Source organism: Mercenaria mercenaria, chromosome 1 (genome assembly GCF_021730395.1).
Source record: "Mercenaria mercenaria strain notata chromosome 1, MADL_Memer_1, whole genome shotgun sequence".
NCBI lineage: Eukaryota > Metazoa > Mollusca > Bivalvia > Venerida > Veneridae > Mercenaria > Mercenaria mercenaria.
In genome coordinates, this window is record NC_069361.1 from 65,832,448 (window position 1) to 65,976,626 (window position 144,179).

The following is a 144,179-nucleotide window of genomic DNA, read 5'->3' on the forward strand; positions in this document are numbered from 1 at the left end:
TGTGAGACTACTCACTTAACAACGCTCACCGAGTAGTGTTTATGGCGCTGTGAGATTACTCACTGAACACGCTCACTGAGTAGCGTTCATAGCGTTGTGAGACTACTCATTAAACAACGTTCACTGAGAAGTGTGCATGGCGCTGTGAGATTACTTTCTGAACAACGCTCACTGAGAAGTGTGCATGGCGCTATGAGACTACTCACTGAACAACGCTCAATGAGTAGCGTTCATGGCGCTGTGAGACTACTCACTGAACAACGCTCACCGAGTAGTTTTCATGGCGCTGTGAGACTACTCACTGCACAACGTTAATCGAGTAGTGTTCATGCGCTGTGAGACTAATCACTGAACAACACTCACTGCGTAGCGTTCACGGCGCTGTGAGACTACTCACTGAACAACCATCACTGAGTAGCGTTCATGGCGCTGTGAGACTACTCACTGAACAACGATCACTGATCTGAGTAGTATTCAGAACATCGTTTGTATTACTCACTAAACAATCCTCTATCACTGAGTAGGCCTACGTAAAAAGGCGTTCACGGCACTGCCAGTATAATAGATTGAATAAACAGTGTGGCACCGTTAAATGTCGCAACACCGTCAACCTTGCGACATTTAACGTTGGTTGCGACATTTAGCGGTGTTGCGACATTTAACGGAGCCACTAACAGTTATTGAGTTGTATTCTCTACGCTGTGAGTTCTTTTCATTGAACTGCGTCCTGTTCAAAGAAAAATGTAAATATTACCCTCGGAAAATTCGTCCCTGATTAGTGTTCACGGCACTAGGCCTATTTGTACTCGTCACTGAGGAACGCTCAATGAGTTATGTTAATTAACATTTAGAGTGCTACATAGTTCACTGTGTAGTGTTCATGGTACTGTGAGTATTATTCACTGAGCAATGCTTAGTAGTTGTCACATCATCATTAGTACTCCTCATTGAAAGATGCAGTGAACAGTGCTGGTAGCGTTTAGAATAATGTGTTTAAAACTGGCAAAAAAATTGATTATTTTTCAAATAAAAATATACTTCTGTAATCTTGGTCTTCCTCCATCATAAAAAACTGGAAAAGTCGCCATATCGCCAAACTGTGCAGCTGTTACTCTGAGCAAAAAAACAAAACAAAACAGAAACAACAACAACCACCAAACACCTAACCTTTTATCTCTGGTAGCAGAGAGTTGACGTGTGTATTTTCATCTCGTGGATACGATTTTTTTAACTCGTTCCCACAACTTAGTCATCTCATAGTAACGGCTTACTATTTCGTTCCCACGACTTGGATATGCCGTGACCACATCTTACTAGTTTATGGCAACGACTTGCCTATTGCAAGTCTCTGGACCGAATGAGTAAGTCGTGTTAACGAGGTACACACAAGTCACGTCTATGCTACCGTAGTCAAGATTAGAATAGTAGGTGCAAAAACGTATATATCACTCGTGAATAAAATTGTTCTAAAATGATATCAGATTGTTCAAAACATAAACGCTTGTGTATGATTCTAAAACGAATGTATGTGAATATTAAAAACATAAGAAGAGTGTGTATATTTTTAATGAATGTTGAATTGTTTGATAAAATAATCGGATATAATTCACCATCTTTTGGGATTTAATGTCTTCAGAAGCCCAAAGATTTGTTGAAACCCAAGTCCTAACACATGCGTGCGTGAATTGCTGCTATTCTTGCATAAATCAAACTTTTACTGGGGTTCTGTGATAGTGTTATTAAAAAATTACACCATTCTATAGGATTTAAGGGGTAGTAATAGTATTTTTTTAAATCTGAACATTTATTTAATAATTCGAAGTTTATGGACAAAAGTATTTTTCTTAGGAATCCCTATTCAAAATTACGGTCCACAAGAAATTCGAAAAAAACTTTATTTGAATGTTCTCAAATATCTGACTTAGACATGTGTAGGATGTCCAGAAAGTATATTACAAGAATTAAATATATATTAATTTGTACCATATTTTTTTAGATGCAACGTATAGTAACATTTGCTCTGTAAATATTAATTTTTACCAAATTGGTACCGTCACCCTGACCTAAACAATGAACCGAATCGGCAATGAACCCATCAAATTGTAGATCACAATATTACCTTCAAAGATATATCTTCATTGATAGAGATGGATAAACACATAAGACACAGTAGCCCAATTTTACAAAGGCTTGTGATATCGTGTGTGGTTCCAACCTGCGTTAAGTCGTATACGGATGCGTTTAGTGAAAGCTGAAAAAGAAATTGCCTTTGGTCCTATGTGGATGAGTTTTGTGCAATCTGATTTTTCGCTTTTATGTTAACAGCGGCTATTATATCAAAATTCTAAAGATGTGACTTTAAGTCTAAGGGAGAGAATGACTAAGAAGTAATAAGTGTTTCAACAAACAAGTTATCCAGCTTACATGGTTAAGAAGATAGGGGTTTGTGCGCAATTTATAACTCTCTGTCATAAGCAAATACCAATACTCATTTCCTCAGTATTGGGTTTCTGTCATACTATAAGTCATGGTTCCAAGCTTTCTAATTCCATGAAACCATCCCTTATTTTTGAAAATACACCGCTTACTTTTGTCGACCATCATAAACATTTAGGAATTACTTTCAGCCAAGATGGCAAATGGCATGACCATATCAATAATATTTTGTCATCAGCATCGAAAGTGCTCGGATCCCTGCGTCAATTGAAATACAAGCTGATACGCGTTACACTTAATCAAATCTATATAGCTTATTTAAGACCTCTTATTGAATACGCAGACAGTTATGGCACATCCAACAATTACCTGAACCCAGGTTAATTTACGGTCGAAAAACTAGGATTTACGATCAATAAACCAGGTTTTTCGAACGTAAATCCAAGTTTTTCGAATACTAACCTATATTTTCGAGCGAAAACATAGGATAGCGCCGTAAACCATAGTTCACGCTCGTAAACGTAGGTTCACGCTTGTAAACCTAAGTTCACGGTCGTAAATATAGGTTCACGTTCGTAAACTATGGTTTACGAGCGTGAACTGGGGTTCACGAGCGTTAACATAGGATAACGAGCGGATATCGACCGAAATTCGTAGTTCAGTCGAGAAACCTAGTTTATCAAACGTAAACCATGGTTTACGGTCGATATATTAGGATTATAAAATCAACTATGAATTTTGGGCGTGAACATGGGTTTTTAACCTTGAACCTATGTTTATGAGCGTGAACCTACTTTTACGAACGTGAACCCTTGTTTACGACCGTGAGCCTAGGTTTATGACCGTGAACCATAGTCACGGATGTGACATATATGGCAATTGTCCAATCATTACGTGAACCCGAGGATTAACAATCGATAAACTAGGTTTTTCAAACGTAAAAGCATGTTAATCTATTCTTTCGATAATCCTAGTTTTTCGACCAAAGACGTAATTGTTGGATAATTGGCTTGCCGTGAACCACAGTATACGGACGTGAACCTATGTTTACGAGCGTTAACCTATGTTTACGACCGTGTACTTGGGTTTACGAGCGTGAACCATAGTTTACGAACGTGGACCTAGGTTAATGTTCGATAAACTAGGTTTTTCGTACAAAACTATGATTTCCGGTCGTTATCTAATGTTCACGAGCGTGAACCCATGTTTACGGTCGTACAGCCCTGTTCACGGTCGTAAGCCCAAGTTCACGGTCGTTAACATAGTTTCCCGTTCGTAAACTATGGTTTATGCTTGTGAACCCAGGTTTACGCCCGTAAACATCGGTTCACGCTCGTGAACGTTGGATAACAACCGAAATTCAAAGTTGAATCGAGAAACCTAGTTTGTCAAACGTAAACCTGGGTCCACGGGCGTAAACTATGATTTACGCCCGTTTTCTTATATTTTCGCTCGAAAATATAGGTTAGTATTCGAAAAACCTGGTTTTACGTTCGAAACACCTAGTTTATCGATCTTTAATCCTAGTTTTTCGACCGTGAACCTGGGTTCACGTAATTATTGGACAATTGGCGTGCCATAGACAGTTACACGGAATATGAAAAAACTCACTGGACAAAATCCAATATGAAGCTGCCAGAATAGTGACAGGTCTCACTCGTTCCGTATCAATAGATCGTCTTACGCAAGAAATAGGTTGGGTCTCCTTGTCAGATCGTAGAAAAATTCAAAAAAAGAATCTGATTTACAAATATAAGCATAGTCTTTTGTCAGAATACCCGAGGGAACTTTTCCCAATTCTGTTGAAGATTCGAATAAACAATTCTGACTTTGTCACGCTATCAGGGCGTATAGTACTGAAATGTACTCTAAATCTATCATCCCGTCATCTCTGAATCTATGGAATGAACTCGAAAATAGTATCCGTGAATCATCGACGATTGCTTCTTTCAAATCCCAGTTAAAATCTGTTCACCTAAATACTTTTTGTACGGAGAAAGATTACGTACAGTTCATCACGCACGCATGAAATATAGGTGCAGCAACATAAATTTTGACCTTTTTACAAACCATCTCAGAGATGATCCTATTTTCGCATGTGAAAATGGAATTGAAGATACAGAACATTTCTTTTTCAAATGAAATGCAAGACTACAACTCTTTCAAAGTACTCGCTCTTTCCAACCATTAAGCCTTCTAACTTCTTTTTGGTGCGGATAATCTGACTGACTCATACAGTGAAAAGATTTTTAATTACGTACAGGTGTGCATAAAAATACAGGACGATTCTATTAACAAGTATAATTATAGGCCTAACTAAACTAAAGGAACCAGCATGGGAGCCATCTGGTCTAGTCGCGTAATGGCCGCCAGGTATTTGAACACTAATTTTTCACTTGGCATGGCAACAGAGGTCTAAATTGAGGCTAGTTTTTGTTTAAATTTCATTGTGGATGTATTGTTGACATTTTGGTATGAAAAATGTGAGAGCAGGTTGTATTTGGTGAAGTCAAGCTCAATTTTAGTATGAGTAGTACTTCCAGGTCACAGCAGTGTGATTTTGATGTCAGTTTACAGTAAGTAAATGTGACAAGAGAAATCTCTCTTAGAAGATACATGACCCCTACTTTTCTCTTCATTTTATATCAGTTTTATCATAACTCTTTAAAATGAGGTAAGGATTTGTTCTCTGAAATGGGTCTAGCTATGTTTGGTAGCTCTTTGAAAAAGGTCAGTTTTATATAGAATATATAGGGAAAACTATTTAGGCTATTGTGACCTTATAGCGCTTCCTGGTCACAGAATACATGTAGTATCTAGTTTAACAAGGGGTCGAGGGACGGGGGTAGGTAGGTCAGTCGCGTCGGTGGCATAGTAACAGAATTACAGCCATAGATTTTTCCTTTTGTTTCCATTTTTTCTTTTCATTTTTGTGTCATTGAAACATTTTTTCTAGGTGTTTATCTTCATTTCTTTAAATTATAAAAACAGCCATTAATTTAATCTACAAATTATTAGACGCAGTGGGAAGGGCTGCTTATAATGTTGGTATAACTTAAAGTCCAACCCATTTGCTATATTACGTTTGTATTACTTAGATGTATGTAATGAAGATATGCAATAAAATATGATTAAACGAAACTAAATAGGTTTTATGCAACCTTTTCCATAAAAGAAATTCCAAATTCCAATCCATCTATAGACTCAGGTATATCATGTGATATCCAGATTGACAAACATGTATGTTGCTGCAAGCAAGGCGTATTCCTTTAATTTTATTTAATGACACATGTAGACAGCGGCAAATATTAGACCAAACCTTCAAATTGGCGAGTCACGTAGATGTGAAAGAAGGGTTTGACAACGGCTCCAATGGTTGCAAACACTCTCAATGGTTTCCAGCCCATTTCGTATAAGGTGCAAACAAGGGGTGTTCAATAAATACGTACAACTGTACTTATTAAAAAATAACTTCACACAGTACAGATTAAGAGGTTATTAAATAACCATGGTACCACTTGTGGCAATGTGAAATCATCAATACTGTAACAAAAACACTGTCATGACGTCACGCCTATGGCTGGCAGTGCTGTAATTTTAATATTGGACTGCTTTCAATGGGGATATGTGATAAAAAAGGATGTCACATTTGTGTCTTTTCGCATTGAATTTATTAAACTCGTTGAATGCAGAAATATCGCAAAACATGCCCGTAAATACGCAAGATTAATATCTAGATAATCGGCTATCCCGACACTAGATGGTCAAATTAACCCGCCGGAAAAAATAAACCCGATGTAAACAGGTAGTTTGAGTTTTTCAATGACTCCTATTGATACAAAGCTATGTTGAACCGTAATTTTCACACATACGAGTTCGTCACATGTGTGAAAAATTAATTTGAATTCCTCACACATTGTGTGACAAATACGTACGAATTTAACGTGGCACACATTTGTAAAAAAATAGTTTTGTACCTACTAATATACCCCCACCCCCTCTTCAAAGTAGAAACCTATACTTCACAAGTCAAAAAAGTAGAAAAACATATGTAAAAATATTGTTCATACGAAAATTTCACACCTTCCAAACAAAAGTTTATGCCACTTAGACAGATTGTGGTGCGGGGAGGAATATTGTTTTTGCTATTTGGCCTGGTGCCCGGATTCCCTTATATCTTCACTCTGTTTTAAACTGCCCTCCCTTGAGCTAAACCTGTTAGGTAAGTCACCTACCCATACCCCAGAAAGACCTCCTGGGATGGCTAAAAAGATTATGAAGCCTTGCAGAAGACTTTCCGAAGATGCCGATTAAATGGCGACGTTTTCCCGAACATCCCGAATGGCTGCCGATGGTTTGCAAAAGATCCTGAAGCCGTCCCGAATAAAACATTCGCCGTCCAAATTTTAAAACTTTTAAAATTTGGATGCTGAAGTTTTTTTGATACTGACTTGGCCCCGAAGGGACAGAGGGGTTTCCAGAAGGACACGGAAGGGTTTCAGAAGATCGCGAAGACATGTCGAAACATCCCGATTTTGCGAACTCTGCCTTCGGGAACCCTTCGGTGGCCAAGTGGGCGACAGGTCTAACATGAAAACGTGTAACGTGTAAGACCCAGGTCCGTAGCCAACGGAAAAGGTCACTTTTGAACTTTGTTGATTTTCACTCTGTAAATATGGTGATCGGCCTGTGACTTTGTTATTCACGATGGGATTTTAAAATGACTTAAATATAAATATAAACATGTCCTATTCAAAAACTGTGCATATACATTGAAAGTCAATGTCACAATGCACTATTAGACATTTTCTTAAATGTAAAGTGTATTGATGGTACCGTTTGTGTTGACTCATACCTTCTGAGCAAATAACAGGCTTTTAGTCCCCTACTAGTTATATGTTCACCGTATGAGAACAACACACAGGACTCATGTTTCAGGGTCGCCGACTCAAGGTCAACGTCACAGTTCAAGGTCATATGATTTCGTGCCTTCTCCACAAGTCCCAAACCCGTTGAAGGATCTTCTTCAAACTTCGGTCTAAATGCTCAGACCATCAAGCCGTGACATGCTCCATGTTCTAGGCACACTGATACAAGGTCAAGGTTACCACTGAAGGAAGAATTGGAAATTCGTTTCCGTTCCATACGTCCTAGCCTACTGAAGATTTTTTTTTATGAAACTTGGCTCAAATTATCACCTCATTGTGATAACATGCAGAACCCTTATGTAAAACCTGAACATGGAACCTAGCATTAACAACAGTAATTTTTCGGATGATAATATTAGCCGGTTAGGGACATTGTATTGCATGGCAATACTCCATTCACTTGTTTATGACTATGCCAAAGGTCACTGTCACAGGAATCACTCAATACGTAAAGATTGTTTTGAAACAGAGTTTTCAAACTTCTTCGGATGAATAAATTTACAAGTGAAGTACATTTGAAGTTTTAAAGTACTTTACATGTAGATCTAAGGTCAAGGGCACAAGATTATAACGGTCAAATCCTTCTAGCTGATTATACAGTAGGTAAAAGTTCAGCTAAGATTCGCAGATGAGTATCTTTAAATTTTACGGCATGATTTTAGTGGTCTATTTATTCAAAGGTCAAATCATTATCTGCTACAAATATTACATATGCACTGTAGTTTTTAAATTTTCCCTCCCCCAACCCCCTCAAAAAAAAAAAAAAATAAATAAATAAATAAATAAAAAAAAAATAAAAGAAAAACGCCCCGCAAAAATATTATCTTGCCAAGATGTTCACTTTTAACATTGACCCATCATCACCCAAATATGCCCTTGAAATTCATCGTTCTGCTATTCTGCTGGAGTTATTCTGCTATTCTGCTGGAGTTGTTCTGCTGTTCTATTCTGCCCCTCTGTTGAACCGTAATTTTTACACACAAATTCGTCACATGTGTGAAAAAGTCGTACGAATTCCTCACACATGTATGACATATTGGTAAAAATTTCGTTGGTACTAAGACGTGGTTAAAAAATGGGGCTCGAAAATTTCACAATACCTACTTGTGACATATTCGTACGTATTTGTCACGCAGTGTGTGAGGAATTCGTACGAAATTTTCACACGTGTGACAAATTCGTTTGTGTGAAAGTTACGGTTCAACAAAGCTAGTCGTTGCTAATCAACTTGACATTATTGGTAAGGAGGTGCATGGCTTACATAATATACAGCTTATAGTTTAAAAACGATCGAAATGATTTTAAAAATTCACTAACATTTTCTTAAGTTTAAAAAAATAGAACCAAATCCAAACTTTGACGCAAATGTCTCTGTTTATGAACAATCAGAGAAGACTTGGACTATTTGGTTTAACAAATGTATCTTTTCGGAGCATTTGTGTGAAATTTAAAGGAAACAACAAATCACGAAAACATAGCTGAAGAGAAAATGGGCCATATATGACATTTTAAGTTAAAATGATTTTCACCTAAGGTTAATTGAAGCATTAAAGAGAAAGAATGACATTTGGTAATTGTCAATATAGTAATTTTTGTATAATATATTAGCAAAAAGGCATACTATATTTCTGAAAAGTTTTAAGAGTAAAGGCCTTTTCTCGTATACACCAAACCGAAACCGAACAGAAATAATAGAAACTATTACGATCAATGGGTCATTTCACATATACGCCCAAACGTAAAATGAAACTGAAAAAAAATGCACGAAATTGAAATCCTAGTCTTGTAAGACACCAGTTTATATTCTCAAGGAAAGTGTGATGTATTATATGTTGATATAAGTTGGTCGATTAACACATATTCGCGGTTCAGATCAAAATCAGACGCATACATGAGAAAGCCCAAGCTGATTCCAAAACGGAAAAAAAACATATGTTCGGACTCGGTCTCAGTTCCTTGTGTTAAATGGCCTTAAAGCCTTAACGTTAAAAATAACTACTTTTAAATTGAATTCTAACGACTTTCAACACGTGTTCTGTAACTTATATTTATCACGTGATTCTACAATATTTGCTTTAAATGTTAAGTACAATACGGTTTTGTACGCGTAAGCTGCCACTGAATTTGATGTACATGTTCCTCGCCATTTTATCAATTCAATAATATTATAATCTTAACATACAACAGATTTTTATGCATATAAACATATGTTCTTACTGCAGTGTATACTCAGTCAAATGTTCGTGTGTTTGCGCTGCCATTTGTTGTCGGAAAAGTTTTGAAATATGTATGTTTTGTAATTAATACCGGACGTCCGTGGAAATTGCCTCTCAAAGAATGACTAACGCATTCAAACTTTCCGAGTGTTCTCAAAAAGTATGAATACACGGAGATTGTTACAGTCACCAAAGGAACTCGGAAGGTAAGGGGCATATTACAGGCTATGTAACATTATCTCAAATAACGTTTTAATGTTTTTCCAGCCGAAGCGAGAGGAATAGCGGCCATTTTTTTTCGTGCACACTGTCATTCAAAATAACGTGATTCCCCACAATGCTTGTCTCAATAAGATTTTTAAGACTTGAAATATTGTCAACTGTGCTGCGCCTTTTCTAAGCAAGATTTCGAGATTTTCAAGATTTTATTTACAATAAATGCATAAGTCCCACAATAGCGGGAAACATCAGCAGTATGATATCATATATTTGTGTCCTTCTGTTTAAAGGATTAATTCAATGGCCTATCATTTACAATGTATGTGTATACTTTAAACATAGTGGCTGTTAATGCTATTAGTCTTTACGACACAGTGTCCTTTTAAGGTCTTCAATTTTAGATTTGGGAACAGGACTTTTAATATTATAGACTATACAGAAAGCACTCGACCAGTGCAAAATAAATTTTAAGAAGAATATAAATGTGATAAAACAACTGACGTATCAATTTAAGACTTCGCTGGATGATGTATCAACACCGGGAGATTTGCCTCTTTTGGCCTTATCGACAACATATCTTACTTCTAAAATGTTGATATTGCAATAAAAATGTATCTGTAGAAGTATTTACATATCCATCTTCTAAGTTTTGATAAACATTATCATCATTTAGAATTGTACTAAAATCTTCTTTCAAGCGTTCCAGTACATCATTAGTATCAGACGAAACAGATCCATCTTCAAGTTTAGCTTGCATAGGAATGACTCGTTTCCAGTCTGAAGCAATACCTTTGTACCGGTAAAAACGTTTAAGACGTTTAACTTCCGTATCAAATTTCTTCCTGTTAATTACTTAGTTATTTTGTGCTGAAACTACACCCGGTCCATTTTGTTCCGAAACATGAAGAATTTTCAATGAATCTGTCAGATGTGAGTTACGCCATGATTTACCATATTCAAGTGATAACCTAATTTGTTAGATCTAAAAGGTTTTATTACTATTTCATTTTTACATGCTATGTAAAATAACGTTAACCTATCTCGTACATAGCGAAGCTCACTTACACCAGGTTTCACCTGAATGTTCAGGAACCTACCCTGAGCATAAACACAATAACAGGCTTTAATAAAATCTGACGTGAATCCACGTAATATACTGATTTTGAATCATAAATGGAAAATAAATACAAATATTAATACAGATCCATAAGATTCTATTAACGTAGGTTTCAGATTTTATAGCATCTGAAGATCTACGGATTGAAAACGTTTCTGTGTCAGGATATTGTTTTCCTGGTAAAATCTTCTATCTTTTACCAGTGTATCAATTCTAAGACGATACATCTGCATATACCATGCAGTTATAGGACAATGGGTCTGAAACTGAATGGTTTACATTCAGTCTTATCTGTGCGGTCAGCCCAATGAAGAGAGCAATAAATCACATAATGATCTGCTATGTACCTGATAAACAACTTTTAGCACTAGCTGGCTTTAGTGTTTAGATGAAGATTTTGATTTTGTTTGCAAGACAATACATTATGTTACAATTGTTTTTTGTTTGGTTTTGTTTTGCAGCATGAATGACAGTGTAGAAACTTTACAACTGCTGCAAAATATAAAATATAAAAGTAAGTATTCTGGATAACATTTTATTTTTTATGAATGTTTTTCTTCGGTTAAGAATTTTTTCATACTTTGTGAGCTTAAAGAACATAAGTTAAGACGACAAATAAGAGCAGAAAAAAGCACAGGTAAATACACTCGATTTCAGTCTAAAGGGCATTTTCTTCACCCGATGTTTAAGTATTTCTTAAATTAAATATAGCATTGAAAAATGTGTTAGTGTGTGTGTGTGTGGGGGGGGGGGGGGGGGGGGGGGGCACTTTATAAAACATATGATATCCCACTAAATGTTATAGGGATTTAAGGTCTTACAGGTAACTATGAATAAATGGTGATATCATAATTATATATTAAGCATAAATGCCACTATTCTTTCCACGTTGGCATAATCATCCCGTCCTCTTTTTTTTAATCGAAAACAAGGTATTTAAGTCTACAAAAAAAGTCTGATTTTTAGATTTCAAAAAATACTTTGCTGTTGCAAACTGATGAACTTTGATATATTTAGTTCTTTTTATTAATTTATATTTCCTAGATAATATGAAGTATAAACTTTTTCGTGGCGAGATCCTTCTGACCCACTTTAACGAGAGAACCCCAGTCTCGTACCTCTAAATCTAGACAAAAATGCAACATAGGCTACCAGTTCATACCTATATTTCAGAAATTTCCAAGACGAGACCCCCCACCCCCACCTAACACAAGCAGAGGACATCCTGCCATATATACTATATATAACCCAACTCGGTGTTATGCGCCTCGCCGGTGACGCCTTCATTCAAAACTTGTGTCCCCACCCTCCCTCCTCAAATCAAATATTTCTTGATCTGTGCCATAACTTTCATGTTTCTTGAGTGTGTCGTAAACCCAGGTCCCTGGGGCGTACTTGGGTAAAATGTTCAGATGGCTTAATTATTTCAAGGAAAAGCCAGGATTCCTTTTATAACCATTTTCTGCGTTATTTCAAAACTATTAAAATGCCAATGGCTGCAATAATAAATTTAATTATTATCACACCACTTTAACTATTAATTTAAGTAAAGTCAACTCATATGTTAAATTAAATGAAGACACAAGAGTAATTTCAGTTTTATGAATATATTAGAATTTTAAGTCCACTCATAAAAATATATCAACAACTATAAAGATCTAATATGTCTACTTACAAAATTCTACAATTAAAATATATTTGTACACACCAATTTTACGATTTCCTAAACTGTGTCAATATTTTCAGAAAATTCCACAACTGTTCAAAATATAATGCACTTAAATTTGAGAATAGTTTTTCAGAAAATAAAAAAGTAGAATCTGTTCAATGCATTATTATTCATAATTTGATAATTTGGCATTGATTTTCGGAAAACAATTATGTTAGAAAGAACTAGTCAAAGAAACATGATAAAAATGGCAAATGTCCTGAAAGAAAAAACAACAACCTAAAAACGCTTGTACATCCTTACGTTTAACAAACTTTGGTAGCTAGAGACGCTAAGGAAGCATATGGTTTGACTTTGCATTGGCATCTGATTTACTATTTAAAGGAAATAACTTTTATTTACTATAAGAAAACACAATTTATCCTATTGTATGTATTTGTGAATAACTGCGAGTCAGTAGCAACATAAAGATAATTTGATTAAAAACACAGGTCTTAGTCAGGTGTCTTCTTTATGTTTAACAAAAATCAACAAATGACACTAAATGAATAAATAAACTTATTAAACAATGCAGTGACACATTCTAAATGATGATTAATTAAAAGCTTGACTGACTGATTAATTGAATGACAGGTTGAATGAATAAGGATGAAATATTAAATGAACAATCATCAAGTGCATACATAAGCATAAGTAAATGCGGAAGTGACTAAATGGTAAAAGTATTTATTGACTGATAAATTAATTGATTAATTGATTGATTGATTGATTGATTGACTAATTCATGGATTGACTGATTAGTTGATAGATTGATTTCATCAATAAATACATGTTCATAACTTGCAATAAATGAAAAAATAAACAAGTTAAGAATGTATTGATTCATTCCTGTGACAACAAACTCAAATATATAATTAAAATAAAATCTCGTTGATAACTAAATAAAGCACAATCAACGTAATGATGACATTAATACAGAAGGAATAAAATGAACATTGTAAATACATTTATCAAAATTCGGTTTTACTCAAAGTATAATACAATGTCGAAATTGATAAAGTCTTCTTCTTACAGTCAAAGATTATGAATTTAAACATTTGATTAAGAAACTGAAACTGAAACTAGTTTATTTGCTTAAACGCCTATTTCTACATTTAAAACATATTCAATGGCGTTTTACAATACAAGTTGAAATAAAATATTCAATATAAAATATAAAATATTTTAAATAAGATAAATTAAAACGAATTAAAATAGCAATTATTAATTTAAAGTTAATGATAATACTATATTTTAAAATATTACTAACATATAATTATCACAGACAAACATTAAATTTCTATCACTGTCACTAGCATCACTGTTTTAAAACTCAGTCAAAACTTAGAATAATGCAAAGTAGTCTCTGAAGAAATGCGTTTTCAACTTTTTTTAAAGCAGTCAATTGAAGAACTTTGTCTGATGTTCAGCGGCAAATTGTTCCACAACTTTGGCCCTATAGTACTAAAGCTTCTATCACTAAAAGTTTTTCGCTTGTTGAAAGGGACGGTGTAACAGTCAACTGATGACTCCGAGGATCTGAGGGAGCGCTGGGGGACTTTCGGTGTTAAGAGTTCAATCAAATATGCAGGCGCATTTCCAACATGGCAATTGAACATGTACGTCAAGATCTTAAAGTTTATTCTGGCTTTGATCGGCAGCCAGTGCAAATCGTAGAGTGCCTGCTTAGAACTGTCTCTTCTTCTACGATTCAGAACTAACTTCGCACACATATTTTGAATGCGTTGCAGTTTTGCGATGTCACAATCAGAAATACCGTATAAAATAACATTACAGTAGTCTAAATGCGAAATAACCAGCGATAGCACTAAGGTTTCAGTTGCATCCTGAGTAAAATATTTGCGAATGTTTTTGATTCGGAAAAAATTCAACATTGCCGTTCTACACTTTATTTTTATATGCTCTTTGAAAGTTAAAGTTTCGTCCAAATAGGCCCCCAAATATCTGATGTTACTCTGTCTCTTGATTTTATCACCACAAATATCTATCTCGTGAATGTTTAACTTATTCAACTGAGGGGCACTTCCAAAGGCAATATGTTCAGTTTAAGACTTTAGTATAATATACAACGTCAAATCTGTTAAAACAATATATAATATGAGAAGTAAAATCGAAAACGAGCATTAATTTATTAATTAATTATGGCCACTTTTGAATCTGTTTGACAAGGGTGCTGGTTAATAACACCAAATAATCTATATATGTACCATATGATCTTGAAAGGAATATCTCACCATGAGTAAAAAGTTACACCACCAGTTATCAATTTGTGGGTACAGTTATAATACAGATAAATATGTCTGAGCACAGTTCTATATTTTGATGTAAACTGTTTACTATCTAAATTAGGTTACCTAACATTATTCTTAAAAAGCCTACCTTGGAGATAATAAATCGATTGTTTGTTAGACCTTACAAACAATTTATTACTATTCTTTTTTTTTTACACGCTATACAAAAATAACGAGAACCTGCCTCGTACATAGCGAAGCTCACACAAGGTTTCACTTTAATATTGAGGGGTTAACTCAAACTTGGCAAGAGATCCTCATGAGGCATTCTAAACCAACAGCTCCGGTCAGAAATCCGCAAACCCCCTAAACACCGACGGATGCTTCTCGGAAGTACTGTAGCATAAGAGGCTTTTCGGCCATGGAAGTTGTGCTAAAGAGGAAGGCAATTGTTCTTATGTCAATTTCAACAGCTTAGATTTCTTAAATCATTTAAAGAAATGAAAGAACTTTCAAAATCGGAGTAAAAATTAGAAAGTTATGAGCACTTTAATATTAGGTCAAATTGGCTGCCATTTTGTTTCCGTGGCAAAAAAGGCTGATTTATTAATTTTTTAGATATATATTTAAACTGTATTTACTTATTTTTGTAAAATAATGTCTACATTTTCTAGCTATAATGAAAGAAACTATCATGTTTTACACCTTACACCCAAGAAGCATACGAACATTAATCTATTTAAAAGGTTATTTGCTAGATAAAAATTTCAGCAGTGCAGTGTGTAAATAACGCGATAAACACACTACAATGGCTGCTTCCATGATCAGCCATTTTCTTAACTTTCAAATTGCCATATCTGTTTCAATATTGGTCCGATCTTAAACATTCTTTCAGCATTATGAAAGGCTTGAGAATGGTTTTCATACAGAATTACTTATTGTCAAGCTTTCCTTACTCTTTAAGGGAAAATGTGGTCAGCAAGTGTTGTGGTTCTTTAACACTGCAATCCCTCTCACTCAGGCAAGATTTTCAAAAAAGATAGATAATTTTAAAATGGGACCACCAGTTCCTTGCCACTGCACTCCCTCACATATACATCTATCAGATTCTAACAGATCAGGCAAATTGAATCAGATTACTAGAAAATCATAAATATATACATCGTTTGTGAAAGTGTATTAACACTTTATGTATGAAGGAATTACAAATAAAAAAATTGTTGATTCACCTGGAGTGCTAGAACGAATTAGTCTTTTCATCAGATATATTATTTTAGAACATATGTCTATTTTAATCGTATCTTATTTGTCAAAGTGAATTTTTTCTTTACGGTTACCTGTAAAAGCAGCCATCTGTTGCAAACAATTGAATGAAGCATGAATGAAGCATTTGACTGTCGAGTTTGGACATAAATTCGTAACCACATGTTGGCTAGTATCAAGTGTATTTGTAATGCATATCAAGTATTGTGCACACAAATCTAATACAAAATTTGATTCAGCTTATTTTAAGCTTTTTCCTGAAAAAAAAATCCCAAACATTTCTGTAACAGCTTTGTAAAGTTTTTAAAAATACATCGGCACATAAAAATCATGTTCGTATACGAAACAAATATCATAATGAAATATCAAAAAATAACATTATGAATATTACAATATGAAAAGAAACATTTTCTCGGAGTACATTAAAAAGATATATGACATGTTGGTTAACATACACTGCTGGTACTAGAAAAAAATCAGAGGTGTGAAGTGATCTTTGCTCATCCAGACAAACGTGGATTTGTTGAAAAATTATTTATTTTTATTTATTATGCTAATATAATTAACACTGTTTAAATTTCTTGTTTCTGTATAATTTCATGTGAGAAATCTCACAAGTTCACTATGTACACACATTCAACAGTCTATCAGATGTAATAGCAATCAAATATTTCCTATGCTGGTAATTCAAACAAATATTTCATACAATAGCTATCAACTCAAATGGAAACACTTGGAGAACCAAGTATTATATATCTTTTTCTAAAAGCTGACTGTGTGATATTGAAAATCATTTCAGATTTCAATAAGCAAATTAACATTAACCAATGAAATATAAGCATACAACTTTTTATCACCATAAGATGAATTATTTTTAACTAAAAATAATTTGATTTATTTATTCGAGAAATACTTGTTATGCTCGTTGCTATGGTCACACGGTTATCTCTCGGTCTTTTCTTATAACTGGTTCCCGTCTTACTGACTGATACGAATACACATAATTACTGGGCCGAGAACACCGCCACATGGCCCTGCAGGGCCATCAGATATAGATGACGGAGGTAACATATTGTTACATCGTTAAATGCCGTTGGGTCTAATATTATTGAATTTGAACAGGTTTTTCGTAGTTCAGGTCTTATGTCTTGTAACGGTAATGAGACTAGTTCAAGGTCAAATAGTACTTCTAATATAGGATTTGACAATGGACACGACAAAACTATACCTCTGCCACCCCGTCAGATCAATGAAACGTGTCAAAATGCCTCCTTTAATCATAATTTTCCATCCGTTCGTTTATCAAATGATGATTTGGCTGCACATGTACCGTCATCTTTAAAATAACAAATTTGTCGTGGAGGATATGTTAATCTGGCCTTACTCCTAAAAGGGGCTATCGAACAGTCTGAATTTTGTAAAGCTAGTGTTTTCAAACTTTCGGCGGACGGCCACATTGAGTCATCTTAAAAAGAATGCAAAGATAAAATTACAGCTATAGAAAAATGGACGAATGCATTTATAATTTATGCTTCCATTTACCTTCAGACACATAGTGATAAAGTTCATGAGTTACTTCGCTATATGTTTAATATACGCGACTGTGCAATGCGCCAAGGGGGCAACGGATGGAGAATTTATGACGAACAATTCCGCCTTCGCCAGGCTTTATGTCCGTCTTCTGGTCACAAACAAATAACGAACTTTGGTGGCGATGTATACATGTCAAGGATAATCAGTTTGCAAATCAGTCAGTCATAAATCCTCTCAGGTACACGTGCCATGATTTTAACAGAGATAGTTGTTTCTGGTCAAACTGTAAATATCCTCATATATGCGCAAAATGTTTTGCACCACATCCAGAGGTCACCTGTTCCCAGTCGGGGCCTTCGGGTCAAAGTCAAATGACAAGCTCTTAGGTTAATTTTTGTGGCAGGGGCTTTCGCCGACCGTTCAGGGGACCTAAACGAGGTCAACCAAGAAAACAATAAAACTGTAAGCTTTAACTCAACAAACAGCCCCTCAGTTCAACAGCTCAACAATTTTGATATTTCTAATTTGGCAAAATCACCGGTAGAAGTGGAAGCCTTGAAACAATATGCACTTTCGTACGAAGCCAGTGAATCAAAGTTTTTACTAGACGGTTTTACGAAAGGATCTTCCATTCAATACACAGGTCTTCGCTTACCACGAGATTCAAAAAAATTGCGTTCTGTTGCACTCAGTCCGGAAATAATAAAATATCAAATTAATAAAGAGTTAGAGACAGGAAGAATAGCAGGTCCATTTGTTCATCGTCCATTTCCTAATTTAATAGTTTCGCCGGTAGGCTTAGTTCCTAAAAAGACACCGGGAGAATTCCGAATGATCCATCATTTGTCGTATCCCCCTGGCGGCTCAACTAATGACTTTATTGACCCAGATTTATGCTCTGTCCAATACACTAGCATCGACAAGGCAGTTAAGTTAGTTCAAGATCTAGGACGAAACTGTAAACTCTTCAAGTCAGACATTAAAAGTGCATATCGTTTAATACCTATTCACCCCGCAGATTTTGAATTACTGTGATTTTTCTATGATGGTCATTTTTTTTGACAAAGCGCTCCCATTTGTGGCGTCGATAAGCTGCATAACTTTTGAAACGTTTGCTAGGTTTCTTGAATTTTGTGTTAAATTAGAGCTACAGTCAGATAGCTTTATACACTATCTAGATAACTTTCTAGGGAGAGACAAATCTGTTGAATCATGTACTCGTGCTTTAGAAATGTTCAAAAGTACAATGTCTGAACTTGGTGTTTCTTTAGCGCTCGACAGAACTGAAGGCCTTACAGAGGTTCTGATCTTTTTAGGCCTAGAACTAGATTCAAACCATATGACGTAAAAATTCCTATTGCAAAAATTCAGGAGGTTATACAAAAAATCGGAGAAATTCTTTCACGAAATAAAACAACATTAAAGAAAATGCAATCTCTCACTGGGTCATTAAACTTTTGTTGCAGAGCCATAGTAGTGGGTAGGCCTTTTGTACGCCGACTGATAAACTCAGTTTGTGGTCTCACGAAGCCTTTTCATCACATTCGAATTAAAAAAGAGATACGTCTTGATTTGGCAATGTGGTTAGTTTTTCTAAAAAAAATAACGGTATCTCTATTTTCCATGACCGTTATTGGATCACGAACACCGATACAGAGTTATACACTGATAGCGCGGGTGGCAAGGGATTAGGCTTTGGTATATACTTCAAAGGCCATTGGTGTTCTGCGAAGCGGCCGGACACGTGGCACATGTGCGGTATCATGTCAGATATAACAGTATTGGAATTGTTCCCGAGTTTGGTAGCTATATTTATTTGGGGAAAGGATCTGATGAATAAAATAATAAGATTTAACAGCGATTTTAGGCTGTGGTTCACATTCTTAACAAGTTATCCTCTAAATCGGAACGAGTTATTTGCATTGTCAGGATATTAACGTTGAGATGCTTTAACTTGAATATTTTAATCAAAGCCTCTCATGTCTCGGGTTGTACCAATGAAATCTGCGACGCTTTATCTCGTTTTCAGTTGAACAAGTTCAGAGAATTAGCTCCAGACGCAGACGTCAGCCCCTATCTGATACCAACTTTTCTTTGGGACATCTTCGATCTAGAGCTAGACAGCTGCTTCTGTCAGGGATTTCAATGAATTCGAGGCTAAAATAAAATACTGCCTTTCGGGCATTTGAACATTTTAGGCGGTTATACTATCTTTCAGACAGTTGGCCTATACCTCAACAAGTCACTTTATTTATGGCTTATTGTTTAGAAAAAGGGTTGTCACCCAAGACAATCACGACGTATACAGCTGGGCTAAATTATTTTCACAAACGTTCTGGATATTACGATATAACCCAGGTTTTCATTGTTAATATATTACTAGAGGGTTGCCATAGGAACCGTATCACACATGATACCAGAGCCCCACTAACTCTGCCTATTTTGACATCTATTTGCAGAGTTTTACGAGAAATATGCGTCAATGCCTATGATGCAAAACTGTTTACTTCACTCTTTACGTTAACATACTTTGGATTGTTCAGGGTTAGCGAATTAGTTGTCTCCTTTAGGGGACAATTTGAGGGGCCCATTAAACGATCAGATCTGTCCGTGATTGATAACCAATATCTTACAATTCAACTTCGGCATAGTAAAACAAACCAAAGGGGAAAACCGACTGTGTTAAAAATACCCAGAGAATCCGGGCCTGTCTGTGCGGTTCAAGCATTACTAGATTTCTTGGCCGTAAGATCAAAAAATGAAGGAATCTTATTTTGTCACCAAGATGGCACCCCGGTTACCGGAGCTCAATTTGCAGCCATTCTGTATAAATGTTTGAATAAAAATCAAATTACTGGTACATTTAAATCGCATAGCTTTAGAATCGGCCGGGCTACAGACTTGGAAACTAAGGGTTTTTTTTATTATGAATTATGAAACTTGGTAGATGGAAATCTAATTGCTATAAAGTATATATCCGAACGTAATTATACAGTCAAGAGGTGTTTTCCCACTCTTAACTGTATCAGCGGACAACATTTTTCAAAGTACACAAAAGTCAGTTCTTTCTGGTAGTTATTCCGTTTAAAGCGAATTTTCCACATTAAAGGTATTTTTGTCAATTCCATTTAATAATTATTTGTAGACGTGTGGGTCCTGGGCGATTCGATTTCGTTTTGGGCTGGTAAACGAGCAGCAGAGCAAACCAAACCTGTCGTTACCCGAGATAACTATAGCCTGGTGGGGAATAAGCGGACTTCGATGGACCTCATTTCGCCATTCTGTACAGACTCAAGTGTTACTGTCATCGCCACCAAGGGCTGTCATTTTACATTTAGGTGGTAACGATTTGACAAGTTTATCCGCTATCGAGCTAAGGAAGCTAATAGAGACAGAAGTGAAATACTTACGCGATGCCTTCCCCCAGACAATTATCATTTGGGTAGATATTTTACCAAGGAGGATCTGGTGGGGGCCTGTAATGTCAAAGCTATTGAAGTCAAACGCAAACAAATAAATAGATCGGGCCGGATTATTACAAGTCGGTCTGGCAAGAGTGATATAGTGAGCACAGATATTGATACGGCTACTAATATTTTCAGATCTGATGGGGTCCACTTAAATGAGGTAGGGTTGGAGTTTTATCTGTACTATTTGAAATCTGCAATAATAAAATATCTCTGTGTGTCTCAATAATAATTTTGGGGGATAAATTAAAATTTATTGTGGCGGTAAAATTCTTATTGGTCGTAAGGTGCCCAGGCGTTGCAGTTCCTATGAAGTAAATTTAACAAGCTATCGTTATTTACAATTTAAAATTTCGCTTACTTCGGAATATGGGCGTGACTTCTCTCCTCGATGGCATTCTATTTTGCATTCAAGAGGAGACATGGCCGTCCTTATTCGGATTTTCCTATCTTATTTCGCAGGTCACTACTTTATGTAAGCTGTTATTGTTACTTTGAGTCACCAGATTATTTCAATGGTTGTCAGCTGGACTATTGCTTCCGGTTACTTGTTTACCTATTGTTGTCGACCCGAATGTTGCTTCGGGTCACTAAGTAGTGGTAAACTCGAATGTTGCTTCGGGTTTGTTGGTAGTCTGTCGTTGACCTGAATGTTGCTTCGGGTCACTAGGTCTGGCCCATGTAGTTTTTGTAAGGCCTAGTCGACGTGTTTGCTGCCAGTAACGCATTACATGTTCTACCGGCATACCTCGTATCGAGCTGGTAGTGTGATTATGGGTTCTTTGCTTTCAAGGTTGGTACCGATTCACGGTACGATCAACTTGGAAGCTGGGGTCTATGGTTGCACGATCAGTGGGACTCTTTTGGTAATGCGACGCGTAGCATTTGATGCCATTAGTAATATTTTCAAAGGTGACTCGGCGACCGGGATCCTTTTGGCAGTTTCACTTGTAATGTTTAATCTAATTAGTTTGCTACACTTGGTCCCTTCCGGTCGATGAGCTACCAAATTTGAGCGGCCGACACAACCAAACTTATCAATTTGAAAGGGAAAATAGGAATATACATGTAACTTGCAAGCAATATTTTAAGGTTTTATTATTACGTATCTATATCTATTTGAATATATTGATGGTACAGATTGGTGACATGTTTAATAAATTTAGAGAAGGCTGTATGTATTGTTCTAATTTCAAGTAATATCAAATAATTCTATTAATTATTGACAGGGGTTGACTGGAAACCCGTGTTATGAGGAAACATTTTAGCACTTATTCAACAACAGTAGTAAACAAATGTCTCAAGAAATTCTTGATAAAATAAATGATGGTTGTTATTTAAACTATTAACCAAGGAAAAATATTTGTAACATCAATTTCAATAAATTCAGTGATTATAAAAATACAATATTAAAATGTAAACACCAACACATTTAAAGCATAACATTATCCTTCCACATTATCAACAGAGATCAATAATTATCAACAGAGATCAATAACACTAAGAAAATTCATTCCGAGCATATCATCTAATTGTTAAGGTAGATTCCGTCAGCTCCTTTTCGGCCTACCTTTGCTCAGATGTTCGCCTAAGAAGAAAAGCGCCGGCACACAAGACTATAATTGCGAAAACGAAAACCACACGACGTTGTACCTACAAAATAACAAAAACAAATTGAAAGGTTTCCCCAGACTGACTGCACATTTTGCCCACCCTGTTACATTTGGCGCCTAATGTGGAACCGCAAGCTTGATAATTATGTCCCATTAGAAATTCAAGGGAGAAATATGGGAAGGTCGAGTGTGACATGGTATAGGACTAAATTGGTGAGTGCAAAGGAGAGAATGGGACAACTGGACTTTACCAGCACGCATTTTCAATGAATACTCTCCATTTTTTCTTCATTAGGCTACTGCCCACACAGCTCAGTTTTTCTTTTTAGCTCACCTGTGCACAAAGTGCTCAGGGTTAGCTATCGTGATCACTCACCGTCCGTCGTCCGTCCATCCGGCGTCCGACGTCCGTCCACACTTTCCTTTAAACAACATCTCCTAAACCACTAAGCCAATTTTGATGAGACTTCACAGGGATGTTTCTTGGATGGTCTACTTTAAAAATTGTTCAAAGAATTGAATTCCATACAGAACTCTGGTTTCCATGGCAACCGAAAGGAAAAACTTTAAAAATCTTCTTGTCCAAAGCCACAGGTCCCAGGGCTTTGATATTTGGTATGTATCATCATCTAGAGATCCTGTACCAAGATTGTTCAAATCATCCCCCATCATCCATGAAGTTTGTTCAAATGATGCCCAAGGGGTGAAAGGAGGCTCCGCCCCGGGGGTCCCAAATTTTACATAGTGTTATATAGGAAAGAAACTTTAAAAATCTTCTCGTCTGAAACCGCAAGATCTAGGCCTTTGGTATTTGGCATGTAGCATTACCTTGTGATGCTACCTTGTGAAAAGAGACCCCACCCAGGGGGTCCCACGTTTTACATAGACTTTTAAAGGAAATACGTAAAAAATCTTCTTGTCTGAAAGTTCAAGGCTTAGGCCTGTGATATTTGGTATGTAGAATTGCCTATTGGTTCTCTAACAAGAGTGTTCAAATTATGCCCCTTGGTTGAAAAGAGGCCCCGCCCCGGGGGTCACTTGTATGAGTTATATAGGAAAAAATACTTGAAAAATTATCTGATCATATTTCCTAGACTGTTTAACTATAATTACCTGATGACCCCAAGTAATTAGCGGTCACTTGACTGTGGCCTTGACCTACTTAAATCGTGATCTACTGACCTACTTTTTTCGTTTTTTTAAGTTACAGTATAGAAATTTGGACCACCTGTATATTTTTTATACATATTTCAATAGTCATCTTGAATAGTCTTAATCGTGACCTTCTGACCAACTTTCGTGTTTTTAAAGATACAGCATGGAAATTTGGACCACATGTAGAACTTTTGATACATATTTCAATACTGATCTTAAATATTACTTACCATGACCTGCTAACCTACTTTCTTGTTTTTGAAGCTACAGCAAAGAGATTTGGACCGTGTGTATAATTTTTAACAGATTTCAGTACTTATATTGAAGAAACTTTACCATGACCTTCTCATCTATTTTTTGTTTGTTTTTGAAGCATTAGCAAAGAAATTTGTTTAACCAAGCAATTAAATTCAGGTGAGCGATATAGCGCCATCATGGCCCTCTTGTTTGTTTATTTTCAACAATGTTATTGATACAATTTATCTATGTGATTGTAACTGGTTAGCTTAGGCAATAGAGCACTTGCCCTGTAAGCAAAGAGTCCCGGGTTCAAAACAGGGACTGACAGAACATTTTCTTGCCCTGAGTAGAAAGATAATACTTTTGTTGTGTACTAAATGACCATAGAATAAGTAAAAGGATAGTTAGGAACATAACTGCACACATGTCACACTAGAGCTATATCTGTTTTTGTATTTTGTACTTTACATTTCAGTACGAATGTTTAGGATAGTAAAACGTCTACTGTGCTTGATCAATGTGGTCTTTAAAGTTTCGTGATGTTCAGGACACACTGTCTTGTAAGCTGTACGGCCGTAAATGTTTAGACACTTCCAAGATTGCTGACGCTGAAAGTCAACACAGGTAGGTGTTCCAGTTTTTCATTGATAACATGTTTTCTTCAACACTTTTAACGGCCATACTTATAGCAAATGATAGCGGAATAACATGTTTCTCCGCGGCATTATCTAAAAGTTTGTTGATTTCATTGTTTCTCGAATTATATTGACGAAAAATGTGCCAATTTGATGAAATTAAAATCGAATCGAGGAATGCACATTATTTTCAGTCGTATCTTACTCAGTAATCATAACTGTTTGAATATTTCTGTGGTATTTTGAAGCTTTTTGCCGGTTCTTTACGATGGTAATGCTTGATTTTACGAAACATAACTGGAAATATCAAATTTTTTATGATTTTTAAATTGCCAATACAGCGGCGTAGACTATACAAACATATTCACGCTGAGCGGTGTAGACACGATTTTTTGTGAACGGTTTATACATAGAATTAAGCGAAAAAACTGAACGATGTAGATACAAGTTAATTTCGGCTATGCTAAAAATGCCATTTAAAAATATATGTAAATTAACTACGCGTTCAAATTCACTTAAAGTTCCAACATCATTTTTGAAAATGGGAAAAATGAAAGTAAATCTGATCAAACCTATCTCAATTTTCATTGAAATTACAACATACAAGTTTCATAAAACTGATAATGGGTGATTCCCAACCAACTTAATACACCAAAAAAATCATATTTTTTAAAGGTGTTGACTTTTCTCATCAGATACGTTAATCAGTGAAATTAAGTTTGACAAAATTACACTTTTGTATCATGTAAAACTTTGTTATGGAAATTTAGAAACATTTATGTATGTAAATCAAAATTAACAATGTTTCGTTTTTGTTCTACGTTTTGCATAGTGTAATCAAATGAAAAATTTCTTGTTAACTGACCACTTTCATATATCTTTCAAAATTACACCGCTATTGTTTAACACAAATCTTACAATAACTATCATATTACAAAGGTAACTATATTAAAAAAATCTCTGCTTACTACCTTACTTGATTTATACTAATTATTTTATGTTTGTATATATATGATAATAATTTTATGCGTAAACCAGAGGTATATCTGATGAAAGGCAACAATGAATGAATGAACACATCTAATGAATGGAAATGTGAAAAAGAACTATTACAACAAACATTATCATAACATATGCATATTGTTTGACCGATACCTCACAATTTTTTCTACTGCATCGTTTCTGTATAATGTCCATACATCAGTAAAATAAATATAAAAAAACAGTTAAAAATTAATCATTTATTACGGTTAAAGTTTAAATCAGTAGGAAAAGTGGTATATAAAGAATACTGCATTTTCTCAAACACATTCAATGTAAATTTACATAATTATGTGAATATAACTTATACTAGTACTTCTGCTATTGCTAGTGGAGTCAAAGAAAAATGTCATCAGATACGTTAACACAAAAACTCTAAAGTTAAATTGTCGTAAACTGAACATCAGTCTGAACATCAGTTAGCAAAGAAAGCAGAGTCATTATTGTTCAATCTGTACTGCCTTTTGGTCTTACCATAGGGGGACGGTTCCTAGATTAAAGATATGATGTTTTCAAAGTGTACCCACAATTCATCAGCTCTTGAAGGCCATCTGAACAGTGGTATCGACCATTTGACACGGGTCTTTTCCATGAACGAAACATGCGCATCCTTTTCATTGGAGTCGGATTTTACCCACATACTGTTTGCCCTCATATTTAGCCAAAACAAATGATCCAACAACAGGAACTTTCATCTGTCACTTTACGTTTTCATTGTCGGCTTTACTGTCTTGGACTTTATTTAGAAATCTTTATGTTTGGGTTTTCTGCTTTATACTTTCGATATATATTCTCTAGATAATGATTGAGGATATGCACTTGTCTCTTATCACCTTGGTTCATGGGCTTTGGTATCTTTTTCCCAGGCATCTGAATACTGACATGATGTTCCCTTTCAAGGAACTAAATGATTTCTGTTTTCATCATGTTCTCTCTTCGTCGAGTCGTTTTCGACAAATGGGTCTCATTATCTTCGTGTTGGAACTTTTCAGCCCTTTTCTACCAAGACCTGTTTGCTTTCTGATAGTGTCTAACACTTACACTTTTTTTACTATTCTTCCACTGACTACTCTCATCATACTCTTTTCATTGACTGAGATATTGCTTTTTTGTGCTGCCTCTCTCCCTTCAGCAATAATTGCATCTGACATCTCCAGTTTTTTTATTACTTTTCTAGAATGATTTTTACTCCAAGCAGATTCAGATCATGTTGTGATCTAGGCATCATTTGCATTCTTGTTGTATCATTCTCAAACGAATTTGTGCTTGTTAATGGACTCTCGGTTTCCTTTAGCTCGTAAATGCTCCTTTTCCAGGTATGATTAATCATTCTTCTTTTTTCTCTATATATATTCTTTTTTATATTAAGCTCGACTTTTCGCCATTATAGACCTGAAAAATGAAAAAGTACAGATTTTAGCATACGTTCTTAATGAAAGTATATAACAATTACCTGTGCAAATTACCTTTTCACATTTGGTGAATAGTCTGGACATAGATATGTATTTGATTGTACACAGAAAAAAATCATCAAATACGTTAACAAAATCATCAGATACGTTAACCCATTTTATAGCCAACCGTTAGCATCAGTTGTATACATCAGTGTATACACTAAAACCACACCACATGTATATGGGAATATACACCAAACATATTAAAAATCAATGTATGTTTATTCTAAAAACGAAAATTACTGCTGTCAGATACGTTAACAAATGGTCCGATATGTTAACTTCTTTCTGAGTGTCAACAGTAATAACACGTGAATGGCATAAACCCAAAATGGAAAACAATGTATACACCATTCAAAACTTGTATCTACACCGTTCAGTTTTTTCGCTTAAGGTTTCGATGGAGGCCTTGAGAAACAAAAATCAAACAACACCAAATCATAGAAAGAAAGAGTTGTTTGACATGAAAATTGAACAGCATGTAAAACATGTATATTACTTTACGAAACAAGTGTCAGTATACTGATATAAACATTGAATTCCGGAAAAGGGCTGCCTAAAGGGGCTCCACTTCCGGACAGTTAAACGCCTTTAAAAACTCACCATTTTCAAAGAACTGTTACACATGTTTGTTTTGATGCATTTGCAATAGCGTGCGAGTGGTGAATTTTCACGTAACAAGGTGGAACATAGTTTTCAGCAATTGTTTATCTTTTTTTCTTTACAAATGGCATTCATTTTCAAAGGGAGACAACTTTTTCTGAAAGATTACTTAAAATAATCGGAAAAAGTTGTTTCCCTTTGAAAATGAATGCCATTTGTACTTAAAATAATTGGGAACAGTTGTCTCCCTTTGAAAATGAATGCCATTTGTAAAGAAATAAAGATAAACAATTGCTGAAAACTGTGTTCCACCTTGTTATGCGAAATTTCACCACTCGCACGCTATTGCAAATGCATCAAAACGAACATGTGTAACAGTTCTTTGAAAATGGTGAGTTTTTAAAGGCGTTTAACTGTCCGGAAGTGGAGCCCCTTTAGGCAGCCCTTTTCCGGAATTCAATGTTTATATCAGTATACTGACACTTGTTTCGTAAAGTAATATACATGTTTTACATGCTGTTCAATTTTCATGTCAAACAACTCTTTCTTTCTATGATTTGGTGTTGTTTGATTTTTGTTTCTCAAGGCCTCCATCGAAACCTTAATTCTATGTATAAACCGTTCACAAAAAAACGTGTCTACACCGCTCAGCGTGAATATGTTGGTATAGTCTACGCCGCTGTACTGACAATTTAAAAATCGTAAAAAAGTTTATATTTCCAGATATGTTTCGTAAAATCAAGCATTACCATCGTAAAGAACCAGTAAAAAGCTTCAAAATACCACAGAAATATTCAAATAGATATAAATATTGAAAAAGATACGACCGAAAATAATGTGTGTTCCTCGATTCGATTTTAATTTCATCAGACTGGCACATTTTACGTCAATATAATTTGAGAAACAATGAAATCAACAAACTCTTAGATAATTCCGAGGAGGAACATGTTATTCCGCTATCATTTGCTATAAGTGTGGCTGGTAAAAGTGTTGAAGAAAACATGTTATTAATGAAAAACTGGAACACCTACCTGTGTTGACTTTCAGCGTCCGCCATCTTGGAAGTGTCTAAACATTTACGGCCGTACAGCTTACAAGACAGTGGGACAATAAATATCAAAAAGTTCTAAAATGCTGTTTCTGTGACATGTGTTTTAAAAGCATAATCACTGCCCCCTAGCAACAGACAGCCATTATGGATAGTATTATTTGGATTGCCTCCCTTGAAATTAACATAACTGCTAATCCCCAACGATAACATTATTCCCGCCGAGGACGAGTCTTATTCATGATAACTGATGAAATAACAATTCATAATGCTTGCACTTGACAAGCAAATATTAGTATTTGTTTAATTTTAAAAATCCACAAAGCATATGACAACAGAGCTCATTTGGGTAAAATGCAGACAATAAATGGATATAAGCAAATCGTTTTGTGGGTTCGAATCCTCATGAAGGTTATTTCGTTTTCCTTTTTGCTTCCATTATTTTTGTTTCTTTCTTTGAATGTTTGTATTTGTATATATGTCTTTATATAACACAAAAGTATGTTCATTATTTGCATGGCTTAAGTGCATGCATTTAATCAATTTCATCTTTGATATATAATAAATTATTCTGATCTGCCGTATCGCCTTTAGATACCTCTCTGCCGTGTTGTCACAGAGCTCATGAAGGAATCTTAATTTTTATGCAAAAGTGAAATAAAAATTAAATGTCGATGCTGAGTTTCGAACCCACTCTGCAAAAGATCTGTTGAACATGGACAGTATGCTTTACCACTGAGCTAATTCTTAATAGGTACAAAATCTAGAAATATATTAAGATTGTGACATGTAAGAAAAATGTTGAATTCCTTGTTTTCCATGTTAATGTATTTATAGTTGGTTTAGTCATAGAAAATTAGGAGATATCTATACAGCACGTGAATTTGTGCAAATGTGTTTTGTTTTGGATGTTACCTTGCATACTAGAGTTATGGCCTATGACTGAGTAGAAAATATGCACAAAGGGCATAAAGTATGTGATTGTATCACTCATCTAAAACTCAAAATTGTAGTTTGCACAGCTTAGATAAGTAGTGCTCATCTTTGTGCCACCACATGTCTATACTTGAAGACCTAGATCTTGACCAGTCATTTACGAGCTCTGGTAGGAGGACACAGGTTACAGAACAGACATATTACGATTTTTGAATTTTATATGTACATATTTTTTTTTAGAAAATTTATAAAATTCATCGTTGAAACTTGTCAGATATGGCTTGTACTTCATGCTCGTATACGATCAAATTCCAGCACAGGCAAGACCTATTCTGAAAAAACTTCTACTTTATCAGGTGGGTATGAAAAATTGTAGTGCAACATTTTAGCGGTGTATTGAGACTGTACTTTATGTACTTTAATGGACTACACTTACTTTAATGATATTGTTGTGTACGCAAGTAACCCTGACGAATATGTAGCACGAGTAAATGCGGTACTGGAAAGAACTGAGCAAGCATGTCCTAAACTTAAACCAGAAAAATGTCAAATATTTAAAAAGTCAGTTGAATTTTTGGGTCATACCATTTCAGCAGAAGGTGTTCTTCTATCTGTCAGAAATATTAATAAAATTCTTCAGTTTACAACACCAGAAACAGTGACTTGTGACCCAGGTTCGAACTCTCCTCGGCATAGGGTACAAATATAGACATAATATGAAAAACTACTCAAAGTTGATAAAACCTCTGACCAATCTTAACATTACCATGACCTACTGACCCCCAAATCATGGGGGTCATCTATGATCACAGGCATTCACCCTATCAAGTATGACGCCTTAGGCCAAAGCGTTCCTCAGCTATCAATGGAAACAGTTTTTCAGTTTCAAGGTCAATGAGCGCCAAGGCGTTCTTCAGTTGTCTAGGCGGAGCCTATAAGGAAAAGCTATCTACAATTACCGATCGGAAATATTTATCAGTCTCAGGTTCACCTTGACCTTTGACATATTGACCCAAAACGATAGCGGCCATGCACTAACAGGCAATCATTGTATGTAATTTGAAGCCTGCATGATAAAACGTTCTACAGCTAAACCGTTTTCAACCTCAAGGTCATTGCGAACTTGACCTTTGACCAACTGACCGCCCAAAAATAAGGTTACTATAATTACTTCAGGCATCATCCTATAAAGTGTAACACCTGTAGGCCTACGCATTCTTCAGAAAACTGACACACGGATGGACAGATAGACGATCGAACAACTAAATCCTCCCCGTTTGGTGGCATAAAAAGATACACTGGTAATCTAACTAGAGTTTCTTGTAATAAAATGCACCAAAATTCAGTTAGACCTATATTGTATTCAGTTTTTTTTCAATGCAATACAAAGCCAGTTCAACTTAGACCTGTTTTACAAACATTGTTTTCTCATGCAGTGCTACTCTACTAAACGCAGACTTCTTTTACAGAGTATATCAACTAAATCTTAGCTACTGAAGAAATAATTACCAGAGAATAAAATATATTAACCATTTTACTGTCTTATGCTCGTAGAAGCGATAGCAATCTGCATGTAAGTGTTACAATCTAAAGAAGTTTGTACTAAAAGATTAACTTGTTATTTTCATTGAAGAATGCAGTATGACGAAGTCTGCCTCAACATATCAAATATTGATTTGACACTTTATCAGTAACAAATTTCTTTGACAGAAACGATTGATTTATATGATTATATAGATATAACATTCATTTGATAAAGAAATGCTTACTGAATAGTAAGTTTTGAATAGTTTATTATTTCATGTTTACTTAAGAACTTATCTTATTAAATATTGCTTTGACACTTTATCAATAACATATTTTTGAAAGAAACAATTAATTTATATGATTATATAGAGATAAATTTCATTTGATAAAGAAATGCTTACTGAAGAGTAAGTTTTGAATAGTTTGTTATTTTATGTTTAGTTAAGAGCTTATATTTCAAAGCTTCTTCATATATTTGAAATTTCTATTTATAAGTTACTGGTGTAAACAGACGAAAATTTAGGCTTTTACCTTCCATCAGCCCATTGTCCATCCGCCGTCCGTTCGAATACTCTAGTCTCGCGACAACCGAAATACTCAACCGGTGCTAGTTTGCGAGACAAAGGGATAGAACATGGTAATGACAAGTGTATATGTTGTTATGTTCTGTTGACAGTGGTATCCCAAATATTAAAAGTACCCTGCTTTGGAAATAAGTTTGAATGAAAATATTTCATCCTGTTTTGTATATTGTTATCAAATTTGAAGTGTATATTTGAATTTTATATATCGTATTGATATAATAATCTTTTCATTTCTTAGAAAAGTAATTCGCATAGTATTATTGTTTTTTTTCTTGATTTGATAAAGAAATATAACTGGTAAAAGTCTTTATGTTTAATGTATTTATACACAGATGTATATACATTTCAAGGTTGTATCATGTTTGCAAAGATATATTTAAATACGATATTGCATTCTAAATTTTTCAAACGCTTTTATTTAAGTTACATTAAAAACTATGTTTGTGCCTCAATTTATGCAGAGGGTCATTTTGTATTGAAAGCTTGCTCTAAATATTGACTATTTGTGCGTCTTTTCACCTAATAACTGTTTCAAGAAAGTAGGTTGTTCTATGTCTTTCAACTCATCGTTTACCTAATCGGATTCAATGACCTTTCAGCCAACGATAACGTGTTTCCGGCGCTGCTTATGCAATATATCTATGTTGTATTTTGCATCAATTAAGGCCAACATTACATTTAAAGAGAAAGAACCGTATTGTGCGTAAGTATTGATCGGGCATTCAGGAATATTCCGTATGTTTCCGTAAATGAGTGTTCGGTGATAGAAACTAAATAGTAGGGATGGGAACGAATACTGAAATCAGTATTCGAATATTCGGTTTGCCATATTCGAATATATTCGAATATTCGGTTTGTTTTAATGGAAGCTTTAAATTCTTATTAAGTGATTGCTTACTAATGTATATTTGATATTTATGTATCATCGTTACTAAAATTATCTTATAAATATTGCTTTGGTAACACTGTATCAATAACTATTTGAAAAACACATTATCTATATATTTATAAGATATCTTCATTGATAAGAATGCTTATGAAGAGTAAGTTTTGAAGTTTGTTATTTATGTTTTAGTTAAAAGCTTATATTTCAAAAGCTTCATTCATATATTTGAAATTTCTATTATAGTACGGATGTAAACAGACGAATTTAGGCTTTTACCTTCCATCAGCCATTGTACCACCGCCGCCGTTTCGAAATACTCTAGTCTCGCGACAACCAAATACTCAACCGGTGCTAGTTTGCAAGACAAAGGGACTAACATGATTATACTCAATGTATATGTTGTATGTTCTGTTGACTGGTATCATATTAAAAGTACCTGCTTGAATAAGTTGAATTGAAATATTCGATCCTGTTTCTGTATATTGTTAAAATTTGAAGTGTATATTGAATTTTAATATCGTATTGATAAAAATCTTTTCATTTCTTAGAAAAGTATTCGCATAGTTATATGTTTGTTTTTCTTGATTTGATAAAAAATAAATGTAAAGTCTTTGTTATGTATTAACACAGGTGTCATATAATTTCAATGTGTATCATTTGCAAAAATATAAAAGATATTCATTCTAATTTTCAACGCTTTATTTAAGTTACATGTACAAACTCATGTTTTGCTCAATTTATGCAATGGGACATTTTGTATTGAAGCTTGCTCTAAAATTGACTTTTGTGTTCTGTTTCAACCTATAACGTTTCCGCAAAAGTATGTTCTATTCTTTTCAATCATCGTTTCTAACGATTCACAGACTTTCAGCCAACATGAAACGTGTTTCGCGTGTTAGCAATATACATGTTTATTTGCTCAATTAAGCCAACATTACATTTAGAAATGACGTATTGTGCGTAAGTATTGATGGCATATTCAGAATATTCCGATTTTCCGTAATGATGTTCGGATATTGTAAACTAAATAGCGATACTACTATTGATAAACCAATATGATATGATATGTACTTACCTAAACTGATCGTGTCACATTTGCAGATAGCTACGTGTCCAAGTACCCATCTTGGACTCATGGATTAGAGTGCATTTTCTGGCCCTATGATATTTTGAATATTCATTCTAATCGATTTTGTATGTAGGCAGACGATGACACGGTAGTGAAGTGGTAAGGTATCCGATCCGAATTCAGTTCAGAATAACTTTTTGAAAATGCAGTGTTATTCTATACCGTATTTTATGTAAAATAGTTAACCTTTTTGTTATGTTTGATTATTTTGTGTACTTATTACATGGCTATTTTATTACAGCATATCAATGCAAGTAAACAGAACCAAAAACTGGTCGTAATTTCATATAACGAATAAATAACACGTACATACAAAGAAAAAGTTGAGTATTAGTGTATTTCTTTTTATAAAATAACCATCGAAATCCATGGTGAGCGTTGCAATTGCCTACCTGTTAATTTTGCAGATAAAGATAAATTGAAACCTGATACGGCATGACAAAACACACTCGAATCCATAACCCAAGAGTTGGTACCTGAAAGCTTTGTCCACAAAACTATATACGAATATTTATTGAGGTTACTACGGAATCTTTTTATTGCCACAAGTCATATTTTATTTTTCCTACAGATTGTCTCAAACTGCAGAATAATGTATTCTTAAATATATACGCAAATATATACAGTGAATATCGTGAAACTTCAGATACCTGTTCATTCGAAGGTTCTCCATATCTGCATTCTGTAGCGAAATGTTCACAGTTGCGCCATATGGCATTGTATCCGCTACGTCCAACCTCGCTTCTGGCTCTCTTTGTAATCTCATCAGGCTCAAAAGGACTAAATATAAAAAATGTTACTAACATTTAGTAATCTGTTTTTGTTTGTATGTTGTCAATGCGTTTTCGGTTTTTTATGATAGCTGTCGTTATCTAAAGATGTCCCTTATGTCTAACCGCGATAAACACGATGATGCATTTACTAGTTAACAGCGGAAAGTAAAACAATGGTGACATAAGATAAAACAGCAAAAACAATAATGGTTCCTTCAAAGTGTTCAGTTTCCAAGATAAATTGCGTACAAAATAAGACAAACACTTAAAAAAAATATTAAAAATTGTCTTCATGGAACAAGCATCTCTCCTTTGTGTAACAATGTAATAAGAAAAAGAATAACTTATAAAAAAATACTTGTAGGAGGACAGCAACGCTCGACTATTCATCAGCATTGTCACTAGGTATTTATTAACTGAATAAACATTGAAGTCAAAAAGAAAAGAAAAAGAAAAAAAGAAGGATACATTTGTAAAATTGCAAAACAGGATTTTAGAATGTAAACTCATCAGAGTGGAAAACTGGTTTGAAGTTTCAATCCATTCCCATTAGTGGGTACTGAGATACCAGCTTTCAAACAAAATCTTGACCAAATATTGCTAAATAGAAAAAGGGGCTTTATAAGAAGAAAGAAAAACAGTGTTGTGGAACTTCTGCACTGCATATCAGTTCATCACAATGAATTAATTTTTGAAGTTTCAAAAGGTTAACCAAATAGGGACACCGACGCTGACGCCGAAGAAAGGGCAAGTGAAAAAGAGTTATGGAACTTGTGCACTGTATATCAGTTTACCACAGTGAATAAGCTTGTGAAGTTTCAAAAGTTTAACCAAATCGGGACGCCAACGCTGACGCCGACGAAAGGGTAAGTGCAAAAGCTCTACATATTCTTCGAATAGTCGAGCTAACAAACGAATTAAACGTCCTTCTATGACATAGTCATGTCTATAATGAGTTAAATGCTCACTTGATTTTATTGTCATTGAAATTGTTTATCAGGACTTTAGTGCCTTTAGCTACATTCCAATAGCCTTCACATTTAATCTCAGCTTTATTCATAACATCTAAACATGCATTTTGATCTGCACTTGTATAGTGTACGACCTCTTCATTTCCTGCAATAATAATCAAGATGATGAATGTTATAACAGAGCAATTTTCTAAAACACAAAGTGTGTAAAAGTAATTGACTGATAAATATCTTTTGATGGACTGATCATCACATATAATATTGAAGGCATGAAGCAACACAGGAGCTACATTTTGGGAATTTCAAATTTCATTACAATAAATTTTTAACTTAAGTGTCCGGAATTAATTTCATCTACTTATACACACTATCACTGACTTAGTTTTACGGTTTATAGTAAATGCTTATATGAAAATCATACATCAATTTTATGTCTCTTTTACTACAATTAGAGACTGTTTTAATATTTTAGTATCTAAATTAGTTTTATCATTTAAAAAATCATTCTGCGTTTTTTTTCCATCCGTTGCTTTTAACCTTTTTTGAGATTTTATACACTGTCCGGTTTTGTATTTGACTAATACAAATTGAACATGTTCAAATTAAAATTATGTTTATGGTAAAAAAAGATTTTTGTATGGCTATTATCTAAATTTCTTGGAAATTTTTTATTTAAATTTAATTCAAGCCTGAGGTGGATGTAATACAGTATCAAGATACACAAGATACTTTATTTTGTTCAGATTACTCCTCTGTAACCACAGGTGTGATTTCATCACATATACGGATGCTCAGTACAGGTTACAGCACACAAAATAGCTGTTCTTCTTTATTCTATATAAAACTGACATATTTCTAATGGAGCTACGCACGACACAACATTAAAATGACCAATTTTTAACTAAGTCATGGGCCATAACTCCTACACGACTGAATGAATCCGGACACGAATCCCCAGGTGCACAACTGTACATGCTGACCAGCATTCCTGTAAACTTTGGTGACTCTAGGTCAAATACTTTTGGAGTTACGTGCGACACAACATTAAAATGACCAATTTTTTTATTGAGTCAGGGGCCATAACTCCTATATGGCTGAATGAATCCGGACGCGAATCCCCAGGTGCACAACTACACATGCTGACCAACATTCCTGTAAAGTTTTGTGACTCTACGTCAAATACTTTTAGAGCTAGGCACGACACAACACTGAAATGACCAATTTTTACAGTCGCATAACATACAGACAATAATCCGGACGCGAACCGGCCACTACCATGTGACCAACTTCTGTAAAGTTTTGTGACCATCAATTTGGACAGGCGACACATTCTCGAGACGGACGAGAGAAGGCGGACGACGGACAGGGGAATCTATATGCCCCCCCCCCAAAGTGGGGGCATAAAAATGAGACCCAGAACTATTCTGTCATTTTGTTTTTCATCATGAAAATGCTACCTACTTGTCAAGCATAGATCTGTCATGTGATTTTAGCAAAAAAAAAATGCAAAGAAAATAAGGAAAATAGCTCTACACAGGAAAAAAAAAACGAGAAAAAAACTGAGGACTGTTTATATCCGATATCCGACTACCATTTTTTTCGCGCTATTTTCCTAGTATTTAGTGTCTGTATGCCTAAAGTACAGTTTTGCGTATTGTTACCTTTTCGTGGGAAATTTTAGTAGATTCAGTGGGCTCTCTTTCCTAGAAAATTTTGAAATACAGATACGAAATGTTGGCCTATATATTGTTGGTCTAAATTTTGGGGACAATTTTGAAATATTGGTATGAAATAGTGGCCTCTGGTGCGTTTTTGGGTTTAAATTTGATAATAATAATAAAAATGATTGGGTGCAACTTTGATAAGTATATGAAGTCAACTTTGGGGTGGAGCACCGGCCTCCTCAGCCCAGCCCTGGACCAGGGCCTGGCAAGGCTATCAATATGCCTGCTAGGATTTCTGCCTCACCTTGCCTCAATTATGTCATGAGGCAAATGACATTCTGATAATATATTCTAATGATATTCATATACTTTTTTGAACTATTATAACTGAATTTTTCATTAGTGTGATAGACTTACTTTTATTTTGCTCTACAAATTTTAACCGAGGCAACTGCCTCGGTTTACCTCAGTGTGACTACGGTGCTGCTCTAAAAAATTTGACGTTACATAATTACAAATTATTAGTAATACTATTGGTTAACCATATTTATGTAAATTAGTTGGGAATCAGGTTGTCAATTAATAAGATAAGATAAATATATTTGTACATGTGTTATTGTTTTAAGAAGGGCGGTTTTCAATTTGAACAAGGTAATTGTTTTGCGGCAACAAGCAGACTTCCACCAAGGTTAGTTTCGCATGACTTTTTCTGTTAAATGAGTTATGACGTCAAGGTAACTGCATAATGATATCATGTCTCCCTTGAAAGGCCATCACTCTTGTTTATGTTTTGTTGATTAGTCATTTCCCTCTCTATTTTCAAAACAATAAACTTGTATCAAAATTGTGTCTGTGATATGGCTAGATATTTCTAATCAATTCTCCTTTCTGCTTAAATGAAGTGGTATTGGGAGACATGTGCCTTTACTTCAGGCAATCTGCAATTTTAAAACTATTTTCACGAGGGAATGCTTAAGCGAGAGCAATACTTTTGCACCGTATAACGAAACATATCATTCTGAACTCAAAGTAGCGATTTAAGCAAATTTTGTGACGACTGCTCAAGAAAAAAGATCTCTTTTGTGTAAAATAGAGACAATATGTGTTCAATTTCAATGGTCACAGTTCCGGTGGTAATAGTCCGTTCTGGCTATTTATCTATTTTGCTGGGTTTAACGTCGCTCCGACACAACTATACGTCATATGGCGACTTTCCAACTTTGATGGTGGAGGAAGACATCAGGTGCCACTCAGTGGATTATTTCATCACGAGCGGGCACCTGGGTAGAATAATAAACCTTCCGTCAGCCAGCTGGATAGCTTCCTCACATGAAAAATTAAACGCCCCGAGCGAGGATCGAACCTACATCGGTGAGGGACAAGTGATTTGAAGTCAGCGGCCCCAACAACAACTCGGTCACGCCATTCAGGCCAATTAAGAAAACCCTAACTGCGTAAAACAAGGTTAAACATGTTCATTTTTACTTAATCAAGAACCACAAGTCTGGTATTACTAGTCCGATTTGGCCCATTAGGAAACTCCGAGATTTAATGGTTAAATACAATATTGATGTGCTGTTCCCCACCTACTTTATGCAATGCTCTTTCAATCAAAAATAATACTTTTCGGAAAATATGTAGTAACCATTATTGGTAATAACATTAAGAAATGTACCTTATTAAGTAATATCCATAATTACTATTTCAATCATTTATGTATTATCTTGTATTAATTATATAAAGTTGCTCCTGCAACAATGTTGTGAATGTCCGCCATTTTGTTTCCCAGAATTCTAGAGGGCGACCCAGTTTTTACGGGAAAACCTGATTCTAGATGACATCACAATGTAAACAAAAACGTTCATATAAATAGGCCGAATTTTAAATGGCCATCAGTTGGAGATTGGATATTGATCTGAATGGTAAAGGTAGAATAAGATAAAGATAAAAATAAAGATCAAAAAGATATATTGAGCATGAATACTCATAAGATACAGGTATTATTCAATGAATGGTTACAGTTAAATATTGTTATTGTATAAATAATTATTGACATATTTTTACACCAGGTTGAGTGTGAAAATAAATATAGTAAACTTTTATTGCTTTTCTTATTTAGCGTTTGGCCCTCGATCCATCCTAACAATATGACCTAGTTTGGTGAATATTCATGAAGGGATTATCTCTATTGTGATAAGAAGGCAAAATGTGACTTGCTGATTATTTATGGGCAAAAATCTTGCGTGGTTAAAATAGCCCAAGAAAACCAAGAAAAGAAGTTTCTTTACTAAGTACGAGGTAAATGCGTTTTGTGTATCCAAGGGGAATGACTCTACTACTAATGTTTTATTCTCTCACCAATCCAGTTTGACACATTATTGAACTCGTCCGAGGGATTGTGTCTATGATTGCTCAAAAAGAGACATAATTACGTTCAAAATTTCATCAGCATTCCCATAATTATCATAATAACTACCAATCCCTTTTCTTGGTGAATCTTATCAACGAAACATTAATTATTAATATTATTATTATTATTTACCAGATTTTTATATCGCTCTTTTTATCTAAAACTAAACGTTCAAAAGCGCCGTAATACTTTATTCCAATAAGCACTATCTTATTTTCAAACTACAACAACAGCAACAACAACAACAACAACACATTTTCTTTTTATTTTACTACATCTTGCGATATACTGTTGTCACAATAATATTAAAATTATAAATATGTATGGAACAGAGATAGAAAAGAAGACTTTGTTGAAAAATTGGTTTCGGAGGATGTTTTAAATGAACTGCATTATTTTAATGAACATGTCAGTACGGCTAATTCATCAAATGATATTAATACATATATAACAGAATTTTCCAATATTAATGAAGGAGTAGCGTCCCCTCTGTTTAAGAAAAATTTGAAGCCCCCTAGTAACAGTGATGATGAAATATCTTTCAATAATACTTGTAAATGGTATACAAAAGAATGTTATGAAAAAAGGCTAGCATTTTATAAAATGTTAAATATTTATAGACGAGATAAGTCAAACCTGAATTGAGCAAATATGGTAACTGCAAGGTCTCAGTATAAATCATGTATACGTAAATGTAAATTTGACAGAAAAACCAACCGAGGCCAAACATAAAAATGTTAAATTATATTGAAAAATGCTTAAGAAATGTGCAGGTATTAAGCAACCTAATATTTCTGTTGATATGTTTGTAAAATATTTCAAATCTGTTAACAATCCTGATGATCATTTTTTTTCACACCAGATGAGAATGTTTTGCATTTTATTGAAAGATTTGAGCAGAATGAATTTAATATTATGTTTCATGAACTTAATATTCAAATTGAGGAGAGTTGTCTTTTAAAGGCTATAAATCAGCTAAAATCTAATAAAAGTAGCGGTCCTGATAAATATTTAAATGAATTTTTCATTCATGGTAAGAATATCTTATCACCTTTCTTGTTGTCACTGTTTAACAAAATTTTTGAGACTAGCACGACTTATAAATTCTAAAATATGGCCGAACATTGCACATTTTAGTAGAGACTTAGGATAATACATTTCTTATAGAACAATACCAGAAGATAAATTCTGGATATGGAACACTCGAATCAGTCAACCATGAAAGCCTGGACAAACTGTTTTATGGCGTCATCAGTAGGACAATTGAATTCATAAAAATAATTTGATCATGTTCAGCAACGTATAAAATTTTATCGCCCTTTTCGAAATTTCTAATTATCTGGTGACAAAACAATTGGGCTATGTAGAGCTTCTCAAAGTTACATTATGTTCAGAAATATCAAAGAAAGGTTACTTTGGGAATAATTTGTATGAACAGGGATAAATTATCTAAAACGATGTATCATAAATCGTAAACTTTACATTCTGTTTTCAAACAAAGACAAACTTTTTATAAAATAGCGTTATAAAAAAGAGGAAGCATGTGTTCATAACAAGATTATATCGCTTTAGAATTCTTCCGACTATAAATGCCTTTTCGGGTCATTTTAAACTTGTCCACACTTACGGGAGAGATGCCTCAAATTTTGCTCATTCTAAATGTTGTATATTTCTTCCTTGTGGATACGAACTAAACCTCGTATTTATGTAATAATTAGTTCATACGTAGATCATAATTCGAATTATACTTTTGCAGCGATATATTACTTGATATAATATGATGAAGAACAATGTAGAGTGGTTAATTTCAGGCCATTTCGCAACAGAGCTAGGCTAAGGGATGGCATATAAAATACTAAGAAAATGAACCTTTCTAACTGTTAAAAAACAAGGAACGTATATAAAACTGAAAGAAGAAATATACACTTCAAGAATATTTGTAGGGATATGTTAGAGAGATTTTATTTGTACCGCGATGTTGCATACAGCTGTAAACTGTATGACAACATGCACTTACCAAATCTTCTAGCGTAATACTAAGACTTTTTTCAAATACCTTTCAAATTACTACATGCGCATATGTTTACTCATTTAGAAAAGTATATTGATAGTAAAATGTCAAAATTACAGCTAATTGAAACATGCAATATCATGTACTTTTCTTCACATCAATGCCTCAACCCATTTAGAAGCGGCTCAATAAAAAACTTAATATATTAATTTAAGTATGTAGCTCATATTTTATTGTTTATTGTAGTCATTTAAAACATTTGTTAAGAACTCCATTTTTAAAAGTGGCATGTGAGATAATGTTTTGACACGAACTAATGCAAGTTGATCCCCCGATAAGGTAAAATATCCGGAAAGAAGGTGTGTTGTGTGTGTGTGGGGGGGGGGGGGGGGGGGGGGGGGGAGAGAGAGAGAGAGAGAGAGGGGGTACTCGTCCGAATATACTTTTTAAATGCTGAATAAAACTGAACATTTGCGCATGTTTGAAACGATTTCCTTACTAAATTTCATTTTTGGGGTGTTTATACCTGTCAGAGATACAATATTCTATAATATAAATTAATGAGAAAAAAATGTATAATTGCTTCAATGTTTTTCTTATAGTGTGCCGACTTTGATCTAACAAATTTATATCAAACTGCACTTCACCAGTGAGATGATATACTGTGCTAGTCTGTCGTATGACTGTTCACAAAATATTTATAAAGTGTACTTTTACATATGTTTATAAGTCAACAAAGTGCATTACAATTTGGACATGCTACCTCATTAGTATATGTTAAAATTGCTTCTGCTTTATACACGATAAACCTATGTACCATTACTACGACTTTACGTAAAGGTGGAACAATTGTGGTATGGTAAATATGTATGTTACCGGGTGTGACCAATGGGAAAACTGCATTGTGACACCACATTAATACATTTGCTGTAGGGTTCCTGAGAAGTATAACTCCCAAAATATGTAAAATAAGACTGAATATTTCAAGTAGTAATTACAAGATACACATCACCATCGTGGTTTAGAAATTTATATTTTGGTACGAAATACATGATTTTTATTTAAAGCACGTGTGAAGACTACCGGCTTCTATAACCTAAAAACATCTATATGTTTCATACCCAGATGTGAACCACTAAACCACAGTCTATTTCTTAATGAAAGGGAATGTAAGATGAACATAAGCATTTTTTTACACAACTTAGTACTCTAAAACGACTGCATTTGATGAAATGAAATGAAATAAATAGTTCCACCGAAGTTGATTGGCTTTCCAAAACGGGGCTACAAATATCAGAACGTTTGGATGTACGGTTGCTTACAGACGTCGCGTCGTCATTCTTTGTGATTACACTGGACATTAGTCATAAGACACTTTCATGATGACGCATGCTAATATAAATATATGCCGTAAGTTGAAAAGTTTATCTATATAAAAAAGTTAAAGTAATGCAAATCTGAATCAGTGTAAACAATGTTAAAGAAAGACAATTAAAAATGTACTTATATGATATAAATAGCAAATGAGCAGTTTCCATTTTGGTATGTACTACATGGATGCGTTCGAAATACGCACCCTTAACATTTAAAACACGAATAATTATGTTTTTTTCTTTTTCTTTCTTTCTTTTTTCAGAGCTGATTTTTATTTTACACTATGGCCATAGACCTTTAGGATGATAGGTCAATAATTACTCTGTAAGAGTTTTTCATGCTTTGTGCGATTAAATTATGTTCTGATGTCAATTTTCTTTCAATCTAAAACTATTCATCTGTTAGATATAAATACAATTTGATTAACGTAAGAAATAAATCGCGACTTAGTACTGTTCATCTGAGTATATCTTCTATTACGTTATTTTGCAAAAATATACAGAATGATACACACATCATGCCGTTACAAAGAGTAAAACAGCTTTGTTAGATTTATAGAAACATTTCACTTAAAATATCACACCAATGTCTTTATATCAATAACGTTGTTAAAAATATCGCATTTTAATTAGATATATTAAAAAACATTTTGGTTCAATTCCTGCGCATCTGAGCTCTGAATCGTGATAAATCATGTGAAAAACCACACGACGGCCTTCTTTATTTTTATTTTTACATGCTCATTGAAATGTTATGATAGAATTTTGCTAGGCTTCATTTATCCAAGTAGTAATAAACCGGACGTCATGCCACCATTTCACGCCATAATGGACTTTATAATGCTGTCTTACCGGTCCGCGCGTCAAACGTTGTTTATCGCAGATTCTAACACAACCGAATTCATTTTCCAAGCTGATTATTGTGTATTATTATATATCAATACATTTTCCTGACGTCACAATTATTACGTCAAAGCGTTAGACGGAATACAGTCGCGCAGGAAAAGAAATCAACAGAAAATAGAAAATAGGCAAATACTAGCATTTGATGGATGTCGTCAAGGATGTATTTTAAAGTCCTTCGTAACGTGTTAGAATCCAAATAATTTATCTAATTTAGTGATTTTTTCTTCATTGTTTGTCATTCTGATGCGTATAATTATATCACTCGAGCTACGCCCCCGTGATATTAATCCTTATTTCTTAAACATACAGAGACTGACTACTTTCTTCTTTGTTTAACTTAATGGTAAATCGCCATGAATGATTCCACTCAGTTATTCTTTTTGAGACCACGAACCTTTTAATCTAAATACATAAGTGTCTGGATACTCGTAACTAACCAATATTATAACACATTAATCACGGTAATGCGACAAATATTCACAACCTATTTCCATTTACCGATTACCTCCCTTTTAATTGCGTTAACTGATATTTTTCAGGAAAATGATATATTCGATCGCGGATAATGTCACAAAAGTGTAAAATGTATTGTCTTAAGGGTTTTATATTGAAATATAGATATTATAAAATTAACATTTTACGGTAATTTTGAAAAAACGGAAGGACCGATAGCTGTTAATAAACCAAAATGAATATTTTTGTCTTTTTATGAAATATATTATTTATTTACATTATTTCAATTCCTATAAAGATAATTTATATAACAATTTTGTCAGGATTTATTAAAAAGTACAACTACTAAGAGCATTTTTATCAAAATAACGGAAGTCGTTGCGCAAGAATAAACTTGAGAGTAAACCTGCCTTTAATACTATAAATAGGAAGATATTAACATAAAACACTTAAATCCCAAAAATCTAAAATTTTTATTAAAAATTGAGCGAAATATGACGATTTAAAAAGAAATTTGCTGAAAATATCCTTTATATGAGTTGTCTGCCCCTGACAAGAGAAGGTGCGAAAAGTCAGTGTTCCATATCAAGATTTCTATTTGACATAACCTTCAATCATTTTATGATCATGGCTTGTCTCTACTAAAAAGTGCAAGATCGAATGACTTATAAGCCGGGCTAGACAGGATATTTTCCCGAAAGTTGGCCAGAAGGGTTTATTATTCCATTACACAAGAAAGGTAGTATTAATGATGAAAGTAATTATGGGCTGGGAGCCAATTTTTTCTAGACAATTGAAATGTGTTGCTATATGTTACTGTAGGCTTTCAAAAATGGATGACAATAGAATTAACAAGGTTGTATTCAAACATTGTAAACATATGAGTGGCAGACAATGTAGAAACTGGTATTTTACAGTTCAGGAATTGTTTAAGAAATATCACTGTAATGAGTATATTGAGTTAGAAAATGTACATTTATATAAGACAGAATTGATAGATAAATTGAAAGGAAATTTTCTTAATAAGTATTTAGATGATTGGATTGAGTCATTATATTGTTTGTATAGTGTCAGTCATCATGGTAATAGTAAATTGAGAACTTACAGAAATTTTAAATTTAGTTTTGAAACAGAGGACTATCTTACAGCAGTGTTACCAATAAAACATAGGTCCGCTCTGGCTAAATTCCGTTGTGGAGTCGCACCAATTAGACTTGAAACAGGGCGTTATGAAAGACTAACAGAAAATGATAGAATATGCCCGTTGTGTAACTCTGGGGTAGAAAATGAACTTCATCTTATACTGAAATGTCCATATTACAATGACATAAGAAACAATTTGTTCAGCAAAGCCAGTGAGATTAATAATGGGTTTCTAAGGTTCAGTGATTGTAACAAGCTCAATTTTATTCTCTCCAATGGTAGTATTGTTAAAGAAGCTGCAAAATCCTGCTACTTAATTCTGGATATACGTAAAAAATACCTGTATTATAGTTAAACTTTTAAAATCATAACTTTTAATATGTATAGGTTTTAGGATAGTGTTATTTTTTAATATGTGTAATAATGTATTATAGCTGTAATGTATATCAAACTTTGATATGCTGGTATTAATGGACATAACCTACTACTATGATCACAGGGGTTTGTAGGGCGATACCGCAGGGATGATTGTTTGATGGTTTTGAGCAGGGTCTAGTGCTGGTGGATGAGTGAGCGCAGCAATTGCTGACCGCAGCAAGTGATTGCTGCGTTCTCTCATCAGTCGAGTCGAGTGTTAGGCTATCCATCGATCTTCTTTTGCGTTGTACATTTACATTTTGCAAAAGGTAACAACGGGATAGACTCAAACTGGGAGTAGTCATAATACCTGTAACTGTAAATGCGGTCAGATATTCTATATTGATTTGTGTTTTGAAACTAAAAGGGTATTTATAACAGCAAGTTAATACCAACATTTCAAAGTGTTCTGTGGACTGTACAGTTAGTGCATTTCAGTAGATACATAACAATACCTGCATTAACAGGATAGTAATATCTAGTATAAATTATGAAAATGAAAGTGGGGCATATTATGATTTGAATGATTAAATATCAATCCTAGTTTTGGTATGTATATGTTAATCTATCAAAGCACAATATATATTTTATATATATGATCAACAAGGTTTAAATTTGATGCATTTTATTGTTTTAACATATTCTTATTCATCATTTTATATTTAGTGATAAGATGTGCTTGCTAGTCTGTTCATTTCTAATCTGATTAGAAGTGATATATGATGTTTTAAGCTGTTTTTTACTGGACGGGCACATCTAGTGCACAAATCACAAATTACTTCAGCTTTTAGCTCGACCTTTCGAAGAAAATGTAGAGTTACTGCACGCGCCCCAGTGTCTGCGTTTGTTAAAGTTTTCGATAAAGTCAAATAGCTCTGTAACTTTCAGAGATATTGCCTTGAAACTTAAAATAGTTATTTACTACCACAGTCTACACCAGAAGAAACTATGAATTTTTTTGGTTAAAGGTTTTTTTTTTTTTTTTTTTTTTAGAAAGTCAAGTATCACTGTTACTCCCAAAGTTTTTGACTTGAAATTTGAAATAGTTATTTACTACCACAGTCTACACCTGTAGAAACAATCCCCATAACTCTGATTGAATTTCTACAGATTTATCACCCTTTTTAACTTAGAACTTTTTGGTTAAAATTTTTGATAAAGTCAAATATCTCAGTTACTATCAAAGCTTATGACTTGAAACTTGAAATTGTATTGCCTATCAAAGTCTACAACAGGAGAAACAATCCCTATAACTTAGATTTGAATTTTGACAGAGCTATGCCCCTTTTAACTTAGAATTTTTTGGTTAAAGTTTTATATAACGTCCAATATCTCTGTTACTATCAAAGTTGTTGACTTGAAACTTAAAATAGTTATTTACTATCAAAGGCTACACCATCAGAAACATTCCCCATAACTCTGATTAGAATGTTGACAGATTTATGCCCCTTTTACTGGCAAAGCTCTAACTGAGAAAAGTCGAGCGTGCTGGCTTGCTTGTCTTACGGACAGCTCTTGTTTATTTATCAATTCTTTTAGACAGGTTTTAGATGCATTAATAAATTAATGTGTCATGATTAGCAAACATAGCTTATTTTTTAGTAGTAATGTTTCTAGAATATAATGCTATATATGTAGAACATTTTATAGTCTCTTGTAATTCTTATTAGAATGACCACACAAAATATTAGATTGAAATTCTGTGAGTATGTATATATTATGTAAATGTGGATGAGACTCTAATAAACTAATAAACAAATTATAGAGGTATTACATTATCAAGTGTTTTAGGTAAATTGTTTACTCGTATCTTAAATAATAGATTGTTTGTATGGGCTGAACATTATAGTGTTTATATAGAAGCTCAAGCCGGTTTTAGGTCAAAAATGGGATTAACTGATAATATTTTTGTATTACATGGTCTAATTAGTCATATGTTAAATACAGGTAAACAACTTTTCTGTGCATTTATCGGTTTAGTAAGGCCTTCGATTACGTTGTTAGAGATAATCTTTGGCTTAAAATGACCAAATTAGGAATTTGTAGGAAAATGTTGAATATCATGCAATCTATGTGTACAGCTGTAAAGTCAAGAGTGAAATATTGTAACCAATTAAGCGATCAATTTGAATGTATGCTTCGTGTCAGACAAAGTGAATGCTTATCTCCCTTTCTTTTCGCAATGTTTTTAAATGATATAGAAGATATTTTTTATAAATAATGGCTATGAAGGTATAGATGTACACATGTTTAAAATGTTTTTACGCTGACGATATTGTTATATTTGCAAATAGCAGTCGTGAATTACAAAATAGTTTAGATGCACTGTATGAATATTGTAAGAAATGGAAACTGGTTGTGAATACAGAAAAGACCAAAAATGATTTTTCGAAAAGGTGGTCGTTTGCAACATAATATATTGTTCAACTGAATGGAAACCCAGTTGAAATAGTTAACAAATTTACATACTTAGATATTGTTTTTACAACTGGTGGATCTTTTTCTGAAGCTCAAAAAACTCTCGCTCGACAAGCTTTAAAAGCGATGTTTAAAATGAATAAGTATTTATATAAATTTACTGATATTTCAGTAAATCATAGATTGGATTTATTTGATAAGCTAGTATCGCCGATTTTAAATTATGGAAGTGAAGTGTGGGGTTTTATCCAAGGTAACGCTATTGAAAGAGTACAGTCCACCGGTATAAGTACATTCAAAAAGTTTATCTTATGTTGAAAGAAGATACAGAGAGTAATCCTAACCGAAAAAATTGGTGTTCATTGGGGAAAGATTTACTTTGTACACTTGGTTTTTATGAGGCTCGGCTATCCCAAGACGTTGGAAACACAAATCTATTCCTAAGTATGGTTAAACAAAGGATTAAAGATCAGTTTATACAAAATTGGTCTGGAAGACTATATGATTCTAGCAGAGCCTCTTTTTATAGAAGTATTTTTAAATTTTCAATTCCAACCTTATTTAACCTTGATTATTATCAGAAAATTTCGCATTGGTGTTTCAAAGTTAAGAGTATCTTGTCATAGATTAAATGTTGAAACGGGAAGATGGACAAAACCAATTAGTATTCCGTTAAAGGGAATTCCTATAGTTTTTTATGCGCATCTTTCTGCGCAGCCGACACTTTCTATGGAAAACTGAACTAAAGTCAACATTTGTTGAAACATGTTACAGACAATCTTAAATATGAGGAATCTTGAATGAAATAACATTTTTGATAAGTTATATCAGTAATCAAATGTTGATACTGGTTTATGTTGTATTGACAAGTATCATGCCCGACAGGTATCTTGCTATTTTTGTGGTTGTGTTTTCACATCGCATTTTAGTACAAAGACAGTGTTGTTCATATAATGTAAGATAATTGACTTAGTACTGATAAGACATTATCACCTTTCAGATTATTTAGTATTCAATTATAGAAAGAATTAAGAATTTTTAAAACTTTTTTTAAACTTTTAGCAGACATACATGTAATCAATTTGGCCAGGTTCGCGCCATTTTCGTCCGAACAGGTGTTGTATTCTAGCGGTCTTAACATAAAATTTAGCCTGGTGACCCATATATTTTTAGCCATTTTTATGCTCACAATACAATTATCTATACACAAGAAAAATAGGAAAAATTCTATGAAAGAGTTTTTTTTAAATTTAAAAAATATTCTTCACTATGGGTATTTTTCATTGAAAAAAGTTCACAAAAGTAAATTTGAAACAATATTTATTTTTCGTTTGTACCCATTATTGTAAGGATAGGGTATTACAAATATGACTATGATATCAAATAAGTATATAATAAAATATGTAAAAAGAAAAAAAACGTATTGTGCAGTCTTGATGTATATTTTGGTTGGTATTTATAAAAAAGCAGAAAATTATGAAAATGTTGAAAAATCGCTGGCAGTTTCAGCAACAGTGGGTGTGTTCAAAACAGTTTTTCACAAAAACAAGCCTGGTGACCTATTGTTTTTATTTGTTCATTGTTTTCAGCACAAATTTTCCTATCATATATGTGAATTTAAAAAAAATCTATGAAAGGAAAAAAACTAACGGAATTCTCTTTAAATGAAAGAATATGTAACTGCTGTAGTATTTTAGAAGATGAGTTGCATTTTGTTTTAGAATGTACCATGTATTCTGACTTAAAAAAACAATATATACCGACTTACTACTGGAGACGTCCAAATATGTTGAAGCCCATAGAACTATTTAATACAGATAATGTTAAACTAGTAAGGAACTTTAGTATATTTGTAAATATGGCTTTTGAAATTAGGCCCCAAAATCTTAATAGTGATTCTGACATGTAATGATATTAGCATACATCTATAGTAGCTAAGTGTTTTAAGTACTGTTATTCATGTTCAAATGTTTCATATTACATTTGTATATACATATACTATCCATTAAGTTGGTCTTGTATTTCAGTTTTGCCAAGACCAAAATATTTGGATATTATAAATTAGCTGAATGAGGCTCAAATATAAAAATGTTGTTGTTGCACATTATCTGTTTAGCTTTATGTGTCATTTTGCTGAGTCTTCTCTTGTTATTGTCGACTCAAAACAAGATAAGACCCATGCATGTAACTTTTATCACGCTTCATTGTATAAAATTGATATAATTACAAGAAGTGATATCTGCCCGATAGCTAATTTATAATTTGGTATCTAATTATACTGACAAAATCATTGTCAGTAGCCATTGTCTGCGACTTTTGTCAGCCGTTGTAATTGTCAAAATCTATTTACATATATTAAGTGTATCACAATTAGCATTGATATATGGGTAATTTGTATTAAATTTTATTACCACAGGTCATCGTCAGTAATCAGTGCCATTATCAGAGATGGTATAATATACTGCTTTGTCCTGGATGTTAATTAATGGCGTAATATGATATGATATAGAGTAGTTCATATTTATCAAATTTCATTTGTAAAACTGTGTTACATATACCGCCATATAATCATTGTCAGTAGCTATTGTCTGCAGCTATTGTCAGTCGTAGTCATTGACAAAGTACTATTTACATATAAATGTGTTACAATTAGCGTATATATATATATATGTGTGTGTGTGTGTGTATGTAGTTTATATTTGTCAAATTTCATTGTAAAACTATGTTATATATACCGCCATAAAATGTATCACATGTCCTCTTGGGTCCTTGGGTCTAAGACCTTCTGGAATTTATATGAATAAACTTCTAGAACTTCAATAACATCATCACTTTTTATCTAATCTGTTTGGATAAAAACAAAACATGTGGTTTGTCTCAACACTCCCACTCCAAAATAAAACTCAAAAGTCGCACTCCAGACTCCACTCAAAGACTTCATTCTATATTTTGTAGTATGCTCTTTAATCTGTTAATCCAACAGCCAATAATCCTTAAGCCGATCTGATTTCTAATGTGTGTCAACAGATAAATCTTCATGGATATTTTGTTAGCCTCATTTTAATTTTTTGCCACTAATAAAGTCATTGTGTACGTTGTTGGCGAATATCGGGAATTCGTAAGTTTCTTACACTTCATGTTTTCGAATTACGGTTGTTTATGTTCTTTTATCACAAGAAAGACAAAACAATCGCCTTGTTAGTACATGTGATCGCATTTACGTTAAATAATTAGTATCAATTTTAATCGACACAGAATGACAGAAAACACCACAAAAAATCATGTAATATGTAACAGAATTTACCAGTGCGCATTACTTAGCGGCTAGGTGAATTCATAAATTTTTTTTTTCCGCAAGAAGACTCGATGTCGTGACGTCAATTATATTTGACGTCATTTCAATCATTTGCTGTTCACGATTTCCTGTATTCTGCGACCGGATTTGTTAAAACTTCTGTATTTTCTTCAGTTATTTATGCTTTCTGTAATATTTATCTCGACAAAAAGTACATAAATTCTAATTTTTTGTCCTATTTTGACTTTGATTTTAACGTTTAATATATGCATTATTTATTCTAGCCGCGATGTCACGCGCGTAAAAAATTACGAAGTTGTTACTTGCCGAAATGTTTAAAGAATTATGTATTTGTTTACAAAACTGCGACTTTAGTCTGAAAATACATGATAATGTCTGCACATTGATGTGCATGAGTCTTACGTTGAATATAAATTGAATTTAACATTATATAGATATCATATGGCAGCGTGTGTGACATTGATATTGTCAACAAGAGGGCAGAATGTCAACCGAGGCGAAATCCGAGTGGTGACATTCTGTTTCGAGGGTTGACAATATCAATGTCGCACACGCTGCTATATGATGTTTTTTTATTATACCGAACAAAATTATATACATTTAAAGTTTCAGAATGTTTTTAATTCATTTAATTCAATAGTTTCATCTTTAGCGCGATAATCGCCAGTGTACACTGAATAGTGACGTCACTACTATATTTTGACAAGGGGGGCAATCATTTGGCTAAAAAACTGAAGCAGTTAATTGCCCTTATATGACATTCAAAATATCAGCGTGGTCACATGACCTGACAGTCACTTTCACTTGGTCACATGTCAAAAGGGTTGAAAATGTTTTTGACAGTCAAAATATCTCTTTCTCGAGTAATGGTATTTTATCATTGTAGACAAGAGAGGTATATAATAAATGAAAATGATATACGTATGACAATTGTATCGAACATTGCAATATAATTCATTGTCTGATAACTAATTTGATTTCAATTAAGATTAAAATTAAGATAAATGAATAGTTCACAGATACTTTCTTTCTCCACTATCATAACGACATGATTTCCGAACACCCCAAGTAATCCATGTAAAGTCAAAACGGATATAAGCGACGATAACGTCGGTTACGCTAATGTACGCCAACAATGAGCGTAACGTCACATATTTTGTCATGGAACGGCCGATATACAACATTATCGTTATCATTTTACATTTTATAACGATGAAAGTGCTATATCATTTAATGATAAGAAAATATTTGCAGGTAAAACAAACATTTTCAATGTACAGTTTTCTTATTTGATTATAAGCTCAGTAATGAAACATTAAATGTATTTTATATTCCACATCACCAGACATGCAAATTATACTATATTTCAATCACAGAGCCTTTTAATATCTACAAATTTATTTATTTTTTACTTAAAGTAGTCAGACGTTTTTATATACCTATATTAATAAGTAACGACTGAAAATACTGTTCTCAGGAAAATTGAAGTTTTATAAGGTCCCCCGCCCGCTTAGCTCAGTAGGTTGAGCGTCGGTCTACGGATCGCGGGGTCGTGAGTTCGATCCTCGGGCTGGGCGTATGTTCTCCGTGACTATTTGATAAACGACATTGTGTCTGAAATCATTAGTCCTCCACCTCTGATTCATGTGGGGAAGTTGGCAGTTACTTGCGGAGAACAGGTTTGTACTGGTACAGAATCCAGGAACACTGGTTAGGTTAACTGCCCGCCGTTACATGACTGAAATACTGTTGAAAATCGGCGTTAAACCCAAAACAAACAAAATTTATAAGGTCCGTAAGTTCTGAAAAAAGGTTATGAAAAAAATGTGGAAGATCATTTGGTTCTAACACTCTGAGTAAGTTTGGCTTTATATTAACAGTTTTTCAAATTTTTTTTATTTTGAACAATATTTCTTGATATAATAATTTTCTCTAATTTCTTGATATAATAATTTTCTCTAAAATAAAATAAGAACTTGCAACCAAAGGCGTACGTAGGATTTATATAGGCAGATGGCCCCCAATTTTTGAAAAATAATAAGATCGATGACAGTGTTGAAAATCGACAGTTTTCACTAAAATAAACTTTAAACTACCGAACTGTGTCGTTTTTGATAATAACACATTCTCAGTATTGATGTAAAATGAGTTTAAAGTACGACCGTTACAGGCATTTCCCGTTAAAATTGCTGAATTCGGCCATATCAGACTCAAAATTCGCTTATTAACAACCCTTGCTTCAGTTAACAATTTATAACAGCTATTTCATTTGTTAAGTATATTTAATATTTTCCTAACCAGAAACTGAAGCAAGGGTTGCTAATAAATGAAGTTTGGAAAAAATGATACTTTTTGTCTAGCCTTTCTCACGTATAAGAGTGGCCTCCCTTGAAGCCAGGTGCTCGTTGCTAGGCAATATTATAGGTGGCGCCGCTGTCAACATGTGCATGTGAAAACGAAAGTAGATTGTTTATCTAGGAATTATTACAAGTCGAAAGATTTCCTGCGGCCAGAAGTTAAACAGACCAGAAATTGTTATTGATGTTTGTGTGACCACAGACTAAAAAGTAATTTATGGGTGAAAAGCGAGCTTGTTTTTTTATCGTACCATTACGCTTTAATGTAGGAAATATTACTCCATTCTACGTGTTTTACAAGTAGATCTATGAAATATACATTTCCAAATAAGTATGAAGTACACAGAATCGCAACAGGAGATAATCTATTTTTAATCTAATCTAAATTTATTTTTATAGCTCTTTGGTATTTCTAACTTCTGAAAGTCATTGTTTTGAGCAAAATAACTATATTTCCCTTTTATGTATAACATAGCTTTTATCTGAACTGGTCACATTCCTTGACTATTGAAACACTTTACTAGAGCTGTCACAAATGTGATTCATGCCTTCACCAGGACGTCGTTGACATATAGAGTAAAACAACACAGAACCATAATCCAGGAAATTAAAGAGCATTTAAAAGCCTCTTATGCACAACTAAGTATCAATACTTATCATTGCTAAAAGTTTGAATAAATTATATGAAATAATGAATGAGGAATTCAGATCACAAGCATTACTCTATATATATCATATAGCTCGCCAGCTATATTGCGAAAACGGCGTTCCATAAATGCGATAAACCAATCACATATCGGTAAAAAATCACGTGATATCACCCATTCCCCATGTGCTACACTACTTGTTGCATTCCAAAATACCTGCGGCCTTCAGGTAACAACATTTTACCCTTCTACGTTGAAGTTTTAAGGTAAGTAGAAAAAATGCCATTTTGTTGTGTTAAATTAACTAGGGAAGTATTCATTCGATTCTATTTCAATGGAAATGGAGCAGTATTATTCAATTTATTGACACACAACTGTCAGTCAAGTGGCACAACGGTACAGACTGTTATAAAGTTATCTGTGACACTCACAATAATTTGCAGTAGGAAGACAAAAAATCTACTGACATAGTGACAGTGTTTACATTTTGCATTATTTTTCTGATTCAACCTGATGAATGGTGTGTACTTATTGAATACATGTACTGTATATGATATTAATGAAGCAGTAATTTGACAAATACAAGCAATGAGATATTGTTCATTGATTAAAATATGGAATATTTTTCTGGTGTCCTTCACAAATGAGACAATTAATCCTTCAGATATAAAAGAATGCTTCAAGGTCAACAGAATATGATTGAAATTATAAAGGCTAGTAATGTAGTTTCTTATTATTATTGACTTATTTTGATGTCTTGCACTAATCAGTGTTTATTTTGTATTATATTTCAGATATAATAGTATGAATATTGAGATGATTATTTAGTTACCTTCAACTGGTCAGTGGTCAAAAGGTATGTCTTTTTGATAATTGTGTAACGCTGCGCGTGTAACGTGAAGTTTCTTTGGGGAATATTTTACCTCAAAGTCAGTTTTTTTTAATTATCTATTTATTTGTTTGGCTTAAGTCCGCTTAAATTGAGGGAATTAGCAAAATCCAGATTCTGATTTTTTCTTTTATTCAGTTTTCAACAACAATATATGGATGTCCACATAATAACAATAATTTCTATAAACACAATTAAATTAATTAAAACTTTGTAATTATCTAGTCGGATATCTCGACATGAAGCACAGAAGTATATGTCCTTCTTATTTCGTAGGTAAAATTCTTCTGATCTTCTGTTATCATTGACTTTTATGAGGTTCATGACAACAATAATATTAACCAATGATATTGCAGGAAACTTACATGTCCTCTAGGCCTAACTATACTAAAGGAACCAGCGTGGGAGCCATCTGGTCTAGTCGCGTAATGGCTGCCAGGTATTTGAACACTAATTTTTCACTTGGCATGGCAACAGAGGTCTAAATTAAAGCTAGTTTCTGTTTAAATTTCATTGTGGATGTATTTGTGACATTTTGGTAGGAAAAATGTGAGAGAAGGTTGTATTTGGTGAAGTGAATCTCAGTTGTAGTATGAGTAGTACTTCCAGGTCACAGCAGTGTGATTTTGATACAGTAAGCAATTGTGACAGAGAAATCTCTCTTAGAAGATACATGACCCCTACTTTTCTCTTCATTTTATATCAGTTTTATCATAACTCTTTAAAATGAGGTAAGGATTTGTTCTCTGAAATGGATCTAGCTATGTTTGGAAGCTCTTTAAAAAATGTCAGTTTTATATAGAATATATAGGGAAAACTATTTAGATGGTTGTGACCTAACAACAAATCTCGCATACTGCGATACCTAGTGAGATTTCACGTGCTTTCACGTGGCCAGGGACCTTTGTCTGCGTATCAAAAGATTATTATCTTACTAAACAGATATAAAAATAAAAATTATGTAATAAAATGCAATTAACAGACATTTAAAAGCAATTACTTTGACACTGCAAGATTTTATCAATCTAGTAAAAAATAAAACATTTCTATAATGACAGCATGTAAAATTTGTGTTCTTTTAAGATTATTCACAAAATTCGAGTTTTTACATATGCAACTACTTTTAAACATTTTAAAACAAATTATTTGACCATTGTTAAACACTACTGTCACTGCATAACAATTGTTAAATTTTCCTTACACACTTTTTCTTATGATAATTATAGGCCTCCCAAGTTAATCTCCACAGTTCTTACCATCTATCTACTTTGTTTCTACTGAAAGCATAAACACTTTGAAATAACTATTCTATATTAAGTATATCCAGGGTTGCAGTGTATCACATGATCTTTTTGAAATTTCTGTGACCTATATTTTCTAGAGTAAAAGAAAATGTTTGTCATATTTATGCAAGAGTAACACCAGATCAACTGAGACCCAAAATATAGTTGTAGTGTGTGACTTACTTGTTCTCATGACACAATGAAAGATCAGCTGCTGTGGAATGCCAGTCATACACATGTACCTACCAGAACATTACCTTTTAATTCAAGAAAGTTGCTTTTAAATCAATTTTGTGACTTTATATCTATAAACCTGAGGTCATATTCATAAAGCTTCTAAGATTATTTTCATCTAAGATATTCAATATATTGTTAGAGACCTGAAGTTGAAATATTTTCTTATTTAAAATATGAGAAACATTATGAATATGAACTCTGTAATTAAATTAATTGATGAATCACACAATTATGCATATTGGTTATGTCATAAAATATTATTTGACTTTTTTTATTTCAGGGAGTATTTCTGTGTGTCTTGAAGCATTGAATGCCCCAAAACAACCAGTATGACAAGAAGGTAATTTAAAACTCTTTTCCTTGCCTTTCACAAAATTATAAAACCTGTAACTGAGGAATTGAATTACCTAAGGAAGATCTGATAAATAAAACTTCAAAACACTGATTATGCTCTGATGTACACAGAGATTGTACCTTGCATTTTTATTTTTATAAAGATGAGAAAATAGTTCATGTATATATTTGTTTCTGCACAAGATTCAGAATCAATTTTCTATCAACTATGACAAAAGCAGACAGATTTCAATATATGTCATAACAAAATTTAATATTTCAGGAATTTCATTTCAAAAGGATATATTAAAAATTTATCAAGTTGCTTTATATTACATTACAGACCAGAGTATACAGCTTCCCAAAATGTTGAAAGACTAAGCTGTTTTCTATGGACTTATAAGTATTTTGAATGTTTGATTTCTCTTTTTAGCAATGCTCAGGTGAGTTTTTCTGATCGCTCGATGTCCGGCGTCCGTCGTCTGTCGTCTGTCTGTCGTCCGTCTGTCGTCTGTCTGTCGTCCGTCAACATTTAGCTTGTGTATGCGATAGAGGCTGTATTTTTTTAAAAATGATCTTCATGAATTTTGGTCAGAATGATTACCTTGATAAAATCTAGGCCGAGTTCGAAAATGGGTCATCTGGGATCAAAAACTAGGTCACTAGGTCAAATCAAAGAAAAACCTTGTGTATGCGAGAGAGGCTATATTTTTCAATTGATCTTCATGAAATTTTATCAGAATTGTTATCTTGATGAAATCTAGGCCAAGTTCGAAAATGGGTCACCCGGGGTCAAAAACTAGGTCACTAGGTCAAATCAGGGAAAAAACCTTGTGTATACGAAACAGGCTGTATTTTTCAACTTATCTTCATGAATTTTGGCCAGAATGATTACCTTGATGAAATCTAGGCCGAGTTCGAAAATGGGTTATCTGAGGTGAAAAAGTAGGTCACTAGGTCAAATCAAAGAAAAACCTTGTGTATGCGATAGAGGCTGTATTTTTCAACTGATCTTAATGAAATTTTGTCAGAATGATCATCTTGATGAAATCTAGGCCAAGTTTTTAATAACTTATGAATACTAATTATTTATCAAACTGTTTAATTTATCACATTCCTACATCATTATTTTATATAAAATGCTTGTAGTTATATAATATATGTCAGGTTAAATGGTAATAAATTTTGTTTCTGTGTAAATATCTTCCTTTTTGAAAAATGAAAATGATACATTCAGTGGCCATCATCTGTCAAAAAGTTATTATAAATGCAACAAAACTGATGAAAAGTTATGCAGTTACTTTTCACAAGTTCATGGAATAGCAGAATATAAATAACATTGTATAGTTTTCCTAACTAATCTGGGGCTATCATAAATTAATTGCTAGATTAAATTTTCTTCACAAGGGGAATGAAGCTTTTTTTTCAGATCAGATATTTATTTTTTGCTTTAATGAGGATTTAAAGAGAAAAAATGACATAATTATAATAGTTACTTTTGTCAAATGGATTTGATTATAAGCAATAATAACTGAAAGTTAATAATGTATAACATTCTTTATAGAAATATTCCATAGATGATCTTGGAAACTAAAAATAGTAAGGGGAGGCATAATTTATTTTTTTGAATGGTGATTTGTTATGAGAAAAAAAGCTGATATATAGTCTAGAGTATTCTAGTAAGCTGCATAATTATGATTGGAACTAGCTCCATATTTCCTTTCTTTCACTTCATATAAGATAGCCAAGTATCACAATTATATGAATTCTAATGTCAGTTGTGTACACAACTGAAAATGCATTGCATTCATTTTTTAAAGTAATAGTTAGCATCTGGTCATATCTCATATTTGGCCTTCAATAACTGGAAAGGGAAGGCAATAAATGGAATTTATGATTATACACAAAATATGGAGAAGACTGAAAGCAGTAACTGATCAATAATAGCAGAATGCTTTAGCTTATGATTGTCAAAATTCATTGTAGTTTAGTAGAAGATCTCTTTCTTTAAGGGACTGGTAGGTGAAATGTCAATATCACAGTGACCCTAAGACTGAAATATTTTATTATGGAAAGCTGAATGATAATTTTTCCCATGGTCATCAGGCTTTAAATCATAACAGATGAATAATTTGGGGTCAGTAGCTCAAAGTTAAAGGTCACTGACAATTAGATAAAGAGGGAGTCAGGTTATATAAGCTTGAGAACACTTTCACTTATTATGATCATCCAGCATTATAGCATGAATGCCTATGTTCAGTAGATGACCACTATAGTGTTCGGCAAATAGGTCAAAGTTCAAATTGAAAATAAATGCTAGTTACATGCCCAGTCACCACTGACAGGCCATCATGGGAGACATATAATTTTGTCCTTTTTGTGCCCCCCATGAGTGGTGGGGGTATATAGATTTACTCTTGTCTGTCCGTCCGTCCGTCCTTCCGAGAATGTTGTGTCGCGCCTAGCTCCAAAAGTATTTGACGTGGAGTCACAAAACTTTACAGGAATGTTGGTCAGCATGTGTAGTTGTGCACCTGGGGTTTCGCGTCCGGATTCATTCAGTCATGTAGGAGTTATGGCCACTGACTTTGTAAAAATTTGTCATTTTAGTGTTGTGTCGCGCCTAGCTCCAAAAGTATTTGACGTAGTGTCACAAAACTTTACAGGAATGTTGGTGAGCATGTGTAATTGTGCACCTGGGGTTTCGCGTCCGGATTCATTCAGTCGTGTAGGAGTTATGGCCCCTGACTTAGTAAAAAATTGGTCATTTTAATGTTGTGTCGCGCGTATTTCCAAAAGTATTTGACCTAGAGTCACCAAAGTTTACAGGAATGTTGGTCAGCATGTGCAGTTGTGCACCTGGGGTTTCGCATCCGGATTAATTCAGTATTGTAGGAGTTATGGCCCCTGACCTAAGAAAAAATTTTTATTTTTAATGTTTTGCCGCGCGTACCTCCGAAAATATTTTACCTACAGTCATTATTTTACTACACAAGACCAGACTTCTTGTCCAAACTTACTTAAAAAAAAAGATTTGTGAAACATGTATGTTAAAATGTACTTGACCTAGAATCATATAACATAAGAGGATTGTTTTATAGCCTATGAAGTGTTCTCTTTAGGATTTTACTCAGCTAGGCCAGAGTTATGGCCAACTAAGTGAAAACTACACATAAGGTTCTTTAAAGTTAAGCACTGTGTCTTGCAGCTTCGGACAAGATGAAATCCACTTTTTTCTTTCATAAGTATATGTAAACAAGCGATCCCTTTGCGGGAAAAGTTTTAACAAACCTGCACAAAGCTACATTCAAAATATGTAGGCTCCAGGGTTTCAGGTTTTAGACGTGATTTTTAAAATCTTTCCTGTAGAAATCTATGTAGAAGAAGTCTCCAGAGTGGACCAATTTTGAGCCAAGGCGCATGATTTGAACAAAACTGGAAGATTACCACCACACTATGCTACATGCCAAATGTTTAAGTTTGAGTTTTCCAGGTTTTAGACAAGCACATTTTTTTCCCAAGTGGACTCCTGGGCGGGGAACATTTTGACCCTTAGGGCATGATTTGAACAAACTTGGCAGAGGACCACTAGACCAAATAACCTTTCCGTTTTAGACAAGAAGAATTTTTTTATTATTTCTTTTATGTAAACGTTATGTAAAACAAGTGAACCCCGGGGCGGATTCAGTTTTAATCCCAGGTGAATGATTTGAATAAACTCATCTAGTATCTAACTTTTGGGCATTGCAGTTTTGGAAAAGAAGAATTATCTAAAAAAAAATCTGCATGGAATGGATTTTTTTGAAAATCTATAGTAGAGAACTATCCAAGGAACACCAAGGGCAATTTTCAGGGCATTAATAGATTCGATTAGTGTATGTGCTGATGAGAAGAGTTCCCGGATAAACTTACTTTGGGATGATATTATCCAGATAAAAGCCAAACTGGTTCTTTAACAGAACCGACTTAAATTTTTCAATATTTAAGGAACTTACTTAAATTTTGAGTTGCCTCTCAATATTTCAAATGAACCCATTGTACCCAATACGTATAGATTAGTTTAAGGTTGCAGTGAAGTATTTTTTATAATTCATTTTAGTACTTTTTCTGTTTTAAATAATTGGATACGTTTTCATATCTAAGATCATATATTTTACTCCCTGCGTAAGAAAATCTGATACTTTTCTTTACTTGCAACAAAGTTAAAGGTGTGCGCTACAACCTTAACTGGTCAGACATTGTATGAATTAAATGCGCGTAATGTACTTTGATTTGGAGGTAATTGTGTTTAAATTCAGCAATAATGTACTTAATTTTTTCTTGCTAAAATTAGTTTTTTTCTTCTGGAACAATTTCTCAATTAATTTATGATATTATTTAGTTTTATTCGATTTATTAAAACAAATATAAAAGTGCTTTTCATGAGACAGTAGAGATGTATGCTGTTAGCCCCGACCCCGCTTACAGTATTCTCCACATGTTAAATAAAATAATCATATAATTATATAAAAGGGATATTATATGTATATTCGGCTCGAGCGAATTGCGCGCCTCGAGAGATCCGACCTTGTAAAATCCACGAGAGCCGAATACAAAATCCCTGATCTAGCTACTATTATAATGACCCTTTTATTATATACCTCTACCTTTTTGTTTCTTGTTTTGTTATTGAACGAAATCTTCAATGTTATTGAACTAAGTGAAGTTTTTATGTGCGCTATTTATAGAAATGTGTCGGGTCATGCATATTGATGAAAGTATTCCGGCAGCATACAATACGGAAGGTACAATACGGAATTTACAAAGTACAATACGGATTTTTTGCTGCATGTTCATATTTAATTGTGAAATATAAGCAGATTTTTTTTACAGAATTTATACAGGTATATAATAAAAGTCATTACACCACATGTTTATTCCTTATCAAAAACTTCCATAAATATTATATAGTCTTACTATTTTTATCAAGAAAATATCTTTATTTTTATTGGTCCATTTTAAGCAAAATATACCGTCAACGCGTTGACAGTTCTAGCTGTTAGAGATACCGGAAGCTTTGATAATGTGCAAGTTTTTAGAAGCAGATCGGATCAGAACAGATATACATGTCTTAAAACACTAGAACTAGTTGATATATTTGACTGTAACAGTTGCTTTACTTAATTTTGAAATGTTCATAAACCGGAAGTATTGGCGTAACGTCATTTATCCTACCCTCATGCAAGATATAGCATAAAATCGGCCTGCCTAATAAACTTTGCTTTATCTAGGCAATGTCAAGATATCACTTTGCGGGAATTTTTGAAATCACATATTTTATCAAAATTTTGTATTGAAACCGTCACCATTGTATTGGAAATGCTTGAACTTAGAAAATGAGTGGTCAAATTATAGGTTTTTATCCAAAAACTTAAATGTTATTGCTATTTTTCACTTTTACAGCACTTCAGCCGGAAATTTTGAAAACACCCTTTATCCGAATTTTTCATAGAAACCGTTAACATTGTATTGGAAATGTTCTAACTAAGAAAATAAGTGGTAATATCAAAAGTTTTTATCCAGAAACAAAAAAGTTATTGCATTTTTTTTTCAGTTTTATCCACAAATAGAATTGCACTTGCAAACGTCGTATACGACGTCAAGTCTACACGCTGTTGCTCTTCCAAACGACATTTTTCCCTATTTTCTGAACAGGTAGGATAAATAGAATATTAGATTACTGTCTTAAAAATTTTTAAATTTATTAGGCTCGTCTACGAAAAAATATATGGCTCGGCACAGCCTCGCCTAATATATTTTCTTCAACTCGCCTAATAAATTTAAATTTATCAGACAGTAACCTAATATTCTCTATTTATCGGGATAACGTAGAATGAAGCCTGGCTTCGGCGTACGGAAATAAAAATCATTTAGTTAATTAATGGCAACAGATGAGTGAATTTTAAGTTAAAACATATTTATTCCCAAAATGAAGTGCATACATTGATACAAATGTCATACTGTGATGAAAGCAAAACAGGAAAGGATAAGAATGAAAGACAAGTCTTATAGAATTCTTCTCCTTAGCGGACAAAATATAACTGTATGAGCATATCGAACTAAAATCTGTAACGGGGCTAGGAATATATAGTCTTAAAATGTGTAAGAAAAACTATGAATCATTAATGATGAAAAGAAAAAAAAGGGGGGTGGGTGCGGGGACAATGTATAGTGACGAGAAACATTTACATAAAAGAGGAAGTGAATTTTAGAATGATAGAATAAGTCAAGCGTAGAAGAGAAACGAAAAAGAGGCAAGATAAGGGCATGTCTCAGGGTTGCTAACAGAAACTTTTACTTTCGGATATTTATGTCTGTACATGCGTGAATATAGTCATGTTATCCTGATCAGAAAGGTCCTGGTTTCCAAAAAGAACAGTATCCAAGTCAATTGCGAAATTCCTCAGGTTATCAAGAAGATCGTATCGACAACGATTAAAAAAAGAAGTGGCAATTAGTTTCAATCTGTCCACACTGGCACAATGGTGTGGGAGAAATATTCTTTGGATAAAGATGTTGGTTCAGTGCACTGCATTTTGTTCGTAGTCGTGTATGGAGCACCTGGATTTTCCTGTTTCCGGTGTAATAATAGGCTGGAATGCGCTGCTTGTTTTTATTTAAGTTACTTTTAAATGATGAACGTGTTTCAGAATTACGGATATCTGGTCTCAGTAGGTTCCAATCACGTACAACAGAAGGCAAAAAAGAATTGAAATATAATGTTGTTCTAGCGAGTTTCTTAGGTTGTAGCGGTTATCACCAGAATCAGGAACTGGGGGGATAGATATGCTGGGGTCAGATTAGATTTCATTTTGAAAAACATGATAAGTCAATGTTTGTAACGTCTGTGAGTGAATTTAATACAACGGCATCGTTACCATCTTTCTAAAGATAAAGTATGATATTAAACCATCTTACAAATAATTCCAAAAAATGTCTTAAGGAGGTAGGTTACCTTGTTACCAGGTTAAATTCAAATTAGTTGAACCGCAGCATTTTTTTTTTGTATTTCGTGTAATATGATGTTTTAACTGCTACAGTCTCAATTTCGGTTATCCCTGTCCCTTGAAGTTCAGTTTTTATCCAGGTTTGAAGAACATGACCCTCCAAAGGTATTTTATATTGAAAGAAGATGGAAAATACGGATATTTAACACTTTTCAGAGTATTTTAGTTTCATTGATGTCCCTAGAAGTCTGCATAATTGATAATTTCACTTGTATGCGCGTAAGCTTTCTAATATAAGCTTAAAATGTATATGTCGCGGGACTCGTGTTTCCATGGTAACGCATTTTTTCTCATTTTTAAACAACTATGTATAAAAACGGGCTTTTCGATTGCTTCAGTGCCATTCTGTTAATTACCAACATGGAATATTTGGGTAATATTATTAGCAAAATACCAAGCACTTTCACATGGTATCCTATTTTTCTTAAAGTTTAAAGTAACCATGGTAACAGAGATGTTTAAATAGCTTATATCTTGTTTTTGTCTTAATTTCACACAAAAAATATGAATAAAATTATCTTTCTTGTTAATGTAGCTTTAAAACACATTATTTCTAACGTAAGTTATATTTTCGTATCATTTGCATTTATTTAAATAAATTTCACAGTTTAAAATATTTACAGCAGTACCCTTCGTCTGGCATTTTTCATGGAAAAATCGTTCGGCATGCTGCCATTACTCTCATGGATATTGTTGAAATGAAAATAAAAAGCGTTCCTTAAATAGACCAGTGTCAACGCTTTTGAATTTTACATTTAGATATATAGGTCACGGTCTTCGTTTCCATGGGAACATCAATTTTAATTAAAGAAACCACAATTTTCTACTGAAATATGAACAAATTGAGAGCTTAGTTTTAGTATATATGTTAAAAATTAACAACGGAAACTGAAAAATAGGTAATACAAATCAAACTGCCAGTTTTTTCATTTGAAAATGGCCGTAACAAGTAACCTTTCACCCAACTATATTCCAAATAACATTGGTTACCATCATCCATTTTCTTACATTCCGCATAATATTTCAATATAACTACATAAAAGAAGCAAAATATTGATTATTATTCAGAGCAAAAGACTCATAAAAATATTTCAGCAAATAATGACGTTTTGAAAACAGTTCAAATAAAGAATATGCAAAGAATTACCTACTTTCAAAATAAAAGCTATTAATATCGCGCGGTAATTGACACTTAACGTCATGACGTTAGTGACGTCATTTTAAGGCATCATTGTTTTGAAGCGTTTCTGCGGCAATTTATTCATTATTTCTGCATTATTAATAAAATCTGTAAAAAGATCCTTTGGAAGCAAAAAATGCAACAAAGAAGAATAATAGCAGACTCGGTTTGATTGTGTCTGTTCATGAGAGGTAACGAAATGTGCAACACCTCTCACGCCCACTAGCACCGGCTTAAGCGGAACTCTATTATACATATGTTGAATGGACTCCATGATCCCAAAGGACCAGAAAATATAACAACACTGAATCCAAGTACGGGGAGACATTTTACAGCCTCCACACGGCACTTAAAGATTGCTGTTGTGATAGTTAATAAAATCTGTAAAAAGATCCTTTGGAAGCAAAAAATGCAACCAAGAAGAATAATAGCAGACTCGGTTTGATTGAGTCTGTTCATGAGAGGTAATGAAATGTGCAACACCTCTCACGCCCCCTAGCACCGGTTTAAGCGGAATTCTATTACATATAATTTGAATGGACTCCATGATCCCAAGGGACCAGAAAATATAACAACACTGAATCCAAGTACGGGGAGACATTAAACCATAAAACATCAGATCAAAGACAGGTACATGATTTATTTTCAGAAGAATGGATACAAACACATTTTGATTTTCGTAAACGTCGTCGTAAATCGTCACGTTAGCTTCCGGTTGGACATGCGCACATACAAATATTAAGGTAACCTACCTCCTTAAAATTAGCTTGAAATGCACGGATCTCTTTAATCGCGGGCAAGTATCTCAAAAACAAACACCAGCACCTAAACATTTTACTTCACCATGTTATAGGCCGTATGCTTATTCAAAACTTAGAGATGTTTCAGCAAAATCAACCTTGTAGAAAAAATTCTATTTGCTAAAATATCATCAAAATTATGAAACCTTGTATGAGGATAAAATTTTTCAAATCAGACTAGGACAAAAACGAGAACACGACTCTATGTTTTTTTTGCCGAAGTGGTATTCTAAGTGTATTCTGAAGTTTCTAAAAATCAAGATTTAATCAAATTCTACGGTGTAGTAATCTTTTTAACGTGCAGAACTACGTTGAATATATTCCTATTTTAAGTATAATGAAATAAATATCTGGACAGTTATAATTATTGTGAACATTCGGCTAACAGCATTCTCATCACTCTCCAACTCAAAACAATGTGATATTGATAAAGCTTACATATCAGAGTTTTATATACATGTACATTTAAAGTATTATATATTTGTTTCTTCGAGTAAAACTGACATGTTTCAGAACATGTCACAAATATAAATACCCCACTCATTAAATAAATTATAATTAATATGAAAAATTAACATTATTTGAGAGCATACCAACGTAGACAGCCCAATGAGAGTATCCAATACCCCTTCTGATCTCAATTAGATCGCCCTCTTGGAGTTTTCGCAAGACTTTCCTGTTGTGTACAAATATCTATAAAACAAAAGAAATTCAAAACAATGTTACCGTATACCTACTTTGTTTTGACAGAGTTATTATTGAGCCTATCAACCTGAAAAGCACACTAGCAAAGGTAGGTAACCAAATATTTACCTGACTACTAGGTTAGTATTTAACATGTTTAAATAAAAAGTCTGCACTCGTGCGCTTTTCAAGTTGATAACATTCTTTTAATGATTTCCCTGTTTAATACTAGAAATGGTATGAATACATGGGCACACTAACAAGTAGATTTAGAGCTATGTTTCATTCTTTTACTTGAAAATTACTTTTGACCCTTAATATCACATTTGAATTTGTCTGATTTCAGACGATAAAGATATTACTGACATTGATGGACATATAAACATTAAAATAAATCACTAGCAATTAATAATAATGATTAAAAAATATCGGTTATATTTCAAACAGGAAGCTATTCATGCGATTTTTCTCACAAATTTGACGTTTGACCTTTGATATTAGCTTTACCCGTGGCAGTTTTGGGGTTACATCTGCACTGCTGACTTGCCTTGCAAACAAACATCAAAACGAATTAACTTCAGTAACTAATAATGTGAAGCCATATTAAATAGAGTAGAAAAAGTAAAGGTCACATTTTTCACATTTTTACATGAAAATGAACTTTGACCTTCAATTATCATAGTTGACCTTGACTTTTTGCAAAAAGATCTGCATTTTTGACATTGGCTTATATATACACATTACATAAATAAAGCTGAGTGACTTATGCTAACAAACTAATTTTTAAGAATAAAAATATATTTCATATATGCCAATTTTTATGATTTTTTCCCCGTAAATTTGACCTTTGTCCTTGAATATCAAGTGTGCCCTTCATTCCTGTTTGATGAATATCTAATTGCTGACATATTTGACATACATACATTTACTGACAATTAGATATTTACTGTAATAAATAGTGTAAAAACTGGAAGACGTAAACTTTACCCAACCCCCTAATATTTTTACAAGTGAGTTTTACCTCTCCTATCACAAACATAAGTGAACAAAATATAGATAGGCACGGCTTTGAGACTTAAGAAATAGGGTTTTTATCATGGAGGATATGAAATATTGTTTCCAAAAAAGTATAAATTTTTTCTGACCTCAATTGTTGCAATAAAAGTCCATGAGCTCTCGGACCATGTGATGAAGTTGGTAAAGCCCTCTCTTTTTACTGAACAACATTTACGTCATGTTTGGGAACAAAGTGTGCTTTATAATGTTAAGAAAGAGATTTTATGTTGAGCCATTCTCCAGATAGGCAGGCAGACTTAAAAATAAAGTAGGTAAACGTTATCCACAATTTTCGGTACAAGTATTCTGCATCAGCAGACACAAATATGCAAGTACTAGTTAAAGTCTAGCAGAAGTTCCTTTTAGGGCACATCTATATAAATATATAATGATCATCCTATAGAATGTTGGTTGCAATGTCTGTTTTAAATATTAGTCATCAGAGTGTGGAACCCCAGGATCGGACACAAAGACAAGACCGTTCTACCTAATTGACATTCCGTATCCCCCTGTTTAATCAAGGAGTCAGTGTCGCAGTGGTTAGCAGTTTGGACTACAACGACAGCGATCCGGGTTCGATTCAAATCCATTCCCGGCTGAGGCTGATATCCCGACTAGTGTTCAGCACTGGGTGATTTACTTTACTTGGTACTACTTCCAACAGTATCGGTCTAGACTGGATGTAGTCTGTTACACTGCGTCTAGACTGGATGCTAGGGAGGTAAATATGACGCTTGCTGCGGGCTCGGCTTGAAATAAGTATGTCCGTCCATTCCAAGTGGGGACTTTCGTCGACTACCAATTTTGAATAGCGACCCGGGGGCATTTAATTTTGCACCAAGTGGGGGCGTTTATTTCTGTACCAAAATACAAAAAAAAAATCAACTAAAATTTTGAAAAAGAACTATATTGTTACCACTTTCAGTTGTGTATATACGGCAGTAAGACATTGACCCGGTCAATCCATTTCCAGTGTACGATTCGATACGTAAATTTATTGTGCGTGATTGGAGGGTCGCAATAGGGTATGTTTTCACATATTAACCATGCATTCGAACGTAACGACAAGTTACAGCATAGCAAAAGTTCCTTCTAGGGCACATCTATGTAAGTGTTAAATGATCATCTTGTAAAATTTTGGTTGCAATGTCTGTTTTTATACTGCCAAAAAATGTCAAGTAAGTATTTACGCTAGTTATTTAACATCCAACAACAAATTAAATCTGTTACCACTTTCAGTAGAATAAATACGGCAATAAGACATTGACTCGGTCAATCCATTACGATTCAATGCGTGAATTTGTTGGGCATAATTAGAGGTTCGCAATGTGGTTTGTTTTCACATATTAACCATGCATTTGAAGGTAACGATTATATTTAGTTGTTTACATTTAAATTTGCTGATATATGTCTATCTGGTCGACTGAATGTACATATGTTATGTTCTTCAAGAATGGAGGGAATAAAAGAATCAATCAATCATCCTCAGGATTTATTAACATGTAATCCACGGAACGCATGCAGTCAGAGAGTCGCCTCAGTTAGGAAAGAATAGTTTAACGTCAGAGGTTATTTCTAAGGCCACGGAGATTAATTGGCCAGCTTGTAATGACAACAGCTGTCGATACCAGTAGCTCAGTCAAGTGTGATTTACCGAATTAAAGTGTTCCTTCTCAAGAGAAGAACAATAATATTATGTTTTTTACATGTAAATTTGCTTATATATGCCTATCTGTTTGTACATATGCTCTTCAAGAATGGAGGAAATAAAAGAATCAATCAACCATCCTCGGGTTTAGTAACATGCAATCTAGACTAACCGCTAGACTGATATCATAGTCCAAGAGCTAGTCTACATATGTAATCCGCCAGAGTCGCCTCAATTAGGAAAGAATAATTTTAACGTCAGAGGTTATTTGTAAGGTTACGGCGTTTTACTGGCCATCTTGAAAACAGCTTTCGATGTCAGTTGCTCAGTCAAGTGTGACTTACCGAATCGAAGTAGAGAAGGAACAATAAGATCAGTAATAAAGCTAAATTATTCGTGTAAATAAACTGAGCTCTACTTTTCTATTTCCATTTGTTTTTACTCTACCAAGTACATTTCGCCATTTTTGTACACATGCCTCTACACTTTAATAAGCCCAGTATTATATGAGACAGCCCAACCCTTGACTCAAGAAATCTGAGAAAAATCTCAGCGCGTAAGTTGGGATTTTACTGAGAGATTTTTAGTGAAAGTCAATCTGAGAAAATTCTCAAGCTTAGAATTAAAGTTGAGATTTTTCTCAGAATTGAGCTAAGATTTTGACTTGAGAACGTTAGTGAAAGCGGGGCCAGTTCCTCAATAACACAGTTATCGTCATGCTTTTATCTTTCATATTGTCCGCTTATCTGGTAACTGGTATCACATATTTGAAACATGTTTTACATACCTGTTCAACTGCAGTGCCATATCTACTATATGTAGCGAAATCTTCACATTTTTTCCATAGATCACTGATCGATTTTCCAATCTTAGCATTGGCTCTACTTGTGGTTTCTACAGGATCGTATGCACTAAGTATAAATAAAGGAAATAGATATGATCGTGTGAGTATTGGTTACTAAATAACTATCGTATCTGAAGAAGGAATCTGTGGCAGGGTAGTTTCAAAATAGTGTAGGTTACTTTATAAGGTAAAGTTATGGAAATACATGTAGTAAGAAATCAAAGACAATAACCAGCAGCTATTTTTCAAGTAAACCGACATGTTTACATTTACTAAAACGCAATCTTTAACTTGAACAACTGACCTAGGAAGATCGGCGTGTAATAGATTTTACTTCTATGAAAGTTGAGCTAACAAATGCCTTTTGACCTTGATTAATAAGATAGCTTGCTACCAAGACGATAACATATGTAGGTATGCGTTACTGACGAATTTAAACAAGAAAACCCTTTACTACACACTATCGAAAGCATTTAAAGTTTTATCAAGAAACGCTTTAAATACTTGATAATAATTGGCATGTCGCACTGGCACCAAACCAGAAAGAAAATGCCTCTGTACATGTTATTCCCTACACCTAGGTATACTATAAGGACCATTGTCATGCATGAGAAATATACTAATCCATTTTAATCGCGCGCGCAGTTCGGTAAATGTGAACTATGGATATTGATCATGTAACTTATCTTCCATTGTCCACCAGTCACATTTCTTCAATATTCCTTATCTTAGAGAAACAACGCGTAGTTTATAGCGAGCGTAGCTCGCCTTACGGCAATGTGTAGGCGAATATAACAAAGGTGTGCCGAATGGGGCAAAGTGATGTAGCTGAAAATCTTTCCTCTCGTCTGGGCGTCGCCATGTTGTTCTACTTCCGTCAAAGTCGGGAAAATTGTTTTTTTTTTAATTTCATATTTGAGTTACAATCTCTATGTTCATTAGGTTTCTTTATTTTTAAAAATGTTATGTTATGGAAATAAGTTCAATTTTGCTTTTATTTTACGAAGTGCGTGTCCCTAGAGGACAGGTGCTCACAGGAAATGCTTTGTTGGCAGTGAATACAGAACTTCATTTGATTGCTTAAGAAATAATATATCTCATCGGTGATTTGTCGCTGAATAAATCACTGTTTGGAGTTCAGATGCGAAGGAATTATATCACGAGGGCGCAGCCCGAGTGATATAAATCTACGCATCTGAACGACAAACAGTGATTTATTCAAGAGCAAATCACTAAATGAGATATATTATTTCGATTCTAACATGTTACCAAGGATTTTGAAGTACATCCTTGTCGGCGTTTATTAAATATTTGCCCGTTTTCAATCGGTTTCTTTTCCAGCGCCCCGCTACGCCGTTTGACGCTGTGACGTAATAATCGTTACGTCAGAACAGTGAATTGTTGTTTAATAATTCACTGTTTCCAGCCTTCTTCGTTTAATAGGAAAATGAATCGGATCGTGTTAGAATGAATATTATCCATCACTCAAAAATAATGCAAGAAAGATTTCCAGTTGGTAAAAAAAATATGATTTTCTTTTAAAAGATCACGCATTGGCCAGAAAATGGGATAAAATGTTACACCGGCTTTCCATAAATTTTTCAACGTATGATATTCGCTGTTACAGGTATAATGACACTAAATTTTTGTTTCTTTTCAAGTGAATAGGCTCTCGGAATTGTTTTATGCAGTGAATAGTTTCTTTGTCGTTTAAGCTACGCTCGCTCAGAGGCTTTGCCTTTTTCATATTAATTTTTTGAACGTTGCATAAAAAAACTTGGTTGAACTTCACTAATGAAGTTCTGGTCTAGATTACAAAACTATTCTGATTGGCTGATGTGAAAATGTATGTCAGTCCTCGTTTAACTACAATTGTGCGCTAGAATGTGTGTATGCAGCATAAATGTACAATCAGAATAAGGAGATAGGTTACCTTAATATTTGAATGTGCGCATGTCAAACCGGAAGCTAACGTGACGATTTACGACGATGTTTACGGCAAACTAAATGTGTTTGTATATCCAATCTCCTGAAAACAAGTCATGAACCTGTCTCCGATCTGATGCTTTATTGTTTATTCTAATATGCTTTTTTCTGTTATAGTACTCTTACGCTAGAATGACGTCATGTTAACGTGCAGTGACGTCAATGTTTTTGTTGCGACCAAGAAAGAACGCTACTATATTTTATCTACTGGTTTAGATTAAGGGCATATTAGAATCGAAATAATTTATAGCAAAGCCGTGTTTTAACACTATTTATACACTCGGGTCGTCGTACAAATAATTTCACGAGGGCGATTGAGCCCGATGTATAACCGCCCATCGTGTTAAATAGTGTTAAAGCACTCTTTTTCAAACAGCCATTATTTGCTGATTTATTTTTTTTATGAGTCTTTTTCTCTGAATAATAATCAATATTTTGCTTCTTTTATGTAGTTATATTGAAATGTTATGCGGAATGTAAGAAAATGGATGATGGTAATGAATGTTATTTGGAATATCGTTGGATGAAAGGTTACTTGTTACGGCCTTTTTCAAATAACAAAACTGGCAGTTTGATTTGTAATACCTATTTTTCAGTTTCCGTTGATAATTTGTTACTTATATACTAAAATTAGGCTCTAAAACTGTTCAAATTTTAGTAGAAAATTGTGGTCTCTTGAATTGATTTGATGTTACCATGGAAACGAAGCCCGTGAGCTACATATCTAAACGTGAAATTCAAAAGCGTTGGCACTGGTCTATTTAAGGAACACAGCTTCGGCTTTTAATTTTCATTTCAACAATATCCATGAGAATAATAGCAGCATGCCGAACGATTTTTCCATGAAAAATGCCAGACAAAGGGTACTGCTGTAAGTATTTTAAGCTGTGAAAGGCGTACGTAGGATTTATATAGGCAGATGGCCCCCGATTTTTGAAAAAAAAAGATCGATGACAGTGTTAAAAATCGACAGTTTTCATTAAACTAAACTTTAAACTAACGAAATGTGTCGTTTTTAATATTAACACATTCTCATTATTGATGTAAAATGAGTTCAAAGTACGAACGGTACTGGCATTTTGTGTTAAAACTGCTGAATTCGGCCATTTCAGACTCAAAATTCGCTTATTAGCAACCCTTGCTTTGATTAACAATTTATAACAGCTATTACATTTGTTAATTCCATTTAATATTTTCCTAACCAGAAATCAAAGCAAGGGTTGCTAATAAACGAATTTTGGAAAAAATGATAATATTTGTCTGGCCTTTTTCACGTATACGAGTAGCCTCCCTTGAAGCTAGGAGCTCGTTGCCAGGCAATATTATAGGCGGCGCCACTGTCAACACAGATGTGAAAACGAAAGTAGATTATTTATCGTGGAATAATTACGATTGTTTACCCTTCTACGTGGAATTTATATGGTAAGTAGATTAAATGCCATTTTGTTGTGTTAAATAAACTATATAGAAGAGTATTCATTCGATTCTCTTTCATTGGAAACCGAGCAGAATTATTGACACACAAGTGTCTCAACGGTACAGTTATCTGTGACAGTGACACACAATCAACGTGACAATGATTTGCAGTTGTGAATAGAGATATTCAACACTTCTGTATTTTCGAATAATTTTTTTCAGCACTTGATTAGTAAATTTGACATCGTTAGAGCTTCGGACATACCTAGTAAGCGGACGATGCTTATGAAGTAGACAACAATAATGACATTTCATAAATTAAATGGACTGGGAAGGGGTGTCTGTTAATTTATCCAAGGAACCATTAAAGTGGTGGTGTTTTGGTCATAACTCCCCACCTTGATATGACTGCAAAAGAAAAAAAAATCTGCTGACACAGTGTTTACATATTTTGCATTATTTTTCTGATTTGTTTACAACAGTAGATTCAACCTGATGGAGGTGTGTACTCATTGAGTACATGATCTCTATATGAATATTTCATATTTACTGAAAGTAATGAAGCAATAATTTGACAAATACAAGCAAGCAGATATTGTTTATTGATTATTAAAATATGGAATATTTTTCTGATGTCCTTCACAAATGAGACAAACCCCTCAGGAATAAAAGAATGCTTCACTGTCTGCTTTATTCATGTCAACAGAATATGACTGAAATTGTAAAGGTCTTTTCATCATTATTATTGTGATGTCTTGCACTAATCAGTGTTTGTTTTGTATTATATTTCAGGTAGTGGTATGAATTGAGATGATTTATTTAGTTACCTTCAACTGGTCAGTGGTCAACAAGGTATGTCATTTTGAAAATTGTAAATAATTTCCTTACACACTTTTTCTTATGATTAAGGCTTTCCAAGTTAATCCCCACAGTTCTTTAACCATCTATCTACTTTGATTAAACTGAAGGCATAAACACTTTAAAATAATTATTCTATATTCTGTATATCCAGGGTTGCAATGTATTACAAGGTCCTTTTGAAATTTCCTTGACCTATATTTTCTAGAATAAAAGGAAATGTTTGCCATATTTATGCAAGAGTAACACCAGATCAACTATAAGACCCAAAATATAGTAGTGGTGTTATGACTTGTGTTCTCATGACACATTCTATTCAGTGAAAGAGCAGCTGCTGTGGAATGCCAGTCTTATACATGTACCTGTCAGGAAATTTATTACCTTTTAATTCAAGAAAGTTGTTTGAAATTCATTTTGTGGCTTTATATCTAAAGGAGGGACATATTCATAAAGCTTCTAACATGATTTTCATCTAAGATGTTGAATATTTTCTTGTATTTTTATCTTAAATCTATATTTTCATCTAAGATTAAATGTAAAACTATTAAAAAATGTTCAGTCATATTTTGCAAAACTGTTAATAATTTATTTTTATGAATTTGCCTTTGTAGTGTGATGAATGTTGCTTATATGAAGGCATTGTTTTTTATACTTATTGAAAGTGTTAAGAGACTTGAAGTTGAAATATTTTCTGAAACATTATGGATATGACCTCTGTAATTAAATTAATCAATGAATCACACAATTATGCATATTGGTTATGTCATAAATTATTCTTTGATTTTTTTTTCAGAGAGTATTATGGTGTGTCTTGAAGCATTGAATGCCCCAAAATAACCAGTATGATAAGAAGGTAATTTAGAACTCTTTTCCTAGCCTTTCACAGAACCTGTAACTGTGGAATTGAATTACCTAAGGAAGATCTGATTAATAAATATTCAAAATACTAATTATATACTAGTATGCTCTGATGTACACACAGATTGTACCTTGCACTTTTTTTTGTAAAGATGAGAAGATAGTACATGTATATATTTGTTTCTGCACAAGATTCAGAATCAATTTTCTATATACTATGACAAAAGTAGACAGATTTCAATATATGTCATAACAAAATTCAATATTTCAGTAACTGCATTTCAAAAGGATATATTAAAAATTTATCAAGTTGCTTTATATTACATTACAGGCCAGAGTATACAGCTTCCCAAAATGTTGAAAGACTAATCTGTTTTCTAAGGACTTGTAAGCATTTTGAATGTTTGATTTCTATTTTTAACCCTATGATTGATTATTTCATTTCAATTAGTGATGGCACTTTTCCCAGTAATTTGCATCTATCTTTCAACATATTTACAAGAGACAGCAAGATAGAGAAGTATTTTTTCTTACAATTTTAACATTTAACATTTTTTACAAAGAAAGCAAAATATTTTGAAATATATTTTTATTTCTTTTATTCTAGGTGTACCATTTAGATTGAAATTAGCCATGGACAATGAATTTGGAGGTGCATGCTAGTGCATCAGAAATAACAGACTTGGAATACATAATTTACATAATATACAAGTAACATTTACTGAAAAGTGACAAATGTTTATGTTAATAAAGTGCAATATCCATTTTTGTAACATTTACATGGGGGTAATAGTTACAGTGTTGAAAGAGACTGCCAGTGTTACATTTCAATCTAAGTTACAGTGTGGATGCTAATTCTAAATTCTTGATAGTCAAGTGTTTTTAATAACTTATAGATACTAATTATATATCAAACTGTTTAATTTATCACATTCCTACATCATTATTTTACATAAAATGTTTGTGGTTATATAATATATGTTTGTATGGTAATTAATTTTGTTTCTGTGTAAATATCTTGGTTTTTGAAAAATGAAAATGAAACATTCAGTGACCATCTTCTGTCAGCAAGTTATTATATGAGAAAAAAGGTGATATATACAGTCTAGAGTCTACTAGTAAGCTGCATAATTATGCTTGGAACTAGCTCCATATTTCCTTTCTTTTGAAGTCATAAACTTTACTTCATATAAAATAGCCAAGTATCACAATTGTATGAATACACAACTGAAAAAACACTGCATTCAGTTTCTAAGGTAATAGAACTTTAGCATTTGGTTATTACACATATTTGGCTTTCAATAATTGGAAAGGTAATAAAAGGAATTTATGATTATACACAAAATATGGAGAAGACTGAAAGCAGTAAATGATCATTCCAAAAATAGCAGAATACTTTAGCTTATGATTGTCAAAATTCATTGTAGATTAGTAGATGATCCCGTATACGACGCGCTGCCTTATTCATTCGTAAAGAAGCTAGCCTTGACTATTTAGCTCCTACGAAATTAAACTTCTTTTCAGTATCTCTTTTTGTCTTCTTGCAATTTTATCCTCGTTTAACCACAATGGTATTCATCAAATGTTATTATATCATACTTTTTTTTTATTTAAAGCACTTGCAACATCAACTTTTGATGACTGACATTCTTGTCGGCTATTGGATGAAAGAAAGAATGAAAATTAATAATAGTTAAATGATGAATTGCGACTGATTAATCGATCGAATTTATGAATGAATGAATGAGTGAATGAATAAATGAACGAAACGGCTATTGTGAATTTATTTTTCATATTAAGATTACAAATTTTAGTAAACTGATATTTTTCTGACGCTTCTGAATTTGCTAAAGCAATTAAAGAGTATTTCTTCTGAAGTGTATCATTTGATGTACATTGAATATTTTCATTTAAATCGACATAGTTAATTGGAAGCAACCCGTGTTTCCGATTAATTGATAAATAATTCATGATCTGCTTTGTTACATAAAGAATTCATATTGAGAAAAAAAATCGGTCAAATTTAGTTTATTAAAAATTAAAACAAATTAAATCAAATAAGTACTTTTTTACATCAGTATTGACACGGAAAAAGCTTAATCCATCCTCATTGCTTGTATTTATTCATTCAATATTAACATTGAATCAAAATTGTTTGAAACATACATGAAGAAGGATGAATTACCCGAGGACTCTGATTTTATATTTGAGATCGTCCATCGTTACAACAAGAAATCCTTCTTTTTCTATCAATATTAAAGAACCCAGACGTCAGATTTTTAAACATTACACTATTGATTAGATTTTTTAGACACAGCTATATTTCAGACATTTATCATGTAACATGAAAATCGGTTACCTAACTCATGTGTAGCACTGCAAAAACCCCACAAAATCCAGGTCATTTGGTCGAATGGGAAACCTATACCAACTCCTTAACTCTAAATACGACATAAACATAGATGTCACCTGAGTATTCTTCATGATCAACAAATACTGTTATATCCTAAAATGTCCTTTCCTTTTTCAATCATTTTTCTTCAAACTCAAATATGGTTAAAATAAGTAAACAACGTTTCACAAAAGTAAAACGCTTTCTTAAACCAGAAATACATTTCTATGTATGTATGCAATTAATACGGTATCGTATTCAAAAAAATATACGAGAAACATACTTCCTATATTTTCCAAAAAGACGTGAAAATTCAAACCCCGTATATTTTGGCATATAAGGAATAAATCCGAAATAAACACATTTCCGAATCCTGTATTTCCGGCATATACGGGAAATATACGGGGTTGTGTATGAAACATATACGGGAAATATACGTCCCGTATTTTCGTAATATACAGATTTATGTATTTCCGTACACCAGACATATACGGGAAATATACGGTGTAGTATACGATCAGAATAACCTTTTTTAAAAATTCCTGTATTTCAATAATATACGGGGAATCATATACTAAGAACTCCGTATTTCATATTATACGGAAATCTGTATTTTATTAGTATTCGGACTTTTGAATATACAAACCCCGTACACGCCCGTATTTTAGTATTCCCGTATTTCTTCCCGTATATGGGTAATATACGGAATTCCGTACACTCCCGTATATTAACTCTTTTTTTGTCACAGTGATAACTATAAAAATAATAATAATGAAAGTAATAGAAAAATCAGTAAGTGCAGATTTCTTGTCGATAGTTAGGTTAAAAAGTATTGGTAGTGGACCAAGTGTTGCGTTTCTAGATATACCAAGTATATATTTATCAAAGATCGAGATAATTGTTTTAGTTATTAGCAGTACGGATGTTAAGTGCATTTTTATTTACATATTAGGAAAAGTGTGTATATGTCTGACACTCGAGGGAATAGTACTTGGCATATTTGAAATATGGAAGTAAAATTAGTATTTAAAAAAAATACTATTTACATAAAAAATGAATCGATTAACTTTTTTATAATCTTATATTATTGTCGTTGTTACCTCTTATAAATTTCTAGATAAGTGGACTTTTTTTGTAAGGGCAATGCGAATTAAAAAATAAAAAGCAAGATTTAAAATGATACTTTTACACCAAAAATCATCTTGAATGATACAAACTTTATGAAGAACACAATGGATACGAATAAGTTTTATATAAATGGGAACATCTATAACCATATGAAAGCCTGAACCAACCGCTTTGTGCATTTTATTATTCTTAGTTCCATGTAAATAAACTGCTGACGTAAAGCAGAGTACAACTGTGTTAGTTGCGCAACATTGACGTTAAGACAGCTTAGGTCTTCCTGTGGTCTAAACATTCACAAGTACTTGCCATGCTTACATTGCCTCCATACCACAACTAAGTAGTATATCCCATAACCCTATATGTAGTTTATCTAATTTACAGCTTAACAACTCTACAACAGACTGACATTTAATGTTTGTAAAGGTAGCAAAATTTTCAAAATTGATACCATTTTTTACAAAAGTGTTTAGTAATACCTTAAAATAACCAAGCGAAATATCTAGAAATCGAAGATTTATAAATTGATATTTTGGAAGAATGACGATCCACATATATATTTGGCCTCCATGACGTACAGGGTATCCAATGCTAGATACTCGCACAGAATCTTGACGTATTTCATTGACAAATGATACGACTTCATTTTCGCTGTGCCTTGGCTGTGTCATCTTGTTGATAAGTATGCTTTCACCTAAAATAATAATCTCTTAATATTATTGCCAGTAAATTTATATACCACAGAGCTTCAGCTTGAAACTCCGTAAAATACAATGTATTTATTGGAGAAACTAAGGTAATACTATGTGTGCACCATGCACAATATTATAACACAACAAAATTATCAAAGTCTTCGCATTATATGAAGGTTTAATTTACCTTGCTATCTGCAAGCAATTGCAAATGTATTAGCAAGCTGAGAACCAGCTGTAATATATAAACCCTAAGAGACTCTCTAAATTGAAGCCGTTTCCATCTTGCGTAGATTGACGATGGTATACCCTTAATGCAATTCGCAATCTCAGTTATGTTGGTTTAAACATATTTTATTCCTCAAAGTATACTTAATTATATTGAAGTACAAACATTACATGTACAGTAGATGGAAAGGATTAGAACAAAAGACAAGTCTTATAGAGTTCTCCTCAGTTATGTTGAACATTTAGCATAATAAACAAATAGTTGAGGTAACCGTGTAACTATTTTATACTGAGATAAAACCTATGCCATGTATTCAATTGTGTAAGAATAATTTGTATATTTGATTATTGATAACGTGACACATAACACAGATAGTGCTAGACTCCCTTTTCACTTTGTCATTGCTATAAGTATTGTTGAAATGCTGTAAATAATAGAATAAAGGGTAATGTGTGGCTAATTTGGGTTTATTATGTCGATGGCTGGATCCCAGCATCACACATTATGTTATATACAAAAGTTAAAGGGAACCAGATATTTGATGGAGCAAGTACTCGTTATAAAACGCTATGTTTAAATTTGGACCAATCAAAACAAGTTCTATAGTATATAGGCGCTGAGCATTCCAGGAGTCAGGGCATTTATATAGAGTTGTAACTTCAATAAAGAGAACAAAGGCCGAGCGTCTATGCGACAGGACTCGTATGTTGTTGATTCAAAGACACTGTCTGACGGGATCTTCAACAAAAAGACCAGTCAAGTATAGAGTCTCCAGCCTATAGGAGTTTGTACTTCTTGAAAATTGTTAGTTTGAAACATTTAGTGATTTGCCTGATCCCTGAAATTTAGTAAGTTTTAAAAAAAGAAGCTTCAATTTATATACACTAATACTTAATGGCACAAATATACAAACATTTTATGTAATGAATTCAATGTTGCTGTTTTTTTTTATATTTATCATTGAGCTTTGCTAAGATTGCAAAGGCTCTGACTTGCAGTTTTATATTAGCATCGAGATTTGCTAGGCTTGCAAAAGCTCTAACTTGCTGTTATTTATCATTGATTTGCTAAGCTTACATGGGCTCTTACTTGGTGTTTTAATATTTTATTATTGAATGTTGCTTACCTTGCAAATGTTTTTACTTGTTGTTTTACATTGAGATTCGCTAAACTTGCAAAAGCTCTTACTTGCTGTTATTTTCATTTATCATTGAAGTTTGCTAAGCCTGCAAAACCTGTTACCTGCTGTTTTATATTGAGATATGCTAAGCTTGCAAATGATCTTACTTGCTGTTTTACATTGAGATTTGCTCAGCTTGAAAAGGCTCTTACTTGCTTTTTTACATTGAGATTTGCTCAGCTTGAAAAGGCTCTTACCTGCTGTTTTACATCCATGTAATTCGAATCGCAAGCACTTTAAACCTTTTGTAAGAGGTTGCAATATGAATATCTTTACAGAGTCTGCTCTAATTTTCTTTGTAAGCCAAAATGTTTGTGGATGTGTTACAGATTTTGATGCATCTACGTAGAAATCCTATAATAGAAATTATCGTGATAAATAAAGTGATATTGATATTATCGACGGATGAGTGTACACCTTAAAAACATTAAGTACTATGCGCACACATTTAATAATTGTTTGATTATTTCTATAACATTTGATGAATTTCTTTTTCTCCACACAGTGCGTTTACCTGACGTTCTCAATACTTTCAAAGCAGACGTTGCCAAATTATCAGAGTGCACATAATCTATACATTTTGTCAGTGAAACAACATTTATGCAAAGTGTTAAACCTATGTATTCAGAGTCTTTAGATGCTTTACACGGAGGATTACCCTGTCTTATTCTGATTTGTTAAATCCACCAAGCTAAAATGAAAAATACAAGCGAAAAATGTAACCTCAATAAAGTTATTTTCGATGTACGGCATCAAAAAGCAAGTCATGCGACATAGCATCATGTTAGAAATGTGGAAATAAATTCATAAATCAGTCCCACTTAATTTGGTAGAGTAGTATGATCTGTCTTTTTCATTGAAACAAATTCGATTTGAGATCCGTTACAACAAAAATCCTTTTTCAACGCTTTGACCAAGACGGAACAATTTTTATAACTCTTTCCTCAGTTTCGCTTTAAGATAAATTACAAGTTACTGTAATTCTGCTTTTTTTAAAAGTGCGCCTCATCAGTAAATTGCCTCTACTGGATGTACGCACGTATTGAATGTACAAATGTACAAAAAATGACTAAAGGTAAGCGTAAGGTTTAACATATATTCAATTGTGTACATTCATTACGTGCTCACACTCAATTCGAGAGAATGAATGCCGACCTTTTAAGGTGCACTTCTTAAGCAGAATTATAGATATTGTAGAGGATTTCAAGTATTTTCCATTAATATTTTGTTTTAGATCACCTGATATTATACTCGTATAGGAAAAATCTTCAAAAATCTTCTTGTCTAAAACCATAAATCCTAGGCCTTTGATGTTATTCATGTAGTAATGCCTTGTTTTTTTCTACAAAGATTGTTCAAATTATTATTACCCTGGGGTGAACAGAGCCCCGCTGGGTCACTGGCACAAGAACAGAAAGCAAATGCCTCTGTACATATTATACCTTACCCCTAGGTATTCTATAAGAAACATGGTCACGAAGGGGGAAATTATACTAACCCGTTTCAATCGTATATTTCACAACTTAAACGCGCAGTTCGGTGAATGTGTACCTGGTATAATAATGAACAAGCGATAATTTATCTTCCATCGTGCACCAGTCACATTGTCTCAATATTCAATATTGCTGAGATTCTCAACATATTTTATGCTTTCGACAACGGTACAGAAAAAAAACTTGTTTGACCTTCCCTAATGAACATCCGGTCTGGAGGTCACGGCAGTGTGCACATGTTTGGCAATATATAAACAAACAAAATCAGAAATTAAAAAAAAAACAATTTTACACTTAAACTCGAAATAATGAATGAAATTCATCTTGTATATGATCTTTAATTTGAAAACGTCCATTGGTCTGCATCTGTTCTGTTTATTTTATTCATTTTACACATTTATGCTGCATTTTCACATTAGCAAACACGTGTAGTAAAATGACGATTGACATACATGTTCACAACAGCCAATCAGAATGGTTTTGTAATCTAGAACGGAACTTCACCAGGGAAGTTCAAGCAAGTTTTTTGTGTAACGTTGAAATAACTATAAACTATGCATTGTTTTTCTAAGATAAGATGTATTGAAGAAATGTGACCGGTATACAATGGAAGATAAATTACCACGTGTTTGATATCCATAGTACACATTTACCGAACTGCGTGTTTTAGGTATGAAATGCGCGATTGAAACGGGTTAGTATATTTATCCGTTCATGACCATGGTTCTTATAGAATACCTAGGGGTAAGGTATAACATGTACAGAGGCATTTGCTTTCTGTTCTGGTGCCAGTGCGCTCGGTCCTAAAGATTTACACTGACTTTTGTAGGAAACAACTTTAAAAATCATCTTGTCTGAAACAAACTGAAATGCCTAGGCTTTTGATATTATATATGTTGCATTGCCTGGGGACCCTCTACTAATATTACTCAAATAAATATCCTTGTGTGAAAAGAGGCCCCGCCCTGGGGTCCCAAGTTTTACATAAACTTACATGGGAAAAAACTTTTAAAAAGATCATTTCTACCCTAAAAATACAAGGCCTAGGATTTTGATATTTTGTATAATGCATTGCCAAGTAGTCTTCTGCTTTATGCCCCTGAGGTTAAAAGTGGTCCCACCTCGAGGTCACTTAAATATTGCATGAGTTATATAGGAAATAAAACTTAAAAATTATCTGATCCTATTTCCAAGACTGTTTAGTTATAATTACCTGACGACCTCAAGTATTATGATGTCACTTGATTGTGACATTGGCCTGTTGACCTACTTTCTTGTTTTTTTTAAGATACAGCCTTGACCTTGAAGTTTTGGTAACATACACAGTTTTGCACATCGATCATAAAACTGACTTTCATTGACCATGAATGTGACCTACCGACTTTCTAAATATTTAAGCATCAGTTTAACATTTGAAACATGTAGCTCATATTAATCAGGTGAGCGATCCAGAGTCATCACGACCCTCTTGTTTATTTCGTTATATTATGAAGTCTGGTTTTTTCTTACCATGCGATTATCTTATAAACATTTTCATGACAAAACTTAAATTTTCTGTCTAACATATTATATGATACAACATATATGAAATTGATTGAAAACGTCCTTTGTTGACGTTTAGAAATAGCGACAAAAAAGTAAAAAAAAAATTTCCGTGCAGACGAAATCAAGCTTGTTTAAGAAGTAAATGAATTACATTACTATTAAAGCATCAACAAAGATGTAAAGCATGAAAGGGAAATCTTACAAGTTACATGCAACTCGCAGCTCCAGACTCGGTTTGAAAGTGAAACGGTCTACAGGGAAGTGTCCTTTTGAGGAAATTTGAATACCGTGAACTCGTACACATACCGGGTAATATGTACAATAGGCGAATAGCAATCATTTTATAACTTCACTTTTGCAAGACAGGAAACTTTATTCAGATGCAATTCATTCTTCAAATGTTCTCAAAATCACTGTGACAGTCCAAGTATAGTAAAGTAGTTTCAGAAAATATGTTTCATTGCAGTGAAAAATAAATATACAATAAAAATATGCAATTTGTTTCATCCTTATTTCGCGATATTTCATTAGCACGTCTATAACAAATTCAATTAATTCAAAGAACTAACCTCACTACTACCATTACGAATTGTCTGATTTCTAGTTGTAAAAGAAATGCTGAATGTGTGCACTCCAAAAAGTTCAAATGTCCTCTGCATTGACATTTTTTGGAACGGCAGTACAATCTCCCAGTTATATATCGTTATTCCTTCTATGACAGTCAATATAGGTAAGTTAATCTGAAACAGTGCATGATGATAAAATAATACTTATACTACGATAGATGACCATGTTTAATTCAACATTTTTCTACGACGTAAACTTGTAATAAAGAAAGCAAAGACGATGCAACTTTTTGGATATTTCGATCCTACAAAACCACACGCCTAATGAGGCATAGTGAAAGAAATAATAGAATTAGCAGTAGAAACGTTTTCTTTAAGAAAAGGAAAAAAATCCAAGTAAGACCATGTAACATTAAAACGACTTTCTAAAAAAAGAAACTATTTTGTACTTTCATATATATTTTTAATGACTTACTGGGTCTACAAATGAGATTCATTCCGTAATTGCCGGGTTGTTTTCTATTTGTTGGGTCTTGTTTGGCCAATTATTGATTTATTTGGTCACTTAACACTACATATATTATATATCTTATATATATTAATCAACACAAAACAATACCAATACACTTAACTTTCTTTTGATTTATATGATATTCTGGAATGGAATATCCATGTGAAATGATGAAACATGATATCCATGAAGGTCCTATATCCCTTTCCTGACCTAGCCTAGTTCTTACCTCAAAAAATCTATTTATTTTTTTTTTTGATCTTTTTTTACCTAGATTTAATATGTATATATTTCAAGGGCAAGGATAGTCTAATAACAAAATGATTGTATAAAACAGTTATCCTAAAGATTGCTCAAATATTCTTTTTAAAATTGGATCACTGTTTTAAGAGAGGTAGCAAAAAGGCTGAGTATGGAGGTAAACATTTTAGTGTGTGTTAACGTCATTTAGCTCATACTGATTTATTTTTGCTCAGTAATAATAAAAACTTCAACTTCCTATTTTAACCACACTCGAGTCCGCTTCCAGACAAATCAAGTAGTTATGTCATATATGAAAAAGCATATTCGTGACCACAATGGGTGTCGAACCCAGAACGTCCGGGTTGAGCGACCGTGTTTCTATCTCTTACACATTGCCTGTACGTTTAAAACCAATCTCTGACAACTGCGACAGTAAGCCGACTCTTTGGCTAAGTAGTTAGAGTATTGGCCTTCTATCCATGCTAACCGAGCCTCAGGCACTTGATATTTTATATTAAGATTCTATCCTCTTCAATTTCTATTACGCCCTTAAGTCGTCAATAATACGGAATTTAACTTGTTCCTAAAATAGCACAACTGAGTCGGTGATTCGACTTTTTGGTTCAGTGGATAGTGTAATGGCTATTGTTTTGGATGCAAGTGTGATTTGTTAAATTATGCATATAATAGCACCCTCGCCTGCAGTGGCATGGACATAGGTAACATTATTTATTTTGTAGTCATTTTATGTACACTTTTATAGCAAATATTTCTCAAGTAAGAACAACTAGTTATGGCAGCAACTCCGTACTTTCCTATGCACCTTAACTTTGGAACACCTTACCACAACATTTAAGAGATGAGGTTAATTACCAAAAAAACTTGATTGGTGCATGGAACAGAGAAGGCTGCTTATGTTCAATATGCAAGTAAACCTGAATCGACAAAGCTTGTGTTTAATCTGCCTTATTTATTCTCTTATTTTCCTGTGTCTGAGTTTAAAGTACTAGTTTTCACTTGTCTGTATACCTGTATATTGAATATGTGCTTTTAGGCTGTTTTAGTTCTGTATGCTTTATATTCTTTTGTATGAGCTTGCTGTATTTTACTTTATTTATTGATTACTTATTATATTTTGTTATTATTTATCTAATGTAATGTAATGAATTATCTTACTTCTTTTAACAAACACCTACTTATCACCATTTCTCTTTCAAGATGTATAATATCTTTCAGCTTTTAAATTTTACTAGTTTATGATATTGTATGTAAAAATGTATAATTTAACATATTGATTTCTATGTATAAATATGTCGGCCAAAAGATATAACCAGCTTATGCTTGAAATATTATATCATTTACCGAGAATAAATTAATATTGACTTGACTTGATCACTGGCACCAGATCAGAAAGAAAATGCCTCCGTACGTGTTATACCCTACCCCTAGGTGTTCTATAAGAACCATGGTCGTGAACGGGAAATTATACTAACCCGTTTCAATCGTACATTTCGCAACTTAAACGCGCAGTTCGGTGAATGGGTATGTAGCATATTGAACAAGCGATAATTTATCTTCCATCGTGCACCAGTCACATTGTCTCAATATTCCATATTGCTGAGATTATCAACATATTTTATGCTTTCGTCAACGTTACAGAAAAAACTTGCTTGACCTTCCCTAATGAACATCCGGTCTAGAGGTCACGACAGTGTGCACATGTTTGGCGAAACGTAAACAAACAAAAACAGAATTTAAAAAAATCACAGTTTTACACTAAAACTCGAAATGATGAATGAAATTCATCTTGTATACGATATTTAATTTGAAATCGTACATTGGTCTGCATCTGTTCTGTTTATTTTATTCATTTTGCACATTAATGCTGCATTTTCACATTTTAGCGAACACGTGTAGTAAAGTGACGATTGACATACATTTTTACAACAGCCAATCAGAATGGTTTTTTAATCTAGAACGGAACTTCACCAGGGAAGTTCAAGCAAGTTTTTTGTGTTATGTTGAAATTACTATAAACTACGCGTTGTTTTTCTAAGATAAGATGTATTAAAGAAATGCGACCGGTACACAATGGAAGATAAATTACCACTTGTTTGATATCCATAGTACACATTTACCGCACTGCGTGTTTTAGGTATGAAATGCGCGATTGAAACGGGTTAGTATATTTTCCCGTTCATGACCATGGTTCTTATAGAATACCTAGGGGTAGGGTATAACACGTTCGGAGGCATTTTCTTTCTGATCTGGTGCCAGTGGACTTGATGTCCTTTCCCCCGCCCTTCCTCCCCGCCTCGGTCACTCAGGATTTTCATCCTACAATTCTTTTCAATTTCTGTTACGCTCAAAAGTCGTAAGAGACCGACACATTTACTATTCCTTTACACACTGGATTATACATTCTTTATTTAGCAAATAACCATTTAGATGTATTAATTATTTAATTAACATTCATTAATGACCAACATCCTTTTTATAGGATAGTGATAATACATGTAACTGCCATTATCTGCACTACAGGGCATCTGTGTCTTAACAAAAAGCCACAGACAAGGCCATATCACACTTGTTAACAGTCACAAACCAGCTAATTGTCTGAAACATGAACTTTTCTTGTCGTTTTATGCAGAAATCTCATTGAAACGGGTGGAAAAAAATTGTTTTGGAAATGGCAAAACAAAGGTTAGTTTCAACTTTTATTATTTACTGAATATTTTACAGATTTGAAAAGAAAATGTCATTTGTGCAAGGTTTGGTTAATATTTAATACTATTATCCATGAAAATTTCTATAATTTCATTTATTTCCATATCAAATACATTACGTATGATACATCCCAAATTTGGGATTCTAATGTTTCCTCAGTTGAATTATCACTTGTGGTAACTCCTTCCATATAATTGGAAAAGAGTAGACAAAGAACAGGTCAAACTTATACGTAGAAATTTAAAATATCCAACATTTTATTTAATGCTGCATGGAAACAAAATGGCTGCCTAATCTTGCAGATTTTGAATATATTTTTACTTCATTACATGCCTTAAGAAGTCCTTATGGATAGAATTAGTTTTGAAATAATGTTGCCATTCTGTTTACCCAACGTATTTAATGACACAGCCTTGGAGGCCAGCTTTTTCACTCAGTTTCAAACCTTATATAGATATTTAAGAAATTTCATAACGGGAAGGAACAAAAAAGCCTCTAGTATGTATGTCAACAGATGTTTTAATAAACTGATATTGTGAACTGGTTTTTGACTTTTGTCGAATCAGTTTACTTTAAATTAGACTGATGTGAAAAACATACGAAGATGCTTCGTAAACACTGGATGTTCAATGTTATGTCTTGAAATGAAAAAGGTTTCCTAAGATTAAACTTATCTGACATAGTGTTTGACTTAACATGAACCAGTAAACTTACTATCAATCATTCTATACAGACAAATAGTCCGATAATTTCTAGAGTGTAAACAAACGTTTCCCTGAGACAAAAATCTGAATGTTAAAAATATCGCATAGAAAAGTGACCTCCAAGTTCTCGTTTTATATTTAATACCTGCTGGTCCATCTTTGGATCTAAATCAAGAAAGTTTCGATCTCGGTCTCGATTTTATATTTTTTTAAACTATCACAACAGCAGCCTTTAAGTGCCGTGTGGCGGCAATAGAAAGTCTCCCAGTACTTTGACCCAGTGCTATTATATCTTTGTCTTTCGCTTCCACACCACCATCGAGAGACATATTGTTTTTTGCATTATCTGTAAGTCCGGGCGTCACACATTATTACCGATGAATAACCGAAGAACAATCTGGCCAAAAACCTTCAAACTTCGTAGGTGGTATGGCAACTTTTGTTTTTTGGGCCACTTCATTAAAGGTTAAGAACATGAGGGCCTGATCAAAGAAAATAATTTCCGATCAATAACATAAGAATCGCTTGACCCAGAATATTTAAACTTCATAGGATGTATTGACATACATAGTAGATGTCCCCCACTGTTTTTAAGATCAATTTATCATAGGTGAAGGTCACTGGGGCCAAAAAAAATGTAAAACCATTTCAGTTCGATACCTTTAGAACCACTTGACCCAGGATGTTGAAACTTGACATGTTGTTTTGACATGCTGAGTAAATAATTCCTATTTTGATATTTATATTTTAGTCTCTCCATCAAAGGTCAAGATTACAGGGGCAAGAACATGGAAACTCATTTCAACATTATTTTAGTTACTTAATGACTGTAGGTGAATTTACACAAGCAAATAACAATCTGCCGAAAAGCCCCTAATCAAGCTGGCTGTCATAAAAAAGCATAGAGTTGAACTACGTTAATGAGATGAGTAAACTTCCTATACTATCTATTCGTAAAATTTGTATTTTGATAACATGAGTACAATGTAAAGCACGTTTCATCTTGTTAATGTAATTGCTGGAAAGAAACAATTTTGATAAAATCTTGTTACGTATTATACCACATTTGACACCTGAACGTCGTGAAATTATCTCAGAATATTTCTTTTGATGAAATTTTGATGAAGTCCCAAAGCCTAGGCCACTATGTCAAATAAGTGATCATTTGAAACACACTGTATGAAAGCACGACCAAAGTATTTATTGTAAAGAAATCTAGGTTAGACCGGATACTAGGTAATCTAGCTTAAGAACTAATTCAGATGAACGAAGTAGAGCTTTCACTTTCGAGGCCCTCCTGATTGAACAAATGACTATCACTACCTGTCATATTATTGTGAAAGGAGCTTTTCGTACTCAGTTTAGACATTTTGCCAATTTAATATTAACTTTAATGAGTTTTACATTTGAAAAATGAAAAATCTATATTTATCAAACATTCGCAAAGTTTATTTTTAAACATTAGTCCTTAAACGTACAAATAAACGCACGAGATGGTACGGATCAGGTTAAGTGCTTTGTAAATGACAACATTGAAATAGAAAGACAGTAACACGTAATAACTTGTTTCCGTTTTCACAATCAGGGTAAATGAGGTTTCCTTAATAATTTCAACATAATTATTTAGACCAGAACAAGCTTAACCATTAAATATCATTGACGAGATGTTTTGTAAATGATGTACAACTTGGTCTAAAGCTTTAGGTTTTTGCATTTATACAAATAAACAATTATTAGAACTGCAAACATACCCATGTCTATTAAATCACGGAACCGTAACCTCTCTGTGACTCCTCCAAGAGGTGTCATCACTGAAAACACTTTCATACTTTACTTTAATTGTTAATGTTCATGACCTTTGAAAAACACCATGCAAGCACATCATATCTAGCTTGGTCTTATCATATTTCATGTGTTCTCTTAAGACCAAAAGAATCTGCTTATCACAATTTGCATGGTTTGGCGCCGCGTAAATTTTTGACGCAATGCGAAATAATAAAATGCATTTCTTGCAAACATGTTTAGTTAGAATTCAAATTTAAGATGACGTGCAAGTTTTATATATCAATACGTTCAAAATAAGATTAAAAATCAGGTTAAAGCAACAACTATGTGTAGGAGTGTCTCAAACTTGTTAATGTTTAGTTTATTTCCTCGAAACAATTTCAAAGCAACATGTAGCGATGTTGTATCACTGGTCACTTGAAAATTGTTATGAATTTATCAGTCAAAGTCTTTTGGTGTGAGACTGATATCAAAATGTTTACGCTATAAACTACGCAATAAACTTCTATAATTGTCATCATAAGTGAAAATTGAAACCTTATCTGAAAAGCTGAATTTCTTTTAAAAGTGCAATGCTAAATCATGTATTCTTTTATAAAAATTGTTAACATCCATTAAAGATATCGAAATAAAATAAAGTTTTCGTTCCATTTTATTTGTAAATTAATAAACGAAGTCGGTACTTAAATACTGAAAAATACGTCTGCGCGTTTTGAAGTTTTGAATAAATTTTTTCTACATGGACGAAAGTTACTGGTTTGTTTTTCATCGTTTCTTTGACATTTGCCAAAGAACATTGTAGGTTGATAAGTGTGTTACCTGTTATGAATGCGACGTCATTGAAATGTGAAACTTGATTAGAATTTTCCAATTAAAAACGTAAGAAAAATATGTTATTTAATTCATTAATAAAACACTCGAATTCGAATTACCACAAGAAGAACTAGTACAGACAAACACCTAACAAAAAATATGTCATTCTATAAAAAAGAAAAAAAACCCATTTCATTTAAATTGTTGAAAATTATGTTAGTTTATCCACGCAATTAAATATTTTTGTCTGTTAGGGTTTAGAAATGAGCTACTTATCATAAATTTCATATACATTTTGTATATACCAAAAGATGAAACGAAACTAAATTACACTACATCATTAAATTTAAAACGGTCTGGTATTGCTAAATAAAATAATAATAAATTAGTAACGTTGACGTACATCGTGCGCCCGTCTTGATGAACATGCAAATATATTGAGCTTACCATATTTTACATGTCTTGTAAACACCTCAACGTAAAAGAAATCTTCATGTATTTGCAGCTTTTCATTGCTGTCAAACAACAATATGAAACGTTCTTCCATACCCCTAGTTGAGTTGAAAATAATCAGAATAAAAAAAATATTAACAGTTTATAAACACTAACAACAGGCACATGCTTTTAATGGCAATAGTTAAAAGGTAACATCTTAGCCATATTTCTGATTATTTAGGCTGATAACAGATACAGAAAGTCTGTTTACTATGACTTGGTAAGTATAAAAATCTTTATCAAAAGTAGAAAGAGAACAATATATACGATCGATCAATGATAAGGTATACCAGCCCACGGTTACATCACAAGCTGGGTCAGGCAAAGTTCATCTTAGATATGAGGCACATTAAATTTGTATTTGTTTCTCATTCATGTATATTCATAGACTGGCATTTAAACAGAAAATAAATCTACCAAAAACCCGCAACCATCAGACATTTCAAGGCTTTGATTTATAATAGCATACGGCCAGCAGAAATAAAGTATCAAGCTTAAATGTAGTGCTTTAAAATGCGAAGTATTTGCGTGGTTATTGCGTATCTATATGTAATGATATTAAGCTGTCCCTTGACAGATTTTAATACAGATCTTTTAATATGGAACCCTACAAAATCAGTGTTTAGTTTCTGTTATTTGCTACGCACTCGTGATTTAATTATGACACATCCGAACTCCTGTCCATATTTTATTAACCGATAAAATATAGGGACATATTTATTACTTCTTGAGTAAACACATTTAGACTGGAGAAAAATCTAATTTGTTGTCGTCTCGAAATCAAAGCGAATATTATTTATTTCATGTAAAGTTTTGGAAAATGCCTTGGCGGTATTGGCGTCCTGAAAACTGGTATGTAAAATCTTGAAAATTGCGGATTTGAATAAGAGACATACATTTATTAAGTAATCGTAACACCTTTCATTGAACATTATACTTGGACGGGCCTCCTTTTTTTCATTTTTTCATCAGTTGTTGCAGCACTGTTTAACATCGTAGGCTAATATTAATTCGACTGCATTAATTGTTAATATACTCTACGCGCAAAAATAATGTTTCTAAACAGTAATTACCATAATTACTGCTATAATTATAGTGAAAAAAGTCTACTGATATTTAAATTTTTGAAGTTACGTGGTGAAACTTTTATGTGAGTTTTTTACGTTAAAAAATCCGTTATGGGACATTGGGTAAAATCTCAGCTGAATTTGTCTATACCTCTGATCTAGCATGACATTGATAACAGGGCAGAGGCAATAAACTTACCATTAATACTCGGCAGGAATGTTCATAAAAAGTGATTAAACCCTATTCCTCTATCAGTTATTTATCAAGTTTCAGATCATTATTTGATTTTTTGGCATGTTTAAGTACAAGATGCAAAATGGCTGATCGCTCAGCTATTTATCATGTAATTTGACCTAGTGATAAGACTGAATAGTGATAATTCAGCTTTATAAATGAGCCGTGCCATGGGAAAACCAACATAGTGGGTTTGCGACCAGCATGGATCCAGACCAGCCTGCGCATCCGCGAAATCTGGTCAGGATCCATGCTGTTCGCTGACAGTTTCTGTGATTACAATAGGATTTACAAACGGTTTCTCTAATTGCAGTAGACCTTAAAAGCGAACAGCATGGATCCTGACCAGACTGCGCGGATGCGCAGGCTGGTCTGGATCCATGCTGGTCGCAAACCCACTATGTTGGTTTTCTCATGGCACGGCTCAAATATCATATTGTCGACTCTAGGGCAGAATGACACCCGAGACGAAAGCCGAGTGGTGGCATTCTGTTTTGAGGGTTGACAATATTAATGTCACACACGCTTCCATGTGATATTTATTTTATTATACCGAACAAAATTTAGTATATAAAAATAACTTCATATAAAGTTAATTATTTTGGTGGGTTAAACGTCGCACCGGCTAAATCGTAGGTTGGTTTTCCAGCTTTGATGGTGGAGGAAGACCCCATATGCCCCTCCGTGCAGTATTTCATCACAGGGGGTGGGAGCACCTGGGTAGAACCACCGACCTTTCTTAAGCCAGAATTTTTCTTTCAATTCTATAACAAATCGGTTTGATATTCAAGTTCAAAAAAGTATTGCCACTAAGATGTCTTTCAATGCATTTATATTGGCGTTTCAAAAATTTAATATATGAAGAAAAAAGAAAATAAATATAAGAAAGGCAACTTTCCATATAGTTTGAGGTGTTTTGTTATTTCCGAGATCTCTAGAGTACGGAAAACAAATGGTATTTTAGAAATAACAACACACTCGGGTAATTCAACAAAAAAACAGACTTGTGAACTTGTTATTTCGATTTAAACACAACATACTAGTGTCAATAGTGGTAGAAAATGGTTACGACCATTTACCACATGAACTGCACTTCGTGCTACGCACCTGGAACATTCTATACATAGCGAATGGCGTCATTACTTAGTAAAATAACCGTTGATTAATTTGCTGGTCGTATTGATATGGTAATTAGTCTTAAAGCGCATGTTGAATAAAACTTGGACATTTTGGGATTGCAACTTTCTTAACGAATATGGCCTGGAATGATGTAAAGTTACATGACCCACGTTATCCAAAGTAAGTTTATCCGAGTGAAAAGAAGTCTCTCATTTCATGACTGATTTGTTTTGAAAATATGCATTCTGTGCTTCTAAAATGAACACATTTTATAGAGCTAATGTGAACGAAGAGACTACTGTATGTGAAAAATGAAAAGTGATTTTTGTCAAATGGTATGTGGGGGGAGTGTTACCCCATCTATGGCTCTACTGAATGTTTTATTACACGCTCGTTTTGTTAATTTTATATGCTCACCCATTTTAAGAAAATTGAAAAAGGAGTTTGTTAACGGGATGTTGGGGGATGTTCCCCTGTCTATGACTCGACAGTCATCTGTATATTTATTTTTCAATATCCCCTTAAAAAAGGACAAATGGAATTTTCTTTTTTTTCTGGAAAGTCTATAGTAACACTCACAACTATCTTGAAAAAGGCACAATAAACGGTTATTGGACAGCCACGAATGCTTGACGCCATTTAATGTTTTTGGATTTTATAACATTTATCTATAATGCTGTTCTTTTCTCGGATGCCAAGGCTTTGGCAGAGTGGGAGGCGGAAAGGTAAAGTCCGAATGCATTACTGTAAATCATGTTACTGTCATATACACAATACCGTACTGTCATTTTCAGAGGAGTTTTCTCTCGGAAACAAAAAGTTCAGAGAAAATTTTATTAATTTTCGAATGGAAACTATGATCACCGGACAGAAAATGATAAAAGCATAATGAATGTTCAGTAAAAAGAAAGATAGATCTATGTTTTTTATTGCAGTCTAATTCAGGAAATACGTGTACAAATGCATGATAAAAATGAGGCGTTTATCAAACAGCTGATATCCCGGCTAAACCTATTAAAGTAATGTGCCATTATAATTAAATTGGTGAGTTACATTTGTTTACATATTTATTCCTTGAGTCTTTCCTGTATTTGTGTGCATTGCATGCGCAAACATAACACGACAAATAATAAGTTCCACCACTTCTTGTTAGTGACAATTCTGAAGTATCCATGTGTGTCATGTGCATTTGCAGGCTAATGATGACCACTTCTTTTGATTACTAATTAAGACGAACAGAATCTAATACGCCAGGTGACTACCTTTATTTCCGAAATCAGAAAAGAAAGTTCTTCTTAATGCATATATTCATAAAGAATTCCAGAACTGCATTTTCCGATGAGGAAAAGCAATGCTTTGAACTATGAAAGAATAACGTTAAATGACAATGAATCAAGGGAAACAGTGACAGACAGAAAACCTTCAAAAAGAACGGCGTATGTTGTACTTCTAAACTTTGGGAGGGGTCTATAAGTTATGTAGCAATGGAACTGAAGAGAGTTAGCCTTAACGTCCGACCTCACGAAAAAATTAATTTAAAGTGAAACCAGAATTTAGATAAAATAAAGAAAGATATAATTTGCGGGTGGACAGATTACTTAATAGAGTTCCAATAGATGCAGTAGGAAAGAAATGCTAAGAAATATATTGCGGTCAGGATTGCAGACTGTAGAGCTGAAGAATGTTTCAAGATATCTTTTTAAGAAAAACACAGTTTTAACACGTAAAGGAAGGAGCATAGGACAGTAGAAGAAGACAAGGATGGACACAACAAAGTGTATGTTGCTACTGTTGAAAGTATAGTGTTGAAATAGGAAGAATTAATGACATTACAGTTTCCAAGAATGGAAAATATACTGACGTGATTAGAGATAGACTTAAGTCAGCCTAAAATATAGGCTGATAAGGTACCACGGAGTACGAGAAGAATTAAAACAGAGAGACAACAGACAATCAACATCCAAACAAAAAAAAAAGATGCGAATAATTAGAATTTCAACTTCAAGAGGCCTCCGTAGTTCAGATTTGAGGTCTGGACACCAGTAGCCCTTGTGTAGTTCTGTTGATGGCTAGGCATGCCAATTAGATGTAGCTGATGATTTAAGGCCGTTTTGCAGCCGTATTTAAACTATTACCAAAATCTAATCAATGGTATTTCTAGCACATTCGATTTTCGTTTCATTTTTATCTGTGTCTGGTATTTATTCTCTTGCAGATCGTTTCTTCATATTCATACAGAGTGTGGTTAAAAAGTTTCCAATATCGGGTATTATGTTTTTTAACATATTTGCTCCAAATTCAGACTCATTTTCTGTTACAATCTTCATTGTTCCAGATACAAATTGCCTTTGCGTTTATTCTCTTGCAAGGGTTCATACTGTTCAAGTGACATCTTTTAATAAAAATATCATCAGTGTTAAACTTTTTGAAACTAGGATATATACGTAGAAAGTACGGGGAGTTGAACTGTGTAAACTGGAGTAACAGAGGTTCGTAACAGTATTCTGCATATTTGTCATTGATCGGTTATAGTTTACCATGAGACATTTCCCTCGGATATGAAATTGGCAGTATGTAACATTACTGCCCGATGTTTAACTTTTTATCACAGAGCAACAGTGTGTTATTTAAAAGATGTAGAAGTGGTAAGGTCCGTCAGTTCAGATATAGGTGGAATTCATAAATCTAATAATTTTGGCATATCATTTAGAGAACTTAGTGTCAATATTCTTTCATTCTGATGAACAGAGCCAGGTTACATTTTTCTTAAATTCCATTAAACGTGTTTTTCTTACTAGACCAAATGTCATTGGATGTAAAAATCTTGTAGAACATGGAATCAAGCTTTCAGATCCTACTCATTCAAAGAGTCATGCAGGCGTATACCGCCAGGCATCTTTAAGGTAGATATTATAAAGATATGCTGGATGCTGAAGACGCCCCTATTAGGACATTGGTTACTATTCTCTGCAAGTTTGCATTTGTAGATTATCCGATTTTTCAGAAATATGCAACGGCGCAAAACACGAACGCATATTTCACAATGCAAAGCTAAATGAATGTCTGTAATATATTAGTTTTACTTACAAATTATATTGGTTTGACTAATTAATATCGTAAAAATATCGTCTTGACGTTATTTAACTTTTTAACGACGCACCATAGGTAAATGTGATGCCATTAGTGACGTCACACACCTAACACGGTATCTATACACTGATGTTGAAACACGTCGCATTCACACTAAATTGAATTCATGACATAAGTGTATAATAATTTGAATTCCATCGATTCAATGCATTCAAAATGTACTCTAATTATTCTGGATTTAATGTTTATGTGACATTCATTTATAGGCTGTTACAATTACTTGCTTTCTTGCGTTTTTTGCTTTCATCGGATATCCTTACAGGTGTTTTTACCATTGTTATGGTATTCACACTATGAACAGAAAACATTAATCTGGTTCATTGTTCTAATGGATCTTTATATAAACATGTCACCGAACAGGACGAAATGAAAATGTTAACAGGCTGGGTTTGACGGAGTCTGCTCATAGATGGTAGTGGAAATGCATGCTACCGTCTATGCACTGTAGCTCCGCTGTCAGGCGAACTCAATATTTATACATGCTAAAATTAAAAAAATATAATTTAGTTGTACATGCTACATGAACATGTGACCACTTGGTTATAAATCACAATTTACCTTTAACTTCGGAACGGAACAATGGAACGTTCAGTTTCTACCAAAGTACGACCACATTAAATAGGTGGATCTTCACGATTTGGTTCAAGCAATGATATGTATACAGTTATGTGGTTATGATTTCAAAACTTTAAATGCCGGATTTCAGAATTTTTGTCAGACATTCATTTACACACCGATGTAATTACCAATCTTGCCTTATGTTCTGTAGCAATTATCATAAAATAAATCTGACATTCTGGTCACGAGTAAAAATGCAAAACTTTCGCTATAAAAAGCACACAGATACTTAACAATTATCAAATCGTTGAAAGGTTTACATTCAATCCATATGCTAACAAAATCATCTGATGCAGTGGAAGAAAGGTAACTCAAAGTGACGAATATATCCGATTTTGTTCTGACAGAAAATTATTATATTACGTCGTCTGAAGTCGTTTTCTTTGTTCTCAATTGTCGCTGTGCATCTTAATCTTAATCTGACATTCTTTGAGCTCATATGCGTACACATCACTTCAAAACTTCGTGAATTGATGTATAAACATTTATAACAGCTGTCGTTGTTTGCCTTCTTCGACGGCAAAAATTGTCCTAGTGAACTTAGTGTTGTTATATTTCTTGTCCTTTGAGTTCATGGGGTCCATTGATTTTACTGTAATACAATCATCTATTTACGCCTGCAAGGAAAAATAAGTATAACTACTTTCTTCTTTGAATGATGATTACCTTTTAAACAGGAGTTCCAGAGTTCCGTTTAAAGCGTCATAAAATAGTAGGTGAAGGCATTTTAAACTCCCGGAATAGAACATTGACCATTTCTCGTCATCAATGTTACACTGAATGTTCATCCGTAGAATATCATTCCCTTGTGCATAATTACCTATAACGGAATAACATTGTATCATAGGAATTGAAAAATTTAAAATGTATATTTCAAAGTAATCAGTTACGTTACATTCTGTAATATGATCAATATAATTATTGTAGTATTTCATGAATTCATCATAACAATCTTGGTGAATAACTTTTTAGTAATAATTAGAATAATATTGTTTACATTACTTTTCTAACAAGGTGACGCAATACAAATGACGTCACTGATATTCGGCACTCAAATCCTAATTGGAATGCAATGATTTATAGCCAAGTAGCAAAATAAAAGAAATAAAAAAGATGAAAATAAAAAATGAAATAATTGCTTGGGACTTGTTGCGTCGTGATTGACTCCGAGAAATCAAAATTCAATTAATTACAGATCTTCCGTGCGAGCAGGCATTTTAACATAACATGATATCAATTAAAAAATTGACTCAAAACATCATATATTTTTAATTTTCGACGGCAATTAAAGCTTTAAATGACCTTAAATTATTTTATCTTACATTGCGACCATTAAATAATACCGCTTTAATAGCATTTTTTTATGAGTGTACTTAAGTAAAATGATTTTCATATACAATGTATTAAAAAGAAAAGAAACACGATAACGTTTTGTGTAAATCTGACCATTAGTTTCAGAGGAGAATGACGTGAGTGTATGAACAGTTGAAAAGAGCCTGTTCTGTAGATAACAATCATCCTTATCTCATAATAATTTATACCACAAAAAAGGAAGCGTTATTACTTAAAAGTGATCGCATGTATTGCAATTCTATAATCAAAGGTAAAGAAGTTTTATAGTAAACCTCCGTTATAACCGAGTTCTATTGCAGAAACTGAGACACTTCTTCCAAGATCCAAAATAATCCAAGAAATTACGTCCCGTGAAGTTTGAATGATATCTGTATAATAAACAAGCTAACGTTAATCATACTAACAAACATCTGTATGTAAAGCTTTAGAATTTATTAAGAAATCCTAGCCTTAAGAAAGGGTCCGTGGAATAACTTCATAAAAGGGGTTCCGTGGCCGAGAGATTAAGACCGCTGACTTTATATCACTTACCACTCATCGATGTTGGTTCGAGCCTTACTAAGGGTGTAAAATTCTTTAAGTGAGGAAGCCATCCAGTTTCGGATCTATTATAATGAGTTCAATCTTGTTTACACGGATGACGCTACAAATTCATAATGGTTATAAAATGTCTTAGAAATTTACAATGTATTGTTGACGAAATGTATGCAACACAGTATTAAATGATGCTTACATCACACGGACAAAGCTGGAAGTAAAACATAGAAACTGCAAAAACATTATATTTACTTCACATTTGAGGAAATACAATATTGTTGATTATAAAGGAAACATGTTTAAATAGTCTGTTGATAAAGTGCATCTAATGCAGAATACGCATTATATTTATCATTTCTTTATTGACTGATTGCAAAGTCATTGCTGAAACAAATTATAAAACATCTTACACTCAAAATTTGAAAAAAAAACTATGTTTCTGTCAAAAAAGAAACAAAAAATTGCTGAATATTACCTTGATAGTAAGAGGCCGTGAACCCTTGTATGCTTCCGCTAGCATAGCCTTTAGTGATGTTTGAAATATACACACTATAACCTGAAGGTTTGACAGAATACATCTTTAACCTTTAAGCAGATAGAGCCTTGTGCATGTACAGTTATAATCTGTCAGAAAAAACATTTGCTTATAACTACTTTAAAGCAAGCATTTTGCAAGGAGCAATCAAGAGTTGTCTTTACATCAAATGTAATATTTTTATTTAATTTGGAACCTTAAAAGGCAATATAAAAAATTATTTACTTTGCCTTAAGAAATGTGGAATCACTTTCTGTTGATTATATATCATTTAGCTTTAACTACGCATTACAGCCGCAAAAATTGTGAAAAATTTCTCGATACAAATCTAATGACTTCCATCAAAATCTTATGTTTTTAAAATAAATACCGTTGAAGATATTATTCATACGCATTTTATGCACATCGTCTGTTTCTGAAAAATAAAAATAAAAACAAAAACATATAAGATGTTTTTCATAAAGTAATTTGTCACTTGTTAAACAACTGCATTTAATATGATAGTATGCTGGTAACAACCAGATAAATATTTGTAAAGTGTTGTTTTATTTGTAAATGTTTTATATGTCTGCATCCTACAAAAGAATACACATAAACCAAATGCCTCATAACATTTTGCAACAGGCATGTGAAGTGTCATGTTTGTGTGCAATTGTCTAAAGCGTCAATTCAAAGTATAAAGTAAAACTTTCAATTGCAATAAACAAAATTTACAAACATGTATTAGGTAATCACAAGGGCGGATATCTTACTGATAAAAATTAAAGTACATGTCTAATCTATAAAAAAATTAAGGTGGAGTGAGACCTTTATAAAAATCAGTAGATCTATGAAAAATTAACCCGAAAAAATGTTATACTCGTAAAACGGACAATTTCCCAGCTAAACTCTACGTTACGCTTTGTGTAAGTTTGACGCTTTAATGCGTCATAATCTTAATGTACGTCATAGATCATTAATGAAATTTATATCACAGGGAAGGAAATTTTATATCTTTTAAAAGTATATTAATTTCATTCATGTCCGCTTCCAACTAAAACAGGGATATGCTGAAAACCTTGGAGAAACAATAAAAATGACGCCAAGAAATGACGCCCAAAAAGTGCCGTTATTTGTCAAGTTTGACAGCGCACCAAACAAATGTGGCTTAAATAAGAGCAAAGAAAAACGGGAATAAATCAGAAATATCCTCAATTTCCCTCCGTTAATTTTTCATAGATCTATTAAAAAAATTATAAAGGTCGCACTCCACCTTAAAACCAGTTAGAATCACAATATCAAAATCAGCTAAACAGGCGTAAATGCCTATTAGGTATCAACCTCAGTTTTTTATATAATGATTATTGTATCCTTACTGGGTAATTTCTGTATAGCTAAAATCCTATTGATTGACTTATTGACTTATTACTACTTGTTTAAAAACAAAATGAGTGTTTACATGATGCAAATGCAAATCTATTTTGTCTCTTGTAAACAGTAATTGTATTTATAACATTTATCGCTTTGAAATGGCATGCAATGATGCATCGAGGTAGCGAATAGGGGAAAAAAACAGAAATTATACTTTCAAACTAAAATTATCAGCGAATGGACGAACCGAAAACGCACAATAGGGGCACAAAAATGTAAACACAGTCAAGAACAAACATATATCTTCTAATATAGCATATTATATAATTATGACACAGTATTTTCAGATATACCTTCTAGCTGGATAGTATTTTCAGTTGTTCGATAAAAACACGTTTTCTGGAACATCGTCATGTTTGTTGAGTCGTTTCTAGGTATTAAATCCCAGTCATTCTCGACATACAGCATTTCTGCTATGGCCTCAGTGTTTGCTACGACTGGACACGACTCTTCCTCAAGATTCTTAAATTTTATGATACATGACAGTTATTATATGGAAAAGGTTTACGGAAAGAACCGCTAAGATATTAAATAGAAATATGCTGCATGTTAGGTTGGTATTATTACGTATATCTAAACAGGTAACTGTGTTTTGCTCTGAAGTTTTCGAAATTACAGCTTACAATTCAGAAGATATACAAATAAAATTTTAATCCAAAAAGTCTTCCATTTTTAGCTCACCTGAGTATGAAATGCTCATAGTGAGGTATTTTGATCACGTTGTGTCCGTCGTCCGTCGTGCGTCCGTCCGTCTGTCCATGAGTCAATTCGTCCGTCGTCAACATTTCTGTTTAAACGACATTTCCTCAAAAACCGCTGAATGGATTGTGATGAAATTTGGACATGTTATTTCTTGGGTGGTCCTCTACCAAAGTTGTTCAAAAGGTTCCGCTTGGTTGTACATAGGGACTGTCATAGCTAAAAATAGGTGAAAAATCTTCAAAAGACATCGCCTCCTAAAACCGATGGCTTGATTTTTAAATAATTTCACACAAATGGTCTTTATATAACCCTATACCAAGATTGTTCAAATTATACCGACCAGAGGGCGTGGTCACATTTCCATATATGTACATAGTGGAAACTTTAAAAATCTTCTTGTATGAAACAACTTGCCCGATTTTAGAATACTTTTACACAAACTGTCCTTATTCAAATTATTTTGATTCGTCAAAAAGACAGGGCCGCCAGAGGGCGTGGTCACTTTTCCCTATATGTATATAGTGGAAACTTTAAAAATCTTCTTATATGAAACTGCTACCCTGATTTTAAAATTATCTTACACAAATGGTCCTTGTGTGACCTCCTACCAAGCTGTTTACATTATTTGATTCGTCAAAAAACAAGACCGCCAGAGGGCGTGGTCACTTTTCCGTATAAATACATTGTACATAGTGGAAACTTTAGAAATCTTCATGTGTTCACAGAGCCTAGGCTTTGATATTCGGGATGTAGAATCATCTAGTCGTCCTCTACTAGGGTCACATATTGCCCCGCTCCGGGGTCACATGGCTTATAAAGACTTATATAGGGGAAAATATTGAAATTCTTTTTGTCCAAATCCACATGGCCTAGGGCTTTGATAATTTGTATGTGACATCATCTCGTGATTCTCTACTAAGATTATTAAAATTATTTCCCTAAGGTCAAATATGACCCCGCCAAGGAGGTAACATGGTTTACATAGACTTATATAGGGAAAACTTTAAAAATCTTCTTGACTGTCCAAAACCACAAAGGGCTTTGATATTTGTAATATTATATAATCTAGTGGTTCTTACTAAGATTGTTCAAATATCCCCCTAGGGATAAATATGGCCACGCCCCTGGGGGTCACATGGTTTATATAGACTTATGTAGGGAAAAACTTTAAAAGCCTTTTTGTCTATATCCTACAAGATACAAATCTGGACAACATGTATAGTTTTGAGTGGCTAGATGAAATCTTGTCATGATTTGACCTTTATCTTGACCAAGTGACAGTAGCTAAAGCCTTCAGACTTGGACCACATGCTTAGATTTGTGTACCGAAATCAACTTTGCCATTCGCATTGACCTAGTGATCAACTTTCACATTGTTGAAGGTACAGGTTTCAAATTTGGACCACATGCATAGTTTTGTGTTCTGAAATGAAATTTGACCTTGATTTTGACTAAGTGACCTACTTTCAAATTTCTGAAGCTACAGCCTTCAAATGTGGATCACGTGAATATATTTTTTGTACCGAAATAAACTTGACATTGACCTAGTGACCTAGTTTCACATTTTTGAAGATACAGGCATCAAACTTGGACCACGTGCATCTTCTTCTCTGAATCAATAATAGCTAGAGCCTTGAATTTTGGTGTTTGATATCAGAGTTGACTATCTAACTATTCCCTTAGGCTAAAGGTAGTGTGTCACTAGGCTAACATAGATGAAACTTATCACTACTTGTCCATTACTGTATGCAAACACACTTGAAGCCTTATACGAAGGTGAGGGCTTTAGTGTCAATGACCATCTTGATCTAATTTTGAAGGGTCATGAATTTGGTCATTTGGTAATCATTTCACCTATGTGGAATTCCTACCGATGGTGGATGCTTTTGGTGAACGTTTTATGAACTTCATTGCATAGTAAATAACGACTTACAGAGGAATCGTCTGGCATAATATGGGCCTAGGAGATCAGGATACGATGGCTTATACAGATTATATATCGCGTTCACCATGACATGCATTTACCTTTCGTTTTATGGTGCACGCTGAAATAAATATCTCAAAGCTTCATCGCGAAACTAAACAAAAGTATCAAGGCTTTATTGGGAAAAAAAATCTGTGTGCAGAAAAAGCCATTACAAAATTTATGTTACTCGCGCACTGGCTAAAACAAAACAACGAAAATATTAATTGTCATGATGTGTAAACACGAAATCAAATCGACTTCAACATTTTGTTGTATAGTGTTGATAGATATGTTTTGTCGCGCTGGTGCTTGTACACCACGTTCACAGTTCTGGAGAAGTAGTTTGACAGAAAGGCTGAAACACGGGATAAGGAAACCTTATATTATTCCTTAATATTTTACATACCTGTATCAATAGAAAATGATACTGGTTTTCAAACCAATTCATGGCACCAAACTGTACGTGTGTAATATCATGCATCGTTAACACATCCATTGTTTTAGTACAGAATCTCATTCGTACAATGGCTGAAATTGTATAAACTCCTTCATAATTATAATAAGGCAAACGTTTTCTTGGAAATGATATGTAGATTGTTTGTTAGTTGTTTGAGTAGGTGAAAACGGCCAAGATAAGCAACATCTGACATTTTACATAACAAGAATTCTTGAACTGGTTGGTAATAAGCATCTGACGGCTTTTCCTAATGTCAAGACCACGCCAAGACGCTTAATTTAGGGCATTCGTTTATGAATCATGATGTTGCTAGTGTTCAATCATAAAATAAACCGTGTAATTCTCTGTTATGTAAAGGCCATTAAAGTGTGTAAAAATAAAACAAGTATTGTAAATATAAAGAACATGTTACCCAATTTAAGTAACAAATGTTATGTTTGATCTATTTCTTGAAAATTCAAAATGATTAAATGAAATGAAAAATAGTTTTAACTCCGTCAATTGATTTCATAAGTATATATCTACTTACTTGGGTCTCCCTTAAATATCTCCACATCAGGTGTATATCCATGTTTCGTCCATCTAGAGACCTCCGGCAGAGATATATTTCGTAATTCATTGGCAAAATCTTAAATAAATCAAAAAGGTGTACATTCATGATGACCATTTATTGATTAATATTGCATTGACTTAATTGCGTTCTAACTTAATTACATTGAGACAACAGTAATTTGCATCAAAGGTAAACAGCTATATTACATTATAAAATAAACAGCAATATGTTCAGTATCCGCAGTAAGATAGTTCATAGCAAAAAGTCTACAGAAAATGTACAATTTATCGATCGAATGTAACAAGGATATTGATTGTTTTACACAGTTATTAAACCCAGATATAAATGGTTTGACAAATCTTTATTTAGTAAACCGTAAGAGTTTATTATGTTTTAGTTTGTTTACATGTACGAGTATGCGACTATTCCGACTATATCACTTTCTGTTGACCTGCATGCGGCAAATTACCGGCCAATGATATAAGTCATTAAAATAGAGCAGTATATATTCTATTAACTTGATTCTTGTTAAATGATTTTATGGTATTTGTTTTTTAGTTTATATTTTAACGTAACATAAAATTAAAACTTGACAGCTTTAGGTGAGGAATTGTTTTCGAAATAATCAAACGAGATAAAATTTATTCACCAGCTGGACAGGAATTGTGGGTGCCGTATATACTGTAGTTTCCATCTGGCCATATTCCTACATCTAACGAAGGCTCGTGTCTGTACTTGTAACAAAAATATATCTTAAAACTGTCTTTCCTGAATTGTCCGAAAACCATGTTCCTTGATTTAGTGAACGGTACAGTTGTTAATTCAGTCAAAAAGCTGTTATACTGGTATATGTGTTCTACGTAAACTTTGTGCGGACTGCGCCATCTCATTGACAGATGTCCTTCACGCCATCCTTGTCTATACGATTCCGGACAACCGTAACTTGACATCGGTATCGCATATCTACCGGCCGGCCATGCACTTTCTATTTCAATTGCCTCTGCAACATATTTAGAGGAAACGTATATCAATGATGTCCGTTAAAAGCCCCGAGGGGCTGCGTGCAATTGAAACCCGATGGCTGGAGTGGTTCTTTCGTCCGTAGTCAAATAATAAGTTTAGCATGCACACTTGTATTTACTTTTTCCTTAGGTATAGGTGATCTATCCTGATATCATTGTATTTCCCTATTCGGTACGCAAAAATGTTTTCTTGTAATATTCCCGACTCAAGTATACCATTTCATTTATTAAAAATGTTTTTCGAATGATTAGATATGCATTGTTTGTAAATTTACAGAAATTACCCAAAACGGTGTGATAAAAGATAATTACTCTATAAACTCTTTAATATAAATTTAATATAAAAATGATAATGATAATATTTGTTGGTCTGAAACTAAAATCTGAACATTTTGAATATCTGGAGATACTTTGCATATTGACTATTAACTATTCATCAAGTGTACATCAAAATCATTGCACAACTACAACCTAAAACTTTAAAAAAAAATGAAAGCTCGGCAAAGGGGATCGCGATCAGAGGTGCGTACGCTACTCTTTATCCTGAGAAATTGTGATTGAAAAACAAGTTATTATCAACTCGAATGAAGGATTTTCTTGTGAAATAAATTTCATTTTACTTAAGTAAACACGCAAGACTATCGTTCTTCCTTATACCCCAGTCACACATACGGCGCGGATAGCCACGTCTAGTCACGGATAGAAACGTAGTAATCCGTATCGATCCGTATTGATCCGTACCTGAGCCGTATCTTAAAGTAGTAATCCGTATCAATCCGTACCAATACGTACGGCTCAGGTACGGATCGATACGGATTACTACGTTGCTATCCGTAGCTAGACGTAGCTATCCGCGCCGTTTGTGTGACTGTGGTATTACTCTGTTAAGCTACAGTCACACATACGGATATGTCCGTGCGTTGAGGTACGGTGTGGATAGGATTAGTCTGTGGGTGTATAACTACGGAGCAGTACGTCTTAGTACGGGAAAAATGGTGAGAAACAGGAAACAAACAAAACAATACAGGACGTGAATAAGTACGGATAGGTACGAGGTACTACGTTGAATTACGTTTTACTGCGCCTTGCAACTTGCCCAGTGCACGGACGGGTCTGCGGTAAACTACGTTGAACTATGCTTAAGTACGAGCAGCCTCGGATAACTACGTTCGGCTACGGCGAGGTACGTAACAGCACGGATAACTACGTTTAAGTATGTTTAACTACGGATGAATAAGTTTCAGCCAAGTTGGACTAAAGTCACGCTCAAATGGCTACGGTTCGCTGAAACTTTTGTGCATGTTCAAAAGTCGGAGAAACTTGCAAGTTTGGAATAAGTTTTGAATACGTTTTGACCACGTTTTGGTACGGATTAATACGAATTACTACTCTGAGATACGGCTCAGGTACGGATCGGTACGGATTACTACGTTTCTGTCCGTAGCTAGACGTAGCTATCCGCGCCGTATGTGTGACTGGGGTATTATACAATAGGGTTAATCCAGTCCATTTATCATGAACTGCATCGAGTCATAAACTTGACTCTGGAGCAGGTGTTGATATTTTATATTTGAAACTGGTTCATTCGTTCATTTAACTCAAGAGGCAACTTGAAGCTCGTGACCAGAAGTACCCACCTTGCGCAACCTTATACTCCCCTACCCCCTTTCTGGCTTTTCATAAAACTAATATGTACTAATGAGGATTTTCCCCCGTCTGTAATATTTCCCGTTATAGCTTCTTTTTACAGTGGACCCCTACTTTGCAAATGCGTAGCTCTATAGCTTGTTTGGGGTGCTCAGTGCTTTCGAGAAATCTACTCTTACCTTGTAATTCATACAGTAAGTTGTAAATTAATTTCTGTCGTTATGTTTTGCATTTTTCAGCATCAACACAGAACAAAATTCATGCTATATATTGCCTAGTTAATACATATATCTTTCAGCGGATGAAGAAAATGATATTACATCAACAACTTAAAAATCTATAGCCAAGTGTATCATGGCACGTACGTACAGTTTTGGATTATGTGGAGCCTGTGCAATTAAAACGGCACTTGATATTTACTGTATTTCAGAAACCTTGAGTAAGATATTGAACATAAACTGCTTGCATGTGAAGCTCAGTATATATCCGCTGTCTGGTGTGCTGCAAAAGCTCAATTGAATTTATATGATGTTACAATATCATTGAGTTTTGCAAGATTCTATGTAAATTGGTAGTTGTGAATCCATTCTTTTACCCCATGTAAATTATCAGTCCTACTAATAAAGGTATTCAAGTCACTGTTTATTTTAGAAATACTCCTAAATTATCAATTTTAGGGAAAATGTCGTTTGGTTTTTAATCAGGAAGGAAAAGTGCGTTGAAAACAGCTTTCTTGCACTTTTACAATATTTCTTTAAACCTCAGACAATGCCCTCCCTTGAAATGCTTATGAAAATCAAGAGATTTTCATATTCAATTTGAAGGGGTAGTGGGTCGGATTGAGATGTGAGGAAGAACCCTAAAAAATAATATGATTGGTCCATAAAAGTCTGAAATAATTCCCCATGTCCTTAAACTTTTGAAATATTAGGAATCAAGCATACAACAATGGCATGTGATAGATGTTTTACCTTCCTTAACATCCTCGCAATGAATTGGCGTGTTTTCTTTTTCTGTGCATTTCTTTTGAGAAAAGTTTCCAGCATTTTCAAGCTGTGTCCAGATCTGATCTGAAATATAAAAGAAACAATGTTTTAACTGTTTAACCACACATTTTCACCATTGATCTTACAAGCAGTATTTACGCCAACGTTATTCTTCGTATTCCAAAGGCAATCCCGCTTTATTCCCAAATTGAAAAAAAAAAAGAAAACTAATATCAAACAAAACAGGCCCAAATGGAACGTACACTGAATGCACGGATATGTATTTACAGAAAACACGTAGCAGCAAGGCAGAATGATGGCACTTGTAGAAACGTCAAATAGCTGAAACAATGTCATTAAGACAGAAGTCTTTTTCTCTAAACACATGTGGTAAAATCAATCATCTGGGGTTTAAATCAAATCATTCATTACTCAAAATCAGTATAAATTTCTTAAATAATTAAAAATGACCAGGATATTTTCAAATAGATAATAGTTAGCTCTTTCATAGTGAATATCAAAATGAAAGAAAAGATAATGTATGTCACTTGACGTAATATAATAAACATGTTGATCCAAATACAGTATGGGAACTTATAAAAAGGAAAATAAGAAATCAGACGATAAGATGTGCAACATATAAAAAGGTGAAGAAAAGAGACAGCATTTGTCAAAGAAATAGAAACGTTAAACAAAATGCATAATAGCAGACCAGATAGTGATGAAATGTCCACAGAAATTGTAATAAAAACCGAGAATTTGAAAACATACATGATATTTAAGAGAAATGGAGAAAAAAATACTGAGAAGTAAAGCTATCAATATTAAAAGAAACGAAAAAAAGTAAATATTTTGAAAGACTGGAAAAGAAAAATGATCAGAGAAAACCACTACTTTAAATTACCAATAAAAATGTTAAATGACAAAAATAAACGGGAAATTTAACAGTTTTGCAAAAATTTAAGAAAACTTTATTCAAACAGAAGTACAAAGTACATAAACAGGTTTCTAGTGTTGTTATATTTCCGGTCCTTTGGAATAGCAGAGAATATTACTATCACAACAGCAATCTTTAAGTACCGTGTGGCAGGTGTTAAAATTATCTAAGTAAATTAGATTAATTAAGTGTTGATATATTTTCTGGTCCTTTGGGTTCTTGGAGACCATTCAATAGATGTGTAATAGAGTTTGCCTAAGTCGGTGCTATAGGGCATGAGAGATGTCGCACACTTCGTTACCTTTCATGAACAGACTCATTCAAACCGAGTCTGGGGTTTTTCTTCTGTGCTTCCAAAGAATATTTAACAGATTTCATTCACTATCACAACAGCAATCTTTTACAGATTTTATTATCAAAGAGAGGTACATGTATAAAGAGGAAAAGGCCATACTTTTATTTGAATTGATTGAATTTTTCTTTCTAACATTTTTTGCCAAATATTTATTGTAAATAATTGAAATATGGCTTTTAATGTACTATTTTACCAAACAGAGTCTGCATATTGCGAAAAATATCATCCTTAATTTTGCCTGGCATTTGCCTAATATTGATCAAAGATGTACAAATGGACACGGGTAGGTAATTTAAAATATCGATTAAAGAAGAAGATCAGATTTGTTTTCTTATTTTTCTTCGAAACTAATGCTCACAGAGAATGCAAATTCTTAACGTTAGAAAAAAGAACGACCGTTCATCCTTAAGAGAAAGTAATGTATGTCATAAATTGAATGTCACAAGTATTTACATTCTTCGGTAGATAATTTACTGTACATAATTTCGAATATTTCAAAAGGCAAATGCAGAATTCTAGTGAACTATAATGAAATGGTTATCTTGTTTTTGAGGAAGTTTTGTATTATTTCTATATGGGACTTGCGTATGGAGTTTCATGACTTATCTTGAGTTTCAAGTGGATTTCAAAATGAAAATTATGGTCGGTTGTTGATTAGTGTTTGTTCAAGTTATGTAATTTCAATGATAATTGAACAAACACAATTTTTTGACAATGGCCTATTTGTTAAAGTAAGAAAAGGCCATAACTCTGGTCAAAATAGCCGTATAAAATGTCCATAACTTATGTTTATCTTCACATCAAGGTCCTTCATCTCTGAAAATGTCAAGCATATCCTTTCAAAAGTGTTTGAGGAGTAGAAAACACATGATTTCCCCTATTTTCTACAAATAATGTAAATATCAAAGGGCCATTACTGTAATAAAAAGTCACAGCAAACTTTTTTTCTTTTATGGTCATTTGCAGAATTATCAGGCTTGTTCATCTGCGAACGTTTGAAGCAAATCAGACTAAAATATGTCGGAGTTGGACACACAAGGTCTTTTCTCCAAATATCATATAGCTAAACTATCAAAGGTCTTAAGTGAACTTAAAATCGACACAGCAAAAGTTCTTCCTTTATGGTCATCTGCACATAGTGCTTATTCATCTGTGAAAGTTTTAAAGCATAAAAGCTTACAGTGTGGAGGCATTTAACACGGAACACACAAGATTTCGGGACGTACGGATACACGGACGGACGTTCCCTATATATCGGTATTTATGTGGCTACTCTTTTTTCCCCTCTATTGTTCTTATACCATGTGAAAGAAAAATAATGCACATAAAAGTTAACGGAATGAATAACATCAAAGAAAAATTACAGTTATCTGCTGTTCTTATAGTCAACTAGCTAGCTATGCAAATGTAAGCTCGGATATACGAATGTATGTAAAGTACGTACATAAATGTGAGGACATAAAAAGGTATTTGAGTAGAAATCTTCTGTAGGACGCAAGATTCTAATGGGATGTAGTAGACAGTGTACATAATTTTGAATATTTCAAAAGCCAAATGCAGAATTCTAGTGAATTTTAATAAAACAGTCTTGTCTTATAAATTAAGACGGAAATATGTATAAATATTCTGCAAAGATTGGGCTCTTCTCTCCATCTCCTTAACACCTATATGTGCAGTCAGAATTACACAATAAAGCGGTAATACTTTCTTAATCTCACAGTTTTCGAACGTATCTAAATATTGATGGAAATGCTGCTCTTCCAAATGACTAAAATGTCACTACTGATCTGTGAGACAAAAAATAAATTAGAATATATATGCGAATGTTGAACCAGTGCGAAAGTGTAATAAAATTGGGTGTGTATATAGACATTTCCTCAAATGCATTTTTGGTAGAAAAAAAATGTGATGTTTTTAACCAGATGAACTATTATTTATTAGTTTTACTAGGCGCATTTTTCGGAACGTAACTATGATAATATTTATTCACTTAGGAATTGTTTAACAAAGAACAGCTTTACACACTCTTCACATCCAGCTAGAATTCAGCTTCACCTAAAAGTCTTGTTCTAACGTCTATAAGACGTCGTAGACGTTCTATAGACGTAGGATTATGTGAGATTTCCAATCAAGACCCAAGTTTGCTACAATGTCAGGTGTTTGCTCTGATAAGTCTACTACATAAAATCGTATATAAATCGAATGACTTTACAGTTTAACTTTGATGCTTATAGCACAGTTTAAGATTGAAAACAGCTATTTTTCTAAAAAACACGACGTTAGCCAGACCTAGGGTAAATAAAAATGTAATTGTAATTAATTAAAATGCAATTAAATGACATTTCCTAAGTAATTGGATGTAATTTGTAATTTGGTCATTTACCAATTACATGTGATTGTAATTTAGTTAATTACAAAGCAGTTTTAGGGTGTAATTGACAATTACATTTCAGTCACTTTCCAATGTTTGTTACCAGTGACACTTCACTTTGACAGGCTTATTTGCATTTATAGCTGTGAAAAATAACAAGAGAATATTATGGTAGGCGTAAATCCCTTGGACATAGCTCCTTTGTTCTGATATAATCGTTTTATTAGAAGCAATTGGTATTTTTTGATAATGTTAGTCACTATGTTTTGGAGAAAATGATCAAATTATGATTTGAAATTGTTATTTGCATTTTTTTTTCCGGAGCAAAAATTGAAATGCTTAGGATATCATTTTTTATCTGTGATAAAAATCGTTGTGTTAAATGAAACAAGCAACATAGTTGTCTCAGTTTCCTACATTTTTAATGACATAGTTATTCTAGGATGGCTCATGAATGTTTTACAACTTATTTTGGTATTAAATGATACAAGCATCATAGTTGTCTGAGTTTTCGACAGTTTTATTGACATAGTTATTCTAGGATGGCTCATGAATGTTTCACAACTTATTTTCAATGTGGTCCTTTGGAAAACATGTAGTGTCAAAGATAAAAACTTTAAATATATGTTTAAAATGTAATTGAATATATACTGAACTAAACTAGTTAAATTTGAAACATATTGCAGAACCATGATCATATAAACTTCAGAGAAATTCAGACCTTAGAAAAATACTTGACTTTACATGCATCTTCTCTATCCGAATTCTGCTTGACAATGTATTAACTATTAATTATTTATGTTCTCCCGCAAACACACATTTTACTTTGAGCTTAAATTCAATTTTTAAATAATTGAAATCAGTTTACAAATGAATTACCATGTATATGTAGTACAAAGTAAAGAACTTTGCTACAGTGTTCATGTACGAAGCACCACATTTAGTATTGTAATTGAATGTAATTAATTACAATTTGCAATGTAATTGTAATTTAATTAATTATATTGCTAAATTTCATGTAGTGGTAATTGTATTCTAATTAGGCATTTCTCAATGCAATTGTAATTTGATTAATTACATTCAAAGTAATTTACCCCAGGTCTGACATAAGCTTCAGATAATAAATCCAAATTTAAATTATTAGCTGGTTTTCCATCTATAAAACGTTATGGCGTGACGTAAATTTCCCGCGCTAACGTCAGGGCCACTGGCACCTTTGCTCGTTTGAGCTAAATTGTCTGCCGAAGAATGTCAACTTGCAGACGAAAATTTGCAAGTTCACGGAAGTCACCAAACGGCATGTGAATATATCAAATAATAACACAACACACATAGAATATTTGGTTTCCGCTAAATTAAATACTTATTGATTCTCAATCGTTTAAATACGAAGTAATGATAAACTTATGATACTCTGAAATTTATAATATTAACAGAACATTGTAAATCAAACGAAAATGCTGGTAACCTTGGGATTTTGAAGTCCATTCAATAGATGTGTAATAGATTTTTTCTTAAGTCGGTGCTTTTGGGCATGAGAGATATTACACACTTCATTACCTTTCATGAACAGACTCATTCAAACAGAGTTTGTTATTTTTCTTTTACTCTTCCAAAGAATATTTTTAGAGATTTCATTCACTATCACAACAGCAATCTTTAAGTGCCGTGTGGCAGCTGAAAATAGTCTCTTTGTTCTAATCTATGTTCCCTTTTATTTGTATTGATTGAATATTTCTTTCATGTTTTTTGCCAAATATTTTTGTAAATAACTGAAATATGGCTTTTAATGTACTACTTTATCAAACAGATTCTACTTACTGCGAAAAATATCACCCAAAATTTTGGCTGGAAATTGCCTAAAATTGATAAAAGATGTACAAAGGGACAGAGGTAGGTAATTTCAAATATCTATTAAAGAAGATCTCAATTGTTCTCTTACCTGTTTTTGAAAATAATGCTCTTCAAGTTCACAGAGAATGTTAAAATTCTAAACGTTAGAAAAAAATACGATCATTCATCCTTAAGAGAAAATAATGTCTGTCATAAACTGAAGTTCACAAGTGTTTTAATACAAAGAGTTTCAAAAATAGTAACTGGGGCGTTCCATGAGAAAACCTGTATTAGTGACAAACATTTCAAAATTGAGATAACAAAATATTCATGCAGAACATTTTTTTTTATCTTCCATGTCTAAATATTTGAAGTGATTTTCTTCACTATTTTAGGAGCTATAATGTTTTAAGTTAGTCACCGAGGGCATTTTGAGATGTGACGCTAAGAACGTCATAAAAGCAGTATTACGTCATCGTGCATGGCGGATATTTTTCAAATCAATAATGGAACAAATTATGCTTGTCACTTACTTAACATCATACATTTGAATATTTAGGAACAGTTTAAAGCGATTTTACGGAAAAATAACTTAACCGTATATTTTTAGTTTCATCACGGGCCTATGGACCTTTATATTTTCATGACGCATGGGTGCTTTGGAATTTCCGTTGCCATGAAAACAGAAACAAAATTTTATATGAATAATATGGTAAAATTTGATTTATCTTAGATGAGAGAATTACAATATATTATATTCTAGTTTCTGTTACAACATAAGAAAAGCAATATTTTGCAGTTTTTTTTAACTACTAATTATGCAATTATTATACCATGTCACTAATACATGTTTTCTCATGAAACGGCCCAGTTTATTCACAGTTGTTTGGGTCTAAGTGTTTTAGAGCTGTTCTAAATAAAATGGTAATCTTGTTTAGAGAAAGTCTTGTATTTTATCTGTATGGGTCTAGCGTATGGAGTTTCATGACTAATCTTGAATTTCAAGTGGATTTCACAATGAAAAATATGGTTGTTGATTAGTGCTATATAATTACAACGATAAAACACACAAGATTTTTTTAAAATGACCTATTTGTTTAAGTAATAAAGGGCCATAACTCTGGAAAAATAGTAACAGAAAAAAATTATCTTCACATCAAGGTCCTTCATCTCTGAAACTGTCAAGCATATCCTTGCAAAAGTGTTTGAGGAGTAGGAAATACATGATTTTCCTTACTGTCTTTATATAATGTAAATATCAAAGGGCCACAACTGTAAAAAAAGTCACAGCAAACGTTTTCTTCTTAGCACATCAGGCTTGTTCATCTGTGAAAGCAAATCAGGTTAATAATATGCATATGTTGGACACACATGGTCTTTTTTTACAAATACCAATGAGCTAAACTAACAAAGGCCTTAACTGAACCTAAAACCGACAAAGCAAAAGTTCCTTCCCTTATGGTCACCTGCACATAGTGCATATTAATCTGTGAAAGTTTGAAGCAAAAAGTCTTATAGTTAGGAAGGCGTTTGACACTGAACACGCAATATTATGAAACGTACGGATACACAGACGGACGTTCCTTTATATCGGTATTTATGTGGCCACTCTTTTCCCTCTGTTGTCCTCATACCATGTAAAAGAACGATAACCACATAAAAGCTAACGGAATGAATGACATCAAAGAAAAATAACAGTTATCTACTGTTCTTTAGTCACCTATGTATGCAAATTTAAGCACGTATATACGAATGTATTCAATTTATGTACATAAATGGTGGGGTATAAAGTGGTATTTGAGTAGAAATATTCTATAGTATACAAAATTTCAAATGGGAAGTAGTACTAAATACATGTATAATTTTGAATATCTCAAAAGCCAAATGCAGAATTCTAGTGAGCTTTAATGAATCTTGAAGAAGGAAATATGTATATATTCTGTAAAGATTGGGCTCTTCTCCTCACCTACTTTACACCCATATGTACAGTACAGATTACTGTAACATACTTAAGTCAGAATAACACTACACAGCTTTAATACTTTCAAATGAATCTCACAGTCTTCGAACATATCAACATGTTGATGGAAATGCTGCTCCTCCAAACGACTAAAAATGTCACTACTGATCTGTGAGACATAAAAAGTGTAAATTAGAATATTATATATGTGAATGTCGAACTAATGCGAATGTGTAATAGAATTCGGTGTGTATAATAGACATTTTCTCAAATGCATTTTTGGTAGAAAAAAATATGACGTTTCTTAACCAGATGAAATATTATTTATCACTTTTGCTAGGCGCATTTTCAAAACTTAACTATGATAATATTTATTCACTTATGAGTAATAAACAACAGCTTTACACTCTCTTCACATCCAGCTAGAACTCAACGTCACCTAAACGTCTTATTCTAACGTCCAAAAGACGTCGTAGATATGATGTTCTACAGACGTGGAATTTAGGTGAGATTTCCAATCAAGACCCAAGTTTGCTACAACGTCAGGTGTTCGCTCTGATAGGTCTACTACATAAAACTCTATATAAATAAATGACTTTACAGTTGTACCTTGCTGCTTATTGAACAGTTTTAGATTGAAAACAGCTATTTTGCTGAAAGAAAGAAACGACGTTTGCTTCAGATAACAAAACCAAATTTAAGGAGGTAGGTTACCTTCATATTTATATGTGCGCATGTCCAACCGGAAGCTAACGTGACGATTTACGACGACGTTTACGACAAACTAAATGTGTTTGTATATTCATTCTTCTGAAAACAAATCATGAACTTGTCTTCGATCTGATGCTTTATGGTATAATAATGCAGAAATAATGAATAAATTGCCGCAGAAACGCTTCAAAACAATTTTGCCTTAAAGTGACGTTATTGACGTCATGACGTTACGTGTCAGTTACCGCACAAAATTAATAGCTTTTATCTTGAAAGTACGTAATTCTGTACATTTTCTTTATTTTAACTATTTTCAAATAACCATTATTTGTTGAAATATTTTTATGAGTCTTTTGCTCTGAATAATAATCAATATATTGCTTCTTTTATGTAGTTATATTGAAATGTTATGCGGAATGTAAGAAAATGGATGATGGCAACCAATGTTATTTAGAATAAAGTTGGGTGAAAGATTACTTGTTACGGCCATTTTCAAATAAAAAGTCTTAGACTAGCAGTTTGATTTGTAATAACTATTTTTCAGGTTCCGTTGATAATTTGTTACTTATATACTAAAACTAAGATCTAAAATTGTTCAAATTTCAGTAGAAAATTGTGGTTTCTTGAATTGAATTGATGTTACCATGGAAACGAAGCCCGTGACCTATGTTTCTAAATGTAAAGTTCAAAAGCGTTGACACTGGTCTATTTAAGAAACACAGCTTCGGCTTTTTATTTTCATATAATGGCAAAATTATGCCAATTTTCGTTTTAATAACGCCATATTTTCATAGTAATTTTCAGCTGAAACGATTGTATACTATAAAGTTTACGGAAATGGACACGTGATGACATTCGGCAATTTCCGTATGATTACGTATCATCCGTATGTGACTTCGGTGGTTTCCGACAGCTGTTCGTATGAACTACATTTGCAACGGAAGTATGTCGAAATAGTACGTATACAGGACATGAATTACAGAACGTGAAAAGGACAACTGATGAAATTTAAACCACCTTGAGTATTATTTCTGTTGAACAGGGTTTGAAAAATGCGAGGACGCATTGCATTGTAAAACAAGTCAGCGCTGAATTTGAATAAACTATATTATAATTGATGTTTAGTATCAATTATGTTAAAAATATGAATGGTTCAAATTATTTTCATCTCCCGAAAAAAACACACAAAAGAGCGTGTGTAGGAATATTCACTTGGCTTGCATAATTCCTACCTAGAACCCCTAACAAATTTCTTCAAAGTTTTGATTTGCTCCTTTAAGAATTCACTTGAGCTATGAATAAAACATAAGCTTCTCATGAACCACTAGCTGGATGGATCCGAACTAAGCTTTCTGTACAACAACTTTGCATGGACCTTTCCAGTTTGATTAAATGGTTTCTCTGTATCCCTTTAGGGGCCCTCAAAACTCTGTAAACTACTTGGATTGTTTGATCGACATTCAGCCAACTCGGTCTGTGACATCCTTAAAGTTACCATTTAAGATCTTTGAATGGTTCCCCTTGACGCTTTCGGGGCTTATCAGAGCTAAAATATAAAAGAAAATCTTCTCATCAACCGCTTGACTTGGTCTGTTGTATCCTCGCGTGGACCTTTCTCTCCGGCGAACGGCTTTAGCATAACATTAGGTGCAACCACTAGGGCTAAAGTCCCTAAAAAACTTCTTTCCAATAACCACTTTATTAACCAAACTTGATTTTCAACATTTTGTTAGACCTCTCACTAACTTGTTGTAATAAGCTTACGCGTTTTAGCTTAAAGAGTGATACTGAAAAAAAAGATTTTCTAACTTAATGATCTCCTTTACGGGTGTTCACCCAACTAGATAAGTACCTAGCCAAAGTTCGAAATATCCTGCCAATCACAAAGTTTAATCTCTTTTCACAGCAGGTTATATATAATCCGTTCCCAGAATTAAAGGTAGGTATGCTGATGCATAAAAATACATAAATGTTTTTACAACAAGTCTTACAGTTGAATTCCAAAGATTCTTCTTGAAAAAAAAAATGTCGAATTACAATAATTATTGCACACGAGACTGGGCTTAGAATATCTGTTTTGTGGTTTATTCAAAGCAACTTTTTAATTAAAAAGTTATTATTATTTTCTTTATTCTCTTTATTCTTTTTATTGTAACTCCATGAAGTTCCTATATCCATTAATTAAACGTGTCTTCTAAAATATAGTCAAAATATAATATTTTGCACTCCATGTACGTCAAGAATTTTACAAAATTTAAGAATGAAACTTTTCTACAGTAAAGATTTATTCGACAATTGTTTTGATATCTAAAAAAAGAAAAAAACATATTTTTTGGAATTTTTTTAGTAATTAAAGTAATGCAATTATCCATTTTAAATTTAAATGGATAGTTGTAGGGCTCTTATTAGGAAAAATAAGTTTCCTTCTACTGTAAAGCTTTCTTCAACACATGGTAAAGTTTAAAGCTAACCTTTCGATGTTATAAAAAATACCATTTTTACCTTTTTTTGTAATGAGTATATAATTTACTTTTTATTCTAACTTATTATTATTTTCTTTATTTTCTTTATTCTCTTTATTCTTTTTATTGTAACTCCATGAAGTTCCTATATCAATTTCTTGGCCAAGTACAAAAAGGGATGGCCCGATTGGCGACAATCAGATGATCGTACCTGTTCAATTCACGGTTTCGATTCTCACCAATCGATTTATTGCTTTGCAAGTAATTCATAAAATCTGTAAATAAGGTCCTTTGGAAGCATGAAATACAGCAAAGCAGAATAATAGCAGACTTGTCTTCGATGAGTCTTTTCATGAGAGGTAGTGAAATGTGTAACACCTCTCGCCCCGCACCCCCCCGCCCCCCCCACCCCCACCCCCCAGCAACTCTTTTACACATATTTGAATGGACACCATGATTTCCAAAACCCAGATGATATAACAACACAGCTCTATCTGACTCTCGTCCTTTTGTAATTTATGTTTCTTTGTGGCAATTTAACTCGGGTTAACCTCTTGGAGTACTCTTCGGCAAAGTTTGGCTTCAGTAAAAGTCTCTGGAATCTATGTTATATACGGCCATTCGAATGCAAAAGCAACTTCAAGGTGTTGCAAAATGTTTGGAACACCGGTAAAAGCTCTCGATGCAACTAAGGCGATTTTTAATTACTTGCATTAGTCTTTCTTTTAATGCAATGATAGAATTAAAAATTATCTGGATTCAATACAATCAAAATTGTTCCTGAATGCAATATATGTTTGATACGATTAATTACATAAAACTTAAATCTTGGCAAATAGTCTGATCATGAGACGATACGGTTAATTAGGGCAACAAGATGAGAAACAACAAACATAATTTAGACTAAGTAATAAGTGTTAATTATGTACATTACAATTGTTTGAATCGACAATTTAACATGGTGTGTTATCATAGATCACATAAAAAACTTTCAGTTACAAATGCTTGTCGTATGAAATAATTAAATACAAAAGAAACTGATTATAATTCCATTGAAAATTTGAAGGATCAGCTGTCTCTGTTCGTGATGATAAGACTTAGAACTGAATTTACGAGAAAATTAAAATTAAAAAGTATGAGTGTAAAGAAATATGGAACCTCAGTAATCCAATCCGTGAATCCTAGACACTGACTGTTGTAATTTCCCGTTCCCAGTGCCCACTAGCAACGTCTGAAATTAAACTCTTTTTCAGAGATACCTCAGCTGGATGAACGCCATGGTCCAAAGGAACAAGATAATTTACAACAGGGGCCGACAGGCGGTGTTTTACTCTTACCTTGCTAAATTTTTGTAGTGAGCTTATCCGTCATATAATTCGGAAAGTTCCATTAAATTTAATGTACGGTACCTACCATACAGATGCTGGCTAAAGAGCGAACAATGCGGATTATGATGAGACTGCACGCATGTGCGGGCTGATCATGATCTACACTGGTCGCAAAGGCAGAATCAATCGTTTCCAGCATGGTAAGTATTAAAGGCCGCTGTTTAAGCGTTAGAATAATGTTAACAAAAATAATATATTTACCTCGTAAACTTTTTACGGTGTATGAAGTAATGAGAGTTTTCGTTTTTACCGAGTAGAGAAAAACCACAAAGACTTATTTCAAATAATAATTTCTGCAAAACTTTTGTCTTAAATTAGATATATTCGATGTTTTTAAATATTCAGGAACTACATAACAACTACATGTTTCACTTACTAATGTACATTTCCAACAAAAATATAAAAAAAAAATCATATAAACAATTTTCATCACTTACACGTACCTCAGCTCTGCACTACCCGTTATAATACAGACGAAATTTTGGCGTAATATTATTGAATAAGTTTTTGAATATAATTATATACCAATGCATTTTACAGTAAAGCCGAATTTAAACTACCAACCTTGTGGAACTGCAGATGAAAATAATAATCCAAATAACCACAGGCAAAACAACATGTATTTCCTCCTCATTCTGTGTGTAGCATAGCAGCGGTATTAAAGAAGTGATACCTACGCCTGTTGCAGCAGTTTCTACATTAAACAGTTAGAAAGCAGCTATAGACGTCTAGACTGAACTCCGCCCTCAGTTTCTCTGCAACTGCCGTGTCATATTTGGATTGGATAATAAACAGCTACGAATCTTTACTCCTTCCCATATATTATTACCCTTACCCTGTTAAATTTCTGTCATGAACTTGTGCATCTTTTAGTTTGGAAAGTACCATTAACTGTTAAGAAGGGTGCTTATCAAAAGATACTGACTGAATGGCGAACAGTGCAGATCTAGATAAGACTTCACGGATGATCATGATGCAGAATCAGTCGTATCTAGCATTATAAGAGTTAACTGATAGAAACACATTTATTATTACAAATATAACATTGAATCTGTGAGTTTATGAACTCAGATAATCTAATAGAGTTAAAAGAAGCTCGATCTGACATGTTGTTTAAGGCTTGAGTAAAACGTTTGCCAGATCGGATCTCATGAGTCGCGAAAGCGTTAAGTGTGACCCGACCTTGCAAAATGCATGAGCGCCGAATACAAAATCCCAGATCTAGCCACTGTTATAATGACCCTTTTATTATATACCTGTTGTTTGTTATTGAAAGAAATCTTCAATGTTTATAATTGTTAAAATGGAACTTACTGAAGTTTTTATGTGCCCTTTTTATAGAATTGTGTCAGGTCATGCATATTAATGAAAGTAGTCCGACAACATACAATACAAAAGGTACAACATGGATTTTTGTCTGCCTGTTGATATTTACTTGTGAAATACATGCCGATATTTTACAGAATTTATATAATAAATATAAATATATAGGTATTTAATAAAATATAACATTTCAAATATGTAGTTGTGTAATCAAATTTTCCGGAACAGTTTACCCGTTACATATGTCGTACTTAAATCTCGTTTCTCAAAGTAGCAGACCGGTATCGAAGTACTTTCGAGTCTTTGTATCTTAGGAAGTAGTTCTTTCAAATTGTGAAGCCTCTATTTTGATTGATTACATTTCAAATGTATTTACTGACATTGTGAAATTAATTTTTGTGTCGTTTCTGATGCAACAGTTGTTTTGTCTGTTCTCTGCAAGACCACATTTTTGTGTGGAGTGTAGAAGGAATTAAAAGTACTTCGGAGCAGACGGCTTTGACAGATGAGTATGACGAATTTTAAAGTGATTGTAAACATTGAAATGTAGCAAAAAGTTTGCTGATGATGACAGCTGTTTTCATGTCAGAATGACTTGTCAATGAATACTGTTGAATTTTAGAAATACAGAGCTGCCATTGCTGTATTTGTTTTGTGAAAATCACAGTTCGTGTTAAAAATGCTCGCTTTACTATACAGCAAAGAGGAGAAATGATACCGGGTCGAAATCTCATGTAAACTATTGATAGTTATCAGTTTTCCAGAATGATTTAGAATGGTTTTAATCTAATTATATATAATATAAAAAGCGACAGTCCAAAAAAAATGTCATTTTCTTTTTAGAAAAATGTTCGTGCTCATTCACACTTTTAACTGAGATTCATAAAATATGTGGAATTTTCTTGAAACTTTTGTTGATGACCTAGCAACAGGTTTAAGTTCAAAATATATATATTTCCCGAACCAACGGAAATTATTTCATAAAACCAGCTGTTATAAAGCATTTGAAATTCATCACACTGATGTAACGATGATCAATAAATATTTATCACTAAAGTTCTGAAATTATGTAAAGGTTTGTCTTGTACTGAAAACCGTTCTGTTGAAATAAAGATTAATTTGATTTGTCTTTCAAAACACTATAATCTTGGACAGAACAGCAACGACGCGTAAAATAAATATTATAGTTTATCTTTGTACCTTTATCAGAATACACAAACATATGTGACGTGTAAAACAGACGTCGTGGCATAACATTTGTAAAGTGTACAGAATGCGCTTACGGATATAACAATACAATACTTCCCTATAGTGAACATATTTAAAAAAAAGATAATAGGGAACAAAGAAAGCGTGTTTAGTATCTAGAAGCAAATGATGTTAGTTTAAATTGAAATTAACTATTTTATTTAAGCCGTATTGATATAAAGTTTCCAACTGTCTCTTTAAAAAAACCTGTCTATATTGTTTTTAACAATATCAATTGGCATAAATGTGAAGTCATTTAAAGAATGATCATCAGAGTTGAAATGTAAAGCTACATTGGTTGAAAACTCATTATCAATGAAGTTAGAAATGTCAAATCTATGACTATTCATACGTTTAGACACAGGTTGCATCGTCTGTCCATCATATTGAATGTTGCATTGTTTACATGTAATCAATTATTTAACACCACTAGTTTTACAGCAAGTATTTTGGCGCAGACTGAAAATATCACCTGTTACATGACAACTAAATATAGAGCCAACCGTTATACTGTTGCAATGCGAGAATCTGCTTCTCAGGCAATACGTAGATACATATGTGTCATATTTGTTACCAAAGTCTGAGCTTATCAAATAGTCCTGAATATTACGTGGTCTCGTGTGTGCTAAAATGTGTTTGAACTGTTTATACACATATTGCACGCACGTAATTTGGATAATTTAAGTAGATCTCAATACCTATGAACATTGTCTATATTAGAAATGTTAGGTAAACACGTATTACAACAAAACAACAAAAGGTAGATGAAAGCAAAGCTTTGTTCTGTGATAAGCTGGACGCTTTATGAAAACACTGTCTATTATTTACCGTGGATAATCTCTGTCCAGGAAATAACCTAGTAGTTCTTAAAGTGATTTGTCAAAAGTTTCATCTTCGGAGGTTATTCGTCGGTATCAGTTTCTCTTGGCTATATGGAATACCGTCCATACAGTTTCTAGGATGACACTTAGAGTGGTCCAGGTATAGATGATTATTTGTTTCTTTTACAAATACACTGGTTTCCACGTGTAAAGATTCATTCTTGGATCCAAGAATTCCACGACTCCGATGATATTTTATGTGTTAATTGAATGGTTGGATGGAAGTACTTGATATCATGTGGAAATTTCTGTAGTTCAACCATTGAACCATCCCATGTCATGAACATATAATCGAGGAAACGGAGCCATAACGCTGGTTGTAACTTACGTGTACTGAGAAAATACTTTTCTTATGTTCACATAAACTTGGAAGCATATGATGGTGCCATAGCGTTCCGCATGGCGGTGACCATTTTCTGTAGGTAACAGCTGTCATCGAATTTGAAGTGGTCATTTTCAAGCTCTGTTTAAAAAGAATCTGCTATTCACTACTTTTTAGATTACTTTAAGTACCATATTCGTCCATGAAAAATTAATAGGTGTCAGTTTCGTCCTTATCGAAGAATGTTCCTGTAAAGTGAAGACACGTCTAATGTTACCAATAATGATTCTCTGATTTTGAAGTTAAAGTGTTTCACTTCGTCAATAAAACCGCAAGTTTCTTTTACGTACGCGGGTAATTTCATCATATGAGGCTGAAGAGCATAATCCAGGTACTTATTTTCCGTTGTTGAATTACATGCAGACACTATAGGTCTTCCGTACAATTTCAGAGGAATTTTTCTTCAAAACACTATAAAATTCTGCTGGGACATTAATAAATATTATTTATATATCGTAGCAATTTGCATGTAAACAGAAAGGGAATGAAATCATTTTAATTACCTGAAAGACCTTTGCATTTAGACTGTCGAAATCACCTTTAAAACCTTCAAATTATACATTTATGATATAAACTCTATCAGTAAACAAACTTGAATCTCCATCACCTCAAAAAGAAATTTCAGTGAAGAAATAGAGAATATTAGGTTACTGTTGTTGGGATTAACTCTCCTATATGTATGATGTTATTTTCCGCCATTGTATGTAAGACGTCGTTGACGTCACTTACTATGTTTGTGTTTTAGTTTGACGGTGACAGGTAATAGATTGGTAAAGGACACAACGCGTTTATTGTTAAACGATCCCTATTGTCCACAGTTTTGGTGCCGTGACCAGGATGCGGAAACAACTAATCGATCATTTCCGGGAACGTTGGCGACACGAATACCTGACGGCCTAACGTGAATACCACCTAGTGACGGGAAACAACTAACAGAAGATCTCACCTCGTGACGTTGTTCAAAACCATGAAGATACACCACGTGCGCGGTGGAGATTAGGTGTTATTCAGGAACTCGTTTACGGGAAAGATGGACCTGTACGTGCCGCGAAAGTTAAATCAAACAGTGAGACCTATTGTTAAACTTTATCCTTCAGAATCAAAACCACTGTTAGTCAATGTTTCATGAAGATCGCGCTATATGACAAACTTTGTGTGATTTTATACTGAAGATTGTGATTCAGCTGTGAAGATTGCATATTTGTTTACATATGCATAGTTAACGATTTATTGCCAATTTTAAATAGTTCTGCATCGGCTAATAAGTTATTCAGTGCATTCAAGTTTATACTTAAACTCACTCTTTATTTTCAGATTTCATATTTTAATACTGGGCACTTGAGTGATTAATCATTTCGCGGCCCCCAGTATGTTGGGATTAACGCTCTTATATGTATGACGTTATTTACCGCCATTGTATGTAAGACGTCGTTGACGTCACTTACTATGTGTTTTGGTTTGAAGGTGACAGATAATAAATTGGTAAAGGACACAATGCGTTTATTGTTAAACGATCCATATTTTCCACAACTGTCTTTCTTAACTTAAGTTTATCCACCGAGTTGGAGAAAGGTTTATCAACCCAGTGGCTTGCCGGGGGGATAAAACTTTCGGAGACGAGGTGGATAAACTTAAGTTAAGAAAGACAGTAACGTTATATTCTGTTTATCCTGCAGCAAATGATATATGTGTATAACATATATTTCCTTAAAACATGTTTTTCTGTACAAAAATAATCCAGACTTTTACTCAATTGTAAATTCCTACGTCCTTGCTTGATCAAGTTACACACGATTCCTTACAATAAAACATTTTTTCTTACCTCATGCTTTGCCTTCTGAAGTTTTGTGTATTATAAATCATCGGTGCTAACAGGGCATTCGTGTACAAAACAAATAATTTAATAAAAGCGGTTTTGACTCGGATAAAATACAGCCGAAAACCACGCTTGAGATGAATTCAAATGCCCGCAGTCTATACCTTACATTTTCTCATTTCCGTGCAAGACAATGTGAGGCAAATGAAATTCCTTCCCCCATGAATGGTTTAGATCCAATCATTACAATACACGACTGCTTAAATCTGGTTATTTGTGTAAACTAAAAATGAGTAAACGCCACAATACACAGAGTCAAGGTCGATTCACCCAGACTTTAAAATCCGTCACTGTAGCGTTCCGTATTGAGGTTTACTAGGACAGAGTCAATTATTTTTTTTAATTTGTTTACCGTGGCTGTCCTCATAAAATGATTAAATGTTTGGCCCTGTTTACACTGCCTATAGTGCATATACTTGAAAAAGAAGTCCGTCAGTTGCATTGACGGTATAAACCTCTATTGACTGAATACATCCCAACTTTACACAGCAGGTAGATATCGGCCTGATAAATGCTTAGTAGTAGGATAAAATCGTTTTTCATATGTTTCGTTACTGTTGGGAGCACGTGTATATCCCAATATAAATATTCTCTTCACTTTTACAGATTGCTCTGATTATTTGGATCGATATAAAGGACTAATGATTGAGATTCCAATTGCTATTTGTTTCAGTTTTGACCATTCCGCTTTATTTGCACGCGTGCCATGACTGAGCATCTTTAACGTTTTTTGACCTTGGACTTCATTCGAACTTCAAAAATTCGTTAAATCAAGTAGAGGTAAAAGTCATCCTCAGACAAAAGACATGTTGAATCATGTATTACAAAACGAAAGTCTTGCCCAAAAGATCTACCAGGAAATCAGTTTAATTCTTAACAATGTTGATCATCTTGGGAATAGAGGAAACATCGAGGAAAATGAGGGGAATAGTTTGTTCCACGCTCATGTTGAGATGGAGCAAGACGAAATAATCAGGGAAAAGGAAAAAAACAGACATTGTGCCGTTAATCGCATATTTCTATGCAAACATACAATAGGGGGTTGGCTATGTGAGGATTCGATAATGCAAATAAGCTTAATGTGAATTTTACCCTTTGTTCAAAGTAATGTTTAGCGTTGTCTTGTTTAGCTGAATATTGTGCACACAACAACATGACATGAAAAGAGATAAACACCGATGAAGCGAAGAAAAATGCTAAAGCAGTGTAGGGACCAGATGGACATGACAGCTATGTGTAGGAGTTGAGTCGGGGAATATAAGAAGCATTGAACAATTTTGAATGAAGAAAGCAAACATTGAGTTAACATTAGCGATTGATAGATAAACTGTCGTGTTGACCAGATTTCCTTTATACCCTAGTCACACATACGGCGCGGATAGCAACGTCTAGCTACGGATAGAAACGTAGTAATCCGTATAGATCCGTACCTGAGCCGTACGGATTGGTACGAATTGATACGGATTACTACTTTAAGGTACGGCTCAATTACGGATCGATACGGATCAATACGGATTACTACGTTTCTATCCGTGGCTAGACGTAGCTATCCGCACCCTTTGTGTGACTGGAGTATAACTGAATCGCAATACAAGCAGCTAAACTTGAAAGAAAAAAAAAAGAGTGTAGTGAAGACGATAGAGAACTTGTGTACCGTAGGTATGTCGAAACCACGTCTAATATTGAAAACGTCATTTAAAACAAGACGCTTGACGAATGTTGTGGGAAAAAAACGGTATAAAATCAATCTTCAATAAATCTTTTATCTCTAGCCGAAATGTTTATGTGGCGTGAAGGATAACTCAAAACGGAATAAAAGTTTAGTGCCATCCGTTACGTTTGATTTTATTTCTTTTTTTAATAATAGAAAAGAAGAAAAAATAGAAACAACAGCTATCCGTATATAGTTTCAGTCCAGTGTCTGCATTAGTTTGGAGATAGTAACTCGCACACAAAAGATTAACCAAGTCTAAAAAGGGTAATAATTTCGCCAAAAAGCATGTCAGAGTTATGGGACGTGATACTATCACCTAGGTTTATAACCAAAAAGACACTTGTTAAGTTTCAATTCAATATCAGCATTAGCTTTAAACGTTACATGTACGCAAAACTTTAACCAAGTCTAAAAGGGGGCATAATTTACCCAAAATACATGTCAGACATGGAACTTGACCATGTTAGGTTGGTAATTGACATAGGAAAAGAAAAGATAAGTTTCAAAGCCATATGCCCTAAAGTAATAGATATATGTACTTGCATGCAAAACTTTAAACAGGATTTTCTAAGTCAAATAAGGCATAGTTTTGCCAAAATGCATGTCAGAGTTATGGAGCCTGAAGACAGAAGGAGTTTATACATCATGCACAGTACTAACGGTAGATGCAAAAAAGTGAGTACAATACTTTAAACATTATTATAACTTAATAATTATATTCGCCAATGATATCATATAAAAAAACTGACGTATTTATAAAGATATTTTAAATATCATTAGCATTTTTAATCTGCATTTTTTTAAAGAAATATCATCAAACTCGGAGAGAGCATTTTAATCAGAAAATGTCTTTTTTATTTTAAATGGTTTCACAAATTGTTTCGTCAGTACTTATCCAAACTGCTTTTGCATTTTATATAATTTGCAGGGAAAATAATACAGGATAATAATAAAATAAGGAAATCTGATGCAAATAACGACATAAAGTGTATTTACAAGTATTGTGGGATCAACGACTTCACATCTAAGGTATAGATACTTGCTATATTCAAGGAAAGTCGCATTTAAGTTTCATAATAGATAATAGGTAAGGGTAGATTTCTCGGTAGTACAGACCACAAAAAACTCAGCCTTAGAGCCACGTATTTACAAAGTAGGCCCACAACAAAAAGAAGCCGTAATGGAAAAATATTACAGACGGGTTGCTTTAAAAATCTAACAAGTACATATAAATTTATGCCAAATATAGAAAGAGGGGGAGAAAGTGGTAAGAGGTAAAGAAGGGGTTGGGGGTTGGGGGGACGAAGTTGAAGGAGAAAGTAGAATAAGGATGAATATACAAAGGGAATGCTACGTTCCTTAATCACAGTTTCACTTCAACGTAAACCACAATAGCGCAACTAACATAGAAAAACGGACAAGTAAGATACAAGAACACAGTAGGGCACCGCTTTAGACTCACAAGCACATAAAAGCACCCATATAAGCAGGAAAAAACAATCGTGTACCGCCATAAACATCGCACGATGGTCATCCGAGCCAGTACCCCCGTTTACATTCCATCTTCTTTTGGACTTGTGTGAACTGATAAAACAAATGTAACGATAAACAAGAAATATCTTTAAAAATGATGGTCGGCGAATTGTAATAAGGAAAGAAGTTTATGAATTTTTCATCTAACATTCATCTTTCATCTAACATTTTTCAAATTGCAAAACTAAACACCGCACTTTAACAATTTAAATGGTTCTCTTTTAATTTTTCGCAAAGGTTTCTAAGGTTGCAATTTTGTTTTGTTTATCCTTAGACGAATAGTTACAGCCGTAGTTTGATGAAAATTCATGAAGCGGTTCATAAGAAGAGGTCATTAAACGTGTTTATATTTTTAGCTAAATTGGTCCCTATCCCCATTTGTAACAAAATAGCAGGAGACCTTACGATATTGTTACATATCGAGTTTGATAAAAATCCATTACATTTTAGTGGTTAATGCGAAGAAAGGCATATCTACTTTTAGCTATAGTGGTCCCTAATAGGGCCCAAGTTCCTATATAAATAAATTTGGAAGAGGACCTTATAATGATGCTCCAGACCAAGTATGACAAAGATCCACCAAGCTGTTCATGAGACGCTGTATAAAGGCTAGTTTTAGCTCTAGCAGCCCCTAAATGGGGTCAAATGTCCCAGCTGAACAAAGTTGGCTGCGGGCCTAATAAAGATGCTACAAATCAAGTTTGATTAGAATACATGAGAAAAAATCAATTAAAGGATTTTTTTATTTATTATTTTTATTTATTTCTAAAATAGGCCAACTGATCCCGCTTTAACAAATGCATATTCGCTATTCATGAATCTTTGGACAATGACGTCACACCTATAAAAAAGTGAAGGTCAAGCAAAACATACAATTGTAATTATTTCAATATTTCTGTTTCATAAGCAAAGTTTGACCGTAGTCATATCACATAGATAAACTGTATGCAGCGTACCTTCATTTCAGTGTAATGAGATTCAGTCATTATATAGCATATATATAATTAGACTTACACAGTCTGTTGAGATTTAACATTTCCCATTTTTTTTTATTTTTTTTTTTAAATATATTTCAAATTTTCTGTAGCTCCCTTTTACTGTGGCTTATCTCAACAGTTAGAGACAGAGGCTAGAGATATTGTAAATTTTATGAGAAAGTGGTATCAGAGAGGATTTTATGGCCAAGTGCTTTACAGGTAATGACTCTAACGACTGATGCCAGTCTAATATATAATGAAACAGATTTCAACTGAGTTCAATATTTGCATACCATACTAAAGAAAGATATTCATATAAAATTATAATAAATCGGTTAAATAATTTATAACAAATATATCAAAGCAAACAAGTACTCATTTTAATATGCAATCTGAATAAGTCACAAAAGCAAGAAACCTTTTCATATACAGACGACAATTGTAACAAGGAAAATCTTTTAAAAAGCACTTCTCTACATAAAAGACTCTTATCACAACCTTATTCATGTGATACGCAGACCGTATTCAGCTCTTTCTTTAATTTGATATATGTTGGTATTTGAACAGGTTTTTATCTTATTTATTAAACTTACTTATCATTTTGAGATATATCAATATTCTTGCTAAATATACTGAGCCAAAGTTAGCTTTAAAACTGTGAACAGCGTCGTTTAGGATAAACGCTTTGTCTACATTTCACTTAGCGTAGCACAGTCAACAGAGTGAAAGAAATTGACACTCTCGTCCAATCAGACAGAGTGTTGCATAAATCTTCCATTTTGATGAATTATCTATAATGCGTTATCAAGTAGTTTGATTTGCAAACTGAAGTCACGTGGCATAAGCAACGAAAACGAATTTAGACGGCGTCGCCGAAAAAGCAATGGTATATAGCTATGTTGTTCCGTGATTATTATGCACAAACATGTGTTCAGGACAAATTTCGATTTTCCGAGCTCCCTGACGTTGAAGTTCATTGTTTAGCACAAAGAAGGTCCTGTGCGCGAACAGAGAGCGATCCGTTTTCTCATTTTTCACAGAGAGGGATCCGATATGCATATACACCCTGCGGTTGAAATATTTAGATTTTTATTCTTTATTTGCGATGATGCTTGGAGAATATCGCATTATACCAAACAAAACCGCTAGATAGAAAGGAAAAAAAACATTTCATATATCTAGACTCTATATTTAACAGATTAACATTTATTGTCGTCTTCAGTTGACACTGTTCACACTATACTTGCAATGTGTGACTAGCCCATTCATAGTTTTGGTCCAGTATTGGCCAATATCTACATGACGTTGTTTGCAATATCACATATCATATTTGTTGATTTATTTCAATCTTAATTTCACGTGATATACTTGGTGTTTCTTCTTTTGTTTTTTAAAGGAAAATGTTGCAATGAAAAACGTGGGACCGTGTAACAGAATATGACAGAACTCCAATAAAGACGAAAAATGAGTATTTGTATTTGTTAATGATAGTGAATTACAAATTGTGCACTATTTTCGATTTTCAGTCGCGATCATGCTTAACCCCGTAAGTTGGATAACTTGTTCGTTCAAACACTTATTACTGTCACGCCATTTTCTCCCTTGGACTGAAAAGTACTGTCGTTAGATTATTTTGATAACGATCAATGTTAACGTATAAACGAACAAATATTTTAGCCTGTGTTTTACAAAATTGAGTTTGGAACAAGATAATGCAGTTTTGCACGTTTAAAAATCTGACGTCATTTATCAGTGGAAAAGAGAATTAAGTCCTTTGCTGACATAAGGATATGTAATGCACTAACTGATGAATGTGGCAACGTTTCTACTTATTTGGAGATTAAATATATGATAGATTGACACGTGAACTTACTCTAAGTTATGTTATAAATCAACTTTAAAGCAGATGTCTGTAATCATTAGAAAAATATCTCGAAAGTAATCTATATTCTTTTACCGAATGATAGTATGTATGCAAATAAGTAGCTCTGAGAAATTCCACTGAAATCTCCATTTTATATCATTAAGATATATCTCCCTAAAGACTTAAATTTTGAAAACTTGCAGCCTAGCTAGAAAAAGATAAAAATAAATAAAAATATATTAATCAAAATAATTTAAAAACAACTCATGATCAAATATTTTTATTGCCATGGCCGATTTTTCTAAATGTGTCACGCAGCTTTGAACATTCATAGCTAAATCAAATACTTCATCCAGAATCATCGGATTTATTTTAAAAATACTCAGCTCGCCCGCTTAGCTCAGTAGGGTTAGCGCAAATAATGGATCGCGGCGTCGTGAGTTCGATCCCCGGACGAGACGTATGTTTTTCGTAATGGTTCGATAAAAGACAAAATAATATTCAACAACGGTATTCAATGAAATGTCAGACATAAAGTTTTAGATAAAACTATAAGATACTTTGAACTAACAGAAACTTTGGTGACACTAAATTTCCTTTCGGCTCTCTGGAATAATTAAAGCCATATTTGTGCGTGACACTTTCCTTATTCTGAAGTCAGAGTCAAGGGTATTTGGTGCAGGTATCGTAGCTATAACATGAATATAATTTGAGTGTTATTTCTAAACAAAATCGTATCCATACGAAGTGCATTTATTCTACATATCAACTGGATAATCCAGTCTATTTTTAAATAATAATATACATCACATTTTACTTGTTTTTATACTTTCGGCATTTTGCTTTACTCAAATACATGTTTTATCGACTTTAATTGAAACCCGAGTCATTAGCAGATACAGCAATGATGAATCAATGTTGAATTTTGGATGAATTTATATTTGATTTTGAATGAAACTTCAAACATTATTCAACGTTTATTTAAAGGTTGAAAAAAAACAACGTTGATTTATTTCAGGTCATCGTCCAATGAATTAACATCCAGTAGATCATAAACTTATCACTACTTTTATGAAAGAATATTAAAGTAATCTTGATAATCATTGTTAGATTATCACAACTAAAATTAATAAATTTACGAAATGTTCATGATTTGAAATAGCATTTGAAGTATACTTTGTATGTTTGTTTTCTAATCAGGTTAACTTAAGACTATACCCTAGCTAGTATAAATAGAAACTGTTTGTTATACTCAGAAATGCATCTCAGAAAAATATGCAGTGTATACTTACAAGTACAATATGTGCCTGTTATAATGAATTTTACTTACACCTGTACAAATTACTAGAGTAAAGCACCTAAATAATCTTCAAACAATTTTCAAAGTGTCAGGATACGAGTTATACGACTAAGGGAAGTGCCTACGCCCTTAGTATCTTGAACAATGAAATGGATCCAAACTCTAAGGTGATTATGTCTTAGACTAGCAGACAAACGATATAGAATGTCCTTTGTTAAATAAAACGTATAGCTTGAGACCAAATATCTCATACTTAAATTTGTCCGCTGGCTACCTTGCCTAATTGATTCGTGTACCAATGATTCGTAAACGCTTCCAATAAAGAGCTTGTAAATTTCAGGTATCAGGCAAAATCACTTAATGTTTCAACTATTCAACTAGTTGAGATGCTATATAGTGCGTATTTTCTGACCTGGCCGAGATATTTTTAGTACAGGCTTTACCATTAAAATCAGTAGGTAACTTGGTGCATATCGGATTTATCCGACGTAATAAAACGAAATCTAATGATACAGCAGATTACCCTAAACTCAATGATAGAATGGCCCATTTATGACCTTTCTATAAATATCTCAGCCAGGTCAGAAAATATGCACTATATTTGTCTTTGTGCCGAAGTTCCCGTCAGACAATGTCTTTGAACAACAACGTACAAGTCCTATCGCATGGATGCTCAGCCTATGTCCTCTTACTTAAAGATGTAAATCAACATATATTTGCCCTGAATCCTGGATGTTCAGCGCCTATATGCTATCACATGTAGAATTCAACTACCATATAGGTATAACCCCGATGCCTTGGCTGTACTTTGCCAACAACGCTGAACCTCGTCTCTAAGCCAGAACTCTCCTACTATCTCAGTAGATAACCAAACTCCGGGTCTCTGTCTCAGCTTTCCGATGCTCCCTATATTTGCTTTCTTTTTTTAAAGCATTTAACTACCCTTAACTCTTACCCTGCTAATTTTCTATCATGGACAAGTCCATCATTCAGTTCAATATTGGCTGTGCCACTTGTTCTTCAAAGGGGTGTTCACTGAAAATAAACTGACTGAATAGAGAACAGTGCGGACCATGGTCAGTCTGATCTTGGTCTGCATTGGTCGCAAAGGCAGAATCACTTGCCGCAAGCAGGCTAAAGGTTAAGATAACACTCCTATGCTCTGGACTTATAGCTTAAAACCTTGTTGAAATTCTCCAACTCTTCTTTAGTCTATGAACTTCAAACATCTTCCATTCAATGATTTATCCTCTCTGATAGTAAAGTTACAATAACTTCCTTATCAATGTACTGGGATAAATTATTAGTAGAATCCTCGATGTGTCTTCTTCTTATGCTCGATACAGAATGATCTCTCTGTCATCCATCACCTATTTTTACCTTAGCAGACGTTAGCTTTGATTGGTGCTATTTATATAACTTGTTTCTGATTGGTCCAAATTTGTACAGAGTATTTCGCAACGGTTACTTGCTTTAACAAATAGTTAGTTCCCTTTAACTATTCGATATAACATAATGCGTGATGCTTGGCCCCAGCAAACACTGTAATTAACCCAAACCGTCCATAAATGACCCAAATCCTATCATCAACAGTAATTCAACAATGATTATAGCAATGATAGCAAATAAATATGGAGTCAAGCACTATCTGTGCTCATGTGTAACGTTATACATATATCAGATATACAAATTATTCTTACACAAAGAACTACTGCAAAAAGATTAAAACATGACCAATATTCAACGTTGAACCTATGTCAGGTATTGACCAAACTGCAGCATAGAATCTCCTATAGTTATTGATTGTTAACGTCATAAAGTTTCTACGTAGATTCAACATTGACTCAACGTTGTGTGCCGGCTGGATTAGTTCAGGTGCTATCTGATGATTTCTAATTTCACGCAATTTGCACCTACTCAAGACAAGGCATTTTAAAAACTTGAATGTAACGTATTTATATCAATTTGTGACTGTAACAATCGTCTAAAGGTAAGCAGGTTTCGGTATTAACTACAAATATACATAGTACACTGTCATCAATATAGTGATGTACAATTTCGGCACGATAATACACTAAACGACAAGTCTGACAACTACAAAAGCCAGTTTATATATGACAGCTGGTTTTGCAAATAAAGTTAAATTGACATTTTGGTTCTTTCATTTGACTTTTATTTATTTTTATGATCTAATATCTTTTTGCGAATATTCAAATAGTGAAACAGTTGTCGTCCCTAGTTCAAGATGTTTACCTTTCCAGCAACAGTAGAAATAGATACCATAAATTAGCGTGACAAATACTATATGCTTCTCTTTTAGAAATGGATGGAAAAAATACAAACAGGCATTTTGAGCAGGCTGATACGTGTTTTGGAAGGTCTCTTTGTAACGGTTACTTGCATTAAACATTTCATGAGAAAACATTGTTTAAAAATATTTCAGTATTAAGGTATTGTTGCCCCTAAAAGGGGGCTGAGTGAAACTACTCTCCATTAAACAAGTTTGGAAGAGGACCTTAAATAAGACCAAGTCTGTTGAAGATTCAGAAATCCGTGCACGAGAAGTCTTATTTCTACTTTTATCTCTAGGTGCAATTAAGGAGGCCGGGTTTGGAGTGGTGCTACAGACCAAGTTTAGTGGAGATTCATAAAGCAATTTATGAGAAGCTGTTTCTATTTTTTAGCTATAGGGGCCCGTAGAAGGGGCCAAACATTCCCATTTGAATAACATTGGAACCTTAAAGTGATGGCATAGACCAAGTTTCATGAACATTTATCAAGCAGTTAATGAGAGGAGGTATTTCTATATTAGACTTAGCGGTCCCGAAAAGAGATAAAGCATCGCAATTTGAACAACCTAAAGAGTTAACCTTTTATCAATGCTACAGACAAAGTTTGATGAAGATCCACCAAGCTGTTCATAAAAAGATCGCATTTATTTTTTTTCTACTTTTAACTCTGGTGACCCCTAAAAGGAGCCAAACTGAAATATTTTAAGAATCTTGGACATGATGCTACTGACCCAATTTGGTGCACTTTGTTCAGTAGTTTCAGAGGAAATGTCATCTGAAGAAATATTTGGACGGTCGGACGACGAACGGTGAGCGGTCACAACAACTCATTCTCAGCAATTCGTGCTAAAAACGCGACAATAGCTGAATAAAAACGATTCAAATGTTCATATAAACCTATCTGAATACTAGACGGTTAACAAATCAAATAATATCATTCTGTAATTCCTCTTGTCAATTGTAGCATACGTATATAGGGATGGCCGAGGCCACAGACAAATCGAAAGAGCTTCTCCAGAGGGTATTACACAATACAAACGTGTTTTGTCTTAAATAAACACATGACATGAAGAATAAATGTATATTTTCATATTTGTTGACTTTATGATCCCGGTACAATTTTTAGTTCCCATTCTGTTGTTCTAGAAAACGGTAAACAAATTTTAGATATCCACAATCGTGGACACAAGTCAACAACACAGTCAACCAAAACCAGATGCTGAGGGTTTTTCAATGTTTCTTTTTTAATTTCGTGTTAACACAAACATAAAATTACTATAATAGTTTCTATTTTGCATATTATTTAAACATCGGTAAACAAGAATACAATTTCAAGAATATTTATTTTACATTCGAGTTATTTTGAGTACGAACACTTATTTAGTGTACAGATTTAAGTGACAATCTTTCAATCCATGATAAATTAAGTAAAACGTATAAACTGATACTTTCCAAAATCCTTGCAATAATTAATAAAAACAACAATGGCAAAAGTGCCAAACGATTTGATACATCATCGGTTATCGACAAAAAGTGAACCGACGCTCATTTCAAAAGGGGGTAAAAAATAAAAGAAGCTTGTAAACTCATTGATGATCTGTAGGGGAGGGAGAGGAGTTTTTGGGTTTGGTAACGATTAGACTGTATCTTTCACGCTACAAAAAAGATGTAATTATGGAAGAAACAAGACGCAGATTCCAGAGGTCTATTTCTCGTGGTCAATAATACATATTATATACATCTCTGGAAAAGTATCTTCTGAATTCTTCAGAAACAAAGGAATTAAAGAGTGTTTATCCGAACTTTGGTCGCAATAGCATGGTTTACGCTATTTTTTTTCAGGATCTAGTTTAGAGCAGTTTCAGTTTCGTATGAGACATAGATATATAGATCAGCGTGAAAATCATTCAGTATTTAGTGTCACAACATTTTACTCATATGTCCATTTATACAGCGTATAAAGAATTGCATACTTTATCTAAAATAGTTTTCTGGCATTGAGAGGAAAGTTGTTATTGTATATCTATAAGACCTAATTCAAAAGCGAACCTTTCAAATCATTGCTTTAATACACAAAACTGCAAGATGCATTTTAAAAATCTTTCTATTAATTAAAATACTTATTCGCTGTCTTGGTTGTTTAGCTAGATTGAATTTGAAAATTGAAACTCAAGTAAGTTTTGATAATGGAAGTCTTTGACGAAATTTTTTTGACGAAATTTCGCGTTTATTAAGTGTCCTAAAACGTAGAATTTACTGAAGCTTCTCACAATTACTGATTTGTTTACTTCCTACAATTTGGTCAAAACAAAATATGTAGAGTTTGCACTTATTTTCAAGATTTTTCCAATGATTCCGGAGATCCACTTTCAAGCTGATTTATGACGTACTATTAGTAAGTAATTTAGAATTGTTTCACGTGTCATTTATCCTATCTGAATTTATCATAAAAATGGTAGAAATGTTGCAAGATTTATCAGTTAATTTAAGTATTGTCATTTATATGTCGTTTCGTTTGATATAAATTTCCCTATGTCGCAATTGGGCTTTATTCCCTATCTTGCGGCATCACTTCCAGGTTTTCAAACGTGCAGAACTACCTTATCGCGGATACAGGTGTGCATATGTACCGATGAAATTTCGTAAAACACAGGCTTTAATAATTGTTCCCATTTAAATTGACAGTGTCTATTATCAAAATGTTCTAACGATAAACCTTTAAGTCAAAGGGAGAAAATGACGTAGCAGTAATAAATGTTTGAATACTAAGTTATCAAACTTAAGCGACTGAAAAACAGGGGATGGCGCGCAATTTGTAATTCCCTGCCTTCAACAAATTTCATCGATTATCTTTCGTCGGATTTGGGTATCTGTCATATTCTACGACATGGTTTCAATCTTTTCATTGCAAAATTTTCCTGAAAAGAAATTCAAGTCCAAATATAGACTCAGGTATATCATGTGCTATTCAGATTGACAAGCATGTTGTATTGCAAGCAATTTGTATTCATTTGATTTTAATTAACACATGTAGACAGTGGCAAAAAGCGAACTAAACCTACGACTGGGCGAGTCACTCATGGCAAGTATAATGTAAATACACCTAAGGGAAAAAATAAATGATAATATGTAAAATATATGGTCTAGTTATGATTTTTTTTTCTATCTAAAGTTTTGATTGCATACGATGCGATGTATTCTTCAAGCATCACTTCTAGTAAAGAATGAAAATTTAGATATTACCAACAGGGAAGCAATGCATACAATTAAAATAGTTTGACAACTATATGCATATCCTTTTACTGTAAAATTTTGGCATTTGTTTAGTAGCCAGAAAATGATCTACTGTAGCGAAGGCAATAACAAAATTAATTAAAAAAACTGTATTCAACTGTACATCTATATAACTAAAGATTCAAGCATGACTGCTTCACAAATGCCCTGGAACTTGAGTGAAGCATGTTCGAAACAAGCCAAAAAAAACAAAACAATTCTTGAATATATCTTAATAAGTTTAGAAAAAGTCAGTATTGATGAAACAAATTTGATACCACTTCCTCTCCATTTAAAAGATAAAGAGGCAAAAGAGTAACTGAATTTTCTTTTTAGTTCAAGAGCAGAAACATATTGTCCGGAGATGTTCCTTACCTACAGATACAAATTTTTATGTACTTAAATGACATCATAGATTAAATGGACTTATTACACAAGCGCATAAATGCAAAAGCGTAACTATTTTATTTTTACAAAGGACTTTGGACACTATGCTTGTAGCCTACATTTTGAATGCAAAAGTCTTAAATAAGTATTCAACATATTACAGCAGAAACTTGCTTGTATCCGTTCTTATTAAAATGCTTTTTGTTTGATCTAGGCAAGAGTATATTTTTAAATGGAATTTTAATTTCTGTAAAGACAATAGGAGGATACTACGTCATCGCGCACCTGCTAAAACGATCGTCCGCGGACACCAAAGGTAAACAAACCCGTCGCTCGGAAAGTAAAATTTGATCTTTATTTATCAACACTGACTTTTTGCAAAATCTCTTTCGGTGCATCGAAGAACTATATGTCCTATAGTGTCCCCGGTGTATATACTTTTCTAACAGTCCTTGTAGTTTTATAGATTACGATGTTTAATTTTTTTTCTCAAAGATCCACTGCGTAGACGGACCCATAAATTTGCATGTCTGGCTTAATAGCCGCTTATACAACCGTGCACGAGCTCGAACAATTGTCGTCGGGTCTTCCAAAATGCCCATACACCATCATCAACGTTCAAGTTTGTCCCGTGGTTATGTATTTAGAATGTTTTGAGTGAAAATTTAAAAAAGATCCATCATGTAAACGGCTGATGAAAAGATCCACCATGTAAACAACAATGACCTTTATGCTTTTTATATTTCATTAAAACAATAAAGATCTGAGCCTTGCCATGAGAAAACCAACATAGTGGGTGTGCGACCAGCATGGATCCAGACCAGCCTGCGCATCCGCACAGTCTGGTCAGGATCTATGCTGTTCGCTTTTAAAGCCTACTGTAATTAGAGAAACCATTAGCGAACAGCATGGATCCTGACCAGACTGCGCGGATGCGCAGGCTGGTCTGGATCCATGCTGGTCGCAAAGCCACTATGTTGGTTTTCTCATGGCACGGCTCATATATCTGAATCTTCAGTGAATACTCTCATGAGCTAAAACAACAAGGAAAAAAATGAACACAATTTTCAAATAATCATGCCGGTATCTATCCCTGATTCTATATAAAGTCGTATACAGTATGAAATGTAAATAAAACACTTAATATACAAAGTTTAGAATGTGGAGTAATGTTCACAGACTGTGGCGATTTCCGAAATATTATACATACGAAATTAGCCAGCTTTTAATATTCAGCCTACAATACATAAAATCTGCTCCAGTTGGTTATTGGAAATGCTGGCAACAAAATAGCAACATCTTAGAAGTTACATTTCAGGCATATATTGATCACTTTTAAATCTTCAAATAAAAATAAATGCATAATAGACTTTAAAAGTGGCAAAAAGAACTAGAGCTATCACTGAAAGTGATTTATTCCCCCACCAGGTACTGGATACAGGAAGGTTTTTTTCTTTTCTTTATTTTTTAAGTTTGAATCAGATCCATTTAGTAATAACTGAGATATAGTTAAAATGCATCAAAATTAACCTTAAATTCTAAGTAAAAGGGGGCATAATGCATGTAAAGTTGGTGTCAGAGTTATGCACCTTGTGTCACATGATGTGGTTGATAAGGTGGAACATCTATTCTAAGTTTGAATCAAATCCATTTAGTAATAACTGAGATCATACATTTCGCGACGGGACGCGACAAAACTGACTTCTATATACCCTCCCCAAGCCACCTCCCCCCCACCCCACCCCCATAAAAAAAGGTTTGGTGGGGTATAATGGAAACGGTAAAGTGGTTAATGCATGATTCAAAAATTGGCACCACAGTTTTTTTTATCTTTGCACAATATCAATAATATTGAGTTCAAACAGAATGCTAAATAATCAGATCTAGGAAAACCGCATATTTACAGATAGTCTATAGATACATTACAGATAACATATAAAACATATATCTGGCAATGTATAAATTCATAGATTTGTGTATTCTAAACCCACATTTTTTCTGTCATTGTTCATGTATCTAAATTCGCATTTTGCAACCGCCATGTTTCTAATGTAAGCGAATATAAAAATGAAGTGTCAGTCACCCTGTTAGAAATCATTGACTAAAAACGTGATTTTGGAACAGTTTCAAACTGCCAAATAAACAAAAAATACCCGTTTAAGTCGAATTCCCTCAATTTTTCTGAAAAATGTTTCTATTTGATTTTAAAATGTCTCTACGGGTGCTACGGTTGCTGCAGAATCGCATGAATATAGAAGTTACGTATCAATTTATAAAGAAACAAGGGATACTTCTAAGTACACATGAATAAAATCTCTATAAAAAAAGCTCTATAAGAACAAAGATAATCTGAAAATAACCAACATTACTTGTGGATAAAAATCACAGAAAAAAAAATTATCAAAAGACTCTTCCCAGAGAAATATGTAAAACGTTGAAAGAAAATATTCATCACTATATAGGGTTAATGTAATAACAGGACAAGACTAATAAAATATAATCATAGAAGCACTCTTCCTTGAGCAATTTGTAAAAAGTAAATTTGAGTTTTGAGTTTAATCATATTTTATTGCTTTCCATACAAATACAATACAAATTTACAAGACATGCATACAAAAAGCGAACTAAATGTAAGAATATTACAAATGCATGGATATATAGATTACATTAAAAAGCAAAAGGATTGGGCCACAAGTTTTAACAACATTAGCGGGTTGGCCCTTCCCAGCTTCCCAAGTAAATGAAAGACAATAACGAATACTGATTAATACAAGAGCACCGCCATGTGAATGCAGACGCTCATCCGATTTTTGTGTGTGATACCTGATATTTTCTAAGTCCAAAAGGGACTATAATTCATGCAAAATGCAGGATGGAGTTATGTACCTTCTGGTACAGAGTCAGCTGTTGATAGTAAACAAGTGTTGCAAGTTTTAAAGCAATAGCTTTGATAGTTTAGGAGAAAAGCTGACCTAAACATAAAACTTTACCAAGAAAACTGATTTTCTAAGTCCAAAAGGGGCAATAATTCTTGCAAAAAGCAGGATCGAGTTATGTTTCTTGATGTACAGGGTCAGCTTTTGATGGTGAACAAGTGTTGCAAGTTTCAAAGCAATAGCTTTGATAGTTTAGGAAAAAAGTTGACCTAAACATAAAACTTAACCAAGAAAACTGATATTTTCTAAGTACAAAAGGGGTCATCAATCTTGCACAAAGCAGGATGGAGTTATGTATCTTGCTGTACAGGGTCAGCTTATGATGGTGAACAAGTGTTGCAAGCTTTGATAGT

General features: G+C 33.6%; 1 protein-coding gene across 1 annotated transcript; it reads right to left on the reverse strand.

Annotated features, from left to right (window-relative positions):
* Window positions 1–22,220: 22,220 nt before the first annotated feature.
* LOC128559430 (phospholipase A and acyltransferase 2-like) lies at window positions 22,221–71,477 on the reverse strand. Its single transcript, XM_053551001.1, has 6 exons — window positions 71,470–71,477; window positions 70,793–70,916; window positions 67,211–67,310; window positions 35,732–35,879; window positions 34,641–34,770; window positions 22,221–22,792 (listed from the first exon to the last, which is right to left on the reverse strand). The coding sequence occupies exons 1-6, from the start codon at window positions 71,475–71,477 to the stop codon at window positions 22,706–22,708; spliced, it is 597 nt and encodes a 198-aa protein (XP_053406976.1). The 3' UTR covers window positions 22,221–22,705.
* Between the last annotated feature and the right edge of the window lie 72,702 nt (window positions 71,478–144,179).

Coding starts and splice junctions, on each gene's coding strand:
- LOC128559430 (XM_053551001.1), bottom strand. Junction 67,311..70,792: donor ATGGCACTGCAGTTGAACAG/GTATGTAAAACA, acceptor TTTGTTTTATAG/ATATTTGTACACAACAGGAA. Junction 34,771..35,731: donor TTCAATGACAATAAAATCAA/GTGAGCATTTAA, acceptor TTTTATATTTAG/TCCTTTTGAGCCTGATGAGA.